The sequence below is a fragment of the Colletes latitarsis genome, chromosome 11 (genome assembly GCF_051014445.1).
Source record: "Colletes latitarsis isolate SP2378_abdomen chromosome 11, iyColLati1, whole genome shotgun sequence".
Lineage (NCBI taxonomy): Eukaryota > Metazoa > Arthropoda > Insecta > Hymenoptera > Colletidae > Colletes > Colletes latitarsis.
Window position 1 is genome coordinate 26,492,591 of NC_135144.1, and position 115,339 is coordinate 26,607,929.

Sequence of the window (115,339 nt, forward strand, 5' to 3'; positions counted from 1 at the left end):
CGCATCCGCGTAGCCAATAAACCGAACGATGTACAACGGGCCCCCCCCCCGAAATACTACGTCTAATCGTGGATTCCACGAAGACGAACGCGAAATAGTCGGGAAACTTTTTATCGGGTGTAAAATTGATAATAAATCACGCGGATCGTCTGGAAGACTACGGGCGGTGCGTCGTTGGCAACCGACAAAAGGGGAATCTACGATCGGAACGAGTGATCTTTGATCGAGGCGTAAGGGCTGACGAACGCAAAAAAAATGTCAAATATTTTTATAAAAATCAAGTTTAAATACTGCAATTACATTCCTCGCGTTCCTTAAATTAGAACACGGAGAGCTCATTAGTAACTGGAACGAAATCCAGTTAATATTGATGTTAGAACAATCTCTTTCGGTGTAGTTTCGTGCTCGTGATCAGGAAAAATAGTAATTCAGGCTAATTGTTCTTTCGTATTTACTATCAAGGCAGGTGATCGCGATGTTTCTAAATACCTGTTTGGTGAAATTATTAAAGTCTTTAGAGTCCTGGAATCGGAAGCTCGTGAACCACAAGTCGCGATTATGTTCCACTGTCGTCTCGTAAGCATTTGGTTTTGTTAAAACTTGGAAGGAAGTTGGGCGATAACCTTACACACGATTCACCGAGATCGCAATCGCTTGAGAAATGTAAATGCTCGTTTTATATGCGTGAAGCATTATGTACAGCTGATTAACTCTCCGTCGACGGACGACGGGCCATTTTTGACCGGAGCCTTAACCCCTAATCTTATCGGGACGTTTCGTTGGGTCGCGTATCCAGTTTGAGTAACTTTAGGTAAATTTATATAGTAATAATGTTAGATTCATTTCATTACTTAGTGATAAATGTATTTTATGAGCTTGATACGAGAATGGGTCAAAAAGTTCATGTGTAGAGGGTTTAGAAAGGGTTGAATGTTTGCTGACGTTAATAGTTCCATTGTGTAACTCACTGTGGCTCTAAAAAGCAATGTTTATTCTAATCGTGCAAGTAGTTTACGAGTCAATCGAACGGAAAAGGTCAAACATAGAGTTTGCAGGATAACGCGTCCATTCGCGAAAGAAATAAGGTGATATTCTTTCGCAAACGTGGCTACGAAATGTTTCCAACACACAAAATACCCTTATGGGGAATAAGAATATCCGACTGTTTTTTAATTCAGAGGTACGGGACGAATTTAATTTGGAGAATAATTATTATTATCGATTTGAAAGGAACTAGAGTTTTAAGCTTGAGATATCTAGAGAGCAATGCCCGACGTTCGAGTAATGCTAGATTATTAATTTCACCCTCCAATAATTCCAGATATTGTTTGAATTTGAGGCTCGCGAGCGGGAGAGGCCTCTAGAGAATTTCTAGGCCTCGGTTGAGCGTCGAGGGTGATTTTATAGCGAGGATCGCGCGTCAGTCGAAGTGTGGGAACTTCGTTTATGGTTACCATAAATAGATTTTGTTTGTTTGAATTTTTCAAAGAAAATCTCAGGGCGTACGGAAGTGTACGAACGGATGATCATAAATCGAAGTACTCCAAACAGTGGATTCTTTACAATTCACACATCCAGTCAAACATCGCGCCCCAGTCAGCTCGCGTACATTCCATAGGGCATTTATGCTACCTTGAAAGGAATCTCGAAATACATACCAGTTTTTTAAGCAGAAACATTTGAGAGTATTTGTCGAAAGAACGGAATAGAACTAGCGATTACGTAAGTAGGAAATACGTTAAATCTACGCTCGACAGATTAAAGACTAACGACCTATCTCGAAGTTGGCCCACGAAGTATTGATTTAAAGTGTTCCCGAAGATGTTTGTTCTTTTTTCATGCATTTCATCAAACGAATTATTTGTGTAGAAAATTCTCGATCGATTATTCCTACTTATGTTTTATTTTTACACAGGGTGGTGCATTTCAGACAAGTCGTTTGGATAACTCGTTTATTTTTAAAGATAGAAAAGAACGTTTTAGACCAAAGTTGATACAAGTTCATACTTTAAAACGATTTGATGTGGATTTTCTGTTCCTTCGTGTAAAGAATTATAAAAGTAATAGTTTCTGTCATTGTCTTGTCATAGGCTAGAACAGGGATATGATGAATACGTTCGTTTATGTATCCAGTGGTATCGAATTACGTGCTATTAGGCTACAGTATGACAAGTGTATGTGAAGATGTCAATAATTAAGAGGGATATGAAATCTGAAATAGAATAATATCCATATAAATCTCTTCAGATTTATAGTATGGCAAATAAAATGTACAATTTACAAAGTCTTAGTGTAATATGATCGAAAGATATAATCAGAAGAAAACTTGCTCTTATGAATTATCGTGGGTCCCCTTTCGCTTTAGGATGATATCCCGTGCATTTTTATGGTAACTATGAAAATAGTAGCGATAGATACTATCTGTATTTATGACTAGGTAAACCGAAACTTTTTCTTCGAGCAGCTGTGTTATCTTATCAAAACCTAAAACTGTTCCTTTTTTTGTGAGTAGCAGGACTGAATCAACTGTACCAGCTAGATGGTGGCTTAGCAAATAGTCTTAATTAAGCTGTTACGCAATAAATATGTTTGAAGATGTATAATTAGTACGATAACAATTGATGGGGGGCTTGGAGCAAACGATATAGGAGAAATGAAATAAAATTTATATCTAAATACAGAAGGAGTAAATGTATAGGTGAAACAATTGTGTAACTCTGGTATAATTGTAGTTTCCAAGTCGATGCTCTTTTAATTCATTCAGGAACAAGATAGTATAATTTTAGTAAAATGCAACAGAGATATGGAAGTTAAGTTTTCAACAAACGCATATACTTGAGCAATTTTTCATGACTTTATTTCTTAATAATGTGATTTGCCATGTTATCAAAGTCAAATTACTACGCAATGAAACTTTAGAGTATGAACTACTCGTAATTTTTAAGAATACGTTGTACATGTCAATCTTATTAGAAGACGCGTAACGACATGTTTCATGTTTCTTCGTAGTAATAGAAGTTGAAATATGTGTCTTAGACTGAATCATGTGTTATGCCTAATCAGCTCAATTTGCAGTACTGCGAAATAGGATTTTATGCAATCACAGTTGCAATAATACTACGATGTATACTACGATGATTTTTCTGTGTTGGGAGGTGATAGATAGCGTCTTCGATTTGCAACAAATTATAATTTATTTGCAATCATCGATGACGCAATAAATTCTACTATTTCATATTTTCATATTTATTCAGATAGTTACAGCATGTAAGCAATAATTCGAAATAACGAGTCAAGCAGATAATTGCGTGAAAAATATATTTCTACATATCGTAGTAGAAGGCGAGAAATATAAATAAGTTATTACTACTATCTTTTAGTGTTTTCGATTTTACGTTATGTTACAGTTAAAATCAACGCGAGAATTAATCTAAACGTTCGTATTATTTTATTATCGGATATTTGAAAGTTTATTTTTTGTATTTTATTCGAATGTGTGATAACGAAATTGTATTATAGTGACATTCAACTGTTTACAATGTTTTTGTTCGCGTCTGTAATTTATTCTGAAAATGCAGCGCGTCGATATCCTCTGTGAAACTTACGGAGTCTCGTTTAAAATCAGCCGCCTTCGCGAGTCACGTGGTTAGTTGGTCGAGACAAGGAACACATGCTGGCTGCGGTGGCGCACGCGCAGTATCGAGTAACGATGAGTGATTGCGAAGAGGTCGATATGTCGCGTGTGCCAGTTTTAGCTATTTTGGGTTCCACTGGGTGCGGAAAATCACGTTTGGCCATCGAACTGGCACGCAGATATTCCGGGGAAATTATTTCTGCAGACAGTATGCAGGTAAGACAAAATACTGCTTTCCCTTGTGTCGTGACTGTGCCTTCTGCTTTGTAGGTTAGGTGCACGTTCAAAAGTTGTTTATTCCCGGTGGATATTTAAACCAATTCTCTTTAATGTTTCTCTTTAAAATTCCAGACTAGATATCTTACCTATCGTTTTAAGGAAAATCGTAGAGACTAGTTGAATACGACAATCATAGAGACTATTCGACAAGAGATTGTACAGGTTAAAATGTTTGCAGCACGCAGTTTTGTTCAGCTCGTCGTATTCAGTCGTGTTTACATTTTACTATTACAAGTCCAGAGTGGTTATTCGAATGCATTATGCCTTCAATGGCAAAACCATCGGCATTCTTAATGCGTGTATATTTATGCAAAGGTACAGTTACGAGCTGTCACGTGTGTTGCGTTCCGTTACAAGCAAATGTGTTTTTTCATTTTCTTGTGCATGCTTTTTACGCAGTTTTGATTTATGCAGTTCCGCCGTAACGTTCTAACCGCTGTAGAGATTATGAATTTGTAAATATAAACGTGGTATCTTTATCTGTCGTGTATCATCTCAGCACGTGTTCCCACGATACCGATTATGCAATTGCAATAATATTGAGATGTACTTATTTTGCGTTAAGTGGATGAGTAAACTTGTATCATATATTTATGTACATTCGAGATCATTGATTGCAACGTAAATATCTTTATCAGTAACGTTTGGTATAATAAAACGTCATTTATTCGTCGTGTAATCCTCGGATGATCGACTACGCTCAGTTAAGGTTAGGTTGTTTCTAGTCTACGCGGATGTTTGTAACACGTGACTTATGCGTGACATACGATCTCCCGTTTTTTACCAGAAATACTTCTCGTGTCATTATTAATTTGTACGTAAACGAACAAATTAACATAATTTACAACTTGTCAGAGTAATATGTTATTCTAAATGGTAACAGTTATTCGGTTCCAAGTCTGAGATTTATTGCATCTCCTTAATGTCACCAGTGTTTATAAACTTTATGCACGTTGTATTCATGGATGTACATGTTCGTATCTCATATCTATATTACGTATACTCTGTAATAATGCGAAACAAAATTAGCTTAAATTTTTTAAAATATTCTGTGTCTAACTCTTCCCATTCTGGTCGAAGAAATTCTCAAAGTTGTATGGCACTGATTGGTGAACGATTTCTCACTCTTCTATCTAATCTGTGATAAATTAGGCTATTACAACGGCTATTCTATAACTCCAAAACTGTAGTTTCTTTTGTTTCATAAATTCTTAGTACAATTTTGGCAGAGTGGCTCGTACCATTATCTCACTGATGGACAAAGTGGTAACCAATAACATTTAAGCCAGTATTGTTTCTTCCTGATGAATTTTCGAATATCCCTCTTCGTTTAGTTTACGGTTTTACGCAGTATTGCAATTTTATTTTCGTCGACAGAGATGTCTACGCATCGGAGATAACGATTAAGTGTCTACGAAAGCCATTTGACACTCGGAGAGATAGACGGAACGGAAACAAACGGGGCCAACGTATCGGTCGGTGATAGTTTTCCTGTAAACATCGAGGGTCGGTCTATTTTTACCAGTTTACCAGGTTTATTGTCACTAAAGCAACCGCAGACCATTATACTGTTACCGCCATGTTTAATAGTTGGCACTTTACACGACCTCGAAGACTGTTCTTCTTTTAAATGTCGCGCAGACTCCTATTGGATACTTCGACTCGACAGTTTTTATCAATTTTCGATCTATCGTGTTTAATCGTCAATTTAGGTTTTTAGCTACGCTGTTACCAAACGTATTTTAATAGTTGTAGGCGAAACAATCGCCCTCTTTTATTAGCTTCTTTAGAATGGTAGATTTTGGCGTGGCTACATTTGGAGAGCTCCGAGTTAATCGCTCTAATTGTCTTGCTCTTCCACTTGTATAAAGCAACTACGAGGGTCGTTTAATTACAGGGCTGTGACATAAAGGCGGCTGAAATTTCGTCGGAAATGACGTGTTCGTAATTATTTTCCTACAGCTTTGGTCGTTGATCTTGATACTCGTTGGCGTTTGTACCGCGTGTTTCGACGAACAGAAATTTCTGTCAAGTTCCCAACGATACACTTTTATTTAAAATTTGCTCGAATCGCGATTGAATTAGCGTAGCGCTTAGTACCGTGGCAGAGGTCGGTTACCTTTCGGGCGACGAGCCAAAAATTCCGCATTAAAAAGAAAAGGAAGGAAAAAATGATGAGCTGTACATTTACATAATGCTATATATACTTTCACGTATTATTATATAACATAAAGTTCTACATCTGTGCATACGGTTGATTGCAAATGTATCTGTTCATCGTAAGCGTTGAGTAAAGTTTGTGGATTGGTACAAATTGGAAAGTATACGTTAATTCGAAACTTGCGTTAAACTAATATTTATTAGCTTACTTTACATCGAAGGATGGAGTCAGATTTTTAATTTGTCGAGGCTCTTTCTAGGACCAGGAATAATTTATAAAATATGTCGTTCATAGTTTTTACAAGGAATATCGATTTAAAATCCATTTGAATCGCGATTGAGTTTGTTTAGTGTTCAGTTATTGTAACAGGGGTTGGCAACCTTTCGGGCAAAGAGCCAAAATTTCGCGTTAAAAAAAAAATAAACGTGATATATATTCCTATCGTTATAAGTGCATACGTTCAAAACGTAAAACCGAGAAAGTATTATTTAAGAAAAAAATCGGTTGAGCGTAGAATTCGAGAGGAAACTTGCCATGAATGAAATTGGATTGCGATTCGGCATTCTTAAGAACTCTTCAAACGTAGGTATATCAGTTCCAGTGAATTCCTTAAACAGTTCTCGGGAGCCCCTTTGTAATAAGAATTCATTCGAGAGATAAATTAAGTTACGTAAAGTGCTTGACCAATTGGCGCATTACTTTACATATGTACATCTTCCGCATTAATGGACGGCACGACTTATCTCGTGCTTTATTAATATATTCGAGTGAGTTTTATTATCTCGTAGTGTGGAAGCAAATTGTATAAATGCAAAGTAGTAAAGCACGCATGATACTCGTTCTAAAGTAAGTGGATTGAATTAAACTCTGTCCTCTTGGAGTGTGTGCTGGATAAAGGGTCGTGGGATTTCCGGTTCCTTTTTGGTCTTTGAATTAGTAATACAGCCGATATTCTCTCCGTCGAGTATTCGAAGAAATCGTAGCTTGTTTTCAAATAATTTTTTTTATATTTTGTTTCAGGAGTTCCGTGTGTTCAATTCAGTTATTTTGATACAACTAAAATGACAACTGATAAAAATATACTTCATCATTATTTACAATCCTAAATTAGTCATCGTATGGTATATTTTGAAACACTCTGTAACGATCAGCCCAGCATGTTCGTTCCACGGTTTCCTTGCCTTCCTTTCGTATATTTCACATATACAACATGTTTCTCTTCTGTTTCCTTGCACTTTACGGTTAGAGCATACTGCACGATCTTTACGTTCCTCTCGTGAATATGGAATAATCATATTCAATCTTCCATCTACATGATCTTTACTTGAACTAACAACAGGGTATAAATAGAAACCGATTTAATCCTGCCTTAATCATAGTATACTACAAATACTGGTGAAGTAATTATCAAATGTTTTTCTGTATAAATTATATAAAAATTCAAGGATTTTCATTCATTGCATTCGTAATAAAATTCATTCAAGTATCTTAAGTGTATTTATCTTTTAAATAAAGTCAGTCGTATATTGATTGAATCCTAATAGATTGCAAGATTACTTATGTAAACAATTAATACAATATACGTTTTACTAACTCTTTAATAGATTTTCTCAGATACAATAGTCAAAATTTTCACTTTTACCAAATAATAAATTTGAAGGCATATATGTCATTGTTTTACAGCGATTTCATGCATATTTACGCGTTGAGCATATTTTTAACTGGTCAGAGGCAAATTATGTTTTTAAATATATGCCTGCACGTGATTTCGCCCTCGATGTATGAATCACGTGTTCCGCATTGGTCGCAACGACGTTTTCTCTTACAGTTATTTCGAAACGTGTCTTCGAACGATTTCTAACGTTTTCATTCATTATATATAACTTCGCTTAATTATTCTGACTTTAACAACGATCTCTTTTCTCGCTTTGACCACCCCCGCAACGTTTTACTCGTTGTAATAAATCACGTTTTCGTCGGTCGCCTCTTCGTTAAGTCGCGACGACTTGTAACTCTTTCGTATATTTTTACCCGTTTCTTCGTCCATATAGTACTAATCACTTTCAGCTTTTATAATCATAGTTTTGGTTGTACCTATTATCGTCCGACAGTCATGAATGAAACTTTTTCATCGATTACAGAAGTCTTTCTCGATTTTCATCGAAAAGTTGCATCGATTACAGAAGTCATTAACAAGTATGGAATTGTTTAGTAAAGATTTTACGTAACCTTTATAAATCATGTAGGATTTTAATTTTTAGCGTAAAGAAGGAAGCTATTGTCGCAGAGGAACTCGATTCTTGGCAAGACGATTGCGAAACTACAACCATAAACACGAGGCTACGGTCTCACTCGAAGGAACAGTAGAGTCGTAGAATATTAATATATCCGTGGACGATTACAATCTCTATTGTCAAATATCTCGTAAACTGTTGGTCATTTACACTTACGTCCCAGCACGGGTCAAGTATTTTTCAGTTCTTGATTATCGATCGTTCGTGCACATACCATAATTTCGGAATTTATTTAAAGTACGAGATAATCGTTTTGTTTATTGTATTCGGTACCTTATCGAAGTTTAATCATTTTGAGCACTTTTTTATTTCCCATGTAAACGTGATTTTTATTATTCAAGTTCATTTGGAAGTTGATATATCGTAAGGTTTTGTAAGAACTTTACTCGTGTACTCTACATTATTGAAATCGTGACGAATAAAATTATATAGATATTTGCTCTGTCATCTTGCGTAGAAAAATAAATATGATACAGTTCTTCGTTATCGTTAATAGAACGAATTGTGCTCATAAATATATAATTTGTTATTTAACTATTTCTATCTAACGAGCATTTGGATTTAATAGACACTCTCCAACCAATTAGTCCGTCGTCATTAGTTTGGAGAGATTGTTCAAACGCTTAATAGTAGCACATCTAAGGCAGGAATTGTTAGCTAAGCCTTACTGAACCACTATTTTTGCGTAAATTTAAGTCTGCCGTGAGTTTGAGGCCCGACTGATCTGGGATAATGCCAGGTCACGTGCTCTTAATATTCGTAAGTTAATCCATTTGCATCATTGACGCAAATAAGTATACTTAATAAAAAGTTATTAACAAAATTATCGTTAAAAATGATTAATAAAATTTGTCTACCTACTCGAATTTTTTCCTCGAAAGTGCGTAGGATTTCGAGGGTATGTCCATTCACAAAAAATGATAGTAATTGGCCCTTTTTTACACCGAAAATTTTTCCGGTCTGTATGGAACTTTAAACGTTAATAACTTTTTAACGAAGCCTCAATCAACAAATTGCTAGTCTTGATTTTCGTCTTATTTTGGCCTCTAGAATCTCCCATTAAGATTTTTCCCAGAGGTACCCGAACACTCTGTATATTAAAATCAACACAGTTTTAGATTCACGATGCATACGTAAAAGAAATCAATCCTTTTTCTGCGGCCATTTCTTGCACGAACTTGATAAAAATGAAATAGTACACGTTTGAAAACTAATTTCTATTTAAATCGTACGCCCAAGGGGTTAACGAGGAAGAGCGACCAAGGTTCGAAAATAATTCGTGTCGAATATTTAGCAAGGTGTCTCGGTGGAAATAGCGTCGAAGGGGTATTCCCCTGTCCGTTGTTTCGTGTTCCCCGTTGGGCTCGGTGAACGAAGTGCTCTCTGATTTCGGCGCAGGTCGTCAGTGTTAATAATAACGAGATCCTCTCTCGTTGGGTTACCACGGCGCATGTGTTGGAGTCCACGCGCGTTTTCGGTTGCGTGCATAAACTACACGCCTTCTGGTGACTGCGTGTCGAGGGAACCCGGACAAAGTCAGACACGTGTCTGCCCACACGCGCGCCGAAAAAAGATATCTGCAAATTTCCTCGGGTTCGCGCGGCGCCGCCCCCAAGATTCTTCCTACACAGAATCGAATCCCAGAAGAAGAAGAAGGGATCTTTCATCGTGAAATTATGGAGGACGCACCGCGTCGCGGACGGGCTTGTTCTACTCGGAGGTGATAAAATCCTCCGGGGAGACATAGTCCGCTGTCAGTCACCGTTAACAGAGTAATTCTCGACCTCCGAGAGAGGCTCTGGCGGAGCAGGGACCTTCTGGTTTGGCGGTCTCAGGGACGGAATCGATGAAACGTTACTCGACAGGATCGACGAAAAGTCGATGAACTGGATATACGGGTTGTCGGGCCGTGGTATGTCTCGAGCACTTGGCCCATTGAATCTTAACATCGTCGTTAGACTTCGATGGAATTCGAACGAGCGTTTGCGGCTTAGAGTTCGCGGAACACATGGAATCGCAAATGGATGGATACCTTGCTCGGGAATATTCCGTTTGATTCTTTGCTAACTATCGCGTTCGTTCGTTTCTAACGTCGATCCGTTACGGTGAAAATTTCTTTCGCGTATTGTACGCAAAACCAATCATCCCTACTTTCTAGTTTTTGCCCTTTCTTCCTTATAAATCTTTTCTGCACAATTTTTCACGCATAAGTACACGCACGGCGCACACGGACTCCGCACTTCAAACACATTGATATTGATTGAAAAATGTCCAGAACAAGTCGAAACAAAAATGATGCCTAAATTAAACCGGTCCAATTTGAGCAACCGAGTGCGGTTCAATTTAAGCAACTCGATCGTCACGGAGTTTTTGCCCCGTACACTGCGGGTCAAAAGTTTGGAATCGCTCCGCGAACAAGCGACGATTTTCTTGGAATAACTGTACATTACGATAAACAGTTACTATAATAATTTTTAAACCAGTTACTCGTCGAAAAATGCGTCCTCAGTTTCAATAGATAACTATTTTGTATTTTTGTTTGAAAACAGCGAATATTCCACGCTTCTCAATAGATGATTTCGAGATGTTGAACATAGCAGAACGATCCGCTTCTTCCCATAATAGTTTCAAAGGGTTCAATTCGACGATTGAGTAGGTCACACCGTACCGCTGAACAAACGTTACTTTGTACAATTTGGAAGCGTGTGTTTCGGGTTATTGTCCGGCTGCAATGTAAAATTATTTCCTATTAAATACAATCCCGATGGTATAGGATGTCTTTTCAATATCGTTCTATAGTCCTCTTTCTTCATTGTGCGGTCTGTTTGGACTAGATCGTTCACTCCCGCTCGTGAAAAGGATCCCACACCATAACTGGAGCCTCCATCGTGCTTGATTATGGGCGCTAGACACTTTAATAACATCTTTTCTTCGAGAGATTAAATAAGAGTATGGGATCTTGACCCGAATACTTGGAATTTCGATCGTTCGAAACAACTTTCTTCCATTCGTCAAAAGCCTATTTCTGGCGAATTTTGCTAACAGTTTTCTCTCCGCTAACTCTCGTTCGTAACGAGTGAATTAGAAATTTTCTAATATCATTAATCAGCGTTTTATTTCGAATTTACTAATAATAGTTGGAACAATTTTCCTAGTTTTCCTAGCGAGCTCTACCACTTAAGTTCCAGCAGAACCCTGCATAGTTTGGACGAGTGTCTCATTGGTGCACTAATTCCATTCTTTGTTAGTCGAACAGAAGGTAGAGGATAATTTGGGACTCGTTAGACCCGTGGGATAGATCGAACCAGCGTGCTGTGAGTCACGAGCAATGCGGGTTAGAATCAATCTATTCGATGTACGATCGAAGAAAGTGAACGTATCCGTGTAACCCTCCTATCAGACGCATGGCAGAACTTTTGCTCTCGTTTAAGCAAACGAGCACGAAAGCCACCGAATGGTTTACAATTTCTGTAACTGCGTAAATAAACGGTTATCTAATTGTCAGTGGTTACAGTATTCGGTTGAAAGTATAATGATACACCCTGTTACGCGTTGCCAGTCGTTGGTTTTCTAACGGGTATGTTTGACAGTCACGAGTTTAATTGGACGTCTCGTTTCCGACAAGGAAATTTTGTTTAACTTTTTTTGGGAACAGATTTTTCTGTCCCTGCGTGTGTTCAATATTATTAAAATATAAATGTAAAACTTGCTATCGCGCGTAAGGTATTATTAATTCTTTAATGTACCGTTGCAACGAGTATTGCTGACAATTATTCTCGCGATTCTAATTTCTGTACCGTTCATTTTTTAAACTTTGTTCAATATTTGCACTTTGAGGTAATAGTATACTAATTTAAGCAGTGGTGCATAAATATTTTATTTACATTGCAAATATTCGGATTGAATGATTCGAGATAGCGTAGCTTCTATCAGTGATGACTCAAGTGAAAACGTAGTGAAAATATTTTTCTTTTATCGTCGAGTACCGAAGTAAATAAGAAATCAATCCGAACGTACGGTTGGACGCGTTGAAAGTTTTTGTTTATTGAGATCAGAGAATAAAATTCTACTCAGCGACGATCAGAGGTTTTGTGAAAATTTAGCATACGATAGCCACGAAGAACTCAACACCTCGGAAATCATTTTATGATTAGCACTTTCGGCACGGGCGTCGACCCTATGGTCGAATGTCTACATTTGAATTCCAACCAGATATGTATTTTTTTTTTCCTCACTGAATTTTGTTTCGTCTAAGTCACCGACTTCCGTTGTCGACTATCAATTATCATACGAATGAGTAATTTTGAAAACCGACGCGTTCGTCGAGATTGTTCGAGCCAAGATTGAAATTTATACTCTCAGAAAAATGAATAATAAATTAATTTAAGAACGCGATGCGTTCAATTTAGAATTTTTCTTGGACATAGAATTAGGAAAGAAAAATCGCATTCGCGACCAGTTAGCCGGGATTACGTAAGTGTTAATAATAAACGCGTCCATGTTGATCGAACAACGTGGTTTTTCAGCATTTTCAATCATCCATCGGACGGAGAGAAATCTCGTCCGCTGTTGGCAGATGTAATCTTTGCTCCAAAAATGTCAACTGTCCACCTGTCAACCGTGCGGACAAGCGTTTCGGGGCACGGTATGGTACCGTTTTTGTTGATAATTTATCACGACGGTAACCCGTGGAAGGCAACGTACCGCGGTCCTTGAATTCAAAATAGTTTTCGTTGTTTCAGCCAGAAAAACCACTGCGTGCCGCGCATGAAAAACTGCCGACGTTGATCGTGAGAATGGCGCCTTGTATCGCGGGGGCCGAAATTTCTCGTATGTACAACAAACGTATCAAATTGTTTAACTTTAATTCGAGGATATCTCTCCAGTATAGATAGCCAGAGCTCAAATTGTCGAACTATCCAACGTTGTAACGTGTCGAGAAACTAAATCAAACGTTTAAAAGTAATTTCCAAATCGATCGATGATTTCGTATAACATTCTGTGAATTCGAGAATACCGAAAATAGAAAATAGAAAATAGAAAATGATGTTCGTGGTCGCGAGAAACGTGTTCGTGTATGGGTTTCGTGACCGAGATCGATTAATTACGATCGTTACGGAAGTCTATCTCCTTCGACTTGAAATTGATCAAAAAATGATTCACGCGTAAATGAAGATCCTGTGCTTAGTACACGATGTGGTTCAGTAATCGGTGCTACGGTCTGTTACGAACGATATGAAAAGTGCGTTAAAAATGGTGAATTACAGCTGGTCACGTACGTACAAGCCACTTGACCAACCGGTTTTAAATCCACGGGGCGATGACGCGAAATTTACGAGGCTCCTTTGTCAACGTGGCTCTTGAGGAGACTCGCGACCGATGTTTTACGAGATTGTTATGGTACCTTCGTTGTTGTTCCACAAAAATTACATTTTTTTTCTCTTCTCGCGTGGCTATCGGTAAACAGATATTTAAACGTTCGCTTTTCAAACGAGTTCGAAAGTACTTTCGGACGAATCCAACTTGTAAATGTATAGAATCGTGTATAACGTAAACAAATCTTCGACCAATGGCTGTTAACGCTCAGCGGAGTCGTGCAAAATTTTATTCGAACAACAGACGATCGATAAAACCAACGTGCAACGCTTCGTTTTATAATGGAAACTTTTATTTTTATTTAACGAGTAATGAATTCAGAAATCTTTATTTTGATAAGAACTTGGCTCGTTTCTGGCGTACAACATTGTGGACAGAAATTTTCTTTTTTTCGAGGGTTGCGTCTTCCAAATAGTTTGAAAACTCCCTTGCCAAAGCATTGTCGTGCATTTATACGACACGATTTTATCGCTCGTGAAAACAAGGCTTTAAATAAGAAACGTGGAAGTAGCGTTGCGTTAAATTTAATCTGGGAATAGTCCTGTTACCTCGAAATGACCCGTAGCTTCTCGATTGAAGGGTTGGGAAGTAGATGACGCAGCGCATAACTTTGTGGCTGGTGGCTCCCTTCTAATTTTCAACCCTGCAGTTTTCTCTGCGAATCGATGGTAGTTTCCTTCCCCCTTCGGAACCTTCTTCCTTTATTTTATCCTTCCGTTCCTTTTGATGTCGGTCGAAATGGTTTTGGATAAATGTTCTTTGCCTTTTATTCAATCTCGTATTCGTAGAATGTCGTAAAACCTGTCGTATTCCACGTACTTAAAAATAATAGTAATACTGATAACGTCTTTGTTTCGACACGATAGAAATGCACAGAGTAGTGTCAAAGAATGTGTTTATTAATAATGTTTCCGTGGCTTTATATAATTTTATTTATTACTTGCTCGAGGCAGGAAATGTTTAAATACAAAAAATATTTCAAAACTTATATAATGGCTCGGCTACTTACTCTTATTAATACTACAAAGGATATCTGTGTTATTATCGACCGTGTATAGAACGAAAAAGTTTCTCAATTTGATATCCAACAAATCTTGTCGTGAATGCTTTTGCTACAAAAGTAAGCGTAAGCGAGATATCGTGTATTTTATAGACGGCGTCCCCCGACAATTCTCCCACCCGGTAGGAATTTTGCGATGCTACATAGCTGATATTTTAAGTTGGCCTATTTTAGGGATACCTTCTAAATTTCATGGCGATTCAGCTGTGTTTTCGCGACGCGATAGCAAACGGCCAGGCACAACTGACAAGAGGAGTGCAAGACCTTTGGGTCAGCAATTTTTTTGAAACTTTGAACATTGATAGAGTCGTTTCGTTTACGAAAATGTAACATTACGTATCAGATACTGTACATTTTTCGAAATGTTGAACGATTATAAATTGACGATAACGAGCTCAACTTCGCCGTGGATCGAGGTTCAAATTCCAGGTCAATGTAAAGATTTCAGTCTGTTTCTTTTTTTTACTTGTTTGTATCAATTCCATTTCTTATGCAACAATTTATTGTAAATCTAGAGTAACGTGTAATCTTAATTTATGGCTTTACAGCCAGAGCCCCTCGCTTGATGTCAATGGCTGCTACATACCGCGAATAGACATATATAAAAATTATCTACAATGTATTTTTGTATACAAAATCAAATTAATACGAACAGATAGATGGAAGAAAAGAAATAAAATATAATCTTTGTACGACCCAAGATTTGAACCTCGATCCATTCCATTGAGTTAGTTTCCATTAACTTATAATAACACTTATTGAATTGTCCTTTGTAAATAAAATGACGGCCAATGTACAGAGTTTCAATAAAATTTTATTCATAATTGGTATTTCCTCCCGTTGAGCAATTAACTTTAAAGGAGCAAAAACGAGGTTCGAAATCACATATTTATGAGATACAACTTATAGTCTGTAAACTTTGTGTTCTTAAACATTTACTGCGCCATCGGAAATATCAATTAATTCTATCGCATTAAAATTGCTTAAACTGGTTCGAGTCTTATTATTCGTGGTACATAATGTACAATAAGTGAATGAAGTATCGTGCATCTTTTATTGCACGAATATGTTTTCATTTTGTACGGTTTAATGAATTTTGAAATCTTCGTTTCGTAGATATTAATCACGATATTTCGGGAGACTCCACTTCCAAGATACCAATAGATCTTTTATCATGTTTCTGTACGTAAGAAAGTTTATTTTTCCAAACCCATAGCCATATAGCAAGGTACTATAATTTACTACCGACAACCATAAGTCATTATGTTTGGTTAATACTTTACGGTCGTATCTCACGAAGTAATAATTCAAATTTATTCTCATTTTTATCTTATTTAGACGACTAGAACCTCCCGTCTCGAAAATGCAAATCTATTTAGAATTTGCCGACCGTTGAATTGTTAAAAGAAACGTGCAAAAAACAATTTGTTGCAATATTTAAAAGAACATATAAAAATACATTTTTGTAGACGCGAGAATATTTTATGGCCGTATAACAACAGTCGATATGTGCATAATGAATATTGGAATTATGTTTATAGTATAAAGTATCAGATATTTTATTTCGTAAATTATCTGAAATAGAATATCGGGTCCATGATTTCACATTAATCAAAAATTTCACATTAATCGAACGTTTCGATGGCAAAGCTTAATCTTTTCTTTAGTAATCTTTCCATTAATAAGCTTGGCTGGTGATTAAGATGAATAATAGCAAATGCGTCACATGTTCCTTGATTCGAGACCTTAAGAGGAGTTAATTATACCTTTATGATTAATGCTGTGGTTTCGCTGTAGGATTCGTATAAACCGCAGGCTTGTCATGGTTAAGCAAGGATGTTATATAATTCGGTAACCATTATGTCTTCTTATAATCTTACAATTATTCATATGCATCGGAAGAGCAACATTTTTTTTCACAGAATATCAATTATACATTGTGATTCTTCTGCGGCATTGTTGTCTTAATAGCTTTGCTATTGAATTGCTATTTTAGAAAGAGTTATACTTGTAAGAATTCTATGTCGGTTGATAAATAAGAAAAATTGATAAAAAGTAGTAATTATTAAATTTATATCCAGAATTTTACTCCACGATAAAATATTCTATACGATCTGCATTTTTAATTATATTCTTATCACCGACACCTAGAATTTCAATATATAAAAATCGTCTCGCGTAAAGTGCAGGTGTTACGATAGTAATTTGGAAAAATATATCATGACGGTAAATCGAAAGTCCTGTAAAGGCACCAAGAAACGGTAATTCGTTGGAAAAATTGTTTCGATGGCGTTTCGTGCTCTCAAATAGTCAGCCAAGGTCCGATGAAAGTTTTTCTGGACCGTCTACGTGGGCGTGCATGGTTTCGCAGTGTAATAACGGAAATACTCGGCCGTTTCCTGGGTTACTGACCTTAAAACACCACTAGCCTCTTTGCCTTCGCATTTTCAAATTCGTGACCAACGCGACCCGATAGAAATTTGATAGCGTTCGCAATAATGTTGGCCACTTAATCGGCATTACCTTGACCTTTTCGAGTTCCGCGTCGTTATTGCTTCGCGGGAATGTGGTTCCAGGAAAATCGCGAGATCTTTCATTCCTCGGCGTGTATATGCCACAGGTACCTTCCGAATCGGAAAATTATCCTTAAGCACCTGCTATCAACTACTCGTCGATCTTTTCTTTCGTGCAAAGAAAGTATAAAGATCTTTTTGCAAGGGCATGTTAGATTTCTGGGAACTCTAAATCGAAACTAAAATATTAATTTCTTTTTTTTTTATGCAAGAAATACATACATAGTTGCTTGTAGAGACATATAAAAATATGTTTATATATATATATTAGTGAACCGTCTGTAAGTTCGCGTTGCAACATTGTCGCGATGTCTTTATCTTATCTATAGTAGTCAGGAGTACTTGGGCGTAAATAAAAGCGGAAATTGCGCCGAACGATCGTTTTAATTGGATAGATCGTCGGATATTTAAAATTTTTTTAGACCTTGTGCGTCTCTACGAAGCTGTAAGTTCTTTTTTCTTTAATCTCGACAACATCGCGGCTCGTCGACGTTTATTAGAACGTATCGATCAGTCTACGGACAGTTAAGGTCACTTTGATCTGATTATTTAATTTTTTTACGGCGAATTGCGAGATGTAATGGGTTAGATAGCGCCGACTAGTACGGTAGATTGCGTTATCAGGCCGTATCTTCGTGGTCTTACATGTATATCCTTAGGGATACTACACTATTGTTTAAATGCTTTGTTTATCGGAAGTGGGCATGTTTTTTCGATTGTACGTTCACCATACTATCAACTTAAGTGGCTATTAACGACAATTTGTGCTGAATACACAATATCGAGCAAGAACTCGTCGAGCAGAATATTTCAAAATCAATATTGTTTTACATATTTTATACCGTTCGCTGAAGTTTTCTTTTAGGCTTGACTTCGTGTGGTATTTATTAGAGTATCTTCGTATAAAAAATTCGTTTTCGAAATTGAGCTCGCGCGAGTCCAGTACAGAGTTGGGGAAATTATATTTTAAATTCGAAAATCGTCAGTGTTTCATTCGCAATAGGAAGCGTTCAGCCGTCGATCGAACTTTTTCGCTGAAATGCAAAGACAAGTGTGCACTGCTATCACACCTGTACAAGATGTCTCGCGCGTTGTCTCGTTTTTTATTTATACTTCCGGTGATGCAACCGGCGTTGCCGATACACGCTACGTTTTCCGACTTTCGTTCTCGTTTACGTGCATATAATCGCGAGGGTCGATCGAGACAACCAAAATATGTTCCGAGATAAGAATTACCATTTTTCATTTCGTAAATTTCAGCACCATTGCACGTCACTCCGTTACTTTGGATTTAAGTTTCCTCTTTCGTGCGCCGGAGGGTCGCGTTGCTGTTTAAAAAAATGGAGCTTTCGCGAGTGGAAATTCGTCGATCGTTACGCTACGAGATTTTTAAAAGGCGCGGAGGTTGAAAACTCCGCCATGAATATTAACGATGCTAATGGACTTAACACCGTTAGCAGGCGTCCAGTATTTGAATGGTACTCGAGATTCAGGCGTGGCATCGTCCACCGATTAAGAGAGTCAACGTCATCCAAAATTCGACTTATTTGGCCTAGCGAGACCAGCCAACACGTGAACCGATATGAGAAGTATTGAAACCTCCATGGTTCTCCTTAAATACGAAGGAAAAGTTTTAAAAAGATTTGTCTATCGAAGAAAACTGGACGAAGATGTTTTGAAGTTCATTACATAATATTCGACGACAGTCTTTGTCTTTGAAGACAGTTTGAAGCGACGCGGAACGTTTCTGGCGAACCTTGGTCTTTAAAGGGCACGTTATCGTTAATTGAACTTATCTCGATTAGACAAAAATCGTTTTGCTCGCGGTCTGTCAGGCAGATAAACGCAGAAACACGCCGGGTTACAGTGCAATTGGATATCGGTTCGCGTACGATAATGTCGCGCTTAATTAAATGCGGTAACCAGGTGCTAAACCAGAAACCAGATCCTCGGCGGCCGTCGAGCAGGCAAGAATGCCGCTTCGAGAATTCCACGCTTCCGTTGAAGTCTAGCGTCGTGGATTCGCGTCGATCGCACGTGAATGGGATTTAGAATGCCCCGTGATCCACGATCGTGTACGTATCCGATGACCTCTTCGGGGATTGGTTGCGCAATTGGCACATCAAGGTCGCGTTTCCAGTTCTACAAGGTTGGAACGTACGAACCTTTCGAATCACTCGATGATACTTCGTGATTCTTTCGATATGTAGGTGATTCCGCGTCTCGTTTTCTCGCCGCGGCGTAGTGAATGAAGACGGATACTCCGGCTAGTGGGAGAGACCAAAATGGCGGAACCTCTAGCTATACATTAGAAACTCGTTGTGACCGTAGAAATTTCTGAATTCATTTGAATAATTTTATTTCGAAGATTCTGTCGCCTCGTTTTCCATTCATATTTTCAGTCTCTTTCGATAAAGTGTTACAGATCTTTATAAATTCTATGCAAAGTCGTTACAGTTGCACTTAATAAACGTAGTAAATATTGTATTCTGATTTAAAAAATTCGAAACGGTAGAAAGAAGAGGAATTTAGTCTGTAGATTTTCTGCAACGAGACTTGCAATACAATTGAATTTTATGGGTGGTGACGAGCGATTGCAAAGTAGAATGACGCGTTTGTAGCACCGTTCGAGGAAACGGACTAATTGCGAATGACGCGTTAAAGACGAAGAAGAATTCAGGATGCTAATAACCTCGGACAATATTAGCCCGTGTGGGTAGCAGAGTTTTGAAGTAATTGACTCATTGGCTTCGCTATGCATGCTACTATGAGAGCACGTCAGTTTTCCTGGAACCTGCACGAATATTAATCATCGTCGTGCATTTTTTATGCCTCGAGAGTCGACGTGGAGACAACTATCGACCAAAGATATCTTCACATATTTTAATAATTTTTCGTGCCGGAGAACGTCGCGAAATATACGTAACGTAGACAGTTTCACGTTTCGAAAGCAGTCTGAGAAATGCCTCTTGTTAAGTCTCAGCCGGGATGACGAGTCCCAAAGGTGTAAGCGCAGTTCCGTCGACGCAAAATCTCACAGGGATAGTGTTAATTCGAACAAAATTACGAGATGAGCGCGAGTCGTTGCGGGACGGACGTATCGCGAAAGAAATCGTGAAACTGGTCCCATTAGGGTTTTCAATGTATATCGTAGATTCAGCGTGGACCGGCTTTTCTGTACGAACGTCTAAGATCCACTTAACATTTACGATAATTAGTAGGAATCCACGATGCTAATGGCCAGCCGTTCCTTTCGCGGTCCGTGCAAGTAGAGGAACGTGTATGTAGAACCAGTTGTTTACTTTCTGTCCCTTTTATTTATTTTTACGTTGTGTTCACACTACTACCTGGAAACAGCTCGCGAGCACGATGCTTTGTTCGCAACAATGATCTTAATCTAACGTGAGCTGTTTTCGTGCAGCAAGCTAATCGTTTGTCGCGGTTTAAACGAATCAGATTATAAAATCTCGAACGTGAATATCTTTTTTAAAAATTTCATTTATTTTCACCGTCGTCGAGTCGAATGTTTTCGATCAAGTGTAAATTAAAAATTGTATTTCCGTCGTTTCGGATCCTCGTCGAGAGATCACAGAATCGGCATACCCGAAGCATTAACATTCAAATTATTTTCATTATTACCCTTTACGCTGTTATCGTGGAATCCCGAGTAGACAGAAAAATGCTCGATAAACGGAATAAATTACACGGAAACGGATCCAAGCACGAGTTAATGGAACGTTAGGAAATCTTAATTCGACGTTATTACGTTATAAAAAATCTTTAATTAGGATCGGGGATTCGTCGATGGACGAAAATTTCTGGATATCTTCGCGTCGTTATGTTTCCACCTATGCTTTCGCTGCTTTCGTGGTTCCTCTCGATGCTCGAATCTCTTATCTTTTAGAAAGTATGAGATCCAAGCAACGAGGAGTCCTTGCTTGTTTCGCATAATGGTGGCTCGTAAGATACAAAGTTTATAGAACCGCAGAATTCGGGAACTTGGAAGTTTTGACACTTGGAGAATCCAATAATTTAGGGCCTCGAAACTTAGGTGTCTTAGAATCCCCAGGCTTTGACGCTTTGAAACTTTGAACAGCACCTTTGGCAACCCTCGCTCCTATAGCCATTACGTCGGCTTTGTAGTTTCTAAAATACTCTTTTTTCACCCGGTCGAAAGCACGTTCACCCTGTCTACGCTTTTCTACGCTTAACGCGTAACAGTTTTAAAAATAAATATTTAAATCGTTTCGCGCGATAACGTTTTATCAGTTTGTACCAAAAATAGAAGATGAAGAGAGTATTTCAGTGTTAATTTCGAACAAGAATTATGCTCGCTACACTGTTACAACGCTTTAAGTTATTCATAGGCGCCTGCATAATAGATTCAACGTTTCGAGGTGCAAGATATTTCTTTCCGCTGTTATAGTTTTATCTTTGTGCATCGATTTGCATGTGATTCGCTTTATTCAAGAAAAATTCGCGTACCGAATAGCTTGCGCAAACTATAAATAGTTTTATAGCATAATCTATGCGATATTTAATATCACTTTAGAATATTTTATTCCGAATTTTAAATTCCTTCTAACGATAGTGTTTTTCGTTTCGTATTTATTTTTGTCCATACCTTTCGCGAATAACACGAAGGTAGAGCGAATTAACGGTGAATATGTTCTACTTAATTAATAATTTAGTTTGCTTTTATGGAGGCAGGGTTGGTCCAAGTTTGAGAAACGGTGACTTATGGAATGGTTTCTTCGTCTTGTTACTTGTAACATTCTCATTACGTTGCAATTTATCGCGACTTTCTTTCGCGGATTCCCGATCGTTCTCTCGCTGCTCTCGATTAATCACTTCTGGCGGGGACCGTCCGCCAAGGAACGAAAGAAAACTTACCGTTCAGACTACGCCTCGTGCGGCATGGAAACCATATATTATAAAATGTAATCTATAAAGAATGTTCGAAAGAATCGGCCTTTGCTTTATTAAAAATAGCAAAAGTGTTCTTGATCTTCTGTTCCAAACATTTTATTGAAAACGAAATAATTTCATGGTTGTTTCTAGTCAAAGTGACTGAATCTGTAAAGCTATTTCCTCGACTATTACAGAAAATTGAGGCTTTGGCATAATAACCAAGGTATCTCGATTCAACGAGAACTAGGTCCACGCGTATCCCCACCACCACTTTAAGAGTCTTCAGTCTCGTTCAACGACTATGTCCTCTACTCGACGTCGTGTAGCGAGCGCTGCTCTCGCGCAGTAACCGAGGCAATACAGTAGAGGGTAAACGCGAGCAGCGATCGATCGCAGTCTTGATCGTTTCGCGACCCCTGACGTTCCTCTACGTCGGAAACAGTACGCAGGTGAATTGTTTACGAGTCGTAACCCAGACGTTCAGTGTTTCGTACAGGTTGGAGCGTTTACTGGTGAGTAATGCGTTTTATTTACGGATGATCCGCGAGAGGACCGGTGTTTTTAAAAACTTGATAAAAGGATGACGTGAGAAAGTCTAATGCCCGGTACGCGGGGATATGATTCCGTTGGAGTGGGCGAAGGGGGACAGGTGATCGGCGAAAGGAAGAGGGAGGATAATGGTGGGCCAGGATGGAACAAGGAGAGGAAGGCGATTGTACGGACCGCCTCGAGGAGAGAGTGGAGACGAGATCGTTTGTATGCGCCATTCCTCCTCCCTGGACCAGTTTTCGCGCAGGTACCCTAAAGCTATACGACCGCGGCGGAATACTTCAAGGGTCTCGATCTGCTTCCTACAAGATCGGGCTTGTTCTTCGTTGTCATACCGTAGATTAATCTGCCGCGTTGCTTTTACCTTTCGCGATAGGTATTCGAACGGTCCACGGTGGGGTATTTGACCCGAAAAGCCCCACACAAGACGATTTTAAAAATTTTAGTAGTCTCCGAGGTAGTTGAATATGCGAGGAACATCGTATCGACATTCTTTTTTTCACTTGTGCACTCAAAAACTGTGCTTCGTCGAAAGTTGAGAGATTTTCTGGCACACGTTTCTACCTTAACCATTCTCTGAAACACTGTTCGATTATTAGTAATTTTCACATGTTCCGAAGAAGTTGTATAAATTTTTCAGATAAGCATATACTACACTTTCGAACAGTTTTTACTTTCTCATCGTATATATTTGTATAGTTATTAATATTTGAAAATAGCCAATATCTTTAAGAACTAAAAATAAAATCTTCCTCTTCCGGAGATATTAAAAACACAGTTATTTTTCGTAAATACGGTAGATCCTTTATTTACAAACTTCTGTTAGAGGGCGAATAAAAGAACACGTTGTTCCGCTTAGGGGGAAAAGAACGAACAGGTTGAAATGTTCTTAGCACTTCCACCTCAGACTAAAAGAAATGTCCATGGCCTACGTTCTCCACGAAATCAAACAACCTTTGTCTCAGACATTCTTTTCTATCTCCCAGAGTAAACGAGTTATCCAGGTATTTTAGGTAACCTGCCTTTTAAATGTCCTACCCTGTATATAGTCCGAGGTAGAAAAATAGCTGAATTCTATAAACTTGAATCTAGGTGCTAAGAAAATCATTCCCTTACAGTCACCTTAACGAACCAACGATTCCACTGTACTAGGAAATGCAAATATTTTATCAAAACAGCTTGCAATTAAGTATTTAAATGAAACTTCGTAGGCTAATCGAGCATTTAAAAAAGTTTGGAAATCGCCAACTTATACCGTGCTCGCGGAGCGATATATTGTTGTTATTTCGAAATTTATTACCGATTATTTTAACAACCCCTGACTATGTTGTCCGATAATTCACCGGAGAACAGCGTTCGTACGCTCGTGTGATTTATTGTTGTCGGTGTTTGCTCACTTCTAACCGAGAGTGACTCCAGTTTGTTGACAGTAACTACCTTAAAAAATGATCCGACAAAGAGATACCGCATCTTTGAAAGTTTTTACGGCACTTTGGGTGGACTCGGAAGGCCCCTTAAGTGCACTTGGGTTGTTTGACCGTTCTGAACGTCGCTTAAAACTTTGTGTACATGCAGGGGACGTTTGTCTTTTGTTCCGCGCGAAATGCACGTAAAACGATTTATACTTTTCATTCGTGCCTCGAGAGATACGAAAAATGATGCTCGTTTGATTCTGGAACGCGTTCCGATTTCAACATTTGGGAATATTTTTTTGTATACGATACTACGAACGGCATAGTTACTACAAAATGATAGTGTAGTTGCAATTACTAGTGATCGTAACAAAATTAATCAGGATTACGTAAACATCAAGACATTATATTTTTTACTAAATCAAAGGTCTTCGAAATCTTTAGAACGTGCTTTGTATTTTACCTGACCCAGGCCTGTTCAGGCGATGTATGTTCGTACAGGAAATAGTTTTAAATTATTTTAATTAGTTAAAGAGAAACGTGTCCGGACAAGCGTCTTGGACGTTTCCTATTTTCATCTACCTTTGTTTCCCATCGATCGGGGAAAGGTCAATCAGCTAATAAGGTAATTTGTGGGGAGTAACAAGCAGAGAGATCTCTCATCAAAATTCCTTTCAATTGGAAACGAACTTTCGGAATTTATCGTTGCCTAGAAAGGGTATCTAAGCAACCGGGAGGCTTCTTTGATGTCGGGTTGGTGGTCTTTGATGAATATTAAAATTTCCTGAGGGGTAACGGTGTCGTGTTTGACCCAGTCCTTCTAGGAACTTGCGAATGATATCGCAACATCCTACCAAGCACATCCTTTAGGATGTCCTGGATATTTCGTGACCCACATGAACGAGCGACTTCGGTCCTCGCCGCGACTAAATAATTCTAATGCCGCCACAATTGAAGTCCATCGACGTGCTGCTATGTGTGCCTCTGCGTTTTCTACTGATTACGTATTCTACGTGGACCCTTTCCTTTACTGATTTATTGACCCTTCACGATCAAACTTCGAATAGTAGCACGCAACCCTTATAAAGGATTCTTCTTTCCTTCCCAACTATTTAACGCGAATTTATTTTAATTCGTTCCTTTTTTTTATTGTCATCACAGTAGTCGACCACGTATCATTCAGACGTATTAAATTTAAATTTGATTACGTAGAAACAAATAAGAGTTAAATAGTGTATTCAAAACTGAGTGGTTACAGAGAGATATTCTTATTTGTGGTGGTCTGATAGTAAAACCAGAATCGAAGATTATTTTTTGTTCTCCACTTTCGACTTCTTTTTTTATGAAAAATCATCCAGTTCCCGGTCGTACAGCTAATTGCCCCGTGTACAAGTTTCCGAAAAAGGGAGCATCGAGTTTGCTTTCATGTGTCTGTTTTATACACAAAGTATTCGCGCTTTATACGTTTCTCAAAATGTTAAAAAATTGATTTATACCTTTAGAGACTCGTCTATCCCTTCTAGTACGCTCAGCAATTATTTTATTGGCGCACTTAGAGTTTGTGAAAAAAAAATATTGAACAAAAATCGTCGTTAATGACGCTGTAATCGTAAGTTGGCGAGTTCTAGGTTCGAACTGGCAACGTACGCGGTACCATTGATGCGTGTCTTCGAAAGATAATGCAAATTAACGAATATAATGCGCACGATCCGGATGTGCTGCTCATGAATAATAATCCGCGCCGCTTTACAAACTTTCAGAACGTTAATTTCGCTTTTTCCTCGCGAAATGCAACAGCTGTACGTTATTTTCGTTCGCGACCAATCGATCGACCTTTCGTATTTTTTTTTTTTTTTATCATGGAAAAATCATTTTATTTCTGTCCATCACCAATCACGGTTAGTCGAGAGTCAAGGGTCGTTTCACTTCTGTGATCACGCATGATGTACCAATAACTTTGGTGCACTGCACTTAACGGTACGCAAGGATTTGCATCGAGTCATCGGACTTTCAACCCCTCTCTTCTTATCCTTCGCAAACTGGTTGAATCCTCGTGATTTTTCTCTGAAATCGGTAGTCGGTAGTTCGTTGACCATGATTAACAATCCACACATAGCAATTTCCACGCATTAATCAGTCCCGCGATCTGGGGAAAATATCTATTACAAATTGTAACGAATGGAAAAATAAACTGTTATTTTACTTGGAATTCAGAGTGTGAAATTTCCTATAGAATCTCCCGTACGTTTGAATAATACGTACATAAATACGTCGTGTAAATTCGAAATAATAAAATAATGTTCGCTAATACCAACCTTTGCACTCGTGCATCCTATCATATCGAAAGCTTCGAGCACCTTCTTACGTTTCGTCCTGTTTGAGTTATGTGCACCAGCGTTGTAAAAATTTCTCTGTATCAACTTACCCCGGTCTCCAGCTATTAGCCACGAAGAATGTTCGTGAATAATGTTCGCCGTACGAGGAAAATCCATCCGTTCGCCAGTAACTTACGTTTTCACGCAGTGCTATTAGTCGCTGGTTTACGCGGTGTGAAATATCGAAACAACCTTTCTCGAAAAACCAAGGTGGTTTGCAACGTATTAAAGTTAATATTTTTTCGATGAAATCAATCGTTCAGAGAGATATTTGCGTTTTCAATTATGATCTTACAGGACTTTGTACACGCTTGATCTCTGTAAAATTTCGAAACGTTTTCCTAATCATTCTCGCGATTTGCTGAACTCTTTCGTCCCTCAGTCTAGGAAGCGATCGCGCTAAAGTCTCGTTCTCTTCTCTAGTATATTTCTGGGCTGAATGGGGGGTCTGTCTGAGACGAATATGCCGCGAATTCTTCGCGAATGCCCCGCGGAATTCCTCGGTTGACGAATTGCCCAGAAAATGACGAGCGAGCGAAAGACGAATGGTGTTTCGAGCGTCGTGGATTTTGACGTGACGGTCATTATGCCGTTAATTAATCATACATCTTCCACGTCTCGTCGCGTTACGCAAGAATCGACGATGGTAATTACTTCTTTCGACGTTCCGTTCGCTTCGAATTTGGAGAATCCTGGTAAATTTAAACCGCGAACGAAATGGTTACGGTTCTGTTAATTCCGAGTTAAAAATAAATGTTTCCAAAGACAAAAGTGTCCACTTTAACAGTACAATTGAGCAATCGGGTTGTATCTTGTTTAAACGAGACAGCATCGGTTCCGGAATCAATGCTGGCTAGTAATTTCGTTAATAAAAAAGTAGCGCTCGATTTCTCTCCTTGGACTTCGCTGATACTTAGTCCACGTGTTCCTCGGGCTCCTCTACTTTCTTTTTCCGTTTGTTTTAACATCACGCTTTCGGCCCGAGCATCTAAGTATAAAGAAACTTCCGGCAGAAACGTTTGCTCGGTCGGTTCTTATTTTTGAAAACGTTTGGGACGTCGCTGAGAATCTCGAAGACGCTTTTTAACATTGCAAACTAATTTATATCCTCTCGATGAGAATACATAATTTGTCAATATTTTACATAGAATAAATAACGTGCTTCATAGAATTTTATCAGTTTTTTTTTTTCTTTTCGACGTTGGCGCGCGTAATGTTCGAATGTAACTTCCGCTCGCGTTCTTGCTTTAAGAGATACTAAAGCGAGTCGTGCAGTAAGACGTCGATAAAAAAGGTTAATGAAGGTTGAAGACGTGGTCATTCAAGTTGCCCCGGTGCAAACTGTAACGTCGAAAACCTGTTTGTTCCTGCAGTGATAGCGTAACTTAACGGACCATCGAGGATATAAAGTACAAAATTTTTACAGTGCAAGAATATCGAGACCACCCGTTAAAGAACGTTCTCTGTCGAAACGTTTCTAAAGTTGCTCCCATAATTAGTCACCTCTTAACTATTTCGATTTGTAATCGAATAAATTCCGTTCGTTGCATTATCTTAGTGCGATCGAAGCTTAGAATGTTGCTAGTGTGCTTGTAGAGCCACTGATTAATATATTCAAGTGTTTTACGTAGAGGTTTCTGAAGCTTTCGAGAAACTGCAGTATCGTTACGAAAGTTGTGGTCATTTTAAAGAAAATATTCCTTTTTTCTTTGAAGATTCCCAATGAAAATATAAATTTTTCGATGCTAACGCACAAAAGGTACCAGAGTTTATTGGATCATCTTCCCCCTATTTTTCCTCGTTTCTTAATTTACAACGTCGCTTCCTCCATCGGTGAAACGCAAATTATGGCCGTCACGGAACGCAGGGAATTGCCAATTGCTTATACGAGCAGTGGTTGCCTCGGGGAATGCGGGAAAACTCCGAAATCATTAACGAAGTCAAGGTAATCCAGTTCTTGGTCGTGATTGTGCTCGATTATTCGATCATTTTCGCCCTATTAAATTATCTCATCGCGGACGACGAACTCGTCAGACGTTGATCTTTGGTTTAGGATGACGTGCAACTCGCGGAACTACTTTGCATCAGGGTTTGGAAAAATTTTCGCGGCGACTAACGGAAAATATGAATTTAATTGGGAGATTAGAGCACCTGTACGTTTAAATCGCCATCTCCGGACGAGGAACTGAAAAGCAGACTTCATCCTCGCCTGACTTACCCATAATACATTGTAACCGTGTTTGTCGTGCACTATACAGGCAATCCACCTTCGAGATTATAATTTTCAGGCAATAAGGCTTCTCGTCTTCGATCGCCGAGCGACGACCAAGTATTCCACGCTCGGGAAAATCTCGTTAGAGGAATATTCATATCTCCGGTAATTCGTTCGAATTTCCATGTAGGATTCAGTGGAGAATATTCGTGGAAACTTGCTTGAGGAAAGAAAAATTCGGTTTTGCAAGTTTCTATAATATTGCAATCTTTTTCGCGCTTGGAATCGTGGAATTAAATAAATACTTGCAATTTTCTTAGCGTCCAACATATTCTACGTTTTAAATCGATCCCTTAGAAAGGTTGCAATTCTGTATACATAATTTTCGAAAAAAATTCCTGGATCTTGTATTAACAATTACTCGTAATTACGCAACTTTGTTACACGAGGGTCCACTTATTTCGAACGGATACGTCAAACGTCGCGAAGAACGTCAACGTTCTTGATGTTTGGATACTTGACAGAATCGGTATTGGTTGATAACTAGCGCGACGCGAGGTTTGACGTTTCCTGATTCGACTTTCTACGGTCAACGTATCTTGAACTTCATTTCGCAGCGAACGAAACCGTGCGCAGATACGATCGCCGATTTCGACGTTCCGAAATGTGACGCTTAATTTACTTCGATCCGCGGACCATGTGGGACGAATACGATTTCGAAGTTGAATAACCCCGTCAAACGATTATCACGTTCCAACGGACCGACGCACGGTAGACCAGAAATCGAATCGCGATAAAAATAATTGATTTCTGAGCCGGGGAAATACTTTATTCGAATAATAAACAACCGATAAGGCGATCTATAACAATTTATTGTTGATTGTAAAATATTTCGTTCTACGATGAAAGCTTTTATTTAACTTTTGAGCTGCTTACAGTGTGTGTCTCATAAATAAAAAGAAATATACTGCGAGATTTAAAATAAGTAGCCCGGTCGATAAAGATATTTTGATAGACGTTAAGAACATTTTACATTTTTCACAGCCCTATCGATCGTACCATAGCGAAATATTTGAATAGAATATGTACTAACGTGTTTCGTTTTATTAATTTACAGGTGTACAAAGGTCTTGACATCGTCACGGCAAAAGTCACCAAAGAAGAGAAAGCAATGGCTCCGCATCACATGTTGGATATCGTAGATCCCCTGTTTCTTAATTTTTCCGTACTGCAGTTCAGGGACATGGTCCTACCCATTGTAATTTCTCCTCTTTTAACCCCTTACGTTAATATTCACTAAACAGAACGTAGAGATTATGTTAGTTATTTTCAATCAGTTTCTATTCGTCAGCCGTGAAAAGAAACGTGTGCAAAATATTTAATGTAATTTCCTCGTAAACGACCAGTGTGTAGGCTTCGATAGAAGCGTAACATTCCACGTGTACTAACTCAGTAATTTCCTGATTGTGTAGCAATTAACAACATGTACGCTAAACGGTCCTAGCATGCGAATCTTCGCAAATAGAATTTTGGAACAAGTGGAGTAATTCAGAAATTCGAACGTTTCAAGTTTATCGAGTCTTGCTTAGCTTGACACGGGATCGATTTGCTTTGGAGGGCTTCGTAAAGATCATTTTTAGTACGAAGCAGAACGATTCAACGATCGAGACCATGAGAAAGAAAATTAGTCACGGTCTTTGAAACCAATCGTGTGCCCGTGTTCGTATGTTCAGCTTCGGTCCTCAGCTTCGGTCCTTTGATCCATTTAGATCGACGATTTACTGGCCAGCAAAAAGCTCCCGATCGTTGTTGGTGGCACCACTTATTACATCGAGTCTCTCCTCTGGCACGTTTTGATCGCCGATCCGAAACCAGCTGTCTCTCGATCCGATAACTTGTGCACGAAAGATGCGTCCCAGGTCGAAGACGAACAGAACATCTCCTCCTCGAAGAAGATGAAATTCGAAATGAATCGATCGACGATGGAGAGCAACGAGGAGCTTTTCAGGAAGCTGTCCGAAGTCGATCCGGAAATGGCTAGGAGGCTTCATCCGAACAACAAGAGAAAGATTATCCGGTGAGTAATCTAATCCCACCATGAAAATTAGCTCTATTATACACGGTGTGTCTACGAAGTTATTTATACAAATTTAAACTGGCAAGAAAATAACTCTGTTCGTTCTCAGTCTTCGATACAGCTTTTAAATTCCTTTGTAAATATAAATTTTCAAACTATTATTTGTGGATTTTTATTAATTTTATTCCGAGTCGAAACGGAAGGTAGAATATACCTGTTAATGATCACTTAATCATTAAGTTCAGGAAGTGCATAATTGGACGAGTCGTTTCGAGAAAAAGTAGAATGATAATTTTCATACATAAATATTTATACTCGTAGGTTGCATGCAAATTTCGAAGTCACGAATATCATTGCCGCGAACTACGCTGAAAGTCTTTCGATTTAATTTGTTTCACAATCGATGTAGCAACTGCGATTAATCTTTTCACTTCTTTAGAGTTAGGAATACAGGTACTGTAATCTTGAGTTTCTTATTTGTGTAATTTTTCGTAACATTTACGGTAGTTGCCCCAGAAGTTGACAAATTACTTTTGTCTGAACATTTACGATAAGGTATCACGAATTGTCTCGGAGCCACGATTTAATTTTTTGGAATCTAATCTTCTCCTTGTGCGGTATCTGATCGTTCGATAAATCGACATTTTCTGAAATAGTAAATCGTAAATAAAAATCTGTGGTTACGACATGGAAATCGTTCGATCGGGCGGGTCTTTCGATCCAACACGATAACGATCGGAGCTACAGGGTCCCTTCGTGTTCATAAATTAGGGAATTCCATGGAAAACACGGATTTTCGTATTTGTTTCTTCGATCTTTTTTATACGGTCGGTACTGCGTTTCTCATCTCGGATTTGACGCACGTGTCTGTCCAATTCTTGCAATAAATTACGGTAATTGCGTTTTCTTAGTCTTCGGAGGATGCAAATCACTATTGCGACTCCCGTCGTGTTGGGTAATTGCGTGAAACTTTTAGTCGCGAATAGATTTGCAAGGTCGCGTGTTTTAAACGTCTTCATTGAAAAGGACACTTCAAGTGGGTTTTTAACACCTACCTTGTTTGCTTCGAACCGAAAGTGATTTTTAATGCCCATAAATTGTAGTTTGTAATTAACAGAAACTTCAAGAAACAAGTTTAACCCTGACGATTTTTTTCTCTCTGAATCCAATATTTACCTGTTTTTTAAATATTCCCCTATTACAGTAAAACAGGATATTTTCGTTCAGAACACTGGAAGTTCTTATGCTTTTGTTATAAAACAATTTCATAATCAATATTGTCATCTTATTGACACAAGAATTATTTTGTATTTAGTTTTCTTCTTTTTCATTTAACTTTGCAAAAAATTCTTTTACAAGTCACACGTTGGCTGCAAGAAATTGCAACAAAGATGGCGTTTCGCCTGTAAAAAAATTGTTTACAAACCCAAATTATTCGCTGCACTTGGGTAGAAATTACCAGTGGGTAAATTCAATGGAAGCTTCTTAATAACCGCCGACAAAACACACGATAACGCACATATATCGTCGAAGCAAATACTGTAGGTAGTTTCTGGTAGTTGCTCGCGAAATTTGCACAGTCGAACGAAACGACATTAACTATTCGTTCTGTGTACCGGTCTTACGACCAATCGCGGTAATTCTGCGATTCGCTGAAACCGCGCCAGATACTCTGTTGCAAATTGCGTGATTAATTATGCTGATTATATTTCCTTCTCGTTGCAGGTGCGGAAATTATTTTCACGATCAGGTGGTTCACTTTTGTAGATTATATCTTACGAACGAGACGAGACGCTGAATTCGTAGTTATTCCACAAATATTATCGTTCGTGAATCGTTTTAATTAACTATGCCGCGCGGAGAGCAAATTAAGACAGTAAATTGTATATAGACGCGATTCCACGCGTTATTAAAAAGACATTTTCCGCTAAGTTAACTCCCAGATTCGATCGATTCGCATTGCAATCTTCGATATCTTTTCTAATCGTACGCATTCGATCTAATCGAAGAAAATACTAAATTTTTTTGACTTCCTATAGCGGTTAACGTGTTTCAGAGCGTGAGAGAGACACGGCGTACGTATAAACCTAACGCAAATCCACCTGCTTCTCTCCGTTATCTTCCGGTGACATTATAATCGTGCAAAAGCGTATTCGCGGGTACCCAGCTGTTCGAAACCATAATCTCTCTCACGGCTTATAAATTCTAGCCGAAAGATCCCATCAAAAGCATCCTCATTTTCCTGTTAAATGGTCCGAAAGCCTGCTCGTTTAATTGATCGAACTATTTAATTTAATGATACGCGTAAGACCATTCCAGCTGCCGACGTTCTCAGACACACTTATGCGATGACCTACATAGACAATTTATAACTGTGTTAATTAAATAACAGGTAATTAGTATTATCACGTATCAAATGTTTCTCAGCGCGGCGATTATCGTGCAAATGCTACCAGTTCGTTATAATTTTGAGAAAAACAGTGCGTTAGGTTAATTGACCAGAGTTGGACTTCCCTATCGGTATCTCGCGCATTAGCAAATCATGCACCCCGTATTTATTATACACAGATTTTTTACAACATTATAAATCGTAAATAATTTCGTTTCAGTTACAATTTTTTCATTTTTTCTTCTTTTTTTTATCTACGGTTGCACTGTTTATTTACGCATATATTACATTTTCAACATTGTACGAGTTACATAACCACGATAGCGATTATCTTCTGAATAATTGCATATTGCAAATGTAGACGCAGATAATCTTGTATCTTGTATAAGTTTGAAAACAATATATTTTACGCTAGTTTCATAATTCACTCCCATATTTTGACTAATATGTAATTAATCGTATCTTTTCTTACTTCCTTTTTCAATCGTGTACAGCGTCAGTTATTCCTTTACGAGAGTATATATTCGTGTATTATTGTTATTATTTGTGTTTTTAAATATACTAAAATAAAACGTTCGACATATTTCGTCGCGCGCGCGGCACGATATATTACACCGTAAAATTAATAATACGCGTCTCGTACATTCATTAGTCATTTTACAAATATCTTTTACGCACTTTGAGCCATCCTCTCATCTAAACGATGCAATTGCGACGCAGTGAAAAAAATAACACGTCGAAGCGTACACTGTGTGCTCTGGACGATGGTTCTTTTAGTTTTTCAATTATTAAAATGTTACAGTGCTTTAAAGAAATTATTTCGTACGCAAAATACAATTTTAATTACTGAGCCTCGATTTATCCGAGATGCTTTGGTCTAAATTATGCCGATTAATCAACATACAACTGTTCCATCCTCTTCCTTAAACTGACTTTCTAGTTATACGTCTGTCCGATATCCTCTTATGTCCTTTCTCTAAATTCTCTAAATTCTTCATCTTCTTGTCTAATATTTTACTACCTCCTCTAGATAAATCTTTTAATTTTGCTTTCTCTTCCGCACTCTGTATTCCTTTTATACCTGAGTCGTACATAAATTTCTTTTGTAGCCTTTTCACAACACCACTTCCCGACCATCCACCCATCCAAGACCCTAATCATTATCTAACATCCTGTAATATCGTTTAATAGCGTGTAATAGAGATTTTGACATCTGGATAAATAAACGTTTGTAATCGGTGTGTAATTAGGGGCAACGAATTACTCTATTTTATCTAAATATCGAGAGATTTATAGTAGGAAGAGAAACTTTTTTCAAGAAGTTAGAACTTTCCATATGAAATGATCAAGGCGATACAAGTCAAATATTTTAACATAAGACGCGGATAGCAATTGATTATTTTGCAATTATAAGAATAAACATGATTATAATTAATCGTCGCTTCGATTAGTCAGTGATCGTAAATAATATTTATAATCGTTTCACGAAAGGTTAATTTAGCTTTTACTAACCGTTTCAATCTTGTTTATTATTAATTAATCGATTTAATTATTTGTGTTGTATATAATTTCATGTAAATATTGATTATTCAATATCCACGGTCATAAATCACCGACTCGATTGCAGTAATCAGATTAGATTTTGCCTAACAGTGATTTCTGAAAGTAAGAAAGTCCATGACCTACATAGAATGATCCTAAGTGGAAGTAGTAACGCTAGGAGTTTAGAATAATTAAGGGGGGATCTAAGGACCTACAAGTTTCGCACGACCATAATTTAAAGCAACCATATTTTCAACATTTTTTTTCTTAAAACTTCTAAAATACTCGGAACAATACAAGCAGAATGTTTCAGTTGTGTTGTTCCTTGAAAAATTTACCTAACGAATATTATCCTTGACTCGAGTAACTTTTTGTCAGCGATTTTTCCTCGTGGAAATTTTTAGGATAACTGTTATCTTTCGTCCCTGGAATAAACAGAAAATCCGGCTGTTTTAACGCAATCCGGTAACGGTGGTTCTTGATTTTTATCGCGCAAGTAGCACTTCCAGCGCACGGAAGTAATCGACAGTGGCCAATTAGGGCAGGTACGTTTTTGGACAACTGCTCCGCTTTCACATGGCCACTGCTGGCAGCTGGTGGTGCTAAACCTTTTCTGTGGTAAGGGCCTTCCCAAACGTTTCATTTTCCGTCGTGAAAAGATCCGGATCTCTATGGAGTATTCGAATCGGGCTCAGTTAGGTCAAGCAAAGAACCAGGTGTCGAACTTTTCTTTCTTTACAAAAATTGTATTCGACCAAGATATATATTGCGTTCTCGTAGATCTTCCGATGGCCTCGGAGAACGTTTCCCCGATTGCTGATTTGCAAAAGATTCTCACTGAATAGAAACTCTGCCCATTGTGTTCAGATACACGAAAATTTCAATTATCCTTAGACGCAAAGCTTCGAATAGATTTTTATTATTTGCCGAACAAAATTCAGTACGATAGACGTGGGAATATATTTCCATTTTCCGTGACGAACGATTTTTTAAAATATATAATTCATCGTTTTCAGGTATAATAAATTTTGTCATAGCTTGCAATTAAATATTTAAAAACGAAGACCACAATTATACGAAAGGTGCAATGTTATAGCTCTTTTTATAGCAACGAACGAACTTAAATTTTAATACACATTATAAATTCATCATTCCGGAAAGCTTAACGGTAGACATTAATACCGAAATGGTGTTTCATCGTGGCAAATCGGAAGTTTTACAGGCGTGCTTCAAGTTTATTGCAACAGTTTAGTTATTAGGTTATTATTATGCGAGGCAGTATATCATTCCATATCTTATTTCTGTGTCCAATCATTGCCATGCTGTGTACGCTCGGTTAGGTTATACGCGACTTACATCGTTAACCTCTTATGTAATCATACGCATCTTTCGATTCATTACTTTTTATGAACTGGATGAAGTGTGCTCCTTCGACGAAATTCGATTTTGAAGTTGCCGGAGCATCGAAGTTAAATTGCCACGTTTCGGGTACCTGCCTCGGGGCCGATAATAATTGCAGATGCTATCGAACATAATTGTCATTTAATGTTTTTATTCGAATACGTTTTATATCGTAAGAGGTAAAAAAAAAAAATAGAATAGCAATTTTCCCTTCGATTTTATTATTTAACGAAACTGATACAATTTTTAGTTGGGTTTGCAACGTTTCAGTTTCACCCAGAAAAGTAATTTCGCCATCGACGCGTACAATTTTATTCAGCCCATCGGGAAGTGGGTTTTAATTTCCGGACGCTCGGACTCCTTCCTCCATTATTATACAGGATGTTTAAAGAAAAAAAAAAGTTCATCATTTATATGGTAGATAGTACGCACCAGACCGAGTAAAAAAACCTTGGTAAACATAGATGGAAAGCACCACCGTTCTCCGAGATATAAACATTTTTGTGTGTAAGTGTCGTGATTGACTTATTGGCCTCCACGCTTCGCGCGATGTTTATCTCGGTCATAAACATTGTCAGTGTTTATAAACCGCGTTCGTAATGGCTTCATTCAATTTTCACGGTTCGGTAACGAGATCTGGTTCGGTGATTGGGACGATTATAAAATATCATATTTTTCCGATTCGAGAAACGCCCGGACATCGATCTTCGACAGGCTTATCTTTGCTTCTCCGGCGAATACATTACCTTGGTTCTCGCTGATGATCTCGCTGGAAGATTATCGATGGCGGTACACGCATGATAGGGCTCCACCTCATTTTCTGCGTAATGCGAGAAAGCACTTAAATACGGTGTTCGGTCAAAGGTGGACCAGTTGCCCCTCGATCCACCGATTTAATCTTCCGGGACTCTTTTTATGGGGATACTTAAAAAGCGTACTCTTCGCTGGAGAATGGCTCGCGAAGACGTGTTTTCAGGTGCCTCGAGATTGCTTTCAACGTTTACATGCGTGTACAACATCCGGAAAATATTTTACCCGCATTTATAATATTAAATATGAAAACGTAAGCTTCGCTCGAGTGCCAAGAAGGGTGGAAAAATATCGATCAAGCAGAATGGCGAATTTTCCTCGACTGTATTTTTAACAGTTTTATAATACTAACCCCTTGGTGTACAACAACGACTCTGACCCGTCACAAGTTCCAAATTTCAAATTTTACAATCGTGAGACTTCCCATTCGTCATCAAGTCTTGTATATTAAAATGGACACAGTTTCACATTCACGATGCATACGTAAAACAAATTTATTCTCTCTCGTGGCCATTCCTTGTAGGAACAAATTTGAACAAAATTAATACGTGCAAGCAAAATGGTAGAGAATTTTGTCTCGATTGCATTTCTAACGATTTTATAATATTAAAATACAAAAACATGAGTTTTGTTCGAGTGTCAAGAAGGGTAAAGAAAAGCTACCGATTTCATGTGTTTTATGGATATCTCCGCGCAAGAAAAATGTTTTTATCGGTTTTTCGAGCGTACGTGGAAAATAGTAAATCTGACCATTGCCTGAAAATGAATTCTGTGCTCGATGTGTGTCCGTGGAGACGTCCATGTGTATGAATGAGCGTGTGCACGAGCCGCGCGGTGCAGGCAGGGCTGTGTCACGACTTCCTGGCGCTTGACACGTGTGTTCTTCCGGAAACGTGGCGTTTCATTAATTTCGCGTGCGCCGTCTTCGCGTGTACACTGGTACGCTGGCGCGAGTTCCTTCAAGGCTGTTCGGTGGTTTCAACAGAGGCCCCCTTCGCGCGCGTTTATCAGTCCCTATTTCTCATTTACGCGATTGCCGCATATTTGTTTGAAGTACGACGATGTATTTTACGACGACTCCAACTTGGTTATTTGTAAGGAGGTTGAAATTTACGAGAAACACGCAGATAACAGGGATTGTTTATTGTGCTCTTTCCTCTTAAATCTAGCCAAGGATCGAAAACGACGTGAGAAAATTAATACCGGGGGCCGTTTAAAAAAATCAAACAGATCCGAATGCCTCGAGGATTTATCGAACGTCAAACTTCTGTTGTCTGCGTCTTAATTGTCTGAAAAAAAGATCTACGAAAACAGGATTAATTTACAATTCGTAGCATCGTTGGATCTTATTGGCAGAATGAATAAATAATTCATGTTTGTTCACCTGGGAAAAGGAACCAGTCGGTCGTTAATCAAACGTCGCGAGCGTTAACATAATTAGCCGGAGACAATAAGTTCCTACGCAGTGGTGGACTGGATTATTAAATACTAAAATCTCTGTGTGAAAACTGGAGTTATCTTACAGTCCTTTTCAGGTGGTTAAAATCTATAAAATGAAACAAACGACATAATTCTTTTTTTAAATTCACGTAACTACTCGCTCGGATGGGTTTCAAGCTGAAAGTTTCAAAAGAACAAATTTATTTTTAAAAATGTAGCTTCGGTAATTTGTTATCATTGACTTTTTACATATCTGTCTGCATTCTCTCTAGTGTAGACATTAACGAGATTACGTAGAGGTCAGTGAATGTAAAATCAGGAAGTAGGAACTTTTCAGATTTTCTTCGTTTTTCCTAAAATGCATTATTAGGGGTCTGTTCCATAAAAGTCCTGCGTAGAAGCGTTTCGTTGTCTTCGTGCAGCTGCCCTCGAATCCTTGCATTCATTGGTGTTTTGAGAAAAGAGATTCTCGACTAGAACCTTCGGCCTTGAAACGTTCCAAGGATTGGCCGAAAGGAAATAGAATGCCTTTCCTCGAACCGAAGGTCATAAATCAGTATTTCGTTAGCAGGTGGTCCCTGTGCCGGCGATCTCTCTGAAACGGACTCCGAACTTACCTCATTTTTACGACACAATTCGCTAATTCGTACTCCATAAATCGAATATTATTCCAACATACGTGAATATTTCTATCCTCTCTACGGGAATAAACAATCTATATAGTATGACTTTTTCTGAGCCAACCATACACCCCTGCTGGCTATTCACAAATTTCTCAAAAACCATAGTCGAAATCTCTAAGTAATTTCTACCGTGTACACATTAACATAAGTAGGAATTCACACAAATCATGGTTCACCAATCCAACAACAGCTTTAAGTTCTATAACTATTTAAATATAGAAACATGCCTCGTATTTCTATAATTTGTATAATTCTGTACCGTTAGTATTTATTTATTTACGGGTTTGTACACCCTTCGATATAATAGAGTTCCATAATATGTGTAAAAGTCTCATTAATTGCGTATGTTATGAGATGCAGTGCGTACAACACAGCAATGCAAATGCTGCTAATAACCCCAGTGCAGGGTTTTATAGCGTAATAAAAAGAAACTCCATTTATTAATTTATAAAGTGGTCAAATATAATAGAATTTTGATAAAGGGTTCCCAGGATCTCGTTCGCGAAATCGGTTCGAGCATCGACCTGCTTCAGACCGTGGCAAGGAAAAGCAACCGAGACCGAGTGACACTAATTTCACTGAATCAGTACTCAAGATAAGCTGGCAGCCCGTGCAATGATTTACAGCCGTTCCTAAACAAATTCCGTAGATCGTGGCTGTTTGATTAGCCAGCGAGCCAGTTAGCACGGAACAACTATTTAGTTCCGAGATTCGGGGGGAAGCCTGTGCAACGATAAAGTTACGTTTTTATTTCGTAACGGTGGAACTTCGTTTCCTCTTCGCCATTGGCACGAACTTCATATTCTCGTCGATTCCACAGGCGCGTTTCTAGCCGTTGTTCGACGTTTCCTTGTCTCGTTATCGTGAATTATAAAGCCGGGACGCCCCCGGGCTAAAATTGAACCGCGAAAACGAAATTCCGACCGCGCGGATTCCTAAACGCTTCCTTTTTTCTTCGTTTTTCTTCGTCGGTTCCGGAGCCAATACATTTCGTTCTTTTTCCATTACCGAGATTGCACCGATGAAATTTCTTTTTTAATATCGAAACTCGAATTACGGACACTCGAGCGAACGATCGCGGCTTATATCTTCGTAGTTATAAAAGTCTTCGTGTGAAAAATATTATTCGGGTACAATGGTTTTCTGGTGACATTTATTCTTGCTATTTACGAGCTATTTATCTATCGTTTTATGATTTTATCTTATTAACCCATTTGCATCGTGATTCTACCTATCCAACTGAGTTACGTGAAATATTCCTCTTACGGGTGTAAATAGGTTAAATGCGCTATTACAGTTGCTGATTCGTGAAAAGTGTACTGTCGATGAAATATCGCGAAGGGATTGATCTTTGCTTACGTTTTCAAAATGTCTTCTCGCTTATCGGGGAATTATTTTAGAGAAACTGCGTTAAAAAGCCGGGGGTATTTTTGGATAATAACGTTTTAAGCATATAAGGAAGATACCGTGAGTCGAGTATCGAACCTGAAGGGTTAATAAAGCAGCGGGTTCTCGGTTCCATCTGTCTGGATACGTCCAATGATCCTTTCACGCTTCTTTCCCAGCCTGACCAGCACGCTTTCTCTCTTTCTCTCGCTTTGTCGCTCTCTTGGTCATTACTCGTTAACCTCCTCGTGTATTTGGCCGACATCGAAGAAATAAATTTCGAGCACGCTTTGGCCGCTTCCAGAGTCGATTCTGGTGCGTCGGTTTCTTTGTTCTACCGATTATCGGTCGTGGAAAGTAAAGTTGCGATATCGATGTCCTCCGATATATTTCACACGATTCAGATTAATAGTTGCATTGTCGTGTAATTATCTTGCACGGTCATTTTTGCCACATTTTTGTTTATTAAAGAAAGGTTATAAAATATTTTGCGTTTATCGATCCTTTAAAATAGAATTTATTTTCATACAGGGATAAAAAAGATAGTAACGAAACTGAAGATCACTTTTACGATTTAAAAATTAGCAATATTGCGATGTACTTAGGTACTTAGCCATGTTTTGAAATTAATTCTCAAGGCGAGATGTTAAATGAAATAAATCTGGAAGAGTATTATGAATCTCAATGAAAAATAAGTACCCACGATAAATGGTAAATTATATAGCATCCGATTGTTCATAAAACAAAATTTTTCACCTCGTAGACGCGACACTCGATGCCAGATAGCTAGAAAACGAACTGTGACCGATTGAATTATTATACAAGTGTCTCATTTAGTTATTCCCCTAGTAAAGAAGCAATTTGTATTCTGCCTTTTAAGGTGCTTAATGGTACAGCGCGAGATTTTGCATTTTTCTACTATCTATCCATCGTTCAAAATCCTGCGATTGCACTATTCGCGTCCATCTGTATGTAAATATATTTTCTCAGAATCGCGTTAAAATACCGCGAATAAAATATTTTTAAATTTAAACACCTTGACTGCGTTACGGTATAACGTAATTTCACGTATATAGTATCGGTTATTACAAATTTATGCCAGCAGTGGACCGTTGATTTCCGTAGACCAATTCCTGCGAAATTATTCTTGAAAACGAGCTGCTGTTATTTAGCTAATAAATTTTATTCGAAGTGTAATAGAATTAAGTGGTAGGTTATCCAAGGTTCTCCTGGATTATTCGCAACTCGTAAGTACAGCCAATCGAAAGGAATTTCATTATCTTCTCATTCGCACGTTTTATTGAAACGAGTTCGACAACGACGGGAAGTGCAAACTTTTTAATGCGCAGAGTCTCGTATTTGCCGGTTAAGTTGCGTAACGTGTTTATTAATAGTTCGCACAAATATTGCGTCTTGAGCGTGTTCCCGCGGACATTGTACAATGGGCTAGATTTCCTGAAACCTGATCGAAATTTAAACGATTACTGTATCTACATATATTGTAGCCACGAACATAACTAAATACTGAAAAAACATTATACACTCTCAAAAATTGCGGAAGCCCTTCGATAACACGAAGAAATCTGGACAACCTTATAATATCAATTTTTCCATCTGTTTTGGTTAAAATAAACAAAGAATTTCGAATTTCCCTTGTAATGTATCGCGTTATTAAAGCGTTGAATTTTATTTTCCTACAATCATTATATAAATCTGTTTATATTTCTTCGCTGTTTGTGAAACGGAAAGAAACGAATTCTTTCCAATTAGACAATTAGAACGATCATTAACAAAGCGTAAAGAGCTGTGAATTATCTCACCATTCAGCAGTTGCTCTACGAAAGTAGAAAACAGTTTCATACTTGTACAATTACAGTTTCTCCAGGTGTTAACATTAAATATGCGCCAGGGACTATTGCAATTGAAAAATATGTTTCAAGAGAATTTATATACATCTGTATTTTAGAAAATTCCAGTTAGGTCTGCAATTTTTGTTCCTTTCGTCCATTTGTTGGTCATTTTTGGTTAGTTCTGTATATACACTTATGTGTACATGCTGAAGCTTAAATTTATTCCTTCAATTAAAAATTCATTTTTCCAACCAATGAACACCCATATAATGCTAAAATACAGCAACGAATGTTTTAATTCCACATTAGATATCACCGTTTTGAATCATTTTTCTTTGTGTATGAATATTTATTAATTTTGACACTGGTTTTATATAAAAAAAAAAATTTCTTCGCGTTTAAAAAGCTCGTACTAGCATTCCAAATTGATAGATCACTGTTTTAAATCGTCAATTTTGCCTCTTTCTTTGAGTACGAATATTAATTTTGACACTGGTTTCATAAAAAAAAAAACATTTCTTTTCATTTAAAAAGCTTGTACCAGCGTTCCATATTGTTCTATAGTCCTATGGATTCCCTTGGTCGAACCGATGCGTGGGCGTCGCTGTACAATGATCGCGTACCGAATTTCGCGCGTCAGACGGAAGAGGATTTTTCGGTTTCGGTTCGCAGAAGTGTTAAGCAACGTTTTCACGGTTCGATTGGAGCGCGGCACGAAGTGGAGAATTTACATTCGAAAAGGGTACAACTAAGGCCCCCGTGCACGCGCCGCGTTATAAATTCCACGGCGTGGTCTCGCCCGGTCGGAGAGGAAAACGTAAGAAGATTAAGCAGCCAGAAACATACCATTCGCAGCACGGGTATGCCAGCTAGTCGCTATCACTTTACGCGTCCGTGGTTATATTTATTTCTAAGTTTCCCATCTGCCCGTAGTAGACCCTGACAAATGCAGATATCTTTAGTGCGCATTATTTCGCACTTTACAGGACTGATAACGCCGACTTAGCGCTATAAATTCTATTCTCCTTGCAATTGCGGCCCCGAGGGTGCCGGGGGAGGGAGGAGGAGGCGTGGTGGTGGGCAGGGGTGACGGCGAGGGAAACCTTGCCGGGGGATATACTACGTGCATCGCTTAGGCGAATTTATCAGTCGAGTTTCTTATTCTACAGTTTCCCCGATACAGAATACAATTTCACCGGGATATTTTACAGATATCTGTTGAAAAAACGCGTGGGCGGGGTGGGGACCGGCGATACACTTCTGCACGCGACGTACGCACTCGAAAACGCCTGACTTATTCTCCATGTCTACAAGAGGAAGGTTTGTATCGATGTTACGGTGCATCGCGAAATCTTGGAACCGTCAGTGTTATTTCTCGTTTTATAGAGCTGATCGAAAAATGTTTATTCTATATTTTCGATTTTCTTCCACACGTAGGATCATCGTCCTGTATATTAAAATGTTTGAAACGGTCCATGATACCTTCGATAAACACTGAATCTCATAGATTAAATTTTTGGGACTCATTCCAGTGTATTTTTTAGCATATTCTAATCACGATTAAAATTCAAATTTCAAAAATAAAAAATAATAGGCGAGGTATTAAAATAGGGGATGTTTTTTAACTTTCGTGTTTTTATAACGTGGCAGCCAGAAGCACGTGGCTGTGGTAAGTGCGAGATCAGAGCCAAAAGGTCCGACAGGTCTCCCCCGCGATAGGGGTTGGCTTGTATATGGATATTTCTTGCGGCCAGGAGGATCCTATCGCGTATACCGGGGGTTTCTTTAAAATTGTCTCGATATATACAAAGACCGCGGGGTGCTTTTTATATCGGGATCTTAATATACGAAGATATCGCCGCGTTCGCGGTTTTTCGCGATATAAATCGTCACCGAATATTTCACCGTCTTTCCGTCAATACGCTCGAGTCTTCCTCCATCGAGAATAGATCGTAAAAAAGGAGCACGGACTGGACACACACAGGGGGAAAAAGAAGCTGGTACGTAGTAAAAGAGAGGGGTCGGGGGTTAGGGTTGTGGAGAGGGAGGAGAGGAGAAAGAGAAGTTGGCAAGACGAACGTAGGTCCAGACACAGAGAAAAGTAAGGAGAAATATTCTGGACGCGCTTCGCTGAGACAGGCCCTTGCAATCACTGTTTGAATCTTTGCCAAAACTCCCCCAACCTTTCGCAACCCCTACTTTTTATACGGTCCTCCTACCAGCCCCTGTCTTATCACCATTTGAGCCTTGTCCTGCAGACAGTTTTCCTAAACGCATGCCGATTCCGAGGGACGTAATAGGCGATTCCACTTGACGAATATACTCGCGGGCCATCCGGTCTAGACGGCATTAAGCCCCTATGGAGCATAAGCGATCATAAGTCCGAGACGTACGGTTTAGGGACGTAGTAATTCTCTTATATTTCCCTTACGATCGATAAGGGTAAATAGACGTGTACACTATTGGCTGCGACACATTTTCCTCCCGTCAGCGTTTCAATGCCAGGATTCTGTCCTCGATCCTCCAACTTGTTATTAAATTCGTCGAGCAATAAGTTTGTTGAATATTTATTTGCTAAATAAATACGACAGAGTTTCGATCTAAGTATGTATTTAATTAATGTAGTTTTACAAAACGAAAATGCTGTTCATAGCTTGACGATTTTCTGCTAACTGAGCTTGAGGCTCGGGGGAAAAAAACAAGACGCTTAAGGGGTGCAACAAACGAGTATCCTCCTCAGGTAGTACTGACCTATGCAAGGGAGAGGGCACCAATGGATACAAATTTTCATTAGAAATACATGCATGTAATGCTTATTCTCAACAAGGTTGCTATGCACCTGAGTACGTTAATATATTACTACAGGAATAATTGTAATTATGATGCTTAAAATAACTTAAAAACTAAACGTAGAGTTGGGAGTTGGATAGCGTGGTCCTGCAAAGAACGCGGATGGTGTCCCAAGAGCGACATCTGTCGATCGTCGTTGAATTTAAATCTCAGCTCCCTCTTCAGCTCCCAAGTTTGCACATCAGTGTTCCTGAAGCGGTCATCCAGAAAACATTATTTTATTATCGATTTTGAACTCTCCTGCAATCACAGAAGTTATTCTTTGTCGCTAGAAAAATGCTCACAAAACGTGGTACTTTATTTCGTACATTCGATTGTCAACGCCAACTACCGCCACTTGGAATTAAAATTGTTATCGCGTACGATTACAATATCTAGTTATGTAATTTCTATGACGATTCGTTTATTTTCTCTATCGATTACGAAAACGTGCATCGTCATTTTGCGATATATGGTGTAACATTGTGTAACTTTTTAGCAACTTGTAACGCTATCTCAATTACAGAGCTTTAATGTTAACAACAATGCGCGCGCGTGCAACGCTTTCGAATCTTTTTAATCGAGAGGCACGATAATGATCTCGCAATCTTAACGAGATTGTAATAGCGTTGCGACATCGCGTTAGTACTTTGTTTGCGCTATTATCGTACTATCAGATAATACGTGACTTGGCTAGGTCGACGTTCTTTTAAAATTCCTCGAGTACACGTCGAGACTAGTTTTTTAAACGCAAAGGGATCAAGATTCTGTTTACAATCTATGCAGTGCTACGTAGAACAGTGTCTTTTCGTATTTCGTCCTTCTATTCTTTCTAAAAATCAAATGATTCCATTTATAAAAGAAATACGACTCGTCCCGTATCGATGTTTCGTATCGACAAAGGATAAAAAAATGCGTTAATTAAAGCCAAAAAGCGAAACGTTTCCCACACGGCTGAGTCGTTTTAATTAGAAGAGTTTTTTTACGACAAGGTCGCTCGTTTAGGCGTATTACAACAGCGTTGTCGCGGTCAGTGTAGAAACACCGAGCCCACGGCATCCTTGGAGCACCATAATTAATTCGTGATATTAAACCAGCGTCCTTTTACGATTCGTTCATGCGAACAAAAAGAGTTCACGTCATTTTCATAATCGACCAGGTTCGTTGCAGATCACGATGATCTCGATCCTCCTTAGAATTTATAAATCTCGGTGACGCTGAAATTTCCTGAGAGAAATTCAGAAATAATGTTTAATTAAATCGTTCGATTATCGTGGATCGTATCGATGGCGAATCTAAACCCAAAGCTGGGTGAAATTTAAATCAGAATATTTCAAATACGAAGTGAAATTTTAACAAATGAAACATATTTATTTTTATATTCTGAAATTTTAGAATAAAACTACCAACGCATACGAAGGAATTGTGTTTTTTTTTGCTTTAGTCCAAGACTACAGATTCTCGGAACGTTTCCGGAAAATTAAACTCCCCGAGAGGGAATTCTGATAATCGGTCAGATTCGCTCGAGTATTCCTCGTCGATGGTTTTCCATGTAATTCTTTTGGCCCAGAAATTGATACTTAAGAATTACTTCGCGGTTAAACGCTGGTCCTCTGTCGAGTCAAGTTGCATCTCCCGGAGCCGGTTTTACAGTTAAGGTACCGGCCTTGACTCCACGAACATTCAGGAAAAGGCATGTTAACAAACGGTTTATGGCTTCTTTTTTATTTGTTCTTAGTCACCGCTCGATAACGACAACTCGACACGAACGTTTCAATTTCTTTTCCATTTCGTTTGTCAACCGAGTCTCGTAAAGCATTCGAAAATTGATTTTATTGGAAATAGGTGGTGGGGGGAAAAAAACAATTATAAAAAGGAATAACTTTTAACTAAGCTTTTATTGGAAAAATTCGTCCTATACTTTGTCTAAACAAGCCAAGCTAGGGACACAGTTGCACCCTCTTAACTTGTATTTCGAGACGCTAAACGCAACATGCGCGTCGATGGTTTTTGTCACATAAAGAAAACTCTCTTTTTTAGAAAAGAAAAACCAACAGATTTAAATACGTAACAATGTCTCGATACTTTAGAATGATTAAATTACCGAGGAGAGGTCTTCGAAAGTTCTCATCAATTTTTTTACGAGTGCTCGAGTATTTTAGTCGGCGAGCAATGCGTGGGGTTACATATAAGAACTCGCGTTGTGAATTTCTGTGGTATTCTTGTGAGACGGTTTTATTCGTATCGGCGGAACAAGGGTCGCGGATCTTCCCTCCTGTGTAGATTGTCATTAAATTTACCACAAGACGGGGGATCCTGATAAACGGCTGAGAGTTCTTTTTCAACGTGTAACGCTCCACTGTGATCGTTTTTCGCTTGCACTTGGGTTTTCAATTTTCACTGCCACTCACGTATGGGTGACAGGATTTACCATTCTGATACCAGAGAAATTAATTCTCAATTTAAAACGTTGAGAAAAATAAATTTGGATGGAATTTGTGGATTTTAACAAGGTTACGAAAATAAGCACTGAAACAAATTGTAAGTTATGTGGCTCACAATGGTCTAAAATCAAAAGTTTACTTTTGCAGGATGGTCCAAAAGCTAGAAATAAAATTATATTTCTTGTGTTTGTAAAAATGAAAAAAACATGGTCCAAAACAATGGACACCCAACGTTTGGGAAAAGAATTTCTTTACAGATTGCTTTAGGCGAGCGTCGGGAAATGGGAATAGAATCGAAAGACGAACGCGAGAAATACGTTGTCTCTTTTTCTAAATTTGAATCGGTCTGTTAGGATCCCCCTGAGCGCACTCATCTTGATTCACGCGGCTGGGGATATGTACGGTTTTTGTCGCGACACCAGAAAACATCTCTGCGCGACGTTCTAGAGGCGGTTGCACGACGACCAAAGAAAAATCTCTGTTACGTGTGGGTGACGTAGCGTGACACGTGCGTACACGTGTGCGTCTCGAACCTTTGCGTTACCGATGTTTACGTAACACGTAGGCGTGTTCCTCTCGATACATTCCAATAATAATACCAATACGCGATAATTATGGTCGAACGTCTCAAAATCGATCGAACCAGCCGGGAGAAGAAGCGAGATCGAGAAATCGATGTCGCGTTTGTTTTGCGTCGCTGCACCCGGAGAAAAGTCGAACGCGCCAATTATCGGGCCGAGCGAAAGAAATTTTGTGGTGAAATTGTCATTATAAAACGGAGGACTGCTATGCAGCAAAAAATTAAGGAAATATCAACGGGATTAAGAAGTATGAACGCCTGAAACAAAATGCATAATACAGACATCGAATATCGTCGACGCCATTTAAATCTTTATCGGAAGAAATCTTCAGAAATTTAAATGTAGATAGGCAAACGTCAAGCAAGTGTTTCTCGAATTTCATCAGACAAAACGGAGCACGATAAGAAACTTTTTTTTTTATCGGTACCGTGATAAATCGTACGAACGAAATGAAATTTAGATCTACTCGCGTATTAGTGCACACAATAAAATAAACGCTTGGAAGATAAGAATGAAAATTATTTAAAGTCGACATCCGTTCATCTTAAATCGACTTTTCGTTGATATCGATGAACCGTAAAAGTGCTGTTCTCATGCTTCTTAACGTTACTTGATATATCAAGTTGCGGTTGCGGTTGAGTTTGCAGAATGCAATATAACACGATATTTGCGTCAGAATTTAAATGTAAACGGTGGCTCGGGTTGTGAAAGTTTACTCAAGTATTACTTCGTTAAAGAATTATAAGTGTAACGGTGATTTGATGTAATCGATTGTGAAAAAGAAGGAAAGTCGAGGAGAAATTGATCGCGGTCTTCGATCACGAGAAAACGAGAACAGAGATATTGAGATGTATTCCGATTGCAAAGCGTATTTCAAGCATTTTTTACGTAGATTCAATCTGCAATGCATATATAAATTACATAAATTGCATATTTACTACGAGTCGAAGTTCCATATACGATTCGGTAGTTCCACGAAGCCTGGAGTTTCTCAATTGAATGTGTCCTCCGATAATTCCAGTCCCTTCGTCCATAAACCAGTTTTAAATCCAGCAGGTGGGGGAGAATTTTTTCGCGACAGGAAACGTTCGTTTCTCGTTTCAATATATTTCATAATATCGCCGTAGAAACATGAATTTTTAAACTATATCGATGCAATTAATCGAATCTTACATGTGTCAGAAATAACTGTTCTATTAATGTACGTAAGAATAAATAACGAATTCTCATATGACGTTTGCGACAGATCGTCAGATTAAGTGTAACAATTTTAGGATTAGATAAGATTAGGCGAGGGAAAACCGATGAAAGCACTACAGATTTCGAAGATTAATCGCATATGTCACTTTGTTTCATGGCAAGAATATTGACAAGATTTCATATTCTTGAATTATCATTATAAATTGTGTCTTTTCAGTTTTTTTAACGGTACGTGTTTTTTCCAACTTTTGACTGTTAACGTATTTCCCCATCTACCTATCTACGTATTAATCTGTCTATTTATCTATATATCTATCTTTCTATCTTCTAACTATGTATTTAAAAGAACATGGAACATTTAGTGACAGCTATATTGCCAGTAGCACGTGCCCTAAAGTAAACGATTGGTCAGGTATCATTCGAATAATCTCGAGATGGTCTTTCAATGAGTAGTTAAATTTTATTTATTTATTTCGCGTGGAAATAATCAAAAGAATAATTTACAAAGAAATAATTGTAATTCGATGCGTTAAATGGGCGATTCAAATATTTAAGATTTGTATCAATCTTCCCTTGTACGCAGAAATTAAAATAAATGTCCTCGCGTCGCGAACACCGATTAATTTCTCCGCAGTATTAATTACTCATAAAACACCTTTATTAATCCCGTGGTCAGCTCGAACGATGGGAAATAATTCACTTACCGGGCTTACCATCGCCTGGACTTTATTGGATTTGTTTTACTCCCGGCTTTATTCACTCGTATATCGACACCAGGTAGATTAATTCTTTTACCAACGAATCATATTCACACCATTTTCTAAAATTGTTCCAAATTTTGCAATTTGTTGCAATCGTAGCTGTTTATGTCGTTGATATCGATAAAAAAAGAATATGATTTAAATATAAACATTGCACATTTCGTTTCGAAGGAAAGTCGGAACATTTTTTAATAACATTTCTGAAAATGAACCGTCTTTAAAAATAGGTCTAGATACAGTCGAAATACTCTCAGCATCGATTTTGTCGAAAATAGCTTTTTTATCGTAAATATATTTGTAATCAGAACAAAACGTAAAGTCCAACAACGAGTTACCAAATTTTCTTTTACCGCTGGAAGGAAAAATTTTGGAGGGGGTAGCGTGAGAGGGACGTCGATGAAATTTTTGTCAAAAGTATCGAGGATCATGCTACGCCATTCGCCGGGCTACGGAGTAATTTACGAAGGCGATGCGTACGCTTACGCTAATTTTCTGACGACAGGCATGGAAATTAGTAGCGCCTTTCTTATCTGCCGGAACGATTATTTTTCACGTGTCCTATCAGTAAGGCGCTCTATTTCTTAAACTTGTTCGTTGTCTCACCGACAGACTCGCTCAACTTTGCTAAACACTTGTGCTCACAACGCTCGCTATCCGAGTACACGTTCTAACTAGTCGTATCTGACTGACAGTCCAGAGAAAGAAACAGAACTAGCGAACGCGAGAAAGAGAGATTCTAGTAAATGAGATACTTAAGTATTTATTAGAACCGAAGACTAAATATGAACAGGTGTTGGTCTCGTGTGCTAGCAATTGTTTATGTATCTATCGTGGCCGTAGAATTAACTATAAAGTGTCGATATGCGAGGAACGTTACGTAACGTCGTAGAGAAACACAGCATTTTAACCCTTTGTTGCCTAAGGTTCAAAATATTTAAAGAAAAGAAATATCCAAATATGTTATTTTCAAGTTTACATCGAGGTTAAAATATTCTCGGATTTTTCTAAATACTTTCTGATAAACGAGCCTTCGAATTGCTCGTGTCTCGTTTGTTTTAAAGAATAAAATCCAAGTCGCGTCGGGTATGGGAGCAATCAATCTTTCTGTAGTTAAGCGATGTCCAATATCGGGAGAAAGTGTTGTAAACCGGGATCAAGGTGTTCCTGTTTATCGATTATTATACAACCGTTTCGGGTTCTTTATGGAACGGGTAAAAAATACCGAACCGGGGTTCTAAGAAAATTATGATTAATCAATTCAACCGAGAACAAGTATTGGATCGAGTATAAATAAGTAAATAAAGGTTTACATCGATTCTTCTTTGTCTGTGTCGATCGTGATTTTGTACTTCTTTCCTGAAAAGGAAGGTTGTTGTAACATCAAAGTAACTTGGACCTAACCCAGACCTGTATTATTTGATTAATTTTATAGTAATTTATGTTTCTCGATCACTGAAAAAACATAATCGAGACCATACGCTGAAAACAAACCATCTTCGATCCTACGAGTACCAGGTCTTGGATTTTTTAAGGACTTATCGCGGTGAATCTGTGCGAAGAAGAGCCTAAACAGCTCGAGGAGCTAATAGCTGTATGAAGGACCTCGCCAAATGACTGTAGCCTCTGGACAGACCCTTTGTCTTCTTTCACCTTCCTTCCAATCTCGTTTCGTACCCAACTCGACCTGGAATGGAACTGTAGCGATTCCAAAGATATCGGCTACTTTCATATCGCGTACTCTCACTTTCCATTGCTCCGGTGCTTGTTAGCATCGGGCTGCAACATTCTCGCGAACGATCTCCTCGTATCCTCGTAAATCATCGCCGATGAAAATACTTAGGTCGAAAGACAAGAGCGCCAACGGCGGAAGCATCGTTAAACGGCAGCGCTATTATTGGAGAGCGGGTGGAATTACGTTACTCTTGTCTTTTATTAGCCCGCCGCGGTTCCCGGTTCTTCCTCCTCGAGCGTCCCGCGGGATGACTAACGTCTAGCCGTCTATCTGGCATTCAGCCAGGATTCGTTCGCGGAACGGATAGATTTTACTCTCGCGGCTTCCCGTCCTGTCTTGGCACAACCTTGGCCAAGCCCAGGTACTCCTGTCATTGCCACGTGGAGACACCGCCTCCGGGGCCACTGGCTCCTTCGGGCCACATCTTTTCCACTAAACTAGATTTTTACAAAAGATACGGCTCCAACGGAAGGATAACCGTGGCTGCACACGCTCGTGGGAGATATTAATACGACTACCGAGCTCGTCTTTACGATTGAGTCATCCGGTATCGCGGGAACCTCGGGAATTTCGGAACTTTTCCCTCTGACTAAATTTTTCTGCGCGATCCGTTTGATTAACGATCTGGCTGACTGGTGGGAAAACGAAACCATCGTCGTTTTCGCGTAAATCGGTCGTGGGGAATTAATAACGATAGAATTATCGATAATTATGGGGTATTTATTTGTCGAAAACCACGGTAAAATTTGCAAAAAAGGAGTAAATTTGTTATTAATAGTGTTAAGTTTGGGTTACTATGTAGCAGGAATTAGTCAATATTATCTTACCAGATCTACCAAAGGGATCAAGCTTATTTGTTTCACCTTATTTTTTGTTATTTTTATCGAAGAGCATCGATATTTAATTTTACGAAGTAGTAGTAATCCAGTCGAGTTAATTTGTCGTTAATAGTGTTAATTTTTGGTTACCGTGTAGCAGGAATTAGTCAATAATTAACACCAGATCTACCAAAGGCATCGAACTCGTTTGTATCACCTTATTTTTTGTTACTTTTATCAAAGAATTTAGGTAAACCTTCGATCTCAGAAGTTGCTCGGATACTTGTTTAAAAAATATATTTCAGACTTCGTGTTGCATAAAAATCGTCGAAACTTCTGTCTTATGTTTGCTCGATCGTCGGATGTCTATTCTTCTTTTATTTTCCAAAGCTCGACCACAAAAGTATGCGACTCGCCTCTGTCGATACGCTTTTTTTTTACGATACCGTCGCATGTTTTATATACAGGGTGTTCGGCCACCCCTGGCAAAAATTTTAATGGAAGATTCTAGAGGCCAAAATAAGACGAAAATCAAGAATACTAATTTGTACTGAATTTTTTTCTCGAAAATGCGCAAGATTTCGGGGGTAGGTCTATTCATAAAAAATGATTTTAATTGACCCCCGCAACCGAAAATAATTTTTCCAGAACGATTTGAAATTTTTTAATTTCGTCGAAAAATTTCACACCTTCTCGAATTTTTTTCTAGGAAATGAGTAGGATTTCGGGTATATGACTCTTCACCAAAAATGATTGTAATTGACCCCTACAGCCAAAAATATTTTTTTTAGAACGATTTAAAATTTTTTAATTTTGTTGAAAAATTTCACCACCTACCCTAATTTTTTTTCTCAACACCCTGTATATTTTTCCAGCCATTGTTGTCGACTTCTTCAACGCGAAAAATTCTCTGCAAATTCTAGTAAAAAGAAACTTAATTTCATCGCCAGCGATTATCGAATCCAAGTCTGTTCACACTTTTAATTAACCTCTGTTCGACAAAGTTTGGATCCATTTCTACGACCAGTTAACTGTTAACAGTTATTTGTCCCGTATCGTTCTCCACTATCCTTCCCAGACATTCGCGAAAGAAATTCTCTTTGTAGTCTGCGATCTACATTCGAGTTATCAGCGAGCGTACGCGTTGAGCAAAGTGATCGATAAAATTGAAAAGGGAACGGAGAACATTTAAAGAAAATTACGGATGCACTGAATTTCAGAGTGTCGAGATCGAAGCAACACGTTTTTGATAATCATAGAAAAATTCTTTCGTTCGAATATGTAATCATATAAACATATGATTCTACTATAGTACTTTTTATTTATTTCTTTCACCAGTATTCTCTAATTCTCTAATTTTAGAGACGCGAATAAGTTTCGAAAGCGTCGCGCGATCGGGAAAAATAGTGTTCGATAGATGGGTGCTGATAGTAACTGAAATTCAATTATTTATCAGACAGTGTATAGAGATTCTTGTTTGTCGGGATCAACCGTTCGAAGCAAATTTATGGTCGCTATGATGTGAATGGAAAGTGGCGGCTGGCTGTCTCTATGGCGTGGCTTTGGCGCTAAAAGAGATGTTAAAAAGCGTGTTGAGCAAACTCGCTGAGAAATTAAGTGATTCCTGTCCCCAAGGTTCATTACGTAACGTGCATACGAACGAGTCGAAATTTTTTTTAAAGTCTTCAAGAAGGGGAAAAGAGAACCCACGGAATATAAATAATTATTATGTCTCTTTAATCGTTCCATAAAGTAGCTACCCATAAATGTCTGCATTACGCAGTTGTTATACTCTCGTGGAAATCAAACGACAATAGAGGAAAATTAATGAAGCCTTTAACCAATAACGGAATACCGTTTCGATGATTATCGTATCCACCTGTTGGGTAGAGGAACAAACAGTTATTAACTGCTACAAGATGCTTTATTTCAATTTAATTAGATCGCACGGACTCGATAATTATCTTTGGATCTACTATTATTTATTAGACGTTTCAAAAAATCAATCCATGTGAAAATAAAACCGTGAATCCTCGCGTAATTATTTTCAGTAAACTCTGTCGTCCATTGGACTTCAAAGATCCAAGAGTCGAATCATACGATGTATCGGAGTGGAAAGACGAGACACAATGGCGGTCAGAAAGTCTTTACAGGACACGGAAAATCTATAATAGAAAGCACAATAGACACCAGAGGGTAGTAGTGGACGAGACGCGACGCGAGTTTGTTTGAAAACGTGAAAATTGACAGTTCTTTAGATGTAGTAAATAATTACGTTTTCTAAGGAAAATTGCCTCCGAATTTGATCGCTTTCTTTTTAAATCTAAGACTAAATTGAAAACGGAGACACTTTTTGGGAAAATCATTATTCTTTCTATTTTTTCTTAAGCCTGTTAAAGCTAAAAACAAGAAAAAAAATCGATATTTCAATTTCAAATGTCATTTTTCATTTTGTTGACTTACGTATGTACGCGATTGCGTACGAGGCTCTGTACTGCTACTAATTTTGACTATTCCTCGTTGTAAAAATTTGCGAATATCACCGAGAGAGTAATAAATATATATGCAAAATACCGTTGCAAGAGCTTGCATAGTTTCTTCGTAAAAAAACGCGTTTTACAGTAGAAGAACCCCTCGATGACGCATCGAGTTTCGAACGGCGCGGCGGGAGAATTCAGCTTCAATTTCGCATTTTTGCAGAAGTCGACGTTGCTCTTCGTAACGAGATAAGAACGGTTCGGTACAGCAACCGGTTCGGAGAATGCTCGTGTTAGTTGAAATGAAGTTTCTCCTGACCGTCGAACAATAAATATTTGTAATGGCCGACCTCTAAATGGATTAACGGCGACTCCGATTCTGTCGTGTAACCAGATTCGATTACTAATTGCGTCGATAATTTATACGACTTATTTTCACGGGGATTATTAATATCCTTTCTCGGTATTGCTGTTTGGGTACCGTGATTCTGCGGCGAAAAAGATTTATGGCGGCACGGGTGTTCGCTGGGTACGAAAATGCGAGTGGAAAGTGGCCTTTTGCCGTGTACAGAACGGGTCATAAAATTCTAATCTCGCATTATCTGTGGCACACGTTCTCCTTGCATATTTCGCGCTAACTGCATTATGCTTCTCGCCGCGTCGAGAAATCTAACGTAGGGGAAAGTCCGACATAACGAATCACCGGGCAAATTCAACGAGTCCGAGTTCCCTGTCTATCGATGAATTTACACTGACATTATCTTTGCATACGTCTTTCCCTTTCTGTTTCTTTTTTTTTTATTATTTTTATTTTTTTCCTCTTTCACGACGTAAAAGCTTCGGTTCTTGTACGTGTCCGGAACGTTTACGTAAAGCAAGATCCGTACGGTGAAACATTGGATTTAAACCGATTTACATCGATGTTGCGCTCGTGTTACGATTTCCGTGGCTTACCGGCCAAACTACCGAGGGTGGTCTCGAACATCTCACGTCAGTGTTTTTCAAATCTCACCAATATATCGACTAACTTATTTTTCCCCCTAGAATCAATTTTTCATTCAACCACGAGGCCACGATCCACGCGAATACGATTGTTCAATTATTGTTACAAATATTTCCAAGGCCAGCAGGCCATAGCAATAAAATTATTTCATTTTCTTACTGATTTTCATTCAAAATATCATACATTCGTAAAATGGTCGTAGCCACGATGATACACGTTCTCACACACCTTAATACAGTAGGATCACGATTAATCAGAATTTCGTTTTATGGTTTCCCGATTATCCAATTACACGACGTATTAAAGCTGACAGTAACCACGTTATACGTCTCCATTTTACGGTATGAAATTTATTGTTCGTGGAACGGTTCGAGTCCCGTCAAATCCAAAATCATACGTTCCACAGAAACCCAGTGTATTTATAAATTCTTTTCCTTCGTCGTATTTTTATAGAAATAAATAGATTAATAAAAAGAAAGACGCGTTAGAATTTTCGTAAGATTCTACGGAGAAGATTCATCGACGTTTCGAAGAGTAATTTACCAGAAGTTATTTTCGAATTCGCGAATGAAAAATTCGATGTGTCGCCGTTCTAAGCGTCTTCTAGAGATTTCACCGTCCCGAATAAATGGATTAATAAAAAGAAAGACGCGTTAGAGTTTTCGTAACAGATTCTACGGAGAAGATTCATATTGACGTTTCGAAGAGTAAGTTATTAGAAGTTATTTTCGAATTCGCGAACGAAAAATTCGATGTGTCGCCGTCCTAAGCGTCGTTTAGATTTCACCATCCCAAATAAATGAATTAATAAAAAAAAGACGCGTTAGAATTTTCGTAACAGATCGTACGAGAAGATTGATCGAAGACTAAGTTATTAGAAGCTATTTTCGAATTGGCGAATGAAAAATTCGACGTGTCTAAGCGTCGTTTAGAGATTTCGCCATCGCACATTTTCGTTCGACAATTTATTCACGGCCATGGAAACGCGTCGGTTGGTCAGCTTTCGCTGGACAGGGCTACGGGACGTTTGCGTAAATCGCATACCGAAAATAAAGTGGATCGAAACTGCGGGAGCATCGGCTTTACACGATTTCCATAAACGTTACGCGAGCGTTACATTTGTTTCGTTCGGAATGGTCGCTCGCGTGTCCATTAAATTTACATTAAAGCCGCGTTTCATTTGCATGCGTTTACAGCCTGGACGGCGAGGAGCACTGACGGATCTCAGGCACAAAGCAGATGCACTGAGGATACGCGATAGCCAAACTCTGTTCGAAAAGTAGGCTTCCACCTTCTTTTTATTTCTAATTTCGTGTAACGTTAATCGGTATTATTGTTTAACGCTTTGTGAATTTGTCTTGCGGAAGACAACGAGGAAAATTATAAATTTAAAATTTATTGCAAGCTTTAGAAATTAATTTAAACTACCCATGCATTGCTCGAGGATAGGCAATAGCCAAACTCTGTTCGAAGAGTAGGCTTCCACCTTCTTCTTATTTCTAATTTCGTGTAACGTTAATCGGTATTATTGTTTAACGCTTTGTGAATTTGTCTTGCGGAAGACAACGAGGAAAATTATAAATTTAAAATGTATTGCAAGCTTTAGAAATTAATTTAAACTACCCATGCATTGCTCGAGGATACGCGATAGCCAAACTCTGTTCGAAGAATAGGCTTCCACCTTCTTCTTATTTCTGATTTCGTGTAACGTTAATCGGTATTATTGTTTAACGCTCTGTCAATTTTTCTTGCGGAAGACAACGAGGAAAATTATAAATTTAAAATGTATTGCAAGCTTTAGAAATTAATTTAAACTACCCATGCATTGCGAGAGGATACGCGATAGCCAAACTCTGTTCGAAGAATAGGCTTCCACCTTCTTTTTATTTCTGATTTCGTGTAACGTTAATCGGTATTATTGCAAGCTTTAGAAATTAATTTAAACTACCCATGCATTGCTCGAGGATAGGCAATAGCCAAACTCTGTTCGAAGAGTAGGCTTCCACCTTCTTTTTATTTCTAATTTCGTGTAACGTTAATCGGTATTATTGTTTAACGCTCTGTCAATTTGTCTTGCAGAACGAGGAAAATTATAAATTTAAAATGTATTGCAAGCTTTAGAAATTAATTTAAACTACCCACGCATTGCTCGAGGATACGCGATAGCCAAACTCTGTTCGAAGAGTAGGCTTCCACCTTCTTCTTATTTCTAATTTCGTGTAACGTTAATCGGTATTATTGTTTAACGCTTTGTCAATTTGACTTGCGGAAGACAACGAGGAAAATTATAAATTTAAAATGTATTGCAAGCTTTAGAAATTAATTTAAACTACCCACGCATTGCGAGAGGATAGGCAATAGCCAAACTCTGTTCGAAGAATAGGCTTCCACCTTCTTCTTATTTCTGATTTCGTGTAACGTTAATCGGTATTATTGTTTAACGCTTTGTCAATTTGTCTTGCGGAAGACAACGAGGAAAATTATAAATTTAAAATGTATTGCAAGCTTTAGAAATTAATTTATACTACCCACGCATTGCGAGAGGATACGCGATAGCCAAACTCTGTTCGAAGAGTAGGCTTCCACCTTCTTCTTATTTCTGATTTCGTGTAACGTTAATCGGTATTATTGTTTAACGCTTTGTCAATTTGTCTTGCGGAAGACAACGAGGAAAATTATAAATTTAAAATTTATTGCAAGCTTTAGAAATTAATTTAAACTACCCATGCATTGCTCGAGGATACGCGATAGCCAAACTCTGTTCGAAGAGTAGACTTCCACCTTCTTTTTATTTCTGATTTCGTGTAACGTTAATCGGTATTATTGCAAGCTTTAGAAATTAATTTAAACTACCCATGCATTGCTCGAGGATAGGCAATAGCCAAACTCTGTTCGAAGAGTAGGCTTCCACCTTCTTTTTATTTCTAATTTCGTGTAACGTTAATCGGTATTATTGTTTAACGCTCTGTCAATTTGTCTTGCAGAACGAGGAAAATTATAAATTTAAAATGTATTGCAAGCTTTAGAAATTAATTTAAACTACCCACGCATTGCGAGAGGATACGGGATAGTCAAACTTGGGTCTCACGATTTTTCTATATTTACTGTAGCGCGCGTGAGCGATTATGCGATTCCCACCTGCGGCTTTTTCAATTCCTGTCGATTGCACGGCCGCCTCGTAACGTTGTGCAACCTCTGGTACCCGCGACTTGTGCGTTCCTTGTAAGAGAAGAGACGTTGCGGGAAAGAGAGAAAGACGATAAAAACGTGGGATCATAGTATCGGCACGAGGGTCAAAACTAACGATAAGGTCGCGGTGTCGCGTGATAACATCGGTATCTTCGCCTTCTCTTTCACAAGAGTCAGGTTTAATTAGTCGAAGAGGGAGTTTAATATGGAACTTCGTATCTCTTCGTTCTGACATCTGGCTGTTCTCTGGTTGAACTCTGTTAAACTCGGGCATTGGTCCTCGGATGTTGGAAACACGCACGACCAGCGAACGCGTGTGGTAAGGTTGGTAATTGTGGTTCGAGTCATGTTTCGAATAATGCGTTCTAAATCACGGAAAGTTTGTTTCTTCGATCGAGAACACGTTGGACCGAGACTCCTTCGTGAATAACGAGCGAAATTTTTAAAAGTTTAAAAACCAAGGTTCGCGTAAATTTTCTGATAGCAAATACGTGAATTTAATATTTTCGTTAGATTAAGAGAAATATACTCTCGATTGAACATTATTTAAACGATGGATTTACCTACCTAAATTCTTTCTTCATTGATATTATTTAGCGGTAGATTTATCGATATTGTATAGATTAAAAGAATTCCTTTCGATTCGTGCCGCCGTTCGCGATACGGTATCGCATCGGCTGTCTTTGACCCAGTAATCGACGCTGTTTTGTGATGGCATTGGATTAATTATCGGGTATACTGTACCGGATGTTTAGACGTTAAAAAGTTCGATTACGGACGCCCAGAGCCGCTGTGTAAATTCCGAAAATACATGGGTCGAAAATGTTCGACGTTGATTGTTTTGCAAAATTAAAATCAAGATTCGTAAAATTGCCAAGGGAACCGACTTGCAAATTAACGCTAGAATTCGATCGAAACGATTACACAACGCTTACTGAAATCGTACGAATTAATATCCATGCCAATGGATCGTTTTACTGTACTCAACACTCGTTTAAAGCACGTTAAATCGATTTGACTCTGCTTTCTGTAATTTAATTTACTGTTGGGAAATTCTTTCTTTAAACTTTCGATTCTCAATGGTCGATAAAATTCGATTTTTGTGGGTGTACCGTATCTCTCCTGTACGAATACGGACGCCAAAGCATAAATAGTAGGGACCCTTTCAGTTATCCGGGGAGAAATGGTTTCAGTAATCCGGGGAACATTGTAGATCCGTATTAAATTAAGTCGGTGTTTAAGAAATTGCACAACGCGATGGGAATATATTTGGTGGCAGGGTCCCCGCGTTCCAACGTCACGATTTTAAGTATTTTCAACATCGTGCACGCGTCTCTTTCATCGTCGATACAAATCATTCGCAACGAATGCTCGCGGAGACGGGAGGACACTTTCAAAAAATTCCAATCCCCGTCTCGGTTTCTCCATCGTGGGCCGATTCTTGCAGCCGATCGGATTTCATCGACCGTTCATCATGAAAGTGAGACAGAAATGGGCACGTTGGATAATACGCTGCACATGATCGCGACACGGTTCGCCACAGGTTGCAAGGGAAAATGTACGACTTTTGAAATCGAGCTCGTCGAATTTGTCGACCACGAGTTTCATTACGAGGGTAGAAAAATCTGCAAGGTACATATAATACTCTTTTATAACACCAAATGTTGCAGAACGATATTATTTATTCCTGTTGCACGTTTAAAAGACCGTTTAATACTGTTTGATGCTGTTGTCGGAGCTTTTTATAATATAAAACCAAGCAAGAACCATCGATGAATATTTCAAATTTTCGTGACAAATTGACTACATACCTATTTTTTTGTTGCAATAACTTGGAAGAGATTTTTATTCGAAGACTGTATGTTTCTCTTTACATTATTAATCACTCCAGTTCCGATTCCTTTCGAAAGACTGCGTTCGTATTATTTATAATTGCAAAATTCTCAGAATATATCTATAGAATTATAATCGTTCGACGCGTGGTTCCACGATTACATCGCAATCGCTGTAAAAATAGACGATCGACAGTAGGGTGGCGCCAATCGTGTGACCGACAAGCTGATAGTAGTCTGTATCGAAAATAATTATGCGTTGCACGTAATAATATCAATCGAATTGCCGTGCTTGTAAGTAGTGTGTTCCACGAAGATTTAATTTTCCGGTTTACAGATATTGACCCAATGGTAACTCGAGAACCTGCAATTAGTCAGCTTCGGCGTTTCGTCTTTGCCACTTTCACACTTTTTTTTATTACGCATGCTCGTATCGTGTATCAACAATTTGGTACAGTCTTTATCTTTCGTTCGGTTTATTTGTTTCCACGAAACAAGCATAAATCTTTGAGAAATACCGAAACGTTTATAAATGTTTATAAGGTTCGTGAATTTTTAAGATACAGAGACGAGCTAATATATTTTATTTACGGGTTGTTCTCGCACCGACTGAGACGCGATTAAAACGTAGAACGGATATAGTTAAAGAAAATGATGAGGATACAAATGTATTCATATGTATGGAAATTTATTGGGTTTACCTGTAATAATTAAGAAAAGATAAATGAATTGGTCTCCGGAACTACGGGGCATGGTGTCCCATATTTTCACCACTACCGGTAATAAATATCAATACGTGTTGCACGGTACGCTTTGTATTGTGCATCATGTTCCGTAACGCTACAATAAGTATGCACATTAGTTAAGTGTAAACTGCAATATTTTATTATGATACGTTTTGCATAATGCAAAATTAATAGCCATTAAATAAATAATACACCATGGAACAGAGTTTATAGCGGAGTTCTTTCCATTAATAAAACTATTTCTCCTCAGAAAACGTTGTTAATGTTTCGTTCAGAAAATTTATCTTTCAATCCACTTTTTAATTGAAACGTATTTCAACGTTTCCTTCGTAAACAATTCTTTTACATTACGTACTTCGTGTTGTTTTAATTTTTATAATTCATCGTTTTTTTTTGTTTCTGAAATAATAAATATAAATTGAACGGTAATACGAAATGTTAGATTCTTCTTATTTCTGATTTCTGTGTAACTTTAATCGGTATTATTCTTTAACGCTTTGTTTTGTCGGACAACGGGGAAGATTAATTTCTCACGGAAAGAACGAAAGTTATAAATTAAAAATTTATTGCAAGCTTTAGGAACTAATTTAAACTATCCTTGTAAAAAATTGTGAAACTTTCCTTGTGCCAACATCTTAAACGTGCCATTCGTTTACAAGAAAAATGTCGAGCGCTAATAACATGGAGACCTTGCACAGGGTGGTATAATAATTTCGCTCGTCTGAGTTATTGCCGGTGGTTTAAAGAATTTCTGTAGTAATATGAAATAGTAATTCTCAGAATACCTTCTGTGATATTAAAATACAGTTCTTACGAGGAGAATACTTTCTCTGCGTGTAGAATGCAAAGAAGGTTCTTGGAATGAGAGAGTCAACCATCTATTTTATAAAGAAAAGAATGCAAAATTCCATACAAAACAATTTTGCAATCTTCTCTATTCGATCGTACGAAAAGTTGAAACAGTAATTTTGAAATTACTAATTATCGAAACGATAAATCTTTATCCATACATGATTTTACAGTTTCTTAAAGGGGCCACGCAAATAGAAAACGTTGAATCGAGGTAAACAACTTTGCAACACTTTCGGATTGTTTGCTCTCAAAATCAATAACAAGGAAATACGACTTCCGACTTGTTGTATTCTTTAGCGAAGAAAATAACAAACGAGTAAAGACGATGAGTCGTGTGTATTGAAACAGTAGCACCAATTCAATTCATACGATAAACACGTTAACATACAGTCTGGTTAGATAACCAAGGTAAAATAAATTAATAAATAAATTTACCGAATAAGGTAAATTTAGTCGAAGCAGATGCAACAGTCAGTGATGCACGTAGGGGATGCAAGGACACTTCAAGTATCCATTTTTGTAAGTTTCTCGCGTTTAGTTTTGTATTTTAGGGAAAACTATTGATTTCAATGATTTACTGATTAATTTGCGATTCCAGGTCCATACAATGGTCTTTCAGGTTCCTCAAAAAACTGATTACTTTGAAACAATTCCTCTTTTAGGGCAGTTCGAGCTTCTTTCGTCTCAGAGAAGCTATTTTCGGCGAACAGCTTGCACTGTGTACCAATAATGATATTCAACTCGTTCGTCGTTCTTAAAATGGAGCTGTAGCCTTCATTAAGGAAGCTATTTCAATTATTTTTAAGCCGGAATGCAGGCGCTTAGGAACCATGCGCCAAATGGTCGAGTTAAAACTTTCGTTTGCATTCTGTCTATGGCCAACCAAGCGTCTTTGAAGTAAATCTTCCCTAGATAAATCTTCGTAAATGGGAAGATGTTGTCTCAACCCCTAAATATAATAATTCGTATCTTTGTATATTAAAATTTCCCATAAACGCATAAACATCCGCAGTCCAGTTATTAATGGTTTGTCGAAAAGTATCGTGACACATTTTCGGTTGTACCCCGTCCGGTTTCGCCTAACTGTGGACCACAGATCTCGACGAACTCCTGTCCTTTGGGTTGCAGGTCTCTGGAAGTGTTCGGGCAACACGGTGTCAAGCATTCGGAACTTCTGAGAGACCAAAGGACAGCCGGTGGTTCCGGATTAGGCGGCCCTCTGAGACACCCCAACTCCATTATACTGTGGCTACGTTGCGATCAGGTAAGATGACGGACGTCCCTTCGTCGTCCAGGGAACCTCTTCCATGCTCGTTCCTCCGAGAATACGTCCCCGGAGACGTCCCGCGACAGCGTCGACCGTTTTCAAGGCTGCTCGAGCCTACGACCCGAAGCAATCGTACCGCGTTTCATAACATTGTGCTACTTGATAAACGATAAAGTTTATCGCCCTGCCCGTTATGCTCGCGCGAGCTGTTAACGCGCCGCACCGCGGGCAGATAATTCCTCCATTGAGGTTTCGTTTAACGAGAGGCTGAATGGCCGTCGTGCGTGGAAACACTCGATCGCGCGCGAACAACTTCTCTCGAAAGGCTCTTTCCTAACTCGAACGTTAAACAAGCGAGTCGAAACTTACTTTGCAGACGATTTTTCGAGTTTCGCGGCGGTTTTTGCGCGTTACTCGCCATCCGTCATCGTTTGTTTCGATCGTATCGTCGACTGACAGAAGGCAAATATTTGGGGGGTGAGTTTCCAGTTATAGAAACGTATTCACGTAATGCCTCGTCAGAATAGATGGTTAATATAGACGTATCAAATGTTTTAACGTCTTTAGTTTTTTTTTTTCCATTATCGATGGGATTTTACTTGAACTGTTCCCTAAATTGCTAGCAAATATCGACGCCGTAGATTTAAAAACTTTAGTGCCAGCGTGCATCATAAACCTATGTTGATTGTGCTGGGAAAACACTTAAGTTCGCAGCGTATCCCGAATTACGGTAATAACTTTTACGGCGTATGAAAGAATATGTATGTATATGTTACAGTAGTTACGTTTTCACGTAAATATTTTTTTTTTTTATAGTAGGTTCGTCGCATCGAAGGTTGCAAGCGAATTAAAAATAACTGTACGGCGTTCCCATACCATCGTTTATGTTCCTTGATAAACGATAAACATTATCGGACCCACAGTACGTTGCTGTTTAGATTAATCGTTCTCTCGGACACACCAAAGTAATCATCCGCGTTATCAATAATACTTCATTTGGCGTTCAAAATAAAGATACGGCGGATTGATAAATCAGAACCCGTGCATGTGGTCGAATACTCGAGGCGATTAGCTTCGAGGATTCGAAGAATCGCTTCGTCTAGAAATTTTAAACGTAAATCACTCACGGAATAAATATATAGAGATCCAAGCAGGTAAGAGAGAAGTTGAAATTCACGATTGATAAAATATGTAGATCTCTTCATTGTTTGAACGAATGTATCAGAAATCGTTCCCCGAAATTTCATGCGAATCTTTAAAACGTCATAATTTTTGAACGGATTGGACGATTTTAATGTTTAAAAAAGCGAACTACGCGTATTTTGGTGGAGAATATGTACAAATCGCAAAAATATTCGAAAAGTTGGTCCTTGACCCCGCAAAATGAGAAAAACCCCATAAAAATGGTCCACAGCCATAACTCCTACAATTGTGAATATATTTCAATGAAACTTTTTTTTGAAGCAGATCTCATGGGTATCTACAAAAAAGTATTAGACAACTTTTTTGTAGGGTGTCAAACAGAAATACTAAAAATGAAAAAGTAATTTTTAGGAAAAATCGACAGGGGGTAAGTGTCTAAATTTTTCGACGAAAAAAAAAATTTCAAATCGTTCTAAAAAAAATATTTTTGGCTGTAGGGGTCAATTACAATCATTTTTGGTCATTAGACATACCCTAGAAATCCTACCCACTTTTGAGAAAAAAATTCGAGAAGGTGTGAAATTTTTCGACGAAATTAAAAAATTTCAAATCGTTTTAAAAAAAAATACTGTTAGCTGTGGGGGTCAATTATAATCATTTTTGGTGAATAGACATATCCCCGAAATCTCGCGCATTTTCGAGAAAAAAATTCAGTACTGGCGGAACTTTAAACTTTAATAACTTTTTAACGAAATCTCCATCAACAAATTAATATTCTTGATTTTCGTCTTATATTGGCCTCTAGAATCCCCCATTAAAATTTTTCCCAGGGGTGGTCGAACACCCTCTATAAAATTCCTATGCTTTATTCAACTGTTTAGTATCAACGTCACAGCTGGATTTATACGGCTGTAACTATTGTTTCTGTGAAATATAATAACATTTACCCAAGAATAATCGGTGCAAATATGCCGGGTTATTCGGACATTCCGGATAATCGGAATTCTACTTATTTCTTTTTTCGTAAAGGAGGTTAATCACACTCAAATGGCCAGCAATTATGCTGTTTACCCCTATCGGTTACGTGATTGACACGTCGCCGTATCAGCCGAGGTTTAAACCGATATTCACGCGAGCCAAGTCGCGGGAAAACGTTAGCAAAAGATATGCAAACGCGACTGCAAGTAGGCCACCGCTGGAATCAGGTGCACTTATCCTATACGCAATTTCATGCAACCTGAAAAAAAGTAAAAAAATCGTTTGGAATTAATTTCGTAATGTTCGATCGTATTTTCGTTATTCCTGTCGTCCTGTCGATTTTTCCCATCCGCCTTCCTCGTCCTTCCCATTTTCCGTTTCGCGATTCTAAACGCGCGCGAACGCCGCTAGAATTTACGATGTATCGCTGCACGCGTGAACCGTCGGCGTTTGGCCAATAAAACTGATCGATACAAAGTTTCATTTTAATAGAATTTTATTAGACGATAAATCAACTCGGGCTACTTTAGAGGTCGCGACGCAACGGAACACTGTGGATTGCGCAACAACGTCTGCCGTCGACTGTCACGGCGCGAAAATTTGCAGAATTCATTGACGCGAATAGTTAAACGCTCGGAACTGCCAATATTCCAGATACCAGCGAGCTATTCGTACCGCGGTTTCGAAATCGGAAGCCGATCCGTCGGCCTTGCGTATTGCGGTTGTAATGGCCGTTCGAGAATTTCTTTCACCTGGAATAGGGCAAATCCGAACTTTCCCCGAAGGGGTCATTGCGCAACAACCGCTGACGTACACAAATAATGAAAAATTGTGCAACAATCGTTGCATTCCTGCCTCTATGCGCTAGCCGCTATAACTCCTACGTCCTCTATTATCCTACATTTATTTACCGATATTATCACCGATCAGAAAACGTGGTACTTTTTATACAATATACACGAGTACACATGAATATTATTATTATTATTATTCGTTTATTAACGGGAATAAACCCTTTAGAACAAAAGATGTAACGTGTAAGGAACTACAAATGTGGATTTTACAGTCAAACATTATCGCTTATAAAATTTTAACAAAATAAATTAATGCACAATACGCTGCAAGGATAATTTTAGACTTTTATAAAATAAAATATTATCAAGATATCTCGATTAAAATTCAATTTTACTTAAAATCAGAAATGACAGTTTGGGGTAGTTTATTAGATACATTTTTTTTAAAAATAGAACAGATATATTTCAGATTTTTTTACTTAAATCTGAGCTTGTTTGTCCCGTTCGAGTTAGAATTTTATAACCGTTATAGAATTATTTACTTATCAAGATAGAAATTCGAGGCTTACGTAAACGCAATATTTCCAACGCGACTGGTTCCTATTTTTTATTTTCACGATCTCATTGCAAGAAATGCAATTTACACAATACGTATTTACATCGCGAAACCATTGGCCATAATGGATTCCACGCGCTACGAGACGATAAGTTTCACTTAGTTGTAATAGTATAATTTATTATTTCGCTCGTACATGGACGCGTTGGAAAGGACTTTCTCTAGATCGATGTAATTGGCATTTCATACTGTTATTTTCAACATTTCCAAGACTGTGTTACGTTTTAGAAAAAGTTACTTTCTTTGGATCGACAGGGTTACTTTTACTTTGCAAGTCGAGTTTATCAATAGTTCTTTCCTGTCCACCGCTCTTAAAACTATGCAACTAATTTCGATGGCCAAAATTGTACTCGACAGTTTCGAAGAGTTTATCGAAGAGTTAATTTGAGTTTAATGTTTCGTATCTTCCCAAATTATTAAAATATTCGTCCTCTTGCGTTCTGCGATCGCAAATATTTCGAGGTAGTAACTGTACATAAAATCAGAATGGAGATCGGGGCGCGTCCAGTTCTCAATTGTAAGACACCTCCCGTGGTAATTAAAATGCAAAACGTCTAATTAAGAGTACCAATCCATCGAATTACTTCCTCGAAGACGTTGTCATCTAAATTCCCGGCTGCAATATATTCATTAGTCTGTTTGTGCACAATAGGGCATCGCGTACCTTATCAGCTTTTATGACAGCAGATGCACTTCAAGGATACACTCAGCATCGAGAAACAATAAAAAGAAGCGTAGATACACGAGTAGGCGGGCAAGTAAAACGTGCAATTAAAATAATCTTTATTTCAACTTTATTCGACGTCGCAAACGACTCGATACCACGCGAGACACAAAACCAGTCGTGGCAAACTCATTTTCACTCGAGGGTTACCTTGCACACTCCACTCAATCTACGTTAATTTTCACGGTTTCTATTATTTTTCTAGACCTTTCGGGCATTTAAGTATGCGTACGAAGCTTTATCGAAGCTAATCAATGACCTGAATCACAATGCCAGCAACATACATGCATTACTCGAAATCTTATCTCATTAGATTATTTTGTAAACGTCACGATAAATACGATATTGTAAGTACGAAGTTGTATCTTAACGTTAAATGACGCAGAACCACTTTCCTGGCGATAACCTTGTCGAACTTTACGATACATGTATTAGGGTGCCCCAGAAAATATTGCACAATTTTAGCCATTTTGCTTCCTGTTATTCGTAATCCAAATATCAAATATTAGTACATTATTGGAAACCTCTTTTCGTGGCGTTTGAAGAAAATATATCTTGTTCACATTTTTTAAACAATTTGAAATTACATGCTTGCAAAGTTCGAACGTAGAATGCTAATACGAAATACGGGTACTGTTATTCGTCGAGCCAAACCATGGAAAGGGTTAATTGTGCGTGAAATGCAGTTCCATCGGTCGTACGAGGTTGTAAAATTCATTAATATCGAAGAATGAAAGAACTATCGACACTCGAAACGAATCGACAGCGAAAATAAATATTTAATATTTTTAGAAATTTATCTGCGATTCTTTTAGGGTCCCCAGGAGGCGAAGTTAAGAACCACTGATCTGTAATACTATTCAATGCTGTCGCGTCGTATGGTGAATTTATGTATAGGCCGATGGATTCGTCTCAGAATCGCGGCGTTACGGTACAGAGATCTCGAAGCTATCAGTTCGCATATGGATTCCTTTCGCCCCATTCTATCGTTCATCCTCGAGTCTAGGGGACTCTCTCGTTCATTCTGAGGCAACACGACAGCCTGAACTTTCCCTGAAAAAGACGATCGTTAAGTAACGGGCGCTCGCCTAACGTCGTTCATCCACGGATCGCTGGCTGCGTTTCGCGAGCAGCCGCGTTGGAATGCCAGATTTTTCTGTCCCGATGGAAAGACCTCCCTTCTACGAACTATCAGCGACCATTCACGCACACTTCTATCGTCGGAGAGTGAGAGGCGATACCGATTTGCTTTTCCCGTTATTGGCCTCGGACGCTTGGCTCGATAAAATCCAGACCCGTCGGCAACAGCACCCCGAAACATCAACTTTCGACGATCTGTCCTTTCGAACGAACGTCCTGTATCGACAATTTACGCGCTAGAGACTTTTTAATCTTCTACTTTCTGTGAACTGTAATTTTTTCAGCGGGGAATGGCGGTAGACATTGTATAATATATCTGCAATTTAAGTACCCTATACTATCCATCCATTCACGAGGACCGATCGAACAAAATTTCATCCGCGTTGCACAGAAATGATAGGAGTTATAAGGAAATCACAAACACATAGATTTTTAATGGCGAATAGGAATCTACAGTATCGGTACACGGAATTTTAGCCATCTAGCGTCGAGAATGGGGAACTATTTCAATAGAAGCTAGGGGAGTTTCGCCGACGAGTGTACCGACCATGTTAATTTAATTTCTGGAAATTAAACAGCTTGTACTTTCTTACGATTGAGAAAAGTTCGATTATACGAAAATGGTAGGGGCTATAGGTAAATCACAAACACGCAGAATTTGAATTTCACATTAATAATTGACTCTGTTCGAGTTTCCAATATCGTAATTGGTCGCATACGCTCAAACCGGTCTACGCTATATTACACCGAGCGCGAATACAGTAGTTGAAAGACGTTAATGGAAATATTATTCATAGAGAAAAGTTAATATTTGTGTTTACTGGTTAGCGAGGGTTACTCGTTCCGATGGCATTGGTAATCAATTCTATTCGTTTTGTAATTTATGTTGTTCGTTCGGCATCGTTAGGTGATCTTAAAGCGTTCTCGTGTACGCGGTTTGTGCGTAAAAGGGATGCTTGGAAACGTTAGGGGAGTTTTATGTACGAGGGATAAATTTATGATATCCTCGCGTCGAAATTAAAGGCTTCTCTAGCCCCGATAGTGTGGAGGAAAATGTATTTCACGTATGCGATTCGGAAGTGGAAGTCGAATAGATTGCGCACAGAAATGGTAATTATAGGGGAGAATGGGACAAAATGGGGTTGCTGAAATAAAGGTACTTCGGTACTATTATTCTCATCGACGATATATTTTAAAAATGATCCCAGATATGCGATTAAAATAAATTTCCTTAGTTACGATAATACGTTTACTAAATACAGATTGTTTATGTATTTTATTTACTTGCTTACTGTGCATTTATTTTAGTATTCGTGCAATTTAATTTTATACGATTATAAGATTCGTGTTTCGTAATTGATAGTCAAGGGTGGACGGAGAAATAGTAGGATTGATTAATAATAGGCATACCCGATATCTAAATAGAAATATGTATCTAGATTACTAGTACGAGAGAAATCGATGGTATGCAAAAATAAACTTGTTAGAAATAAGTGGGACACCAGCGACTGTCACCTTTGACGTTTAGTATCTTTTTTGTTAAAGACAAAAACCGTTTGGATCTTACACCAGGTTTCACATGTTACGCAATATTTGTATTATAATAATCATATGATTAAATGTTTTCTCTCATACGATATTTATGAAATAAATTTCTATTGCTTTAAAAAAGTATACATTCATGCTTTATAAAAGTAAATTTTAAGGTAGAAGATTCCTTTTTTTTCGAAAGAAATATCTGTTTAAAGATACATCGAATATTTTCCACGCGCGATTCCGTCAAATGTAAAGTTTCTATTCTTCCCAATTGTCTTGATTTCGTGGCATTGTCCACGGTTCGGTACTCGATTCGCATCTTTCGCCGCAGAACTCGTTTCCTTCCGGCGACAGAAAACGAGCCACGCGGGTCTCACGAGTCTCGCGAGAATTTTTTTCTTTTTTTTTTTTTAGCCCCGTCGAATTCTTTGCTCTATAGCAGACGATGAGAAAGGAACCAGTCCCGGTGGCTAATTCGTGGAACGGATACTAATTATTACGGGAAGCGTAAGTGCGTTTAAGTGTATGTAAATACGCGCATCCGCGTTTCAATGTACCCTCGAGTGGGCTGCGCGTTATTTCCCCGCGACTGTTCGTGAAACTTAACGAAAAAGAATTTTTTTTCTACGTTCGAAACCCCCAATTAGGTGGAAATTCAATTTTGGAGACCACTTGAGGACGCGTCTTTTCGTTAAATTCTTTCCGTTATATCTGTTCCTCGAATTCTTGTTACACCCTTTAAGATTATGTAATATTAATCTTCCACGTTGATGGGAAAGCAAAAAATTAATTTGAAGTACATCCGGGATTCGTCGAAGTTCCGTGTAAACTTCAAACGTGTGTTTGTAAACGTAGAGAATTTATTTTACGAAGATCTCTATGTAAATATAATATCTTATCTTATACGATCGCTGTAACGAGTGCTTCGCTCTTGGTTTGTTTTCCACTTACTGACAACTTTCTTGCCACTCGATTTATCGATGGTGGTTTGCAAGAGTATCCGCGTCCGGTATTTTTTCGATTAAATGCTCACAACGTAATGCAATTACTCCTTTGTTTAAACTTCTCATTGTTCCGAATAATCAATATCGGATTGCAACACGATACGATCGGATATTTTTTGAAATTCAATAGATATTGTAAATGAAAATTCAGGAAGCTGACGCAGAAGTACCATTTTTTTACCAAAGGATGCCCGGAAGAAAACGTTTTAATGTTTATCCAGTTTAAAGTTTTAAGTTAGCAAACAATTCTTTTCGAGGAAGCGTAAAACTTGTTTGAATCTTCTTCTGAAGTTTCTAAATAGATTCTTGTTCTTTATTGACAGTTCGCGGTGAGTGCTAAAGAATTGTTGCATAATTTGTTGTAAATCATGTTTTACGATTTATCGCGTGGACACCAAATTTCAGATCTTTATTAAAAGTATTTTCTCGCTCAAATATATTTACCCTACAACAAAGACGAATACTTTTCGAATAATCGCGTTACGATTTTCAAATTTTCAAACAAGACTGTGTCGTATAGTACATGTATTCAAATATTAGTTCAAATATTAACACTGAAATTCCAACAGACATTCAATTTTTAATGAATTGTTCTACGAATGGAAATGAAAATGATATTGTTCCCAGTACTAATAATTTCGTTCATTGAGGAGTGAATTTTGATTCGAAAAAAAAATTGTTAATCGTATTTGTGAGTGAAATTACTAGTTTTCAAATTTTTCTATCGAAAATAATATTATTCCCAGTACGAATAATTTCGTTCATTGAGGAGTGAATTTTGATTCGAAAAAAAAAATTGTTAATCGTATTTGTGAGTGAAATTACTAGTTTTCATATTTTTCTATCGAAAATAATATTGTTCCCAGTACGAATAATTTCGTTCATTGAGGAGTGAATTTTGATTCGAAAAAAAAATTGTTAATCGTATTTGTGAGTGAAATTACTAGTTTTCATATTTTTCTATCGAAAATAATATTGTTCCCAGTACGAATAATTTCGTTCATTGAGGAGTGAATTTTGATTCGAAAAAAAAATTGTTAATCGTATTTGTGAGTGAAATTACTAGCTTTGATATTTTTCTATCGAAAATAATATTGTTCCCAGTACGAATAATTTCGTTTATTTCGAAAAAAATTGTGGGTGCCTGTGAGTGAAATGGTTAGGTTTGATATTTTTTTATTGATCGATATAACTATTACGAGAAGTATCGTAATAGGAAGGATTAACATTGTAATACCTGTCGTTCCGACTCCACTTTCTTGTCTTCCCCTTTCCTGGCGGGTTACGCTCACCTAGCTGCACAATAACCGCATGAATGTATCCGCATTTTTGCGTGTGTACGTTTTACGTCGCATACGCGCATCGTACTACGTGCACGGCGAGCATTCAATGCTCCTCGTAGTAGTAGTATCCGCATGCGCCGACCGCGTTATTTTTATGAATGACTGACTCGCCAGCAACGTAATCCAACGTGCAAGTATGACGACGTACAACCGCAGGGACGAAGTGAGTCGTTTAGAACCATTCTTAACATTTTTTCTTTAACTGTTACTCCACTATAAACAACCAACTACGCGTCTTGAATTTTCAATAGAATACAATTTTTCCAGCTTCACGTTTAACAAGCCTCCGTGTAAATATCTTTAAAAATTGAAAAAAAATATCTTTACTAGTTTCAATTTAGAACTTAACATTTTTTAACTGTTATAAACAACGATACTACACGTTTCGTATTTTCAGTAGAATGACATTTTTGTAGCTTCGCTTTTGACAAGCCTCCATGTAAATTTTTTTATAAATTAAGAAAAATGTCTTTGATAAGGGGAACGTACTGCACGTTTCATGTTTTCAGTGGAATAAAAATAAGATTTTGCGTACTTAAAATTTGGAGAATGGAAATTGAATTATGTTTGATTAAAAAAGGATTAAATTGCCGTTATTCTCGCGAGTCTCGTAACGAGAATGCAGCCAGCGTCTGTGAACACTTTGACCTGGTATTATTGGGCTAATTGTAAAACATAATTACTCTTCGTAACGTGTGTGCTTTTAACCTGATATAGCGGGGCCCCACAAAACGTGGCATCAGCCATGCTATGGGAACCTCCTTTCCAATTCATGCTACATCACTGTTTGTAAATTAATTCGCAAAAGTTCGTGCATGACTGCACGAAATCTTGTACAAACGGTTGGGAACAATTTCGATTTTTCATCATTTTTAAATGAACCAGTTTATCGCCTCCAATTTTCGTTCAGCAACAACATGTTTTTCGCATACTATTTATAAAAATCTGACTCGTCGTTCTTATTTAGATCGTGTTATTTATTATGATATTTGATCACAAAATATATGTATGTGATGTAGAAACAAGTGAGATATTCGACGACACAAAATTATTTGTTAGATCGCGAAGATTATGAATGTTTTCAAGGAGAGTAAATTGCTAAAATTTAGACGACGGTGTACCGCGACGCGAAAACGTAGAATCAAGCACTTGGAGTTTCGTATCTGATGAACGTGTTCCCTCTGTTGACGCGTGACGTTTACCCTGAATAGTGTGGGTGTGGAGTATCGAGTACGAGCATTCCTGAACGGAACGACGGTCTGAATAGCGATTAGCGATCGATTTTCGTGCATTATCGGCACACGGAAAGATAGCTGCGTCGTATTTTACGGTTGCTCGTGTACGTTGCCATGACACACGTTGTACACTGCCATTCATAAGTCACTCGACACGTGTTCCTATCGGGGAAAATGCCAATCGACGACGCAGGTATGATTTTCTCGAGCAATTAATATCTCAAGTTATTATTTCAAACATCTGTTTCGTACGTGGAGATTTCGATGAACAAAAATTATGAAAACATTTCTTTTTTTTCCGATTTACAGGTATTTTTCTGTTTCAAGCACTTTTGTTACTAATTGAGTAACCTAACATTCTCATAGAAGCTTTCCTCAAAGATAAGATATATTCTCATTAATTTTCTGATCTGTTCAATTTGCTGATAGAGTATAGTAATTTCTGCTTTTATTGTTTCCTGTTTCGAGTGAATTTTAGAGGTCCTGTTTTGTCAATTAATTTTTGTTTCGTCGCTTAGGTGGTACAACGGCATAATGTTTATCCGTCGCTGACTTATGGTCGGGAATGTACGCAATGTATTTACACAAACTTGCGTGTTTATCGGTACTTCGGTGGATAGAACCAGATACAAAAATAACTGATAATTTTACGTTTCTTGGTATCCAGTATAGTGATATAACTTACAGTTATGTGTACTTCGATTTACTTCGATAAATATTTACCTTCGAATCGCGACCATGGACTTGGATAGTATTTGCGTATTTACTTCAGCTTTTCAATTTCTACCGTTACAAATTTTCGTAGAATTCATTCTTATCGATTTCATAACGCAGTTTACATAATATACGACGTACATTTTACAATCTCTATAGTCGATAAACACGGATAAGGTAAATGCATCAGCTTTGTGCTCGATTATTTCCTCAAATATAAATATAGTATTCCATATTACGAGCACTATGAGTCCAACATGAAAAATACGAGGACCTCGGTAAAAAAAAGTAAACGTTTCCTAAACCGTAATTATATATTAAATTTGACTATTACCATAAAACTTCCCATAAATTCATAATATTTCGGGTGTAAGCAAGAGAAACGTGTGCATCGACCATACGATATAGAATGTTGTCCGACCGTAGTCACCAAACTCGCTACAATGGTAGAATAAAATTAGTAATTCAGGTTTGTGGGTCCCCAAACCAACGTGTTCTAAACGTCCACACGTGGTCGAATTGTACGCTCGCGTACGCGAAGGATCGCGGTCCAGAGATGCCAGATTCAGCACCCGGTGCCCTACTCACACATACCAGATCACGCGTACGTGAGCTCGTGGAGTTTCGGAAAGTCGACAAAGGCAAACTGACACATGTCCTCTTTCTCGATTATTCCGAAGCTGCCCGAAGTAATTTTGGACCGCCTCGTGGGAGTCGAGAGAGAAAGGCTCACATTTGCCTCCTCGCTCTTGAACAACTGAAATCGACCTCGACGGCATACGATTCGGAATCCCGACTGCCCAGGTATTTTTACTTGCCTTTCCTAGAGTTCATTACTGAACGCTGCAAATTACTCCTGATTTCTATTTGTCTCTGATGACCTCTGATGACCAGTGCTGACAAAAGTACAGAACTCCCGACAACTTTTTACACCATACAGCGACTGTTACTGACTGCTCCTGATTGCTGCTTGCCTCTGCTGGACTCTGCTGACCATCGCTTATATTTCTGACAACCTATAACGATTACTACTGACATCTGCTAACCTCTGTTGGTCTTTGTTGATCTCTGTCAGCGTGTGCTTGTCTCTGCTGAACTTTCCTGGCTTCCGCCGAATGCTACTGACCACTGCAGGTATTTCTAATAATGTATAACGATTAATACTTACTACTGCATGCCCCTACAAGTCTCTGCTTGCCTTTGTAGCTTTCTGCTTGCCTGTGCATGCCTTTGCTGGCCTCTGCTGACCGCTGCTGACCACCTCTGATACTTCTGACAACATATAACGCTTACTACTTGCTACTATTCGCCCCTGGTGATCTCTGCTTGCCACTGCTGGCCTCTGCTGACCACCGCTTATATTTCTGGCAACGTACAACGATTACGACTGGCTACTGTCAGCCTCTCCCAGCCTCTGCTGGCCTCTGCTGACCACCCCTGATGCTTCTGGCAATGTATAATGATTACAACTTGCTACTGCTTGCCCCTGCTAGTCTCTGCATGGCTCTGCATCCCTCTGCTGACCTCTGCTGGCCCCTGCTGACCACGCTGACCTTTGTTAACAACTTCTAACATGATGTACATGTATTAAAACTTTGTATAATGTAAATCAATGACAATAAATGATATAATTTCAAAGAATTCTATGTGTTCTCATCACTTTTACCTTTCTTTTCCTCTCCCCATTATTCCCTTAGTTATAAGAAACCGTTTCTCTACTTAAAACTGAAATTCCAAAGTGCCCGGAGCCGTTTCTGAAATGCCGGTGACCTTGACCCACTTTCGAAACTGGGTCAAGGTCAAATCCTGATTCCCAAAGCGCCCGGAATTTTTCTAAGATTCGATGGCCTTGACCTACTTTCGAAATTGGGTCAAGGCCATCCGGATTTCCAAGTCGGCCGGAAGATTTCTGAAATTTCGAATGGCCTTGACCCACTTTCGAAATTGGGTCAAGGCCATCCGGATTTCCAAGTTGGCCCGAAGATTTCTAAAATTTCGAATGGCCTTGACCCACTTTCGAAATTGGGTCAAGGCCATCCGGATTTCCAAGTCGGCCGGAAGATTTCTAAAATTTCAAATGGCCTTGACCTACTTTCGAAATTGGGTCAAGGCCATCCGGATTTCCAAAGCGCCCGAAATTTTTCTAAGATTCGAATGGCCTTGACCCAATTTCGAAAGTGGGTCAAGGCCATCCGGATTTCCAAAGCACCCGGAATTTTTCTAAGATTCGAATGGCCTTGACCCAATTTCGAAAGTGGGTCAAGGCCATCCGGATTTTCAAAGCGCCCGGAATTTTTCTAAAGTGCTGGTGAACTTGCGAAGAAGGTGGTACGCATCTTATAGGTAAGAGAATGATTTGGAGAGGAACAGGACGGTAAAAAATGATGAGAACACATAGAATACTTTGAAATTATATCATTTATTGTCATAGATTCACGTTATACAAAACTTTAGTACATATAAACATATTATATTATATTATATCATGTCACAAGTTGTCAGCAACGGTCAGCAGTGGTCAGCGATGGTCAGCTGACGTCGGGAGATGTTGGCAGAGGCCAGCTTAGGTCGGGAGACGCTGACAGAGGTCAGCAGAGGAAGGCAGTAGTCAGTAGTAATCGTTGTACGTTGCCAGAAATATAAGCGGTGGTCAGCAGCGGTCAGCAGAGGCCAGCGGAGGCCAGTAGGGGCAAGCTGATACCAGCAGGTGCAAGCAGAGACCAACAGGGATAAGCAGAGACCAGCAGTGGCAAGCAGTAACAAAGTAGTAATCGTTATACGATGTCAGAAGTAACAGGAGTGGTCAGTAGCGGTCAGCAGAGGCCAGCGGAGGCTGGCAGAAGTCAGTAGTAATCGTTATACGTTGTCAGAAGTAACAGGAGTGGCCAGTAGCGGTCAGCAGAGTCCAGCGGAGGCAGGCAGAAGTCAGTAGTAATCGTTATACGTTGTCAGAAATATAAGCGGTGGTCAGCAGAGGCCAGCAGAGGCTGGGAGAGGCTAACAGTAGCCAGTCGTAATCGTTATACGTTGTCAGAAGTAACAGGACTGGTCAGCAGCGGTCAGCTGAGGCCAGCGAAGGCCTGTAGGAAAATGCAAAAACACATGTAGTCATGCCTTGTGCCTCGTACTCTCTATCTTATACTTCAGGTAAAAAGGAGTATAAGTGGGTAAAACAGTTTTATGACATTACCTGTTAACTCAAGTTTGCCACGAGTAGAGTCATGTAGAGACCAGTCGCGGTCAGCAGAGGCCAGCGGAGGTTGGCAGAAGTCAGGAGTAATCGTTATACGTTGTCAGAAGTAACAGGAGTGGTCAGTAGCGGTCAGCAGAGTCCAGCGGAGGCAGGCAGAAGTCAGTAGTAATCGTTATACGTTGTCAGAAATATAAGCGGTGGTCAGCAGAGGCCAGCAGAGACTGGGAGAGGCTAACAGTAGCCAGTCGTAATCGTTATACGTTGTCAGAAGTAACAGGAGTGGTCGGCAGCGGTCAGCAGAGGCCAGCGGAGGCTGGCAGACGTCAGTAGTAATCGTTATACGTTGTCAGAAATTCCAGGAGTGGTCAGCAGCGGTCAGCAGAGGCCAGTGGAGACCTGTTGACGGGAGGTTGGATATTAGTTGTTCATGAGCGAGAAGGCAAATGTGAGCCTTTCTCTCTCGACTTACACGAGGCGGTCCGAAATTACTTACGGGCAACTTCGGAGAATCGAGAAAGAGGGCATGCGTCAGTTTGCCTTTGTCGACTCTCCGAAACTCCACGAGCTCACGTACGCGTGATCTGACATAGTGTGAGAGAGCACCTTCGATGCCTTTCTGGCATCTCTGTCGCGGTCGAAGCTCGCGGCGGCCATTATCGCGAGGGCAGCCTAGCAAATCTCGTTTCTACGCGGCGAAAAGAAAAGGGGAGGCCGCTTCCTGTTCGTTCCCCGAACTCGAGAGAGAGATGGTAGCTGGGAAAAGGGTCATCGGATGGCCCTGAGCTCGGGGTCACCCGTCTCGGAGGATGTCTGGACGTTAATTAAAATGTGCCGCGCATCTGGCGATGCCACGCCGACTTGGAACCGCCACCTCCTTTACTCGACGCCTTCTCCCTCTTCGTCCTTCTGTCTCCTTCCACGACGATCGTTTCCTTTCGTTTCATTCCCGCCTTTTCCCTTTCTTTCCTACTTCCTCCCCAGACAGTTCGCCTCTCGTTCCTTCCTACGGTCGCAGTTTCTTGCGTACGTGAGCCCGTGCGTGCGATCGCACGCAACGAGAATCGCAACTTTGAGGCGAACAGGGCAATGCCACTTGGACGACAGCTGCCGTTTTGTACACACGTACGCGTCGTTCCTGGGACACATGCCGAGGATATGTCGTCACTTCCTGCGAAACCACGGGATCCGGGGGTCTTTTTCGTATTTTTCCTCCGGGACGTTATCGCTAACCCGTTAGTCGGCGAGACTGATCACCGTGATGGGTTAATTAGAGACGATAGGCGGTTGTCCTCTCGAATCTTGAGGGATACGTGGCAGGATGGGGTTAAAATTTGATTAGAGAACAGGTTGTTTCGCGATGTTACCAGTGTAGATCTATGGCGCGACTTAATAAGATCCCAGAGGTGGCGGCTCGAGGATGGACAAGTGAGTGGCGGGAATGAAACCCAGGTAATTAGACTGTTGTACGTCCCTGTAGGTTACAAGCAAAGTAACATTTCGATCCAGACTAAATTTCACAGACACAGCACCGATGAAAAGTGATTGAAATTTTTTTTTTCCGTCGAAAAATTTCACATCTTCTCGAATTTTTTCCTAGAAAGTGGGTAGGATTTCGGGGGTGTGTCTATTCACCAAAAATGATTGCAATTGACCCCCGCAACCGAAAATAATTTTTCCAGAACGATTTGAAATTTTTGAAAGTTGTTGATAACTTTTTAACGAAGCTTCCACCAACAAATTGGTATTCATTAAAATTTTTCCCAGGGGTGGCTGAACACCCTGTATAACACAGTATTAAGTTATAATTTAATATTTTGTAACATGTCCTCTTCGTTTCACTATTTCTTTTAATCTACTTGCAATAGAATGGACCAACTTCTTTGCTAAATCACTGCTAATTTCATACCTTTCTGTTGAAATTATTTGTTTTAATTTATTCAAAATGTGTTGTTTACGAATATTATTTTTCAATTGATATCAAATATTTTCAGTATGTCGATAATGAAAATTTTCTAATGGTTTACGACATATATTTAATTATACTGCACATTAAAGCTTGAGACCAGCGATTTCTTTTTATTCGGTCCCCTGGAACAAGCAATAAAGAAGACGAACGTGCAACAGTGGTTTTGACAGCAATCTTTTGCTATTGACGTAGACAAATAAAATAATATTTGTCAGGTAAATAAAATTTCTCTGTTTTTGGTATGGGTTTTTTGTTTCCAGGAACGTCGACCCACCGAATAATGCACTTGATTGCGGAACCTGTGGTCTCAAGATCGATCCCTACTTTCCTTCAGTCTTCTTTTTTTTTTTTCTCAATATTGCAAGAACGTATACGTACGCCCGTTATCGATCAAATTGATTGTAACTGTAAACGACGCGAAAGCAGATGGGGTCATTTCTTAGCGGTCCTGAACGAGACTTCGTCGAATATTCTTCCAGAAAGATCCAAAGTTATTCGTAAATCTGATCTACTAAAAATTTCACAGCCTCTTAAACAAAAATAGCGTTCGTAAAACATTCCTCACTCGCGTAAAATAATTTTGCAGCTCGTAATTGCCACATAGTGGCAAAGTATGAATTATTATTCCAATAATGAAAATAAACTTTACGCGATATAAAACTTCAGCCAGTAATAAATCGTCGTAAAAGATTGGGTGTTTTCGTTGAAATTTAAGACGATATAAAAGCATCTTTAATGAGTTATTAAGAGATTCGGACATCTATTGCCGTTTTGAAATGTTGCAGGAACGTCGAAGGTGCTAATAGCAGTGGACTAGTTTGAGTATTAGCGTTTCGAGTAAATCATTCGTATGGGAATATTGATATTCGAGCGTGTAAGAGAATTCCAGGTGGTACCATATGAATACCACCTGTCGCTGGTTGTACGAGTTCGCTCGTTCCTGCTCTACGCAACGAGGATATGTTGTCACTTCCTGCCCCCGACGTCACGCCTTCGCAAACTACCGGTTTTATTTTAGCGTCACTAGGCATTTTGTCACACCGCGTTGACACGCGCGAGCACTCTCCGCTACAAAGTGGCTACTAATGCGCCATTAAGCGCGCCTGCGTTTAATCGCAAAATGCACCGTGCATGCTAAGTGCACCCAATATCGACACTAATCCGGTGCATCGACACTTTAGACTTGTTTCACTAATGCTATCAACAGTTTAGCGAATGTATTTAACTATTTATATTGTTTAAAGTACAACGTAATAATATTGCGAACAAATTTCAAACGTTCAAACTCGAAAGGAGGACGCTGAGTTTCCGAAAATGGTTTCATTTTAATTCTGCAAGCAATGGCCAATATGGTAAAAATTTAAATATAAAATGCACTGTTACGTTTACAAAAAAGTGCTTCGTCTCGTATCGTAAAAACGTTCAAAACTTGAATTTGAAACGTTCAAACTCGAACGCTTCGAAAAATAGTAAACGGTTTCATTTTAATTCTGCGGACACTTGAACATCGACCTCTAAAAATGCGCTATTACGTTTATGAAAAAAATGCTTCATCTCGTATTGTAACGAACGGTAAAGAATATTTCGTTTGGTTGGTTTAGGGAGGATAAAATTTGTTTCTTGATAGATGAAATATTAGATTTATCGCTGTCAATAATGTTGCGACTGTAGCTATGATCGTCGCTTACTGCTCTTGGACCGCAAGAAGGGGTTAAATGCGGCTATCCTTGGAGATGCTTGGGATTGACGCGCATTTTGCCTGCCAAACCACTGGTTAGCAGAAGACGGTATCGTAGTAGTGCGTATTTGTCCCGTCGAGACACAGTTGCCCAAACCAGTGCTTCTCAACGGAAGCCATGTGCTCTCCCTCGTCTTCCTACTATGCACAAATGAGCCACGAAAGTCGTTCGAGCGAACACCAGAACAACAACAGTGGCTTCTATTAACTATCGTTTCGATTTTCTAAAAAACTTTAAGATCCTCGTCATAAACAGAGACCAGTGAAAGTGGTCAAAGTATAAAATTATAGATTGCGTTTGCAATTTTTGTCTCTTTTAATATGCAAAGGGTTGAAACTTCAATCAAAAATGCAGGCAACCAGAGGATACCACTCGATAAAATCTTGGAATCCTCCAGCCAAGCAGCGTCGTAAGTTATTATTTTGGCGATATCCGGCTAAGAAACTCTAGAGGAGATCATCCTTACTTAAATTTTTATATAGGGGACGAATGGCTTCCGCAATACGAGGATTTAAAGCTGGATCGTACAGGCATCTTCTTGCTTCAGATTTTTTCTACTTGAAAAACATCATATTTGTTTTTTAAATAACTTACCCCCTGTCATTTACGATTATTTTTCATTTATCAATGTGATCTAATATGAACTTCGTGAGCGTGAACCACTTGGTTGAGAATCACTGATCCAAACATCTCGATCGCTAGACGATCGTGGCGAGGCAGAATTAGTTTGGACCATACAGACTACAGAGCTGGGCGAAAATTCGAGAAACGAATACAAGATAAACAACTTCTAGTTTTTTAGAAATTCAATTCTGCTAGTCTTTGACAGACTAAGATCCCACGGAATGCATCGTCTACCTGCTCAAGGACTCGTTCTTTCACGTAATCGAGTAGCAAGTACGGTTGGTCGTACCAAACGTAGTCGACTTTCGATCTTTAACCTTCCCAACTGCACACGAAAAATTAATTTTGCGTACGAGGCACGCGTAATGAATTCGCGAATGATTCGGAACGTTACGTTACAGGATGAATATTCGAATTCGTTGCATAAGCGCTTCCAGGCTGAGAGGTTTCAACACGTTCACTGCCAGTCCCATGTGTATTCGTGTCTCGGTGATTTTCTGAAAGAATGCAATCAAACGATGAAAAATTTCGATTTGTTCCATATTATAACGAGACGCTTTATTATTATTTCCAGCAGAAATACGATCGATTTTTCCTGCTCAAAAGCACTTATATTTTATTTAAATGGTACAAACGCTTTGGGTCTTGCAAAATAAACAGTACGATTTTTCAATAAGGAGACATTAATTATATTAATGAAATCTTCGTTACAAAAAACCTGGGAACTGCCAAAGCAGACAAAATGACCCATTTCTATTAAAAATTGTAAAAAATTTATCCGATTGAATGTTTGAAAATTTTCTATAAGAGAGTGAATAAACACTTATGTATTTCCATTGCATTATACAAATAAATACGCTGTAATTGTCGGTAGTTCTAGCGTTTAGAAATGACTCTAATAAAAGCGTGAATCAAGGAGAGATTTCTTGTTTCTGACGCATCGATAATTCAATTTTTTCTAGCGGCTCAAAGTCCTTCTGGATGCCTAATCGTTTCGTTAGTGGCGTAGAACTTTGGACCAGGATGATTGTGCGCGGTGTTTATCGCGGTTCCGCGAAAATCATCCCGGAAGTTGTCGCGTACGCAGCCATACCTCAAGATCCGGGAAGCGAACGATAGGGGAACCCACGTGTCGCTCGATCGTGAAACGGAAGATCGAGGAGCCCGGTGGGTTACGCGTAAACGCGAGTGAAATTCAGCGTCGAGGGCGGTTTTTAAAATTAGACCAGCCTCCCACGGTGATGTGATCGCGGTCCGAACGAGCTCTTAACGCGGACTGCGTCGCTATTAATAAAGCAATTACAAGGGATACGGCCCGGTGCTTGTTGCTTACGCGTTCATGAACCTGTTACGTTTCATCTGACGTCTCCATTAACGGTTTTAACTCTTAATGAAGACATCTGAACGCCTCCAAGGGTGGGGAACCCTTTGCCTTTGGAACGCTGGGGACTGTTCTTCTCGAGAAACATTGGCAATTAAACTGAGAATCTTCATGCATATTCATATTTTTATTAATTGGACGAAATGGGACCTTCGTAGACGGGTTGTCTCAACCCCTAAATATAGTAATTCGTACCTTTGTATATCAACTCTTTGCCCTACAACCACGTGTGAGACACGGTGGGAAGACTCGAAGGCAGTTTTGTTTAAGTTTTAGGTTCACGCTGTTGGACTTTAATCGTAGGGCAAGGGGTTAAAATTCCCCATAAATGCACAAACATTTGCAGTCCTGTTATAATCGTTTGTCGAGAAATTTCAAAAAACACCCCCCACATTTAACATCTATATAAAACACTATGCACAATCAGCGATATTTCGTTTATCATTTTGGTTTCCACTCTGCTCTTTGTCTGTGAATAAGAAGAAACAGTTGTGCTTTAAAAATAGCAATATAAGAGATTTTAATTAATTAAAATACACGACGTTCGAAAATGTATAATTCAGAGCTTCTCGAACTTCATCATCCCGCGAGTGTCTTTCTTTAACGTTTCGTGGGGGGGGACACGACCCCTGGGAGGGGGCTGGCAGTTCGCAATCCCAGGAACAGGGCAAATATTATTCAGGAACAGCGAATGCGAATGTCGGATTCATTCGTGAACTAGTTTCTGACCTCGACTTCGATCGAATGTCGGTTAAAAAAAAGAAAAAAATCCGTTAATGGATTCCAATCTACGAATCGTAAACGAAAGATTTCGATTTCTTATTCGTGAATAAAATTTCACCGAGTAACATTTGAAGCTTTATCGAGTATATTCGAACGTCAGAGCTTAAGTAGAAACAGCGATTCATGAACAGACACCGGAAAAGGAGTCCTTTTCGTGGTGGATTCGGGTGGCTGTCGAAAACTAAAAAATTCTCTCGCGTTTCTTTCGCGTCTCCCGTCATATCGAATGGCACTTATCTCGGGACACGTCCTGTATTTCTCATCCGTACTCCCGATACGTTTCATCACGTGCTCGCGGACTCGAATTCGACTGTAATAAAAAGCTCCTCGTCTCGTCCGTATCCTCCGTCCCGTTTCTCAATCTTGTCGTTTCCCTACGAGTTACCGGAAATACCATGCATGCCACAATGTCAAAACCACCGTCCTCGTTTGATTTGTCTGCAAAATACGAGCAACAAAATCCAGGATGAAAAGGGCTGACGTCTCGAAATGGTACGATTCCTTTCGTCGACGCCAGTCAACATTTCGATTTATTCCCGATCGACAATTACGCTCTCTACATTTTCAATATTTGATCATCCACGTGTATCGACTGCGATTTTATTACAAAAATCTATACTTGTTAACACTTTGACTGTCATGTCATCCATATATGGATTTTCCACTATGGAACTAGGAAGATTAATTCTCAAGTAGAATGTTATCAAAGTTACAAAAATAAGTACTGTAACAAATTTTAAGTTATATACTGTACAATGGCCTAAAATAAAAATTTTGGTCTTGCAGAATATTGTACACTTTTGACCTGTCAGTGAATGTGTTAATTGTATTTCACGACAAGAGGGTGGACAAAGTTTGAAAATCGTTCGTTTGTTTCTCATAATCAATGTTTATTATCGTCCAATCGTGAAACAGTTTTCAGAATACATAATCTGAGTCGTCGAGGGTTAATATCGAAAATGAATCTTTTTGCTTCACGGTCGAAATAAATTGAGTAATTACGAATAATATTACGAGTAAAAAGGTGCAAAGTACGAAATGAATTGCTCGAAAGAACGATTCTTACGACGCTCGATAAGTACTTAATAACTTTCGCTTTTATGTAAGCAGAAGCAAAACACTTGCTGTGGTGCATAAATTCCCGGGTCGCGGAACGGACGCCATTCGTAGGGGCATTTATAAAGTCGACACATCCAATTCGTTTCCGTGGAAGTCCGATACTTGGACTGTTGTAAGTTAATTCGTGCTTGATTATCGCACCGGAGGCGGGTGGAGGATTACGCACACCAGCAAAATCTGGCCCCCGCCATGAAAACGCTGACTGTGTTTAGAATCGAGTTTCGAGATGCCCGACGCGAAACAGGGTGGTCCTCGAGCCGCTGGAAATCATTCAGACGCGATAACAGCTCGTATTAAAAATCCCCGACACGTTTCGAGTGGCCAAATGTATGAAAACTTCCGGTCAAAGGTAGCTGCTCGATCGCAAACCTGTGGTAAAGGGTTGTGAAATTATTAATGAATTCCATTTGAATGAAAGTCTGCGTTTTTAAATTTGCGTGGTATGTTTTGGTGAATCGCGAAGGGCGAATTCTGGCTTGGAGAGTCCACATGTGGCCGGTGCAGACCTCTAAAAAATCGCAACAAGTGGGCGAGACGATGTTCTCCCTCGTCTGCCCGGCGGATTCGGAGATCAATTTAGGAGTCTGTGTAACTTTCTCAGGGAAAGGCGACCGAATAGCTACCCAAGAAAGTGTGGAGAATGGAACGACGGGTCATTCGCGCCTGTATTCGACCTCGTTGTCAGATTTTTCGGTGCATGTTTCCTTTAGATATAGGAAATATGCATAAATGTATGAACGAAACTCATTTTCTACATTCGTTTATACCTATTTTATATGAGAAAACATACTTACGGGGACATTTTTTTTATTTCATTATTTCACAAGTATATGCAGGGTGTTTGGCCACCCCTGGGAAAAATTTTAGTGGGAGATTCTAAAGGGCAAAATCAAGAATACCAATTTGTTGATTTTCGTCATATTTTGGCCTCTAGAATCTCCAATTAAAGTAGGTACTGGTCGGGGTTTCACGAACACAGAAATTCATAGCGGAGTAACGCGCCCCTTTGATCGAGAAATCGTGGCTAGTGGTTCCGTTGGCGAGCTGGCGCCGAAAATAGAGAACCGGGTCAGCGTGCAGCGACGAGAACGCGCCTTAAGGAGGCTTTTACCTCTGAAAATGGCGAAAAAATTGTATTTTTTAAATATTTAAATCCCTTCGTCTTATTTTCGTCGCGACGAATGGTTCCTGTCTATCGAACGATATCGTACGACACGTCCATTTTCATTTTTACCGTTAATTTTCCAATAATTTGTTTCTCGATACCCGTGAAAAATTCGGTGGCTCTAGCCTTTCGAGAATAGACCATCGTGAATTATTCAGAGATCACGATTCATTCGAGCTACGGAATATTTCTTCCTATTAATATACGCTACGGTGTTGAAGTTGTTTATTATTCACGGTTCAGAGTGTTTCAGCTATAAACTAGGTTCCAACAAGTCCGTTTAACCCTTAACTGGACTCTAAATCTCACCTGAATCATTTTACTTAGTGTTGATTTTTACCAAATTGATAAATGGAAATCAACTTTCCTTTAAAGCATTTTAAATGTAGTGAACTAATGGATTATTAGTTTAAACTTGCCCCAATAATCCACGTAAGGGTAAAGAGCCACGATTTCGACGCAATTGTGAATCTAAGGAAGAAGTTATTTAATTCGAGTGGGGTAATTTTGAAACGATCGCTAAATTTTCTATTACGCCAATCCAGTTTCGTCCAAATTAAATGCTCGTTCGAAAATGTCGCGATTGAAATAAATATTTGCACGTTTTTCGAGACGTCTCGACGATTTCGTGGGAGGATTTAAAGCGAAACCGCGAACCGTTGTCGTTCGCGTGTACTTTTGGTTTCACGCGATCATCGTCGCCACCGATTCCGGGAGTCTGTCATTGTGAACATTGTGCCATTATCGCGGAGATTTTTAATAATAACCGAATACGATCGAATTTGCTGCACGAAACGGGACGAGGGAACGTGTCATTAGCGTACAAATTTAGTCGGTGCGCGTCTCGAGTGTTTATCGGGACCTGGAGGGTCCCTCGCGATGGTCGGTAATTTTTTCCCCCTTTTTTTATTTTCGTAAATAAGTTCGTATCCCCCTTCTATTCCCTTTCATCGACTAGTTCCTTTTTGCAGACCCGAGAATCGACGCCGAAACGCCGCCGTGCATTCTCACGAAAGCGACGTCGACGCCGTCGGCGTGGCCCGATTTTCCACGAAAATCGTTTCTGCAAATTACACGGCGCATGCCGCGGCCTGCTCGCCTATAGAAAAGTTCGAATACGCGCCCGAAACGTTAAAAAAAATATAATTAACATCCTCGTCGTATCCTCCGTCGCAACCCGAAATTTTTAAAATCGCGGTATCTTCGAATAAATACGAAATTAGAATCGTTTTTTAGATCGCGTACGTGCGATCGTCGTAGGACTCGTTATCGGGTTGAACATAAAGTGACTAAGCGAGCAAAGCTTACAAAATTGTATCGATAATGGACGTATTTACTTAAGAAACGAAGGCAATTTGGTTCTCGACGCATGTCAGGAATAAAATTCACAAGAGGAGAGAAGAAAATTGCGTTTTCAAGGAAATCGTACTTGGAGATCGGCGCAAGTAGAAACGGCGAGTAACGAACAGACGCGTCAGATTTTCGAGACGGATGGATCGTAGGAGAAAAATTTATTCTACGTTTTCAACTTTATCAACTTGCACCACTTTAAAAATAAACAGTCCATGGAATTCTACTATTTTATCGACTCTTGTTAATACAAAATGTTACTTATAATTCGTTCACGATTTCATCGAAAAGAGGCGATAGTGTTCTGCGAATCGACGAAAAGCAAACTGCGGCCACAGATAAAGTATATCGGTAAAAATTTATTGTGGATCATAGGAGAAAAATTTATTCTACATTTTCAACAACTTCTAGCTAATTATGATACGTCCTGCTTTAATTTCGCTCGTTATCCAGCGTCGGTTTCATGTATGCAAATCGTTTTTGTTTTTCGTTCGTCTCAGGTTTTTGGGCCATTCGATAATTAAGTTTGCCCGTGGAATCGTGTAAAAATGATAATTCCAAGGTTGGCTCGGTATCATATTTGGACATTGGGGCACGTGATTTCTGCGAAACGGAGCCGTCCGCGATGGAAGGATCGGAACGTTCACACCCACGCGTTCTGGTACTCGCGTACGTGTGCACGTTGAGCGCGTGCATGTTTACCAAATCAGGATTAGTCGAGCCATTGACTTTTTCACCTTCAGACGGGATCATTGATTCGAGGAAAGGACGGTGCAGACGTTTCGATCGTAAAAAAGAACGCGATCCTGTGTGCGTGGCTCGACTCAATAAATCTAAATTTATCTTAAACACATCTAAGCCGGGGACAAACTCTACGATAAATGACGCAGCATGATCTTTCGCAGATTTTGCGTCAGCGAAAGGGACTGAAATTAATATGGAGACGCGGGCAGATCGAATCTCGTTGACAGAAAGAAGTAATTGTGTCTCGAACACGGTAACCGAGTTACCATTAATCGTCGTATTTCCAGGTCTAACGGAATTCGATGCTCTATATTTGACATTTCGGTGAAATTACAAATTATCGGGTGTCTCGTAGCTCTGGAGTCCAAGTAGTCCAACTCAGTTTTAAATTTCGAAGTTTGTAGATTTTAAAATTTTGCGATATTATAGATATAAATTTTGGGATAGTTCATCCCTCCAGACGTTTACAAACGCATCTAAAATATATTTATAAATTTGTTATTATTTATTCTCGCTCAGTAAAGACGCGATGATAAATACCGAATGAGATATAATCGTGGTTTGCAATTGGTTCTGTGTACTTTGAATCGATCCAGTTCGAACTAACACGCAGATAAAAATTGTTTGAATATTATTTTACCAAGTTGGAATTTTATTTACATAGACTTTAGAAGCGAAGAACAGTACTTCCTACTTGTACGCTTCCCTGTTTCCCCAGTGAAACTTTTCCAGAGTTTTCTCACAGTCTGCGGTTCTCAATGCATCCCTTGCGATTAATATCTCGGCACACTTAAGCGAATTATTCGAGATAATATTGTTATTTGAGCGTTTCTAATTAACGTGAATATGCACGGTGCTATTTCGCGATGAGAACACCGCGCGTTCCTAGACACTGCATTGCTTTACGAGAACATGAATCACGCGGAACAAGTTATCCTATTTTGCGCGTAAATTACGTATTAGTACAGTGACACACCTTTCGAGTCGGTTTATTCGTCGACTAATTAATCGACTTTTTCTATCGTCTGCGCAACGGTTATTTAAACGCTGACATTCGCGAATATTCCACGAAACAAACATTCGCAAACGATCGAAATATGACTTATTTCGATCTAAATCTACTCAGTCTTTATGGAATTCTCTGTTATTTTCTTTTGGAAAATTGCACAATGTCTTGCCAAACCTCGAAATCTGTGCATCTTTTCTCTTTTCGATTCTGAATTTACGGATAAAAAGTACCGATCGATTCGCCAATTTTCATTCGAACGAAACATCAAACGAGCGAAGTTTCAAGGCTGTTTATAATAGTTTGTTACGTAGATCGTAGTTTACAGATCCCAGGCAACCCGAGGGTAATTTAGCCAGCGATTTGGTACAACAATCGTTTGAAAATTCCCCGCTACAAATGTTTGCTATTTCTATTATTATTCACGCTGTACAGAGTGGAGAATAGGCCGGTTATGTTTCGTTAAATTTTTAGAAGTTTCACCTTGGAAACGGCAATGATCGTAGGCACTGGTTAGGTGTGCGTAAGCTCAAACGTTAGAATAAATCCTCGAACAGGGTCGTGAAAATTTGCACGCGGTTACCTTCCTCCTCGATCTTATGATAGTTCTGTTTCTTCTGGAAGGACCTTGGCACAATTTTTACGCGGCAACAAGGCGCGCTAGGCTTTCTAGTTTCTGTTAGCCGCGGTGAAACCGGAGGAATCGTTGCTTTTACGATATTAGACCGTCCCAGAAAATTTTGCGTATTTCAGTCGTTGTACGTATTATTTTTAAACGCCCCATAAAAATAAAACGTACACAGTTGTTCGCGAAACTATCCATCCACACCCTAATGTAACATATTTTACCCACAGAATTCTTTTTAAAAGGTATTTTCAATAAATTTTATTCCTCAGACCTCATTATATATTTGTAATTTATTTTTTTGTCGAACAACCGAATTCCTTCTATAATGTAATAAATTAAAAGTAACGATAAAAGTATTTCATTTATTTACCCTTTGCACTATTAACTCGAATACACTTTCTTATGAAATAGATAGTAAATATATCATTTTTTTACATTCTCCGCTTATGTATTTTGTCCTATATAATCACTTTAAACAATAATATCGTTATGTTCCCTTAGAGGGTACATCAAAATTCTTTACTGGATGTCCCTTCAAAGGGATGAAAAAGCTGTATTCTATTACGTTCGAAGGAAAGGCGCTGCCTCAGGAATCCTGAAGTTCCAAAGCAGTTTTAGTAAAAGGTAGTCGAAATATATATAAAAATGTTATTTTTGCGTCTGGATAATTCATTAGTGGTACGATTTTAGCGTTCAGTGAGTCGCGAGGACGATTCAGCGACACTTCTAGAAAGAAAAATGGTGGCGCTAGGCGCGAGAAATTGCTGTGTTCGAGCCAACGACGTGAATTCATCGTCCTCGTCGTTCTTTACGACGCAACTCTGAAACGACCGATTCAACTAGTTTATTTATCACGTGCTACTTTGTGTATCGGCTGGTTTCCGGTTATGTTACATAGTTCAGGAACTATTCTCGGACGAGCCGGTGCTACATTCTTCTTGGTGCTATAATTGACTGACGTACGATCGCAATTGCGTCGCGTTGGCGTTTCTTTCTTTTTTTTTTTTTTTTTATTTCAACGACAGAAACATATTTCGATCAAAACGTTAATCACGGGCGTCGGAAATGAGCGATAACGTCTGGGAGGGGCGTTGTGTGCGGGTCTTCAGCCTCGATTATTTTAAAGTTTAATGTCGAGGTGTGACGAAACGGACCCGGGCACGTATCGAGGCGATAAACCACGCTCAAGGATTCGCGCGAAATGAAACATATTACAACGAAAGAAATTTACAATCGTTTCAAACGTTTTCTCTAATAATTGGCTTTTTTATTTCGTGCATTTGATTCGATTTTAATATGGACCGTAATTCATCGTTCAATTTAAAATTGGACTAAGAAATTGCGTAGCCATTGATTATGGAAGTGTTATTATACAACTTTATATAATCAATGCTTATTATTGTAGAAAAATTTCCAGACTTGGCACAATTAACCTATATTTTTAAATTAAGTAACATGCTAACCTTTAAGTTTCTCGAAACAAAAGAAAATCGATTTGCACCACTTTCGAAATAAACGGTCGTATAATTCTACTATTTTATCGAAAAGAAGGGATAGTATTTTACGAATCGACGAAAAGCAGACTGGGGCCACAGATGAAATATATCAGCAAAAAATTGAATTACGTTTCTATCGGATACAGCGAGGAGTATAATTTTGTACTAAACGTCCCTTCCGTAAGTGCACACGCGAGGGTGAGAGTGGCCCGCGACTATCGGGGTTGGAGAATGATGTTCGTTGGTATTAGGGGTGGCGAGTTGGTGACTCGCGAGCCAGTAATGGCTCCTTCTCCCACTTTGTTATTTTGCACAAGCGCAGAAGAACCACCCCCTCTACGCCTGGCGTGCACAGTTTGGACGAAGGCTCGCCGGACACTGGTCTAGTGGGGAACCTGATGGGCTATGCGATGGTGGGAGAATCCTTTGACTGTTGTGGCTCTCGACGGAGAAGTTCGTCACCCCTTGTGTGCGTGTGTGTGAAAATGCGTGCGAAGGAGAAGTCGACCAGGCGGCGATATTCGAGGAGGTAACGCAACGCGACTCTATAAACTCATATTCCGTTACCATTCCATTGGTACACGCTTTGTTTTCAAAATAAAAATATTCTAATCTCGAGCAGTCACAGTGGTGACCATTTCCAGCCGCAACTCGGTTATTAATTCATTTACGATTAAGAAGAACGCCTACGTCCGTAGGACCTTAGGTTCTTCAAGAAAAAAATTCTAATATCGTCCACATATAACTCCCGAAAATTTCAGTAAAATATTTATCATATTTTCAAAATCACCCATCCTATAAGGAAGTTTTAATAAAAATTCCCTGTCGTTAATGTGTCGACTAATCATTCCAGGAATTGATAGATCAATTATCTAGATCATCGTCCAAAACTTTCCCCTGATCGAAATCGAGCTGTGAGTCGATAAAGGTGCAATTTACCCTTGTACGAAGGGCTGATCAAGCATCACGATCAAACTGACCATTTCAGAGCTTCTGGAGGTCTGGAAGTTTTCGTAAAAGCGCAACAGCGCTCCCTTTATCAGTTAACCAACCCCCTCGCGTGCAGATCGCCCGAGACGATTATCGTCGCATTTTAATCGCCGCTAAACATCCCTCGTTATTATTTAATCCTTTCAAAACGCGATGAAAGCTCTGTTTCCCTCTCGAGAACGCGTCGGTTTGGTTACATACGGTAAACGAAACGTGGTTGCGTCGACGTGACGTCGACGCTCGTGTATATACCGTGTGGTCATCAAACACCGACTCCCGTGGATCGTGCGTCATTGACACGGCTGCTGGCCATGAATGAACAGCGAACGCGCTCGTGTGTAGCTTGTCGAGCCCGCCCCGGCATTTAAACACGATTTAAAGCGAACGCGGACGAAACGGGTTGTGGAGGTCGCGTTTCAAACACGAACGAGCGTGAGAACGATTTGCCAAAGTCCAAGAAGCTGATTCGCGCGCTAGATCATCTCGAACGTTTTATTTGTCGTTCGATCCCGCAGCCGGTCGAATTAGACGAAGTTTTCAAGAGCAAACTAACAACGAATTTCTACGAAACCACTTCACAAATAGAAATTTACGAGCTATTCTAAGCAGTCGCTCCAACAGATATTATTAAAGATTAGAAATGTGTTCGATCGTCCATACTGGACGACATTTTGCTGGAGATCAAATGTGAAAATATTAAAGCAGCAACAAAGTAGAATCACCTTAGACTTCATCTTGTAACATCCTATTAACTCCTTAACGTACGATTTAATGTAATTTTTCAAACCTATACTATTTAATTTTGTTTGAATTTGTTCGTACAAGGAATAACCACGATTTGGTTTACGAATATTTCGTGAATGTAAAAATGATTGTGAAACTTGACATCAAGAACTTGTAACGAGTCAGACTCGTCATTGTACGATAAGGGGTTAATACTACATCGAGTACCATAATTGAACGTGACGAGAGTATAGTTCAATATCGATGCATGTTTCATTTGTGAAATGTGCTCCTTTGGAATCGTTTTCGATACAAGAATTTCACAAGTCGATTAGCCAACGTGAATATAAAACGGTGTCACGTTTATGGAAAAAGCGTGAAGATGGCTTTTCTTTAAAATGATCAATCGTTAAGGTGCAATATCAAGGCAAATTTTATACCCTGTTCTCAATTTTAAAACTGTTACGTTAAATTTTAATTCGTAATACGAGCTTAAATAGGAAGTTGTAACCGACCTTTATATGCATAATTTGTTTCTTCGCTACAACTTCCGTTTTCCTTTCAATTTGCTTTCTGGTGTCCCGCCAACTGTGACTCTATTTAACTTCGAAGCGTCTAAAAAATTGCTTAAAGTACATCATATTTGATATCTTAATCGTTTATTTATTTTGGGATATTTTCGAAACGAGCAGCCTGTGCTAACAGAATTTTGGCCAACGATTTATCTTCGGCTACGATTCGACGTGCTTCCCCATATATGCACAAATGTTCTAACCGTCCTAATAAATTAAGTGCCGCTAATGCATTTAGTGCGCGTTTCCAGTCGAACGATATTTGTTTCAAGATTGAATCTATTCGCTGAGCAACGGTCTGAATGGTTCGTATTAATCATCGTTGATTTCCTGCAAGTTGAATTTTAAACGTAGCATCGTGCACGTCGTATCATTTCTCAATTTCATAAATACACGTTGGCGAAACGTTATTCCTTTTGGCGAATCGAAAACGGTGCCTGAAAGGAACGAAATCGATCAAGACGTATCATTGGCGTAGGAATATTAATAGTTTTCTCGGGTCTGACATTTATATTTATCTGATTAGAGAGGTTGCGCGTTTCAGCGATACGTACTACGAAATATTAATGACCACGGAACAACGTCGGTGGTCTTTTTAATAGAAACAAAAGCGACGAGAGGAAAAAGAAGAAGAGACGAAGAAACTGTCCAAAGTCGTGTGTTTGCTCTCGACAGGACGACGCTAAACTTTTGGGTACACACTTTCCACGTTTCGTGTAACCGTTCCGTGAAACCTTCGTCTCGTTACCTTCTAACGTGTGCACATATTTAATTTGCTCGTTTTATCGGAATTTCTAATCGCAGCCGCTCCGGCCACGTTTAATAAAAGGAAACCGATGATCGTTTAATCGAGCGCTCGGCGTGTTTTAAAAACGAAATAAAGGAACGTCATAAATTTATAAATAACTCGTAAAATACGATTTACCGATCGCGCGTTAATTTATTACTGGTAAATAGTTGTTCGCTTATGTAAATAATTTGCTTAATTACAGCCGCGGCGATATCGAATCGGTGGATTCGTTCTTTCGTAAGCAATCTTCGTCGATTTTACTTCCTCTTATCTGGCCCGTAATATTCTTAATTGGCGGAGTGACATTTAGTTTAAAGACTCGTTAAATTTACTTTACACGAAACGAGTGTGCTTTTAAAAAAATTGCTGCCTAATACACGCACGTGTTCGTGAAACAAAAAAGTCGTAGACTCTTTCAAAATTCTTGCACCACAATATAGAACCTGTGAATCTTGTAAAACATTTTTTGTTCGTTCCATCTTTTCTTACGATCTCTAAATTCGTTTCTGCAAAATGGAGTACACTGAGTCTCGCGATTATTACACTCTAGAAGCCTCTGAGGCCCAACTGGAAGGAACTGTCGAAGAGTGTCCGACTCGACAAAATGACCAAAATTCACTTGGACCTAGATGCAAACAATTAGATCCACGAGAAAGAAATCTGAACGCGATTCGATTAATTCTGTTCACGCCGTGGTCGAGCAAATATCCCGACGAATGACACTCTTCTTTTATTTTTTCGTTTGTTTCTAACGCGCACCTGAGTCACGTCAGAGTGGTTTATGGTCTTCGACACGCATGCCTGGCCAGTCAGATTTTGTGTGTGGGCAAATTCAAGGACACGGAACTCTCCTAACGCGTTTCAGCTATTAGCGAATTCCTACCGAAGGGAGGAATGAGAGAGAGAGAGAGAAATAAAGAGAGAAAGAGGACAGGATTAATTTCAAAACCTGTCGGAGGCCACCGAAGACGATGGTATCGTTCTTTCTTTTTTCTAAGGATACGGGTCAGCTTTCGAACTCTTGCGTAACATACGCGGTTCATTGATATCGAGATCCCTCTTGACACAGCGATTATCAAAATCTCTGCACCACCAAGGGCTGAAACCTCGTTCTTCTCGACAGAATGAACTTTAAAGTGAAACAAAAGAAATTCTTTTAGATCATCATCGAGAAAAATATAAAATAGTGTGTGTGTGTAATTGTTAATTTTATCGTGAATGAACTGTGAAGATATTTAGGAGGCAATGAAATCATTCGGGGAGAATATTAAATATATATTGGTTATATTAAACCGTGTTATAAATGTATCCCCGTTCCATCTGTAAAATAGTCTAAACTAATTTGAAACTAAAAGTTTATTAATATTCTTAACCTACGCTTCTACTCACGCATTTCCAATTTAGGGTAGTGCTATTATAGGTACGTGTCTTTTACAGAAATAGCTTCATTACTCCGGAACGTGTCTTCGACGTAAGTAGTTTACCAAGGTTTTTATTTCGCACGTGTAAACGTTGCGTAGCTTTCTCGAAATTGAAAAATAGGTAAATAGAACGGTCTTTTATTTTTCACGTGCTCGTCTGTCAGCGATAGCGATATAAAAAACGCCCAAGTATCCAAATATGTACAATCGGAATGTGGAAGAATTTTTATCGTTCGAAATGACTATATAATTTTTTTTATATTAGCCTCGTATTGCAAGAATACTATCGTATGAAAATTGGATAAAATTATGACTTAATATTTCGTGGCGTAACGAAGATAAAAAGGTAAATAGGAACGTCGATGATATAAACAACAGTTTTACCATCCTCCAGTAGAATGTAACAAGTGTAAAAAGAGCGAGGATAATTCGAAAGCGGTCGATGAGTTAATGTTTCTAAAAAGCCGACGCCCGTTCGTGCAGCCATTAATTAATTCCAACACCCTTTCTCCGAAATTTTTGCAGAAAGTCCTCGAAGAGCGGCTCGAGAGCAGGGTCGATGCCATGTTGAAGACCGGTCTGGTGCAGGAACTGCTTGACTTTCATCGGAGATACAACGAGCAGCGGATTCAGTCCAACACGTAAGTGCAAGAGTTATGTCAGTAAGTGCTTTATATCACGCGAACCAGTCTGCTGGTTCAAGGATTTATCCTTCGTTTCTCCCCCGTTTTCGTCGTGCCTCGATCCATACTCGTTCCAGGCTGTTCGCTTGACATTTTCCCCGACTCGTCCATCCACTCGAAGGAAAGCAAATTATTGTGTTTAATGTACACAAAAATCCAAACAAACATCGATACGTAATAATCTTGTTAACGATGCTTTCGTGTCGTAGCATTGGGGGACACTTAATCGTGGATATTTCTTTAATGGTCACGTGTCGTAATATTAAAAGTAAACTGAGTACATAGATCTATTGCACAGTTATAATTATATAGAACAATCGTCTGTAGTTTACCACAAAAACAGAGACTGGATAGGTGTGTAAAAAGAGAAGAACTGAGAAGTAAATCGATTACAGCTTCAAATATATTGCGATATTACCAATTGCGTACACTAAATTTGTAATCTAAAAAACAAAGTTAAATATTATATACGATTCCCAGGTATTAAAATAACCCAGACCAGTTATTATTCGTATCTTTACATCTAACAACACCGGAACTTTCTCCATTGCAAGTTGTAAGCTACTGGACCGTTAAAATCTATAATAATCGATTACTAATTTCTCGTATCTAACTATCGGGTCCTAAATAAGGTTTATTCGCTCTATATCACGAAACGGGTGTCTCCTAAATAAAGAGTAATTTACAAGAAAACACGATATGGTTCTTAGGTTGAATGTTGGTGCAAAGATTCGTCAAAATCGGTGTCCGAAAATTAGTTTCTTCGCGATTGGGTCGCTCGGTATGTACGCGTTCCCCGAATTTACGAGTCACGTGTAAGCAGCGGACACGTGAACCGCGCGATTCGTAAACACCGCGTCGAGCGAGCCTCTTGTGAATGAAGCTTGCTCGCCTCTCGCCTAACCAGAGATGCCAGACGGAGCCCCGGGTGCGCCGTGGACACCTCATTCCACTTTCTCACACTATGCCAGATCACGCGTACGTGAGCTCGTGGAGTTTCGGAGAGTCGACAAAGGCAAACTGACAGATGCCCTCTTTCTCGATTATTCCGAAGCTGCCCGAAGTAATTTCGGACCGTCTCGTGGGAGTCGAGAGAGAAAGGCTCACATTTGCCTTCTCGCTCTTGAACAACTGAAATCCGACCTCGTGTCAATGGCGTACGATTTGGAATCTCGACTCTCCAGGTATTTTTACTTTTCGACCTATCTAGGCTCTCATAAGCAAAGTATATGTAATAATGTAAAAAAAAGTTTTGTGAAATTACTGCTAGCTTCTGCTGACAACTTCTGACACCATACAACGACTGTTACTGGCTACTGCTGATCATTACTGGTCCCTGTTTGCTTCTGCTTGCCTCTACTGACCACTACTGACCACTTCTGATATATCTGGCAACTTATAACGATTACTACTGGCTACTGTTTATCTCTGCTAGCCACTATTGACCACTACTGACCACTTCTGATATATCTGGCAACTTATAACGATTACTACTGGCTACTGTTTATCTCTGCTAGCCACTATTGACCACTACTGACCACTTCTGATATATCTGGCAACTTATAACGATTACTACTGGCTACTGTTTGTCTCTGCTGACGTCACAGACGTGACAGTAGTAATCGTTATATGTTGCCAGATATATCAGAAGTGGTCAGCAATGGCCAGTAGGAAAATTCAAAAGTACATGTTACTTTATGATGGTCTCTACCGCTATCGACGACTAGAATGCCCAAGCTTGTCGAGAAGTAGTTGGTTCCGTACAGCAGTGAATGGCGTGCCAAATATAATACATCGAAAAATTGTTAGTTTCATTTAACTTTTTCATATGATTGCGCTATGTACGTTTCGAGAAAGCAAAGAAGAAACTCCGAAACTCTACATGCTCGCGTACGCGATCTGGCATAGTGTGAGAAGTGGAATGTGGTGTCCCCGGTGCACCCGGGGCTCCGTCTGGCATCTCTGCGCCTTACTCGCTTCCGGAAATTGCGAGCGCGTCGACCGGATGCCAGCGAGAAAATAAAGGAAGTAGACAGTCGCGAGGAAAAGTACACGACCGTTGTGGTTTGTTCACTTGGCGTGTGATTAAAAAAAAATATTCTATTCGACGAACAGATAACAAATAAAAATTCTACGTAACATTATATTGTCCTCTATGAAGCTCATCCTCCACTTCTTTTGTATCTGACTTTTGTATCAGCCTTATTTGTCTAATAAATAAGTAAAATAATTTCTTTACGACTATTTTACAATTTCTCAGACCAGGGTACGGTAGAAAATTTATGCTTATTTAAATCGATCTATCAGTTTCTCTTCTATTATTAGTATTTATCTTGTAATATTTTTTAGAAGTCGAACGATATCGGTCATAGAGAATAAACTCTAAGTATTAATCGAATTTTGAAGGATTCGCGTGTAACAGTGGAGGATCTGTTGTTTGTAAACGACGATACCACGTTTTCTGCGTTGCACGTTCGCTGCAACGACATCGTTCTCATCGTGTCATCGAATTCCACGAGAATCGGGTAACCGGCGTTAAATGTTTCGCGCGTATGCAGGGCCCAATGAATGGGGGAATGCTCGCGTCGATGTGTTAGGGATTCTTGTTATTTTTCTTGCGTTGCTTTTGCGTGCAATGATCGACGCGCAAAAACGAACACGCCGCGGGGCATCGTTTTTCGAAATTAGCTGAACGCCCAATAATCACGTTTCAAGAGCGTAATATAAAACTGAACGTTGTTATACGCGCGAAACTGGTGCTGTCTTGCGATGTTACAGCGAATTCCTTGCATTCCCCCGGTGTCGTTTCAAGATAAAAATTGTCGGAAACGCGCATCGTGGCAGTGAATTGGACAAACACTGTTCGATGTTGTTAATTCTCGTGTCGATAATCACATGTTTGGACTAATCAATATTTCTCAATGATCATTCGATCGGTTTCGCGGTTGAAAATTCTGAAAAAATTCGAAGACGCCTATTCGATAATAAGGGATGTATCAAAAAATAACCCATTCTTCTGATAGAGATATTAGGTTGAAATTTGGTATAAGATTTTTTTTCAATTCTCAATAAATTAATCGTGAAAATTCAATACACCGGCTCTGGTAAATTGGTCGTTAAATAATATCGTTTATATAATAGGAAAGAATTGCTACGAGCAATTTTTCTACCTTGCAACTCATGTTCTCGGATCTTGTAATTATTCGAGCGGTTTTCCAGTCGTTCCGAACGATGGAAAGCTCTTTTAAATTCACGGATTCCAAGTGTACAGCCACGGCTACCCATTCGACGGTACGGTGTATGCTTTTAGCTTGCAACGCAGCAGCGTGTCAGTTGCTAGACTTCGATAAGACGGTAATGCTACGAGTATGGATACACCTTTACAGGAAACGCGTATCGCGATAAGGCCCGAGTATCGATTCGATTAACCGCGGTACGTTACGTCGGCGGCATTTGCGTTTGGTAAAATGTGCAGCGATAAACGGTTCGAGAACTGGGTCTGTTGGTTTTGCTATCTGCGCGTTACCGATTTCCTGTTTCGCGCCCAGGTTCGAAAATATTGCAGTCTCATTCGCCGAACGTAGGAATTTTTCGTTGGAGTATCTGTGTTAGCATAACGTAATTTATTGGACGTTGCAGGGTGAAAATAATTCGCGAACCTTGTCACGAAATACCTTTATCGATGGCGAAGGAAACAATCTTGACAGCACGCGAAGAAGAAAAATTTTACCCATCGAATGGGTCCCCCAAAGTGAAAATCTAATGGCTCGAGGGGACCAGAGGCGTCGTTTAGGAATGTTCACGTTGTACGAAGGAAACGAGGCGGAGCAGTATCGTGCACGAACCATAAATTCCGTCCGATATCCAAAGAAAAAATTCGCACAGTAGTTCTCGAAGCTCGTTTCGTAAAAAATCAAGATAAACAGTCCCACACAGTCGAGTTGGAATAAAGCACGGTCCCAAAAGACCGTTTCCTACGATTCCTCCTCGCGCGTTAACGGAAAACTGTTGTTGGTGGCTGGACTGCAAGCTCGCGTGTGGATTATCTTCTGACCAAACACGTTCATTATGATAATTTATTATCCCGTTTCCAGCGAATCCCGCCTGGTCGGCGAATAAAAGGAAACGCAGGAAAGCGGGTTCTCAGCGTGTTGTCTCGGAGAACGATTCGCGAAACGTTCTGCTTAAAATTAATCTGCCCGTTGAAGGCTTTGTGCACGTTGCAGATGATATGGATAAAGCGTACGTCCGGCGTTACCCACATTCCGGATCGAGAATCGCTCCCTCGTCTGCTTATCTCTCGAGTCGAAGAATTTCACCTCTCGAAACCGTTTTACTTTTACGCGTTCGTGTAACTAAGCTTCTCTGTAATTCACCTTCGATCGTGCATAATGAAGATAACGATAATAGAAACGGTAATAATTAGGACTAAAACATATTCTACGGTGAAATATCGTTGTTTGATTCCATCGTACAACCCACAGCCCTACAATTTCAATAGAAATATTAGTGCACCGGTTCTTTTTTAATTTTTAAATAAAAATTCTGTCTCAAGACTGTTCTTTTTTTTATGGAGGGGTGCAGTCGATTTTTCTTGTTCTATCGGTCGATAATATCCCCGAATTTCCGGTGGTTCGATCGACGCTTAATATCGACGCTGACGATTATCGTTAATTATTGTTGCTCGCATATGCGTGCACAGTGCGCGCTGAACTGCATCGCACCGCTGCACCAGCGGCTATGCAAATTACACCGCCAGGCCAATTTGCAGTCGGCTTCGCCACGGCACGTGCAATGCGTGGTACGCAACGTGGAACAGCCCGAGAGAGGAGGTTCCAACTGAATTACTTTGGCGTCTAAGAAGTTCATGGGAACGAGAGTAGATGAACAAGTGTGCCGTCTAAGCGAGCGTTATTGTCTTTGAGAACTTCGACTGACGACTACCAACGTAACGCAGTAGATTAAGACGTTCTATACACAGACGAGCGTGATTCTACGAAACTATCGATTAAATATTGCACTCAATTTATTTTACGTTTAAGTGTATTTAGCAATTTTAATATAAATTTTGCAAAGTTCCTACTTAAACCCCTTACCGTACAACGACGAGTCTGACTCGTGACAAGTTCTACATATTAAAATCAACACACTTTAACATTCACGAGATATTCGTAAAACGAATCTATTCTTTCTCGTGGTCATTCCTCGTACGAACTTAAACAAAATTAAATAGTATACGTTTGAAAAATTACATTAAATCGTACGTTAAGGGGATGTTCGCATCTTCAGCATCGAAATTTATTTAAAAAAAGATCACTGTACGAGAGACGATAATTTTCGCCAGTTTAATAAGAGAAACACGTATGTATAAAGTTACACGCGTTAGATTTTGAATAGGAGGCTCGCGTATCGAAGCTTTGCACGGTTAATAAGAATATGCGTCCGACAAAGAGTGTTTTGCACTAATTATACCTCTTAGAATTATTCACCCTTTTCGTTGCGTCTGGTACAGACTTCCCTCGTTTTACTTCTGCCCGCGTATCTCGATACTAGCGCGTTTCTGCAACTAATATGTCTCGTATTATGCAAATGATCCTGCTCGGTTGCTCTACCTGCTCGACTTTTGCCGGATGTGACGTCACACCCGGGAACATCAGTGTTACAGAAGGCAGGTGTGAATAATATAATATGCCAATACGAGAGTAATACGACAAGTTCATTATACGGAACCTGTACGACGCTATCGAGCAACCGAATTAATATTTCCTGGTGTACAGTGACGTTGTCTCGAGTGACAAAAGTTTCGTAAACGAGTATTATTTTGTAAAAGAACGCTTATTTTTAACTGTTACGTACGTGTGACGACTGGCTGGCGAACTCACGTATACGTGAGAGCGGTCGTCAAAGTATTAAACTAACGTTCAAAGTATCCAAGTACCAAAAGATGTTAGGTCGATTATTGAATTACGAATCGTTAGTTATTCATTAACAATAATATCTATCGAATCATCTAAACTGTTACTCAATATTCGATACTACGAAGAGCCAATAATTTCCAATAAATTGTCATTTCGCGAGGAAAGATTTTCCGAACGAGCCCGTCGGCATTCCATGAATAATTAATTAACAATTTATTACATCTGCGGTTTTTCGTTAAGCCCGGGGAAAAAATTGACGCGTCAGAATACCGTCGAGTTTCTCGTGAATCCGATCCGTTCGGTTATTCCTCAATGCCACGTAACTCGTATTTATATGTAAATTAAGTACCTTTCGCTCATTATAAATGCCTTCGTTAATTACGCTACTCTTGCTAATCGGGATAAGATATTGATAACGGCTGACACGTAAAGACTAGGGCGTCCGATGCATTCGGAATTTCGATGATGAATCGCGTCTCCTCTGCCTTGGAAAAACCGGAAATTAACCGGCTCTCGACGGCGGCATTTCATTTTTTTGCAACGATCTTTATGAAATTTATCGCTGTTAAATTTAACGAGTCGATGAATTCCATTAGCTTCCAGGGTTTTTGCTAATTTAACGAAATCATGTTTTCTATGGAAATTTTCGTGTCTCGTGTTTCACATACAAGGTGTTTTCTTTCGATTCGAGTATACAGGGTGTTCGGCCACCACTGGGAAAATTTTAATGGGGGATTCCAGAGGCTAAAATAAGACGAAAATCAAGAATATCAATTTGTTGATGAAGACTTCGTTAAACAGTTACTAACGTTTAAATTTCCGACCGTACTGAATTTTTTTCTCGAAAACGCGCAAGATTTCGGCGGTATGTCTATTCACCGAAAATGATTATAATTGACCCCTGCAACCGAAAATAATTTTTCCAGAACGATTTGAAATTTTTTAATTTTGTCGAAAAATTTCACACCTTCTCGAATTTTTTTCTAGAAAGTGGGTAGGATTTCGAGGGCATGTCTGTTGACCAAAAATACTTGCAATTGACCCCCGCAACCGAAAATAATTTTTTCAGAACGATTTGAAATTTTTTTTTTTCACCCAAAACTTTCAGCATTTACTCGAATTTTTTTCTCGAAATTGGGTAGGATTTCGGAAGTATGTGTATTCACCAAAAATGATTGTAATTGACCCCCACAGCTAACAATATTTTTTTCAGAACGATTTGAAATATTTTAATTTCATCGAAAAATTTTACACCTTCTCGAATTTTTTTTTAGAAAGTGGGTAGGATTTCGGGGGTATGTCTATTTACCAAAAATGATTGTAATTAGCCCCCGCAACCGAAAATAATTTTTCTTGAACGAGATTTGAAATTTTTTTTTTCGTCGAAAAATTCAGGCACCTACCCCCTGTCGATTTTTCTTAAAAATTCGATTTTCATTTTTAGTCATTTTGTTTGGCGCTATACGTAGGTACCCATGAGCTCTACTTCAGAAAAAAGTTTCATTGAAATATATTCACTATTATTGGAGTTATAGTACTTTCAAATTTGGAACATTTTTATGGAGGATTTCTCATTTTACGGAGTCAAGGAACAACTTTTTCAATGTTGTTAGAATTTTTACATATTCTTCACCAAAATACGCGTTGTTTGCCGTTTGAAACATTAAAATCCTCTAATCCGTTCAGAAATTATGACGTTTTAAAGATACGCGTGAAATTTCGCAGAACCATTTCTGGCCTCATATTAGATTTTCACTAAGGAATTTTTTTCTCGAAAGTGCGTAGGAATTCGGGGCTATGTGTATTGACCAAAATTGATTGTAATTAACCCCCACAACTAAAAATAATTTTTTCATAACGATTTGAAATTTTTTTTTTCGTCGAAAAATTTAAGCACCTACCCCCTGTCGATTTTTCTTAAAAATTCGATTTTCATTTTTAGTCATTTTGTTTGGCGCTATACGTAGGTACCCATGAGCTCTACTTCAGAAAAAAGTTTCATTGAAATATATTCACTATTATAGGAGTTATAGTACTTTCAAATTTGGAACATTTTTATGGAGGATTTCTCATTTTACGGAGTCAAGGAACAACTTTTTCAATGTTGTTAGAATTTTTACATATTCTTCACCAAAATACGCGTTGTTTGCCGTTTGAAACATTAAAATCCTCCAATCCGTTCAGAAGTTATGACGTTTTAAAGATACGCGTGAAATTTCGCAGAACCATTTCTGGCCTCATATTAGATTTTCACTAAGGAATTTTTTTCTCGAAAGTGCGTAGGAATTCGGGGCTATGTGTATTGGCCAAAATTGATTGTAATTAACCCCCATAACTAAAAATAATTTTTTCATAACGATTTGACAAATTTTTTTTCGCCGAAAAATTTCAGCACCTTCCCGATTTTTTTTCTCGAAAGTGGATAGGATTTCGGGGGTATGTGTATTCACCAAAAATGATTGTAATTGACCCCCGCAATCGAAAATAATTTTTCCAGAACGATTTGAAATTTTTGAATTTAATTGTCGCTAACTTTTTAACGAAGCCTCCATGAAAAAATTGGTATTCTTGATTTTCGTCTTATTTTGACCTCCAGAATCCCCCATTAAAATTTTTCCCAGGGGTGGTTGAACACCCTGTATAAGAGTACTTCCGTTCTTATTTTCTTTGTCGTACGAAAAGCTTGCTTTCCGTCGTTGGTAATAATTGTTTCAGCTCGCGAAGGCGACAAGGTATTAATAGTTTCTTTTAAATTGACAACGAGTTATGGATCGTCGCAATTATGTATGCATACTCAGAGACCTAACGTAGCGTTGTAGCGTTGTGGCGTTACGTAAAATGTAAGAGTAGCAGAATGACATTTGCGGACGCGATCATGCCAAATGACGCGTGTAAAATTTCATTACGCGATACGCGAAAAGTTTATCGGGCAAATCTGTCGCTATCGATCGATAAACGATTTTCACTCGATCGTAAAAAGATTCGAGAGAAAAGTTTCGGCCGTCACGTGCACGACACGTGCTATCGATTATAATTTTATTATCGCAATCGCGTAACATAACGTTTAGATCCCATCTTGCTTTCTATCTGGTAATAGAATATTTAAACGTACGAACTGTACATAAATATTCCGCCATTTTTGTCGTCCCCTTAATCGTTCGATTTCACCCTCTTTTATTTTAGATATGTCGACATATTAATTCGAGTTATACGTTTCGAATTTATCCGTGATATGAATCAAGCCAAGTAATATCTTCCTCTATTGATCCTTCCGATTATGCGACATGTTCGTAGTATTGTGACCTTCTGTTTGTATGCGTGCGTATTAGGGCGGTTCTTATCTTCTGACCTCGGAATTTTTTCAGTCTCAGTCAAAATGGCAAAACACGTAAATAAAATAATTCTCGGCACTCCAAATAATATAGCATCCGTTGTCCATCTGCCATTATTTTATATCTTTTTATTTATACGTATAATACAAAGTACACATACATATTTGTTATAGTATTTAAAGTGCAAGAATTATTCTTTTTCGAAATAAAAAGAGAAAAATATCGACCATTTATAATTAAAGAACAGTTTCGTTTAAGTGTACATTACAATTTCAAGATTTCAACCTAACTCTATACGCTCGTTTCGTGTTTATTTCTGTTACGCGAACGAGCTCGCGAATAATTTCAATAGCGCGTTCGTCGAATATTTAAAATCGCATTCGACGGAAAGATGCATCTGATCGCCGTTTCTGATCACGATTTCTGTTTCACGGAATGCCATAAATTTCAACGATTAGCCGATTTACTTGTAATTGTCCCGGTAACTGGACGTCTCCGCGATAAAGAAACAGCAATAATACGCGACGACGCGCTCGTACGGGGACTGGCCTGGCAACAGGTAGTAAAAATATTTTAGAGCAGTTATGCATTCGTGATAATAATTTCTGTCGCTGTCGTTATCTTAATTACCGGTGCAAACTACTACGAACGCCACTGCCACTATTATTATTATCGTAACACGGTATCGCTGGTACCCCCGGTGTTATCACTATTCTTGCTGGAATGTTGGCGCATTTCTGATTAATTCCGATCGTATCAGGGAATTGACGTTTTGATTGGCGCCTGTTAGTCACCATTCTCTCGATAATTACACGAAACGATCGGACGATAACCGTGTCGTTGGTTGGATAACAGTGAATATTGTTACAACGCGCGCGACGTTCCAAAGAAAACCAGGTAATTTATGGGGTAAATAAATCAAAACAAACTTAGACTAGTACATATATTACGAGATTTGCAATATTATATCGATTTAAATATGCTGATAGAGGACCACTCAATTTGTATCGAAAGACACAGATTTCAGGATATTATTCTTCAAGGGGAAACACTGGAAACTTGGATGAGGAAGTCTCAAACGATCACTACGATACTTCAGGCACTTTAAATCAGTAAAACATTTATTAAAAAAGTGTTCGTCTATACGGAAAGTGTGTCCTCTTCAACGCTACCGTAATTTTCTAGTCCTATGGCGGACTTTCCTGGTTCCAATTATCTCCTGAATAAAATTACAATTTTTCTAAACTAGACGAACATTGTCATTGCTAAGGAAACCCCATGAACCTGGAGTTTCACCCCAATATTTAAATACGCTATTCTCGAAGGATCGAAGACGAAAAAAATAAAAGGAACGAATCGATTTTTAAGGCGTTCCCCTGTATTGTGTGCGAGATAAGGCGTTGAATTGTTTGGCGCGTCGCGTTCCTCGGGAACGAGTGGCATGGCGCTTCGTACGCACACACACAGAGCCGCCACGTGGATCTAATTTCTAGTTACAGGTACATATTTGGCATTGACACGTGTGCGAACAAGTGAGCCGTGCCCGCGTTAGCGACGTAGACTTTTCTCGCCACGTAAGCTGCCACCGTCTCGACCTCGCCTAGCTCGCTATCACTATCCAAGCCCTGATAAGATGGCGAGCCTGCAAAATGCAGTTCTCCTTTCGTAGCAGAGATACGATCGCCACTCGAGAACTAGAACCGAGGACGCAAACGTGCTCGCGCGACGCTTCGCCGCCGTTTAAAGACGATAGGACGTACGCCACCCTCTTTCGCTTCTGATTTTTACGCTCGCCACGGCAATAACAACAGTAACAGCGGCCCGTACTACGCTTAGAAAACGTAGAAAAGTGCGCGTAGGAGGAGCCTGTAATCGTCAGCCGCGAGAGATCCGCTGAATCCGGATTTTCTTCTCTTTCACGATTTTGCTTTTTAGCAGTAACGAACAAATTAAAGAATTCATTTTACTGGAGCATCATTTGTCGGTGACAGGACAATTTTAACCCTTGAGTGAACTCTCAATCTCGACTGAATTATTTTACTTTGGTTGACTTTTAACAAATTTGTAAATAGAAATCAATTTTAAATTATTTTAAAAATAATGAACTAATGAATGAAATAAATTTTCAAATAACTGTATTGACACATATTAAACAATTGTTAGTTACCTGGCGGAGGGCCACAACGGCCCCAATAATCCACTTAAGGGTTAATAATGGATTCTGCGGTTTGGATCTCCGAAAGCAACAAAACTTTGGAAGTCAAAGCAATCTACGATTTGCAAAACCATTTTTCTTAATTTGATTTATAAGTCATTTTCAAGGTGAATTATTACGTTTAGATCCTCCAACAATCCCAAAACAACCCCCAGAGAAACGAATAAAATTCATAAATGGGAATATTACACCTGCAAAGCATACTATTTAATTGGATGGCAACCATGTGTTATTTCGGTACAGGTTCGTGAATCTGGAATGGAAAGAATGAATTGTACGCTATTGTTGGGTTTCGTGTTTAAGGGGTGACGATGGAAAAGCTCTGGGAATTGGATCATGAAATTCTGCTAAACTAAGTTACCTCGAAAGGAGGAAAAATTGTCTCGAGATTACTCGTCGAGGCTGATCGTCTACTTTTACTTCGTGGCAATTTCGCTTTTTTTGGCGAAGGACAAAGAACGTGTCTACAGGTTGCGCTTTCTGTTTCTCAAACGCAACATTGAGGTAATGCGACGAGAGTAGAGACGGAGCAGCAGGTAAACGGGTAGCTGCTCGGTGACCTTAATTGGCCACTGTTTTCTGTCTCGAGTATGGAAAGGTTCACTCTCGATAAACCAACCCACGTGTTCAGTAAACATATGCACCTAGGAAAGTACACGAAATTCATTTAACCCTTCTCTTTTTTTCTCTAACATTTCGCTGGAGTTCTGTACAAAATTCCAAAAATTTAGATAATTCGTGAAAACGTAAAATAAAATTTGTTCGAGTTTGAATATTCGTTAAGTACACGTGCACTTAACTAGTTACAGTAAAATTCAGATTATAAGGCATACTCGGGATTGATAATTGGATTATACCATACGAAGTGATAAAAACGAGGAATTGGACCATTTTTACGGGGTTAAGGAACAACTTTTCGAATATTCTTGGAATTTCTAAATATCCTTCATCAAAATACACGTTGTTTGCATTTTGAAACATTAAAAATCCTCCAATCCGTTCAGGAGTTACGATTTTTTAAACAAACGCATGAAATTTCAGGGGAATCGGAATGTCAGGATCAGACATTGTATTTTCGGTAAAGAATTTTTTTTCTCGAAACTGCCTAGGATTTCGGGGGTATGTCTATTGACCAAAAATGATTGTAATTGACCCCTGCAACCGAATATAATTTTTCCAGAACGATTTGAAATTTTTTAATTTCGCCGAAAAATTTGTCTACCTTCGTGAATTTTTTTCTCGAAAATGCGTAGGATTTCGGAGGTATGTGTATTCACCTAAAATGAGTGTAATCGATCCCCACAGCCGACAGTAATTTTTTTAGGATGATTTGAAACTTTTCAATTTCGCCGAAAAATTTAAGCTACTCGGATTTTTTTCTCGAAACTGGGTAGGATTTCGGGGCTACGTCTATTGACTAAAAACGATTGCAATTGACCCTCTCAACCAAAAATAGACTTACTAATATTAGATAATTCGCGTAATTTTACGTAATATCGATTCCATTGCTTTTATGGAACCGCGAAAATCGGTTAGGAAAGTTCAGTAATAAATTGTCCTTTTCTGATTGGTTTTCTATTAGACGTGGATGGTCCGGTTCGCGGCAAATCGGATGATTCAAAGAGCGTTGCGTTGCAGAAGAAATAGGTGGAAGAAAGGTGAAATTGAACGGGTAGTCGGGGGTGGGGAGGCTCCAGGAGAAACGGCGTATATGATTTGGTAAATGTTTATGTTCCAGGCCACCCGATTACACGAAAGGCATCTTTCAGACCATCGGCTTCAAGGAGTTTCACGCTTACCTCGTGCTGCCCGAGGAGGAGAAGCAAGAGAAAAAGGTAAGCAGAAGCGGCGAACTGCAACGTCGTCACGTTCGTTGCAGCTGCGCGTGATGCAGCGCGATTATCGTTGCTGGAACCGATCTCGTTGTCCATGAAACGTTTTATACGCGAATGAAGTCGAATCGGGGAGCTTTAAAGGGATCGATCATTTTCATCGGACCTTGCGGTTCGAACAGTCGCGACCTAGGCGTGCGGTTTCTCCTCCGTTCCTTCGGTTCTTTCTGCTTCCTCTTCCGACCGCCATTTTGGCACGGTTCGCTTCGCAAGCGCGAGGAATTATTTTTAATCGTTCGGGGAGAATGGTCGGAGAATCTTTGTAGAATTTGCCTGCGAAATTGCTTGTATCTTTAGTTTTTTATTTTTATTGAAACGAGATGAAGATTCGCTGTATGTCATTGAGGATTATTTAATTTTCCCTTTATGGCCCTTGAAAGAATCTAGAAAATCAGGCACTGTGATTTTTAACGGTGTAACTTGTTCCATTAATTATCAAGGAATTTAAAGTGTTAAATTTACATTGGTCGCAGTAAACGGAAAATTGGCGGTTTCGTTCGTTTTCGCTATCGTAACTTCAATTAGAAAAATAGGTGTTAATTATATGTTCGAAACGTTACAAATTAGTTTCAAGTTAACTTGTTAGAAAATTGCGTAATTGTGACAGAGTTATTTGTAAGTATTTGAATAATCGGTTCCGGGTTATCGATGGCTTTGCTAATCTATCCGTACAGTGTGTTTAATTTGAAGTCTACAGTACGTCCCGTGTAATTGAACGCTCCTCGAGTCCACTTCTGTTCAGTTACCCGGGGAATCGATCTTTTTCTCCGCGAACAAAAATATTGTACAAGTAAAAGAAGTATGAAATGTTATTTATATGTATGTTTTTAATTACAGGGCCAGAAATTACTCCAACAAGGCATCGACGACTTGAAACTCGTCACAAAGAGATACGCGAAGAGACAACGAAAATGGATCATGAATCGTATGATTCTACGCAACGATAGACAGGTACAAAATCCATTCGAGTAACGTAAAATATTAGAAGTATTATAATATTTTCGTTACTTCATTTTTTCTAGTTATTAATTTGCACTGTATAGAATGTTTGATTTAGTTTAACCACTTTAATTTTGGCGGGAATACTGTGTTAGGCAGTTGAGATTTTTTTTATTCCAAGTTATTTCGACATCACTATGGTACGTAAGATTGAGTTGTTATTCTTGTCGGCTACGATATGGTAAAAACAATGTCAGTGAAAAAACAACCTCGAGGAAAGAGTTATTAATTCCAATAGCACGTTCGTAGTGTATTAATGTGATTGAGATAAACTAAACAGTCTACGTATTCAATTATGAGCATTCAGGTAAAATGTTAGCTATGTTGGATACTAAGTATGGATATTTATTTTACGTATCATAATTACAGGTACCACCGGTGTATGCGTTGGACTGTACCAAATTGGATGAATGGAATAGCTGCGTGTACGAACCAGCCGTGAAAATAATAGACGCTATATTGAGAGACGAAAAACCGGCACAGATACCAATCAACGAGGAGTCTGTCAACTCCAAAAAAGTTACCGATGCCATCAACGAAGAAAGTCATTATTGCGATGTAAGTTTCCGCACCGAATGCTTCTAACAACCCTTTAAATTCTTTTGGATCTTAAACGAACTTGATTTATTTTTTACAGGTCTGCGATAGGATTTTCATTGGAGTTCAGTGGGACATACATTTGAAAAGTATAAAGCATATGAAAGTTCTAAAGAAAAAAAAGAGATCAGAAGAACAAGAAAAAACGCAGGAGAACTAACGGAGACTGATAAAATCATCGATCTCTTTGATTACACTATATAAAATACGTCTAACAATCATTATTTTTTGTGCATATATTTTACTATATATATTAGAAACATTGTACATATTTGGTATTTTAAATACATATCGTTCTCTATCCCCATCTTTCTCGTAAAGGAAGACCCTTTTACCTAGATTATCTATTGATAGATTAGAAACGAAGAATCTGCGGTGTTTCGATGTAGTCGTTGTGGGTTCTTCGCGTATACTGTTTATTTTTAATTATGTAAGGTATTTTAGAAAGTGGGTCCAAGATTTTAGGGTCTTTTAGTACGAAATGAGTAACCAACGTAGGTTCTAAATAGGGGTAATAGAAATCGTTGCACGTATAGGCAAACTAGGTAAGCAAACACGATATAAACGTATTAAAAACAGAAAATCCAAAATTGGTACGTGGAAATTAAAAACTCCCGAGATTTCGATCTCAGCCCTGAGAAAAATCCTGAGTAAAATTTTTTACAAAAATTACTTGGTAGACCCTCAGTTGGTCACGTGACACGAGTTTGACTCTGAATTACTTCTTACGGAGACATTCGAAAGCATACGTATCTGACCCCAGAGATTTTTCTAAATCCGTATACTTATTTTTCTCAAAATTGCCCGATCATATGCGGCTAAAATTTTAGTTCAGCTCATTCTATATACAGATTCATTGATCTGTATAATTAGTATCCAGAGTTCGGTTCAAAAGATTCCTTTAGGATAACTTGTCTGTGTTATTATCACAGACGAGGTATACGAATAGACTTATGGACTTTCGTGGCCCAATCTGACTCCCATACCGACCTGAAAATTCGGGGGTGATTTTAACGTCTTCTTCTCATGGATAGTGATCAGTTAAGAAACTATTCACACAGCTGTAGTGTGTGCGTAAATACACGCGAATTGACTATGGAAGGGATTGAAATGAGACCCCATAAAAATGGGCCGAAAAAATACATTGGGTAAAAGATCTACTCGTATACCACGTCTCTGACAATACTCTTGTATCTTCGATGAATCAATGAGAATCAAAACTAACCTAGCGAAGAAACTCTATATTTATGATGACCTATGCAAAGCGGATCGCAGCCATTTGCTAATATTATTTAGTTTTTAATTAATAATTGCATTACCCAGCTAAGAGCGATACGATTATTAATTAAACGTAAATAATATTACCCAGGTCTCACCACGAGGAGGTTGCTGCGAATGGAGACCCGAAGGGAGATAGATGGAATCCAAGTTCCATCGATCTCCCTTTTACATCCTTAGAAACTAGATTAGTCATGCCAAGTAATTATTTTGTTTGAAAAGGGATGAAGCTAAATTGTTGGAGACGCGACGCGACGCGATGCTGAACCGTACAGCAGATCTTCGGATCGAATCAACACTACCCTTGGTAGATTGATTTCTATTTCTAGAAATCGATCTATCATTGGCAGGCGACTAGATCTTTCGGACAAACTGGACGGCCGATCACATGTTTCGTTCGACGAAACAGTGGTGACCGAAGCAAGAAACGAGGGAACGAGTCGAGAGAAGCTACTTGTTAAATAATTACTTGGCATACGCAGATACACTAGAGACTTAAAATTAACGTCGAAGCTCAAATCTAGTCAAGTTGAAGCTAAAATTCGGACGATAGAAGGAAACAAAGTTCCTTAGATGTTGTACCAAGCAATTATATGGTTAAAAAGAGGGATGAAGCTAAATCGTGGGATACGCGACGCGACGCGACGCGATGCTGAACCGTGCAGCGGATCCGAGGATCGAACCTACTGCCCTTGCTAACTCGATCTCAACAAGAAAACAGAGAACTGCAACTCCGAATCGAGGTCTCCATTTCTCCAACGCAACCCGCCGGGAGCCCGAAGGACCCGACTTAGGCTGTCTGACAAAGAGAGAGTACCTGAGACAGAGTCGACTTCCGCTGGAAGGTATGCGTTTCCGCAGAATACGGAAACTCCACACCTTCCAGCGAAGTGCCGTTTTCCCTCAATCAAGCTTACCAAGGGAAGGCGATTAGATCTTTCGGACCAGATACACGGCCGATCACATGTTTCAATCGATGAAACAGCGGTGACCGAAGCTAGGAACGAGGGAACGAGAAAACGAGAAGCTACTTATTGAATAATTGCTTGGTAAAACGCGAAAATATGTACAATAAAGAAATCTTCGACGTTAATTTTAAGATTCGCGACGAAGCTTAAATCTAATAGACTTAGAATTAAATGTCCCTCGGCGGATGTGGCGTACTCCTTCGATGTCCCTGCGAATAATCTGAAACTAAAATTGATATTCATATTAGTGACATACGTAAGGAAATATAATAAACACCATGCAAACTAGACGAAGCGATGGAATAATTAGTCGTGCTGATGTACCTAAAAGTGAGAATCTATAAGATTCTCGATGCTAGACCTACCTAAGGAAATGTACAAAATTTACACATGTT

The 115,339-nt window shown here is 39.0% G+C and overlaps 1 protein-coding gene across 2 annotated transcripts; it reads left to right on the top strand.

Moving 5' to 3' along the window:
• Positions 1–3,690: 3,690 nt before the first annotated feature.
• Positions 3,691–113,001, top strand: LOC143348663 (tRNA dimethylallyltransferase). Of its 2 annotated transcripts, none has more exons than XM_076779228.1 (9): positions 3,691–3,850; positions 29,954–30,094; positions 30,606–30,913; positions 64,007–64,142; positions 97,588–97,703; positions 110,949–111,045; positions 111,940–112,053; positions 112,471–112,659; positions 112,739–113,001. In XM_076779228.1, the coding sequence occupies exons 1-9, from the start codon at positions 3,710–3,712 to the stop codon at positions 112,856–112,858; spliced, it is 1,362 nt and encodes a 453-aa protein (XP_076635343.1). In that variant the 5' UTR covers positions 3,691–3,709; the 3' UTR covers positions 112,859–113,001. The 2 variants fall into 2 exon arrangements, with proteins under 2 accessions (XP_076635343.1, XP_076635344.1); XM_076779229.1 differs by lacking the exon at positions 3,691–3,850 and adding an exon at positions 13,116–13,198.
• The last annotated feature ends 2,338 nt before the right edge of the window (positions 113,002–115,339 follow it).

What these genes read in the sequence shown, in the direction of transcription:
- LOC143348663 (XM_076779228.1), top strand. Translation starts at nt 3,710, where the DNA reads ATGAGTGATTGCGAAGAGGTCGATATGTCGCGTGTGCCAGTTTTAGCT. An exon ending in TTCTACGCAACGATAGACAG is followed by an intron (nt 112,054 to 112,470) that starts GTACAAAATCCA and finishes TCATAATTACAG; the next exon opens with GTACCACCGGTGTATGCGTT. An exon ending in AAGAAAGTCATTATTGCGAT is followed by an intron (nt 112,660 to 112,738) that starts GTAAGTTTCCGC and finishes TATTTTTTACAG; the next exon opens with GTCTGCGATAGGATTTTCAT.